Genomic DNA, 117109 nt, shown 5'->3' on the forward strand with positions numbered 1-117109 from the left:
AATTGCTGTTCCTATTCATAAAACCTAAGTACATAAAACTAGAATTAGAATCCAGTAAATTAACATAACCAAAACATTTTACTAGACCACATCTCCAGCATCCATTATAGGACCTAAAGTTCAGCAATCTTGAAAACCAAACAAGTATTCTTCAAGATAGTGTTTAGAGAAAATCAATTGGGTATGACAATGAGTTGCTGCCATAATATGTGGCTGGAATTATATCTAACCTTCAATGCTTTCATTAGACTTGGATTAATTCTTTGTGATATTCGTGAACAAACTTGTAACAATAAAGGACACTGCATTTCTGGACATTGGACAATACTTTGTTCATAGCATTGTACAAATAACACAGAACGGCCCTTACCGGACAAAGGGATCTATGTCTGATGTAATAATCCCATCCTTTCCCAAAATCTGTTTTTTTGAAAAACATACATCATTCACATAAAAAGTATGAGGTAGTATTAGACCTCTTACTTCGAGTGGAGGGACATTGGGCAGCAGGCTACCCACTCTGTCTTCTGCCTATCAATCTAGCTGTCTAAAAGAGTGCCTAGAATTGTGGGAAGGAGAGTTTTTACAGCAGGATGGTCTAAAGTAGATAAAAAAAATTTGAAGGTCTACGAGAGTATTGACTCTGTAATGCTCTGTGCACCATAAGAACCCTCACCAAATAGAACACTATTACCACTAGACCCAACTTAGGCCAGACTAAGGTTTAAAATGGGGCAGGTTAGTTCAGAATTACTTCCTTAAATTGAAGACTCGCTAGCCTTCTGAGATTTCGCAATAGAAGCTAAAGTTGAAAGTTTTTGAAACTCATCACTATAAAAACTTTATTCATTAAACAGTACTTGTCCCCGAGATGAAGAGGCCTTATTCCCTAACACGAGATGTGTGAATGTAGACGTGATTCCCCAGAAATAAATCACAAAAACAATCTAAGCAGTAGTTACCAACAAATCTAGAACATATTTAAACTTGCAAAACCTAATCTAAACTATCTGGAAGCATGGATTGTCAACAAAGACTGAAAAGACAAATGACCTGTGGCTTAACAAGACAAAGAGGGTTGCCATTAATCGCTAATCTCGTTATTTTACAATAGACATAAGCTAATCGAAGGGAAAGAAAATGATTAATTTTTAGTTTTAGGGGGGGAATGTCGATAAAACATAGCTTCCAGATTGATTTGAAAGTTTTCTGACATCCTGACCTAGCTTCCAGAGAGAAGCAATATGAACATCAGGGGAAGTTCACAGAAACACTTGGTAATCGTTCTAAATGAGCTCCATTTAATATATTCTAAATTATTATGTTGAAACAGTACCATCAATTGGTTATACAGTAGTAACTTAGAATATGGGTTTAATCCGTTGTAAGAGCTAACTTGAAATCCCAAATTCTCGTAAACCAAAACAATTTTTCGCATACAGTAAAAAATAAAAGGGGATTTGCTCAATGAGTTCCACACGTCTATAAGTGCACATACGCTCATTTATAAAGGCTTGCAATGTTATGTAAAGGCCAAATATAATCTCTTAACATAAAAGATTTGAATCAAATCAGTAGTTAATAAAGAATAGAAATACTGACAAATTAACATGCACTTTACCTTTAAGGACTTATGGCTGGAGTACGGGAGATGTTATTGCTTGGAAAGAGAACCTCCTTCCATTAGAACTTTGGGTAGAATATCTCAAATTCTCTTTCCTGAACAGTTTTCTCTTATCACCAATTGAGTCAATTAATTTAAGTTTTTTGGACACTGAAATCTTTTTTTCCCACCCTTGGTTAGGTTAGGTTGTTATATCCATGATTCTGAGGTAGCTGAGTGTAGAAACATATTTTTCAAAACTCTTTAGGGGGCAAGATTGATCCCTTTGGTGACCTCAAAATATCATTGGAACATTCCCTTGTGTACAGTTTTTTTACAAATGGAGATCACCTGCTGATCCATGTGTTGGAGAACTGGAGTGGGAATGGGCAGAACCATTGTTCATATGCAACAATGTTGGAGTAGGAGGTTCATGTCCATGAGGTACTTTTCAACCTTGGGACCAAAACTCTCACTGACCCATTCAACACACAATATGTGTATCAGCCAAGCTTGTTGTTTGACCTTCACATGACCCTAAGCTGCTTCTGCACCTTACACTTCTTAAAGGCTCTTAGATTTTCCAAATGATACACCAAGAGGGGTTTGATTTTGCTATATCTGTTGACACTAGCAAAAAAAAAAAAAAGCAGGGTTAGGTGGTCTTTCATGGTACTGTGACCAGAAATGGTCTTCTCTTCTACAGTAATGATGGTTCTCGGGCATCTTCCAGAACTGACCAGTCTCATCACAGGTGAACACTTGCTGTGGCATGTAAGACTCAGATTCCATGAACCTTTTAAATTCGATAACAAATGCCTTTGCTGCCTTGACATTGAAGATTGCAGCCTTGTCTGTTCTTCTCATGAAGTTTTCTATACAGTCACAGCTCACTTTGAATGTTCCTTTTTCTTGGTGTACTGACTAACCTGGCTCCATTTTTAGTGAAGTCATCATACAAAAACTTTACTTTTTTGCAAATTGTGTTCCCAACTTAACCGTTTCTCATTGAACTATATGAGAAGCAAGTTCTCGATGTTATCTGGAACATGTGGCCATTGTTTTGTCAATGTAAGGAACACCCTTAAGCACCAGTAATTGCTTTAATTTCTTCTTCTGGATCAAGGTAATTGTCGACATTGTAAGATTGTACCCTTTTGACAGGTTTGTCACCAGCGTACCATTATTATGCTTCTTAATAATTTCTGTTTTCACTTCTAAGCTAATCATCTCCTTCCTCTTTGCTTCTTTCTTGATCATCTTAGGGTGCCATTTTCTAGATGCTGTACTGTGTATTATTACTGTTAATTTGACAATGAACAATAATCACCACAATACTACAAAGAATACATGGTCTCAACTTTATCAAAACAACATGCCATACATTTGCAAATTAACATAAGGTGATGTTGGAATGATTACTGCGGAGAGAGTAAAATAAGGGGGAGGGGGGTGCGAGCAAAGGCAAAACAAAATGACGTCACCACGTCCAAAGGATCCTTCATACTGGATGCCCCAAGGGCAAGGGCACTTCCAGACCATGGGTATGCTGGGTATATCTACCATGGGTATTTCTTGGAGTATCCTGTACTTCCTAACGTCGAAATTTCTTGAATATCATGTGAACACTGTGGGTTGCATATGGATGCTATGTAACAGTTTCTACACACAGTATCCTAATCTCAGTATTTTTCTACAAAAACTGCAAATACGGATAAATTTTTGCTCACAGACTGAAACACTGCTTATAAACAGAAATTACCATACTCCGATTTACTCGCAAACCGAGGTAGCCTATAACTGTATCTCATACTACCCAAAGCGATATGTCAATCACCAGTTTATCGTTCAAATTATCACAAACAGTGATAACATTCTTGTTTGATTCTAAAAATGTAACATTAATACCAAATTCATTAATGTAAAGTGTGAAATCTTTAAAAGGGCCAAAGGCACACTAATTAAATTGTAAATATGTAATCAAATTATCTACAAAATGAAGTGACAATATTATACAAGGCGCATAAAAAACTGATCTTTCATGTTAAGTCCAAAAACAGATATTGTAACACAAGAGAATAAATCGTTAAGCCTTCTCCTAAGTCTAAAGGAACACTTGTCAAATATTATAGGGACACATCTACCATGAGTAAAATGAGATGAAGCTGCATTAACCTCTACAGTTTTAGACCATTAAGCTCTCAAAAGTAAGTTAAATTTCGTTACTGCATATGTGCATTGTTTATATACTTGCAAAGATTTAGGAGTTACTGTGGAAAAGACAAAAAAAATTAGTATATAGAAAATTAAGGATAAACAGCAGAATAAATTTCATTAATCATAGCCAAAAGTTTGGTTTTGACAATAGAGGAATTTCCTGATATTCAAAATAGAAGTAAAAATACAACATTGTTCTAGCCTTAAACAGGAAAGTCTAGAGACAACACAGCACCTCCCTTCATATATATAGGCTTATGTTCCTTTATATCTAATACAAAAATGTATTAAAATTGTGTTTATTTACAGCTTAGCAACAACGAATAGTTCACATATCGGTCAGGTCATTAACCTTAACAAATAAATATAAACATCAAAAAACAATTAAATACAAACCAATTTAATTACTAATTCATTTAATTTTCAAAACAAACAATTTACATCCACAGAAGCATTTCCTGCAGTATTATATCACACTAATTTTAAAAACTGATTTTACGATGGAACCATTTTCTATGTGCATAAAAACATCAACAGTTCTAGTCGCATTTGTCACACAGAGAGTACATTGTGTTTTCTTTTTTAATAGGAAGAATCATTACCTTTTCTCTCTATAAGAATGAAGAGATTGATACAATATGTCACACATGACACTTGGAAGGCTGCTTAGCCCAGAAAATAATCTACGATAGCCTTGGCTTCTTGACTATGATATCTTTGCTTAACAAATACCTGAGTCTCTGAGGGCTTGAGTTGATGATACCTTTTTAGTTAGAAGAGTAATATTTCTACTATAGACTGTGATACAATATTCAAATACCTATACATCTTTTCATGATTTTTAAATGTGTAACTCTATGTATCAAAATTCTATACTTGTAGTTTTATATACAATCACCCTCTCATTAATATAAATCTTGGGGTGGTTCTACTTTGATTTTAATCAAATCTAACTATTGGTTTGCATCAGCATCATTAACTAGAACCAAAAGCAAATCAATCTGGTTCATTAACATACCACAAATACTTAATACTCTTTTCCTCTTGATGAATTATAACTTTTATGTTTTTTGTTTAAATGAAGTGATCCCCTTCTTAGATTTGGATGATGGAATTAAAACATGAAAGAAAATAACAATCGCATCTGAACAATAATTTGCTTGTAGCATTTATCATCTCTCCAAACCTATATACATTACCGACAACCATCTCCTATATAGATGGAAGTAGAAGTGGTGGTGGTATTAGTAAAATAGTAAAACAATAATAACTACAAATATAATTAGCAACTAGACCAAAGATGCCAGCTTTCAAGGCATCCATAAGTTCTAACATTAATTTGCCTATGAATTGACATGAAATCAACATTGTCATTTGGCCTTTTGTACACAGACTGTAAACAAACAATTTCTTAAAGCATTCTGGAAAAAAAAATGTTTTAGCCTATAGATAAAGTTTATAAACCACACCCATCGATTTATAATTGGTTTGATTTCCATTCCAATAAAGATTATAGCCACAAAAATATCAAACTCAACGACAATTAATTTCTAAATATTCCTAGTGATTATAACGTACTAATCCCATACACCTATGTTAAATAATTTGGCACAAAATAGGACTGAATGTCTCTTTTCCCTTACATAATATAAAACAACAAACATGAAGCTAAATAAGAAAGGAAATAACTTGACAACATTAAAAATGTACAGTACTAAACTCACCATAATGTGTCAATAATGTGTCAAAGCCAGTTGAAGTCTGCTACAATTCCAACCTTTTCTCTCCTTTCAGTTTGTAAAGATGTTTATCATCACCGTCAAGAGCAACCAGTTCTGATGTCAGTAGGGGGTGAGAACAAACAGGGTTTGTGGGTGATACAGACCAGATGGACAGTGGGGGAGTAACCACTCCCCTGGACATAGAGACGCATGAAGAGATTTTTGTGCCACTACTGAAGGTTTGGTCACAATTGAGTGTGCTGGCATGAGGGCAGTGGATAAAAGATGGCCCGGAGGAATAAGTTTGGAGAAAGAGGAAATTATCTCCTGCCTAGAGTCCCTTTTCTTCTCCAAAATATCTTTGCTGATACAACGGAGCCCAGACACTAGATATTTTAGTGCCATCGGTGGAAGTGTTAGTATTGAGTTTGGAAAAAATGGCCATCAACTCAGAAAGTCCTTTAGTATTTCAATATTTTTTATCAGTCCATAGAATTTGATATATTGAAATATGAAGCAGTTCTCCTAGAAGTGGTAGGATCAGGTTTTTTGTGGAATAAATAGCATCCTAAACCAACCCAAAAATGTCTTATGCCCTAAGGGAATCTCCCAACTAAGGGGACACCGATGAAATTATAGATGCATTCAGTCTATATCTCCTTCCATTCAGAACTCATTGTTGAATGCTACAGGTCATCCAAAGAGCCTACAATGTAGTTTATCTCAATCTTATTGAGAGGTTCTTCCAAAACTCCATCATCCAATCAGGGAACAGGATCATCAGTCTGTATTTCCAGACATTCATAATTCATTGTTGAAAGCTACAGGTCATCCCAAAACTCTACAAAGTAGTTTATCTCAATCTTATTGAGAGGTTCTTCCAAAACTCCATCATCCAATCAGGGAACAGGATCATCAGTCTGTATTTCCAGACATTCATAATTCATTGTTGAAAGCTACAGGTCATCCCAAAACTCTACAAAGTAGTTTATCTCAATCTTATTGAGAGGTTCTTCCAAAACTCCATCATCCAATCAAGGAACGGGATCATCATCTTCATTGTCGGCAGCTGGTAATAAGCATTGAGATTTGAGTTGTCTTGCTACACACTCAGGATGAGATAAGTGGTATGGTAAGACAAACAAAACACAAAAAAAGGTTTCTAATCAATACAGTATGTTCTAGAATGACTGAAGCATTCTCAACGATGGTAAAAATCAATTGAAAATAGATTCTATTTAGCATATTTCTCAAAGGCTGTCGTCTAATATGTTATTAATGTTAATGACTTCAGTTATCCACGTTATGGAGCTGAACTTCCAGATTACAAGAAGCTGCTCCTTGAAAAAGCCCTTGAGTGTTCTTGGAGTCTCTGATTGGCAAAAAGTCTGGTTAAGCTAACAATAACAACAGATACTGCAAATAAAAAATATTCAAGCACGAAATCTCCTTATGTATTAGAAGGAAACGCAAAGGTACCACAGGCCTTGGCTGTCTTAAATGCCAGGATAATCTGCTCATCTTCACCAAATGCAGTTTTTCTAGATTCCCCTCCATCACCAATTCATTGTTTCATGATTCCCAGAAACTATTTACATATTTTCTCATCTGCACTAAAAACTATACCTGATGTTATAAAAAATCAAACATTTGCTTTTGAGCATCAATGGCTTAAAATTGTGGTACCAATTATAATAAAATCCTCCAACATATCTTTGAGACCTAAACTCATAACAACATCACACATCTTAGTGATGCTCACTGTTGTCTTAGATGACACAGCCTACCCCCAATGCAACCAATGGGATTGACTGGACAAAGTCTTACACCTCGGCAATATTATTGATGCTGTCCTTCTTACCTTTAATGCATACTTGTACCAAACTTCCCTTTACAACAGTTCTTGCACATTTTCTTTGACTTAGCATTTGAATCTCACTTACTCAACTATGCTTGGCAGAAAATTTCCTCAGGACAATTACATAGAACACACTTAAATACAATCACACAAACTTATTACATTCTTAAATCAACCCATGCAATCGTACGACTTGCAATCAGTTGTTGACTAACAACAAAACAGTATTTTTTGTGCAACACTCAAGAGTCACAACATGACTTTGCAGTCTACTGACTGCATTTGTCAAAAATCAAGCAATTACTGAAGATTTGTAGTGAATCGCGAGGAATAAAAATTCTAGATTATCAATTACTATTAGACCAAAATATATACAATACCTGTATAAGCAAAATATTCATAAATCAAACTACTGTACTGTAATGTAATTCCATAACCTCAACACTTGAAAAGAACATACCAGTATTGAATTTCTTATAGAACTATTTCAGAGAATAATTAATTAATCACCATAACATAAACTACCATTTATCCATGGCAGCTGCTGAAAACACTGTAGAAAGAGCCAATTGTCTTATATATACATATTTTGCAGATAGTAATTTGAATTCATAGCTAACATTTCAAAGATAATGCAATTTTTTAGCAAATATATTACAAATAGTTCAGTCTTAAACAGTGTAGTTTGATGCTTCCACCCACTTTAATAAAAAATTACATTGCCCATTACTTCTCATAGAAAACAGTATAAACTTTGAAATTTTTACAATTCAAAGTACAGTTCTTTACCACTTTTACCCTTAATTCATAACTCTACAATCATATCTTAAATATGCATTTCAATTATTTTACATCCGTTATTGTGACCAGCTTAAGGTAGTATATCAAGTTTTGAATGAAAATTTTAATACATTTAACAGCAATCCTCAAGACTACACATCTTATAATGTAGCTTCCTTCCACCCTAGACAGGCTTTCGATAAAATTTTATCGGCTTCCTATACATTTAAGAGATCATGACTAGTTAAACAAAATAATTAACTACTGGAGCCAGCTATTCTTACTTCAGTTTATGAAGAGCATTACATGAATACCATGAAACACTTCATTCCTTCAGGTATAATTTTGTCAACTAAATTATTTTGATAGCAATATAGATACCAATACGTTGAATTATGTTTTCATCCACATTTTTCTCTGGTTGTGTTTTTGTGTGCATTTACAACAAAATATCAGAAATAGAAGTGCAGAATTGGACGAAACATTGACTTGTGCAAAAGGCGTGAATAAGGTGATCTTCTTTTGGGGAGAAATCTGCACACAGTTGCCAATTGGTGTCCACATAGACCATCCCTTATATATGATGAATCTATTTTCAGTGGTTTAATTGCTTCATAATCACTACGTATATATTGGTTGAGCATTTTCAAGTTTCGTGTTTTATTTCTATTCACTTTTCAGTGGCTATGGCAGAGGTATGTTCTCCAATGACTGCACTCATCTCCCATATGTTATAATTTCATACCTTTATCATAACTTCATTACTCCAATTCATCCGTAGCGTACTACACTTTACTTCTCCTGCGCCTGGTTTCCTCTTTATTTTGAAAAATGGGCATTCAACTCTATGTATGATGTGCTCTTTAGTCATCTTACATGACTTACAACAAATTTTGAATGATAACGAAACATGATCTATATTGTTTAGTACACTCTTTAGGTTTTCTTTGGTACATATTTCTCATCAGTGATTTAGTTCTGATATGAACGCTCCTTTTGTTTCAAACCCTGTTTTGTGTTTGAAGTTTTCGCTCTTCATAATCTAAGTACTATATTCCACTTATGTCCTATACAGTAGCTATTTTGTCACAATTTTTTTTCACCATATGACTAGTGAGAATCTTTTATGTTTGTATAAAACAGATTACCAAGTTGTTAGGTAAGAGAGAACAAGTTTAACAAATCTGTTAAAATGAGTGAACTACAGAAAACAAAACCTCTAGTTGTGAAAAAAAAGGTAAATGAGTGAGACTAGTAAAGCTTCCCTTCTCAAAAGAGATTTCCGTAAAACTATGCCTCAAAATATCCTACAACCATTTGTACCAACCTGTCCTAGAGCCCCACGTGCTGTGATTATCAGTAACAGCACAGGTTCTCAAGAGGTTTTGCACTATTATGTTATCCAAGCACAAAACACAATAATCAAGCAAATGATTATAGCAACACAGTCTCAAAGAGGAATTCAATCACAAAAGATTAATACATAGGCATCCAAGGATGGTCTTGCCTGGGAGTTGGTTCAGGGGAAAAATAACCAAATATCACAGCAGTTATCAGACCATTTCTTGAACGATCTCGATCAAAAGTAAATGTACACTCATTAACAGTAACATATGGAATAATGATATGTACTGGATACCGTCCTAATTTGTTCAATACTACACCAATTCTATAAACTTTATTTGGTACTATATAGACTGGTCTATTAAACATGACCTCCACAGAACTACTATACGGTACACGTGCAGTAAAATGGGTATATGTTATTCGACATCCATCAGAGTCTTGCAAAAATGCATAAATAAGTTCAGAATAACATTCATGAGTCTCCTGTGGAGGTGGTTGTGGTTGTTCTGGCAAATTTTGTTGCAAATACTGGGTTGGCATTTCGACACCATATATACACACATCTCTATCCACTGAAAATGAAAGCATACAATCAAGTAATTGTTCATTGACTAAAATACCTGCTAAAATATCCCCGGCACACACACATCGTAACTGCACATTCTGACCAACAGCACTGCTTCTGGAACTTGAAGGAGCTGTTGCTGGAGGTGCAGAAACTTGAACTTTTATTCTTCGCTTCAGGATTTGGCAGAAGGGCGAAGGAATTGGTGCTACACCAGGGGATGAAATGTTCATCAAGAGACTAAAGCTCTCCTCCTGAACCAGAAGGCCAGATAAAGCAGGACCGTTTGTAAATTCTGTAGGACTCATTGTCAAGAACCTGTAATATAATGCAATGTGTTATGCCTTCTCAGTAACACCTCTCAACAAAATCAGCATTTTTTCAATAATCTATAATTTCCATACTTACCTTCAAATAGTAAAATACATATATAGTACTATTAATTCTTTAGTGCCAACTTCACTACCCCAGAATGGACAAGAAAGAGAAACGATCCAATTTCTCTCTCACTGCCACCCAACTGCGCTGTACCCAAAAAGAAGCGGAGGATGTCCACAAAGAACGTGATTCAGATTAAGTTGTGACATCTAACCTAACGTATCACCTAAATTAAAGCGTGGAGGAGGGCAGGATACTATCAATACGCAAAGTCAAGTATTAGAAATTATAGATTTTAGTTTTAAAATCTTGTTTACTTTCATGAATCTTACTTTTGAATAGTAAAATACTGAATTATACACTTCTCAGGTAGAGGGAAGGTGATCCTCAAAACTTCTTCATCATCTCCTCCTACGGCTATTGATGCAAAGGGCCTCGGTTAGATTTCGCCCATCGTCTCTATCTTGAGCTTTTAAATCAATACTTTGCCATTCATCACATCTACTTCACACTTCATAGTCCTCAGCCATGTAGGCCTGAGTCTTCCAACTCTTCTAGTGCCTTGTGGAGCCCAGTTGAAAGTTTGGTGAACTAATCTCTCTTAAGGAGTGCGAAGAGCTTTTATTCTATTACCTTTAAAAATGATATTTTAATTATGAAATAAATTTTTGAATATACTTACCCGGTGAATATATAGCTGCAACTCTGTTGCTCGACAGACAAACTGTACAGAAAAAACTCGCCAGCGATCGCTATACAGGTTGCGGGTGTGCCCAACAGTCGGCCAGATACCAAGCTCTATGTAAACAAAGACTCAATTTTCTCCTCGTCCCACTGCGTCTCTATTGGGGAGGAAGGGAGGGTCATTTAATTTATATATTCACCGGGTAAGTATATTCAAAAATTTATTTTATAATTAAAATATCATTTTTAAATATTTAACTTAGCCGGTGAATATATAGCTGATTCACACCCAGGATGGTGGGTAGAGACCAGTAATATATGTTTACATTTTATGAGCTAAGAGTTTTTATTTCATTTTAGAAGTTATCAAAATAACAAAAACAAAATAAACAGGTACCTGGTAAGGAAGTCGACTTGAACGATTACTCTGCCTTATAAGTACGTCTTCCTTACGGAGCCTCGCGATCCTCTTAGGATGCTGATCGACCCCTAGGAGCTGAAGTATCAAGGGTTGCAACCCATACAACAGGACCTCATCAAACCCCTAATCTAGGCGCTCTCAAGAAATGACTTTGACCACCCGCCAAATCAACCAGGATGCGAAAGGCTTCTTAGCTTTCCGGACAACCCATAAAAAACAACATTTCAAGAGACAGATTAAAAGGATATGGAATTAGGGAATTGTAGTGGTTGAGCCCTCACCCACTACTGCACTCGCTGCTACGAATGGTCCCAGTGTGTAGCAGTTCTCGTAAAGAGACTGGACATCTTTCAAGTGAAATGACGCGAACACTGACTTGCTTCTCCAATAGGTTGCGTCCATTATACTTTGCAGAGATATATTTTGCTTAAAGGCCACGGAAGTTGTTACAGCTCTAACTTCGTGCGTCCTCACCTTAAGCAAAGTTCGGTCTTCCTCACTCAGATGTGAATGAGCTTCTCGTATTAACAATCTGATAAAGTCTGACCAAGCATTCTTTGACATAGGCAAGGATGGTTTCTTAACTGAACACCATAAAGCTTCAGATTGGCCTCGTAAAGGTTTAGTACGCTTTAAATAGAACTTAAGAGCTCTAACAGGGCATAAGACTCTTTCTAGTTCATTGCCTACGATCTCCGATAAGCTGGGAATATCGAAAGATTTAGGCCAAGGCCGAGAAGGCAGCTCATTTTTGGCTAGAAAACCAAGTTGCAGCGAACAAGTGGCTTTTTCCGACGAAAATCCGATGTTCTTGCTGAAGGCATGAATCTCACTGACTCTTTTAGCCGAGGCTAAGCATACCAGGAAAAGAGTCTTAAGAGTGAGATCTTTCAGGGAGGCTGATTGTAACGGCTCCAACCTGTCTGACATGAGGAATCTTAGTACCACGTCTAAATTCCATCCAGGGGTAGCCAAACGACACTCCTTGGTGGTCTCAAAAGACTTAAGGAGGTCTTGCAGATCTTTATGTTTGGAAAGATCTAAGCCTCTATGCCGGAAGACCGATGCCAACATGCTTCTGTAGCCCTTGATAGTGGGAGCTGAAAGGGATCGTCCTTTTCTCAGGTACTGTATAAGAGAAAAACAGCTATTTGAGCTACAGAGGTACTGGTCGAGGATACAGAAACTGACTTGCACCAGTCTCGGAAGACTTCCCACTTCGATTGGTAGACTCTAATGGAAGACGCTCTCCTTGCTCTAGCAATCGCACTGGCTGCCTCCTTCGAAAAGCCTCTAGCTCTCGAGAGTCTTTCGATAGTCTGAAGGCAGTCAGACGAAGAGCGTGGAGGCTTTGGAGTACCTTCTTTACGTGTGGCTGATGTAGAAGGTCTACCCTTCGAGGAAGACTTCTGGGAACGTCTACTAACCATCGAAGTATCTCGGTGAACCATTCTCTCGCGGGCCAGAGGGAAGCAACTAACGTCAACCTTGTCCCTTCGTGAGAGGCGAACTTCTGCAGTACCTTGTTGACAATCTTGAACGGTGGGAATGCGTAGAGATCCAGATGTGACCAATCTAGGAGGAAAGCATCTATATGTATTGCTGCTGGGTCCGGGACTGGAGAGCAATAGATTGGAAGCCTCTTGGTCAGCGAGGTTGCAAAGAGATCTATGGATGGTTTACCCAAAGTGGCCCAAAGTCTCTTGCACACATCCTTGTGGAGGGTCCATTCGGTTGGAATTACTTGCCCTTTCCGACTGAGACAATCTGCTATGACGTTCAAGTCGCCTTGGATGTACCTCGTTACTAGGGAGATGTCTTGACCTTTTGACCAGATGAGCAGGTCCCTTGCGATCTCGTACAATGTCAGTGAGTGGGTACCTCCTTGTTTGGAGATGTACGCCAAGGCCGTGGTGTTGTCCGAGTTTACTTCCACCACTTTGCCTCGAAGGAGAGACTTGAAGCTTTTCAAGGCCAGATGTACTGCCAACAGCTCCTTGCAGTTGATATGCATGCTCCTCTGACTCGAGTTCCACAGTCCTGAGCATTCCCGACCGTCTAGTGTCGCGCCCCAGCCCACGTCCAATGCGTCCGAGAAGAGAACGTGGTTGGGAGTCTGAACAGCCAGGGGAAGACCCTCTCTTAGGTTGATATTGTCCTTCCACCAAGTCAGACAAGACTTTATCTTTTCGGAAATCGGGATCGAGACCGCTTCTAGCGTCTTGTCCTTTTTCCAGTGAAAAGCTAGATGGTATTGAAGAGGACGGAGGAGTAGTCTTCCTAGTGACACAAATTGTTCCACGGATGACAGCGTCCCTACCAGACTCATCCACAGCCTGACTGAGCAGCGTTCCTTCTTCAGCATCTTCTGGATGGATAGCAGGGCTTGATCTATTCTGGGGGCTGATCGTCTTGTTGTTCAGCAACGTCCTCATCAGAGGGTTACTCATCCGAAAACTGATGAGGAAACGGCAACGGAGTGGGCAACGTCTGGCTCGCTGAGTCCGGTCGCACTGGTGGATGCGTGACGGAGCCGGACGCAACATCATGGAACTGCTGCACAGTCTGTGAACTGTCAACAACCATGGGTGCGCGAGGAAGCACAGCGTCCACCCGAGACTGTCTAGACCGTCTGGGTTGTGCAGTCAACACCATACCGGGTTGCTGAGGTTGACGCACTGCGTCAAAACAAGTCACCTCTGCTGGTTGTTGAACGTCCTGAACGTCAACAACCACCACCGAGCGTCGCTTAACGTCAACGTGCGGCTGGCAACCCACACTGGGTCGCATCGGTGGAGGAACCACCTCAACTGGCAGACGCGAGAAGGTTACCTCAGCGTCAACAGGACGCACAACCGACCGGTTGGAAGGTTGTTGGCCAGAAGGTTCGGCAGCAACCTTCTCCGCATTAAAGTCCTCTATCAAGGACGCAAGCTTGGACTGCATGTCTTGCAGCAAAGCCCATTTAGGGTCTACGGGAGCAGGTGCGGAAACAGACGGGGTTAGCGACTGAGGCGGTACCGCTTTCCATCCCTGAAAGCCTTGTTTATGCATGACATAATTGTACAGCAAAACTTCAAAGGCTCAAAAACAGCTGTGAAGTTGACCTGTAAAAAACTTGGAGCGTCTCCTGGCTAGGCGCCAGGGAGAGTCTACGAGATTTGAGAAGTCTATCTGGGCAGAGGCATGAACTCCCAAGCCGAGAACTTCTCTCGTGTCATATCAGACTCTCGCTCTATAAGCCAGTTTAAAAGAAGGGAAAGCAAAGGCTGTATCCCCCAAACTCCTCCTGGTGATAAACCAGTCGCCTAGCCAACGTAAAGCTCTCTAGGAGAGCGAGAGAGCACTAGCTTAAAAACAACGGCTTCGAAGTAGCTAGGCCTAGTGTAAGCTCTGACGTTTAGGCGAACGAGGAGCAGCAGTTACAAAAAGATCCGGAAAAAGATCCTTAAAAAAAAATCATCATGATTTAATTAAAGTCCATAGAGGGCTAAGCAGCTTTAGGCTCCTCTCCATCTGACAGAGTCCTCAAGGGAATATCAGTAGGAGGGGGAACAGCAACTTCCTCATCTACAGGAACCTTGTCCGATAAAAGCTGAGTCTCAAGCAAGGGAGAGACCTACCGTGGTGGCAATGCTTTACAAGCAGAGTCCACACTCACTGGTGCATTAGTAGCGGACCAGGACGCAATGTCATGTAACTGCTTGACAGTCTGTGAACTGTCAACAACTGAACTGTCAACCACAACAGGTGCGTGAGGTGCGTCCACTCGAGACTGCTTTGACTGCCTAGACTGAGCAGTCAAAACAACTCTAGAATGACGAGGTTTACGCACAGCGTCAAAACAAGTCAACTCCGATTGTTAGCGAACGTCTTGAACGTCAACAGGAGCATCAGCAAGTGGCCTAATGTCCAAATGCGGCTGAAAATCCACACGAGACCGCATCGAGTGTGGTTCTAAACAACCTGACTGACGTGACTTAGCTACGCCAACGTCAACAGGAAGCACAAAGGAACGTTAGGTTGGCTGAAAGCCAGGATATCGATGAGATAAACGGCTAGACTCAACGGACTAATCGGCAGAAAAGTCTTCCATAAGGGAGGCAAGCATATTCTGCATGTCTTGCCATACAACCCATTAAGGATCAACGGAAATGGTTGTGGTAAGAGACGAGGGTAACGTCTGTGACCGCAACACTTTGCCAACAAAAAAGACTCTCGGAGTCTGTGTTACGCTTTTGTTAGGCGGCGAGCAGTTATCCGATGACTGCATAGGGTCAGAGCTGTCCTAATGGTTGTAACCAGGACGCTGGACCTGTCCTGAAAGGACTGACTTTCGCTTAAGGGCTTCGAAACCTTGTGACAGGTTTCTTATGCGAAAAGCCTTCGGATGACGAGGAGAAAAAACGTCTCTCTCGTCTTATGGTAGGGGAGATCTTGGTAAGATACACCCGATACCATAGAGGGAAACGTCTGTTCGTTGATCAAGGCCTCTCGAACCCATAAGTCGTTCGACATTACTTCTCCCCTCTTTGGGAGCTTGCAAGAGGTCCCGGACTAGGTGAACGACAGGCACGAACAGACGAACCCTCGGACGCAACACTGTAACACTTTGCGCAATATCACTTTATCACTTCGATTTTCTGTTTTGCACTTATTTCACTGAAATCGAAACTTTTACTGATTTCTACCTGAAACACGCAATTCTACCCTTCATTAAAAGGTAGTAATTGCGAAATCAGTCGTATAATGCAAGCTCATTAATACCAGCAAAAAACAGAAAACATATTTTAAGATAAAAAAAAAAAAAAAAAAAAAAAATTCAGTGGCTGGGGAAGAGACTAAACACTAGTTCATATAAACTAAGTTTTCAATCTCTCACCGCACATAGCCTGGGGACGAGAATAAAAAACTAAAAACGTTTTATCCTTTCTCCCCGTACAGAGACTAGGGACGAGAGTAACTCGAGAACAACGTTACCCGCCTGAACGGAACGTTTTCTCTCCTCTCTCTCCCTCCGTCTCTATCTCTCTCTCTCTCTTGATTTCGCACCTAAGAGAAGAGCCCATTACATTTCGTCAAAAAAAACATGTTATTTGACCAAAGGAAAAAACTGAAAGGTTTTTCAATTAAAAAGTTCCTTTAAAAAAGAATTTAAAACATTTAAGCTTTGAAAGAATAATGAACAAAACGTCAGAATCGATTTACTCTTACTGCAAAGTGAAACCGTGATACTCTCTCTCTCTATCGTAACGATAGAGCGCAAACTGCATAGTATAAATAAACTAAACGTTAGTTCATCTTTGAAAACAGTACGAAGACTATTCAAAGAAATTCTTTCATAAAATATTTATTAAAAATATTCATTTAAAAGGTTTTAAATCATTATCTCTTTAAAAGCTATTTACGATTGCAAAGGGCTCAACGTTGTTTAACTTCGGTTTCCAAGTTAGGACCGCCTACTCTCAGGAAAGGTCGCATATAAACAAAACATTAAAATTTATTTATATATGTTTATAATAAATGGAAGGTTAATCGAAGAGGCCTAATAAAGGCGGAGAGATATAAAATATATAGAGGAAAATCTATAATTAATTTATAACGTGATAAGATAATTACTAAAAACCTAAACACACTTCCGTCTAAGGGAAGGGTCGGCCATTTAAAAGTGAAAGAAAGTCCATACTCTCTTTGTCACCATAATTAAATCTATCCAAAACGAGTTCAAGATTTAAGATGAAGATAAAACACCTGCACTGCGAAACCTCAAACCAGAATATAGTACTTCACCAAAGATGATGGGAAAAACTCCAGGTTTCAACAGCGAGTAAAGTACGTCTTGTCGACACGTCGACAGAGAGAAAATTGAGTCTTTGTTTACATAGAGCTTGGTATTTGGCCGACAGATGGCGCTGTTGGGCACACCCGCAACCTGTATAGCGATCGCTGGCGAGTTTTTTCTGTACAGTTTGTCTGTCGAGCAACAGAGTTGCAGCTATATATTCACCGGCTAAGTTAAATATTTAAAAATACAGAATAAACTAAAAAAGAAAGGCTAATTACGTAAGTTCTCACATTTAACCCAACTCTTCCATTTCATTTGCACCAATGCCACAAACCCTTTGACATTCTTTTCTCCTTCCCTTTTTCTATAATCTAACTATTCTTAGCCATGTTTATTCTGAACTACAGTAGAGAATAAGAATGTTATATATCTGATCATAAAAAATGCTGAGATTACTTTTAACTGTAACATTAAAGGTAAAAAATATATTTTACTCAAACACTGTGATATGCTAATAATGAAAAATTACAACTTAATTTATATGATTTAAATTACTTAATAAATCACCCTGGTAAAAATTATAGGGCCAACTCAACTATTCCTCAAAATCATTTAAATAATGATTAGTAAAAACAGTTAGTTCACTTTTGTATTTTCTCTAAGTAAGAATTCTTGAAAGTTAAAATTTGTGGCCACATTGATATAGAATTAAGCACTGAGATTTCAATATAGTTATAGAATACTAATATAAATTGGAATAAACCTAAAACTACAAGCACCTTTCATAAGAATGATATTGCATTTTCCCAACAATCGTCTATTAACCCTTTTACCCCCGGGGTATTTGGAAATTTCCAACCCTTAACCCCCAGGGGGTTATTTTTTTCCCAGCACATTTTGCAGATTATATTTTTTAAATTACTCTAACAGCCTTAATTTTTGTCATAGAGAGGTCAGGTTCATCCCATTCTCTTGGAAAATGCCTGAATTTTCTCGAAAAATTATCAAAAAATATGAAAAACAAATTCTTATAGCATTTTTTTGCAAGGACATACCGGTACGTCCATGGGGGTAAAGGGATGGCTTTTGTGAAACGTACCAGTACGTCCTTTGGGGGTAAAAGGGTTAAAAAAAAGTCTAAAAAACCAGTTTGATACTGTACCCTTCATATTTGCAGTTATATCCAAGTATACCTTTATTGCTGTTACAGGTTATAAAAACCTATCTTCCAATTCCTTGTCAAATAAATCAGTCAAAGATAACAAGGAACCAGTCCTGAGTAGGTTCCTTACACTAATTTAAATTTTTGCCTATGTGGAAGACAGGTATTTTCAGTTACATCTTGACTGTCATTGGAACAGGACTTCCAATCTGGATATGATTTGTGTTCTGATGACTCAGAACCAGCTAGAACTGCTAAAATACTGGAACGAACCTTGTCGCTTAGCTCAGAGTGTATGTCATTGAAAGTAAAGGTCTCGGATGTGTTTCTTTTTCAGGGATGCTTCTAAGAAAGGCTGGAGAATGACCATGAATTATCTTCAGCTATCAGGAAGGTGATTACAGAAGGAATTGGCCCTACACATAAATTGCCCGGAGCTTTTAGCTGTATTCAAGGCTCCTTCAGGTTCTGGAGTCTCAGGTGGTGGGGAAGTGCGTAGTGGTTTTTTCCGATAATGTGACAACATTAGCTTACATTCAGAAGCAGGGAGACACCAGCTAGGAGCCACTTTTCCAAATACTTCTACCTCAGTTTATTCCAGGAAAATTAAACGTACAAACTGATCAGTTAAACAGAAAACAACAAATACTGCCAAATGAGTGTTCTCTTCATATGGAGTTTGTGAAGCCCAAATGGGGACATGTTTGTGACTTCCTCAACAAGAAGATGGAGGTTTTTGGCTGTCCAGTACTGGATCCCCCTGCATGGAAGGGGAATGCCATGTTACAGGACTGGTCAAATCTGGACCTATATGCTTTTCCTCTGTTCTCAATTATTCAGGTAAGTTCAGAGTATCTTCAAGCAACAGGAAGAGAGTGGTTTACCAAAATGTGGAGTCCGTTCTTGGTGTGCCTGAGGTTACCTAACAAGACCAATCTTCTCAGACAACCAATTTTCAGGTCAGTACACCCCAAAAACCCCTGCACTACATCTAACTTCATGGAGACTGTCCATCGTATTCCGAGATCAAAAAGGTTTTACAGATCCCTTAGATTGTCTATCTTAGGTTCCAAAAAGTTGTCTACTAATTATTTGTATCAGAGGCAGTGGAGCATTTATATTAATTGGAGCAAGTCCTGGAATGTTTTGGAGGCTAGGGCTAGTTTGGATAACATTGCCAAGCTTTTGCATCTCTTGTTTCATGAGAGGAAACTATTTTGTCTATGAAGGGCTAAAGGTCCAAGCTTTATACCGTACTCAGGCTTCTTGGGCTGGATTTATCTACCCCAGTTATTACTGTGGATGTGCTTATGTCCTTTGCAGCTGGGAGACCTCCAGTGTCAGCCATGCTTATTATAATCTAGATGTGTTGCAGTACCTAATTAATCCTTGTTTTAAACCTTTAAAAGGTCTAGCTTTCAAAGATCTTACAACCAAGACCATTTTTCTGTTAGCATTGGCTTTGGCTAAACATATTAATGAGTAGTAGGCTAATTCCCATTATCCGGGTTATGGTATTCAAAAAATTATTTTCTCTGCTCTTGCCTACCTTTCTAGCTAAGAATGATTTTAGGAAGTCTTCCTCAACTTTTCCAAATTCCCTCGCTAGAGATAAAAGGCGAGTTGTACATCAGAGGATAGGTCTCTTTATCTGAATACTATACAGTGGTAAAGTTTTATTTAGACAAAGTTGAAAATATTAGGGAAAAGGTTACTAATTTGTCTTGTGGGCTTAAGATTCCAGGTCATCCTCTCTCCAAGAATACTATCGTTTTTATCACAGTTTAGTGACCGAAGCTCATAAAGAATTGAATCCATGTTAGATGAGGGACTTAGAAGGTTTGGGTTCATGACTTTTAGATGTACAACTACAGTACTTCTTTTTGAGAAGCTCAGTTGCATCCTTCTCCTAGAAGAGCTGCTTACCATAGCTAGAGAGTTTCTTCTACCCTTGCCAAGTGGGAAATAGCCACTAAACAATCACAGTGCAGTAGTTTACCTCTTGAGAGAAGAATGATTTTTTGGTTATCTTAGTCTTATAAGGTGTATGAGGAATGAGGCGTATGTGTAAAGAATAGGCCAAACTATTCAGTGTATGTGTAGGTATAGGAAAAATGACCAATGGAACCATATTTCTTTGGGAATCAGGTCATATTGGATTATCTGTTCTATCCCTTAACAGGGAAGTATTTGGAAACCACACAGCCCCTCCCCTAAATGAGTTTTTCCTTCATCAAAACTCCTTTATTAGATTTATAAAAAAAAAAAATGAGTTTGTGCAACTTTAATTTCCACTTAATACTTTCTCTGTATAATAATCAAAATGCAATCTTCAAATCAGATGACAAGAAATTTAATAGCTTTAAAGAGAAAGAAGATAAATATTTCATAAAAGGAATGTCACCATCCAGCTACAAACTACCTAAAAAAATCCCTGCTTTTATTATTATTATTATTATTACTATCCAAGCTACAACCCTAGTTGGAAAAGCAAGATGCTATAAGCCCAGGGGCTCCAACAGGGAAAAATAGCCCAGTGAGGAAAGGAAATAAGGAAATAAATAAATGAAGAGAACAAATTAACAATAAATCATTCTAAAAACAGTAACAACGTCAAAACAGACATGTCATATATAAACTATTAACAGCATCAAAAACAAATATGTCATAAATAAACTATAAAAAGACTCATGTCCGCCTGGTCAACAAAAAAGCATTTGCTCCAACTTTGAACTTTTGAAGTTCTACTGATTCAACCACCCGATTAGGAAGATCATTCCACAACTTGGTAACAGCTGGAATAAAACTTCTAGAGTACTGCGTAGTATTGAGTCTCGTGATGGAGAAGGCCTGGCTATTAGAATTAACTGCCTGCCTAGTATTACGAACAGGATAGAATTGTCCAGGGAGATCTGAATGTAAAGGATGGTCAGAGTTATGAAAAATCTTATGCAACATGCATAATGAACTAATTGAACGACGTTGCCAGAGATTAATATCTAGATCAGGAATAAGAAATTTAATAGACCGTAAGTTTCTGTCCAACAAATTAAGATGAGAATCAGCAGCTGAAGACCAAACAGGAGAACAATACTCAAAACAAGGTAGAATGAAAGAATTAAAACACTTCTTCAGAATAGATTGATCACCAAAAATCTTGAAAGACTTTCTCAATAAGCCTATTTTTTGTGCAATTGAAGAAGACAGAGACCTTATATGTTTCTCAAAAGTAAATTTACTGTCGAGAATCACACCTAAAATTTTGAAAGAGTCATACATATTTAAAGAAACATTATCAATACTGAGATCCGGATGTTGAGGAGCCACCGTCCTTGACCTACTTACAATCATACTTTGAGTTTTATTAGGATTCAACTTCATACCCCATAATTTGCACCATGCACTAATTCTAGCTAAATCTCTATTAAGGGATTCACCAACCCTAGATCTACATTCAGGGGATGGAATTGATGCAAAGAGAGTAGCATCATCTGCATATGCAACAAGCTTGTTTTCTAGGCCAAACCACATGTCATGTGTATATAGTATGAAAAGTAATGGGCCAAGAACACTACCCTGTGGAACACCGGATATCACATTCCTATAATCACTATGGTGCCCATCAACAACAACTCTTTGAGATCTATTACTTAAAAAATCAATAATAATGCTAAGAAACAACCCACCCACTCCCAACTGTTTCAGTTTGAAAACAAGGGCCTCATGATTAACACGGTCAAAGGCAGCACTAAAATCAAGGCCAATCATACGAACTTCCCGACCACAATCAAGGGATTTCTGTACAGCATTGGAGATTGTAAGAAGGGCATCACATGCTCCAAGGCCTTTACGAAAACCAAATTGCAAACTAGGGAGTAGATGATTACCTTCAGCAAACCTATTAAGACATTTTGCCAGAAGACGTTCAAAAACTTTAGATAATATGGGAGTTATGGAAATTGGGCGGTAATCAGTGGGACTTGAGCTACCACAAACACATTTACATAGAGGAGTAACATTACCAATTCTCCAACTAGTGCTAAAAGCTCCTCTTCTTGCTAACTTGCGCAAAATATTATTTTTATAATAAAATAAATTTTTGAATATACTTACCCGGTGATTATAATAGCTGCAACTCTGTTGCTCGACAGAAAACTCTAAGGTAAAATTCGCCAGCGATCGCTACACAGGTTGCGGGTGTGCCCAACAGCGCCATCTGTCGTCCAGATACCCAGTACTCAATGTAAACAAAGAACTCAATTTTCTCCTCGTCCCACTGCGTCTCTATTGGGGAGGAAGGGAGGGTCCTTTAATTTATAATCACCGGGTAAGTATATTCAAAAATTTATTCTATTATAAAAATAATATTTTTCAATATTTAACTTAGCCGGTGATTATAATAGCTGATTCACACCCAGGGGGGTGGGTAGAGACCAGCAAAATATGTTTACATTATTATGAGCTAAGAATTTTTATTTCATTTTAGAAGTTATCAAAATAACAAAAACAAAATAAATAAGTACCTGGTAAGGAAGTCGACTTGAACAATTACTCTGCCTTTTTAAGTACGTCTTCCTTACGGAGCCTCGCGATCCTCTTAGGATGCTGATCGACCCCTAGGATCTGAAGTATCAAGGGTTGCAACCCATACAACAGGACCTCATCAAAACCCCTAATCTAGGCGCTTCTCAAGAAATGACTTTGACCACCCGCCAAATCAACCAGGATGCAAAAGGCTTCTTAGCCTTCCGGACAACCCAAAAACAACAATAAAAACATTTCAAGAGAAAGATTAAAAAGGTTATGGAATTAGGGAATTGTAGTGGTTGAGCCCTCACCCACTACTGCACTCGCTGCTACGAATGGTCCCAGTGTGTAGCAGTTCTTGTAAAGAGACTGGACATCTTTCAAGTAAAATGACGCGAACACTGACTTGCTTCTCCAATAGGTTGCGTCCATTATACTTTGCAGAGATATATTTTGCTTAAAGGCCACGGAAGTTGTTACAGCTCTAACTTCGTGCGTCCTCACCTTAAGCAAAGTTCGGTCTTCCTCACTCAGATGTGAATGAGCTTCTCGTATTAACAATCTGATAAAGTCTGACCAAGCATTCTTTGACAAAGGCAAGAATGGTTTCTTAACTGAACACCATAAAGCTTCAGATTGGCCTTGTAAAGGTTTAGTACGCTTTAAATAGAACTTAAGAGCTCTAACAGGGCATAAGACTCTTTCTAGTTCATTGCCTACGATCTCCGATAAGCTGGGGATATCGAAAGATTTAGGCCAAGGCCGAGAAGGTAGCTCATTTTTGGCTAGAAAACCAAGTTGTAGCGAACAAGTGGCTTTTTCTGACGAAAATCCTAAGTTCTTGCTGAAGGCATGAATCTCACTGACTCTTTTAGCCGAGGCTAAGCATACCAGGAAAAGAGTCTTAAGAGTGAGATCTTTCAGGGAGGCTGATTGTAACGGCTCCAACCTGTCTGATATGAAGAATCTTAGTACCACGTCTAAATTCCATCCAGGGGTAGCCAAACGACGCTCCTTGGTGGTCTCAAAAGACTTAAGGAGGTCTTGCAGATCTTTATGTTTGGAAAGATCTAAGCCTCTATGCCGGAAGACCGATGCCAACATGCTTCTGTAGCCCTTGATAGTGGGAGCTGAAAGGGATCGTCCTTTTCTCAGGTACTGTATAAGAGAAAAACAGCTATTTGAGCTACAGAGGTACTGGTCGAGGATACAGAAACTGACTTGCACCAGTCTCGGAAGACTTCCCACTTCGATTGGTAGACTCTAATGGAAGAAGCTCTCCTTGCTCTAGCAATCGCACTGGCTGCTTCCTTCGAAAAGCCTCTAGCTCTCGAGAGTCTTTCGATAGTCTGAAGGCAGTCAGACGAAGAGCGTGGAGGCTTTGGAGTACCTTCTTTACGTGTGGCTGACGTAGAAGGTCTACCCTTAGAGGAAGACTACTGGGAACGTCTTCTAACCATCGAAGTATCTCGGTGAACCATTCTCTCGCGGGCCAGAGGGGAGCAACTAACGTCAACCTTGTCCCTTCGTGAGAGGCGAACTTCTGCAGTACCTTGTTGACAATCTTGAACGGTGGGAATGCGTAGAGATCCAGATGTGACCAATCTAGGAGGAAAGCATCTATATGTATTGCTGCTGGGTCCGGGACTGGAGAGCAATAGATTGGAAGCCTCTTGGTCAGCGAGGTTGCAAAGAGATCTATGGATGGTTTAACCCCAAGTGGCCCAAAGTCTCTTGCACACATCCTTGTGGAGGGTCCATTCGGTTGGAATTACTTGCCCTTTCCGACTGAGACAATCTGCTATGACGTTCAAGTCGCCTTGGATGAACCTCGTTACTAGGGAGATGTCTTGACCTTTTGACCAGATGAGCAGGTCCCTTGTGATCTCGTACAACGTCAGTGAGTGGGTACCTCCTTGTTTGGATATGTACGCCAAGGCCGTGATGATGTCCGAGTTAACTTCCACCACTTTGCCTCGAAGGAGAGACTTGAAGCTTTTCAAGGCCAGATGTACTGCCAACAGCTCCTTGCAGTTGATATGCATGCTCCTCTGACTCGAGTTCCACAGTCCTGAGCATTCCCGACCGTCTAGTGTCGCGCCCCAGCCCACGTCCGATGCGTCCGAGAAGAGAACGTGGTTGGGAGTCTGAACAGCCAGGGGAAGACCCTCTCTTAGGTTGATATTGTCCTTCCACCAAGTCAGACAAGACTTTATCTTTTCGGAAACCGGGATCGAGACCGCTTCTAGCGTCTTGTCCTTTTTCCAGTGAAAAGCTAGATGGTATTGAAGAGGACGGAGGTGTAGTCTTCCTAGTGACACAAATTGTTCCACGGATGACAGCGTCCCTACCAGACTCATCCACAGCCTGACTGAGCAGCGTTCCTTCTTCAGCATCTTCTGGATGGATAGCAGGGCTTGATCTATTCTGGGGGCTGATCGTCTTGTTGTTCAGCAACGTCCTCATCAGAGGGTTACTCATCCGAAAACTGATGAGGAAACGGCAACGGAGTGGGCAACGTCTGGCTCGCTGAGTCCGGTCGCACTGGTGGATGCGTGACGGAGCCGGACGCAATATCATGGAACTGCTGCACAGTCTGTGAACTGTCAACAACCATGGGTGCGCGAGGAAGCACAGCGTCAACCCGAGACTGTCTAGACCGTCTGGGTTGTGCAGTCAACACCCTACCGGGTTGCTGAGGTTGACGCACTGCGTCAAAACAAGTCACCTCTGCTGGTTGTTGAACGTCCTGAACGTCAACAACCACCTCCGAGCGTCGCTTAACGTCAACGTGCGGCTGGCAACCCACACTGGGTCGCATCGGTGGAGGAACCACCTCAACTGGCAGACGCGAGTAGGTTACCTCAGCGTCAACAGGGCGCACAACCGACCGGTTGGAAGGTTGTTGGCCAGAAGGTTCGGAGTGGGTACCTCCTTGTTTGTAGCAACCTTCTCCGCATTAAAGTCCTCTATCAAGGACGCAAGCTTGGACTGCATGTCTTGCAGCAAAGCCCATTTAGGGTCTACGGGAGCAGGTGTGGCAACAGACGGGGTTAGCGACTGAGGCGGTACCGTTTACCATCCCTGAAAGCCTTGTTATGCGTGACATAATTGTACAGCAAAACTTCAAAGGCTCGAAAACAGCTGTGAAGTTGACCTGTAAACAACTTGGAGCGTCTCCTGGCTAGGCGCCAGGGAGAGTCTACGAGAATTGAGAAGTCTATCTGGGCAGAGGCATGAACTCCCAAGCCGAGAACTTCTCTCGTGTCATATCAGACTCTCGCTCTATAAACCAGTTTAAAAGAAGGGAAAGCAAAGGCTGTATCCCCCAAACTCCTCCTGGTGAAAAACCAGTCGCCTAGCCAACGTAAAGCTCTCTAGGAGAGCGAGAGAGCACTAGCTTAAAAACAACGGCTTCGAAGTAGCTAGGCCTAGTGTAAGCTCTGACGTTTAGGCGAACGAGGAGCAGCAGTTACAAAAAGATCCGGAAAAAGATCCTTAAAAAAATCATCATGATTTAATTAAAGTCCATAGGAGGCTAAGCAGCTTTAGGCTCCTCTCCATCTGACAGAGTCCTCAAGGGAATATCAGTAGGAGGGGGAACAGCAACTTCCTCATCTACAGGAACCTTGTCCGATAAAAGCTGAGTCTCAAGCAAGGGAGAGACCTACCGTGGTGGCAATGCTTTACAAGCAGAGTCCACACTCACTGGTGCATTAGTAGCGGACCAGAACGCAATGTCATGTAACTGCTTGACAGTCTGTGAACTGTCAACCACAACAGGTGCGTGAGGACGCACAGCGTCCACTCGAGACTGCTTTGACTGCCTAGACTGAGCAGTCAAAACAACTCTAGAATGCCGAGGTTTACGCACAGCGTCAAAACAAGTCAACTCCGATTGTTAGTGAACGTCTTGAACGTCAACAGGAGCCTCAGCAAGTGGCCTAACGTCCAAATGCGGCTGAAAAACCACACGAGACCGCATCGAGTGTGGTTCTAAACAACCTGACTGACGTGACTAAGCTACGCCAACGTCAACAGTAAGCACAAAGGAACGTTAGGTTGGCTGAAAGCCAGGATATCGATGAGATAAACGGCTAGACTCAACGGACTAATCGGCAGAATAGTCTTCCATAAGGGAGGCAAGCATATACTGCATGTCTTGCCATACAACCCATTAAGGAACAACGGAAATGGTTGTGGTAAGAGACGAGGGTAACGTCTGTGACCGCAACACTTTGCCTACAAAAAAAAGACTCTCGGAGTCTGTGTTACGCTTTTGTTAGGCGGCGAGCAGTTATCCGATGACTGCATAGGGTCAGAGCTGTCCTAATGGTTGTAACCAGGACGCTGGACCTGTCCTGAAAGGACTGACTTTCGCTTAAGGGCTTCGAAACCTTGTGACAGGTTTTTTATGCGAAAAGCCTTCGGATGACGAGGAGAAACAACGTCTCTCTCGTCTTATGGTAGGGGAGATCTTAGTAAGATACACCCGATACCATAGAGGGAAAACATCTGTTCGTTGGTCAAGGCCTCTCGAACCCATAAGTCGTTTGACATTACTTCTCCCCTGGGCTTGGGAGCATGTAAGAGGTCCCGGACTAGGTGAACGACAGGCACGAACAGACGAACCCTCGGACGCAACACTGTAACACTTTGCGCATATCACTTTATCACTTTGATTTTCTGTTTTGCACTTATTTCACTGAAACTTTTACTGATTTCTACCTGAAACACGCAATTCTACCCTTCATTAAAAGGTAGTAATTGCGAAATAAGTCGTATAATGCAAGCTCATTAATACCAGCAAAAAACAGAAAACATATTTAAAGATAAAAAAATCAGTGGCTGGGAAAGAGACTAAACACTAGTTCATATAACTACGTTTTCAATCTCTCACCGCACATAGCCTGGGGACGATAATAAAAAACTAAAACGTTTTATCCTTCCTCCCCGTACAGCGACTAGGGACGAGAGTAACACGAGAACAACGTTACCCGCTTGAATGGAACGTTTTCTCTCCTCTCTCTCCCTCCTTCTCTATCTCTCTCTCTCTTTCTCTCTTGATTTCGCACCTAAGAGAAGAGCCCAATTATATTTCGTCAAAAAAACATGTTATTTGACTAAAGGAAAAAACTGAAAGGTTTTTTCAAATAAAAAGTTCCTTTAAAATAGAATTTAAAACATTTAAGCTAAGAAAGAATGAACAAAACGTCAGAATCGATTTACTCTTACTGCAAAGTGAAACCGTGATACACTCTCTCTCTATCGTAACGATAGAGCGCTTGTTGAACGTCCTGAACGTCAACAACTGCGTAGCATAAATAAACTAAACGTTAGTTCATCTTTGAAAACAGTACGAAGACTATCAAAGAAAATCTTTCATAAAATATTACATTTAAAAAGTTTTAAATCCTTAGCTCTTTAAAAGCTAATTACGATATAAAGGGCTCAACGTTGATTAACTTCGGTTTCCAAGTTAGGACCGCCTACTCTCAGGAAAGGTCTATATAAACAAAACATTAAAATTATTTTTATATGTTTATAATAAATGGAAAGTTAATCGAAGAGGCCTAATAAAGGCGGAGAGATATAAAATATATAGAGGAAAATCTATAACGTGATATAATTACTAAAAGCCTAAACACACTTCCGCTAAGGGAAGGGTCGGCCATTTAAAAGTGAAAGAAAGTCCATACTCTCTTTGTCACCATAATTAAATCTATCCAAAACGAGTTCAAGATTTAAGATGAAGATAAAACACCTGCATAGCGAAAGCTCAAAACTAGAATAGTGTACTTCACCAATTAGTTGTGAAAACAAATCCAGTTTAGCAACAGCGAATAAGCACGTCTTGTCGGGAGCACGACAGAGAGAAAATTGAGTTCTTTGTTTACATTGAGTACTGGGTATCTGGACGACAGATGGCGCTGTTGGGCACACCCGCAACCTGTGTAGCGATCGCTGGCGAATTTTACCTTAGAGTTTTCTGTCGAGCAACAGAGTTGCAGCTATTATAATCACCGGCTAAGTTAAATATTGAAAAATAACAGATAACTTTGGAGCTAAGAAATCTGCTGTCTTTATATAAAACAAAGGAAAAATACCATTTGGGTCTACACCTCCATAAACATCAAGGTCCATCAACAGAGCTTTAATCTCACGAGATCGAAAAGCTAAACTAGTTAGTTTAGCCTCAGGAAAACAGGAATGAGGAAGTTCAAGTTTTTCATTACTCTGTTTACTGTAAAAAACATCAGCCAAAAGGGTTGCCTTTTCCTTTGGACAGTGAGTGACTGAGCCATCTGGTTTAAGTAAAGGAGGAACTGTTGCATCTACACCAAAGAGTGCAGATTTAAGGGTAGACCACCATTTATGTTCCTGAGTTGTACCAGAAAGTGTTTCTTTTATGGTTAAATTGTACTCCTATTCAGTTGAGGCATAAACTCTCTGAGCAAAAGCTCGAAGCTGAGTATAGTTGTTCCAGGTCAAATCTGATCTGTTCCCCTTCCAAAGATGATAGGCCTCCTGTTTCTCCAAATAAGCACGTCTACAATCATCATTGAACCACGGTTTGTCCTTCACTCGATACCTTAGCACACGAGAAGGGATACGCCTATCAATTATGTTGACTAGATTCTCATTCAAAGGGACAACAGGATCTACACTATTATATAATTGTGACCAATTCAAGCACAAAAGATCATGTAAAATCCCATTCCAGTCTGCTTGGGATTTCATATAAATTTTACAAGAATATGATATATCAGGGACAGGCTGCTCAGTCTTCACTAATAATGAAATCAAGGCATGATCAGATGTCCCGACTGGAGAACAATAAGAGAACTGTAACAAGAAGTTTCACTTTTCCAATAAAGTTCTGTAAATACAATCTTGTCAAATTTAAAGGAAAAATTAATATTTCTTTGAATTTTCAAAATTCTTTAAACGAGTTAAGTTTAGTCTTAAAAATATTTCATAAAAGGAAGAAAAAACGTCAATCATACTCCTTACCTGATCAAACTAAGGCAATCACCCAATACCTTACGTTGATTCATCGGTGTGACATCAAGTGACATCCTACAACATTCTTGTTTTGTCCAACGTAAACAAGCTTCCCAGAGTACCAACTCAGAGGCTGAAAATGGTAAAAGTTTATAAAGTTACTTCTAACAAAACTACAGGATTGAAAAGCATCTCAATATAAAGAATTAAAAAAAAAATTTTCACACAATGCATATATAGTAAACCTGCTAACTTACTAATGCCTCCTAGTCCCTGAAGTATTTAAAAACAGACAAGATATCACAAAATGTTTAACCAGACCACTGAAAAAAAATCTTAATTCTTAGGGTTATGGTAGCATATTGGAAATGTCCTCGCCCGGTCAACTGGTGGACTGAAATTCAAGACCCATTTAAGCTCAATAGCTTCTTGAAGTGTCTGCAATCTCGCCATCCTTGTGAGTTAAAGATGTGGATTTGAGGAATCCTATAGGTCTACCTGCTGAGTCATTAGGAGCTATTGCCTGGTCCTCCCTAGTCTTAGTTTGGGTAAAGAGTGGACTTGTGTGGTAATTATATGTATATATGGTCAGTCTCTGGGGCATTGTCACGGTCCCTGACCTCTGCCATTCATGAGTAACCTTTAAACTTTAAAGGGGATCAACTGTGACCAGAGAGGGAAAACCCAGTCTCACATGCTGCAGCTACTCCTCCTTTACTCCATATTTCCAGTATAGGGTACCAATTCCAGGCTGACCGCAGCTACTCCTCCTTTACTCCATATTTCCAGTATAGGGTACCAATTCCAGGCTGACCATATATAGTGTAGATAGTACTTCATGGTTTTTTCTGCTACCCTTTGGTCCCTTCTGCATTGCACTTCAACTTTAGTTCACAATAGGGAACAAATCCATTGGGCCACCCAAATAAGAACCTTGCAATAATTCACTCCACCTTGGAACTATACTGTATTTAACAAAATTTGACTTACAAATAATTTGACTTGAAAAACGGCTTCTTGAAACCAATCAAGTTTGTAAAGTAACCTTAAATAGGAGACTCATCCTTATGAGGGAGAAAGTTCTTAAAACTAATCTGAATGGTTTTACTGACCAGGAAAATGTCAATGCATTTAAATCTTGGAGAAGAAGGGCAGCTTACCTCACCCTTCAACACTTGACAATAAATGAACTCCTCTCCTGATAGAGCACCAAGGAAAACAAACTTACTTGGGTTCCCATCGTTGCCGCTGCCACACACGAGGGACAGATTATATTGGATAATGGTAGGAAGCACAGGAAACGTTAACACAAATAAAGATATCAGGAAACACTGTACTGTACAGTAATCATTTGCATCTTCCATTAAAATCCTTCAAACATTACTGTCTGCAAGATGAATTATTTAAACTAGGATAAAAATCAAAAGATTAAAACAGTCCGATGAGGACGCCAAGAAGTATGTCTGTGGAGGTAGTGATACCTGGTGGGTGGGCAGGGCCCACCCATCACCCGACAGTCAGCTATTTACCTTATCCTGCTTTTCCAACTAAGGTTGTAGCTTAACTAGTAATAATAATAATAATAATAATAATAATAATAATAATAATAATAATACCTGTAATAATACAGTAATAATAAAGAACGAAAGGTTTATATCTGTGTAAGAACAAACTCCCCGACACAGCAAAAAATAACAACCACCAGAAAACCAAAAACTGTTCACTAAGATGGTATGAAATTATACGAAGAGAGGCAGGATTACTGGACATATGGCATGGCAGTTTAAACCAGGTCCAGACGCATGAGTGGTGTTATCCCGAGTCTAATAGTCTCAGCGGGTTAAATACTGTATAAGTTGAGAGACAATATTTAGAATAAGAGCAAGAACCTCACACTTTAAAGATATTAGCTATGTGTAATGTGACTTACAGGTACTGTAATATTCATCAAATAAAAATAGAATAACTACGACTTACCAGCCAAACTGTCCTGATTTAATATTGTGCGAAGGGTGCCAATCTCTACTTCCTCAAATGAAGAATCCTTTAGTACCTCTTCAGTTTTTGTACAGATGATCTGTGGGAATACAAACATTCATTGAAAATGTAATTACATTGATGCTGTGGTGTACAGTAGTAGGTAGTTTTTGCGGATCTCGACGCATTTCTTGAGTTTGCCGCTCTTGGCAACCACTATAAATACACGTTGCATAGTGACTCACCCATAAAGTTCTTTACATATATTAACTATTCTGTGTACAATTATAATACTGTATTACTTTCACATACTTTACTTTAATAAATTTTAATAAAAAAAATTTATTTCTATACTCACCCAAAGTACTAAAGATTTGGGTGTATGAGAAGTCTTAGGATGGGACTGATTTTTCCATTTAACATTGCTGCTATTCTTAATATATCTTACAATTCTTAATAATTCTCATTTTTAGGGTTGAGGTGGCCGATGTGATAATGTCCCTGACTGGTGAACGCCAGACTGAGGTCCGAGTCCCGCTCAAACTTGTTAGTTTCTTTGGTAGCTGCACCATCCTTGTGAGCTGAGGATGGGGGGTTTGGGGGAACCTGTTGATCTACCTGCTGAGTCATCAGCAGCCATTGCCTGGCACTCCTTGGTCCTAGCTTGGGGGGGGGAGAGGGGGTTTGGGCGCTGATCATATGTGCATATGGTCAGTCTCTAGGGCGATGTCATTGTTTCTTGCTTCTGCCATTCATGAGCTGTCTTTAAACTTTTATAGTTTATTTTTTACATTCCTATTCCGCAGTGGGCTGCTTTCCCTGTTTGAGCCCTTGGGGTTTGTAGCATTCTGCTATTACTTGGCTAGTAATATCAATAAAAATATTCTACTTTTACATACAGGAAAACTATGTAGTTTGTGGAGCTAGTTCCTGATCTCTAAAACCTCTATATCAGGGATAAGAATAGTTTAGGAATGCTTATCTTGGAATACAAGACAGGGAATTTTTTTTTTAATGCAATTTATTTTGGGGAAAATGTTTCTGAGGTAGTCAAATACAGTATTATTTTTCTATATTACTGCAATACACAATTTTAAAAACATCTACAATTTTCCCAATGTACACTAGAAAAGAACATTTTATTCACTTCAAGTGCCAACTAGACGATCTAGGTAACAACAAAAAAAAGCTTCTCAGTGCCATTTCTCCCCTTTAAGGAATCACTACACTGCCATCCACCTGCCATTTGCCAAGGGGAGAGTGAACATAGATTCGCTGGCAAAGATAAAAAACAATGACTACAATTTCTTGCATTTCTCCATAGATTTGAACTTTTTATAACTGTTTACTTAAATAAAAAAAATTATCTATAAAATTCTGAGTTCATCATCATCATCTCCTACGACTATTGAAGCAATGGGTCTTGGTTAGATTTCGCGCTTTTAATTCAATACTTCTCCATTCATCACCTCCTACTTCACGTTTCATAGTACTCAGCCATGTAGGCCTGGGTCTTCAAACTCTTCTAGTGCCTTGTAGAGCCCAGTTAAAAGTTTGGTGAACTAATCTCTCTTGGGGCATGTAAAGAGCATGCCCAAACCATCTCCATCTACCCCTCACCATGATCTCATCCACATATGTTACTTGAGTAATCGCTCTCACAATTTCATTTCTAATCTTGTCCTGCCATTTAACTCCCAATATCATTCTGAGGGCTTTGTTCTCACTACTAAATTCTTAGTTCCTAAAATTGAAATCTATCTCAGACTAGGATTACAAAGCTTATTGCCAAAAAGCTAGACACAATAAGTGAGGTCGCTACCTGCAGAGAACCCAGAATGTCTGGATTGCAAGCATAGAAAAGTTATCCAGACTACAGACAAACTTCCTTTAAGATTCATGAGGACCAAGAATGTGGGCTACATAAATAATAGGTTTGTTGTGTATTAAAAAAAAAAAAAAAAAAAAAAAAAAGAAGGGATCATATGTTAAAATAATACAGGTTATATGAAAATAAAATGAAGTATGTACTGTACTCAATACATATATTGCTAAAAATACCAGTCCATTATACAGTAAAGTATACCTAGTAGTATCTTTAAAGTATTGTACATACTGTACATCCACTTCAGTGTATTACAAACAATCAAATAGACATGTTGTTGGGAACACATGGAATGACAAACCATTGCATAATCATATGAAATAAAAAAACACTGCTTTATAAAAACTAAACAAAAACTAGATGGTATGGCCATTGCATATCAAAATTTAACATAAAAAAAGATGAAAAAATAATGCTGGTTGTGAAAATTGAAAGAGTCAGCAGGTAAGCAACAGTTTCCATGACTGGCTGGTCCCTGCTACGGGCTGCAAGTATGTAAGAGCCCATGCTTGGCCATATGCCAATCTGAAACAACAACAAGGCTGGTGCCATTTGCCAGAGGTGATGATGTTTAACGTCAGTAGCAATGTAACGCTAAGCAAAAACCTTCAACGAAATAATGGCTGACACCTTCATCTAAAAACCTGTCAACGAATGATGATTCTTACCTGCAAACACTTCTCTAATAAAAGTGGTTCCTCAAATAATCGAGCAAATTCAAAGGCTCGACAGACATTACCCGGATGAAGGTCACTCCATATAAATTGCGTACATTGTTCCACTAGCGATGGCAACATATATTTCTTTGCAGCATAGCATATTTCACAAACTTGGTCAAACGATCGGAGATTAATCTCATCACTGTAGATATACCTGAAAAAAGAGTTTCAAAATATACTGCATTAAAGCAATGATAAAGCTGGCATATGTAATTTTGAATATGCAAAATAACATTCATGCATTCTGCTAAAACTTCTGTGATAAGGAACTCTGGGACAACAATTTCCAAACTTATGGCGGATTACGTGAATTTTACATTTTGCTTGACCGTGCCCTCGACCTTCCAAAATTTAATCATTTCCAGCTTTTTACATAACAGTTAATCCCTGTAAGTTTCTTTACTCTTCTATTAAAATAGTGGCCAGGAAACTCTTCACAAACAAACAAACAAACATACAAACAGGAGCAAAAACATAACCTCCTTCCAACTTCGTTGGTGGAGGTAACAAAAATACTCACTGTAACAATGCCTTAAAAGCTTGAGGCTGAACATCCAATATTTCCACTGGTTTGTCACCTTTTTCTGCCATTCCACCAAAAAACATTGCCTCAAAGACCGGTGATGACATAGCAAGGATTAGACGGTGGGCTTCCAGTGTCTGTGAAAAGTAATAAAAATGTAAAATTTGCACTGAAAATAAAAACCACAGTTAATAATTGTAAAGATTTTGGTAAAAAAAGGTAGTAGCCAAATATGAGAGATGTTCAAGAAAGATTTAACCATTGTAGATTAAAAAGGCCTTAGTTATGACTTCCAATCAAATTCAATAGATAGTACATGCATAAAGTTGTAACTTTCTCATATTTTCTATACAATAGTGTACAGCATAGGAGAAACATATTTAGTGTACAATATATCTGAGCATACTTGTCCTTTAAAAAAGAATATAGAATAGTCAAATGAAATAACATATGATTACTTATATGGAAGGAATGTATTACAGCATATTCCCATATCCTATTTTGTTTTTCACCTGATACCACACAGAATTAAATATGAGAATTACGTCTTATCAACATTGGTGCTCTAATACAAAACGGATGAAAACAATAGATCTAGCTACAAGTAATCTATGTAGCTAAAGATTATAAAAATGTTATTTTGATTATAAAATAAATTTTTGAATATACTTACCCGGTGATTATAATAGCTGCAACTCTGTTGCTCGACAGAAAACTCTAAGGAAAAATTCGCCAGCGATCGCTACCAAGGGTGGGGGATGTACCCAACAGCGCCATCTGTCGTCCAGATACCCAGTACTCATTGTAAACAAAGAACTCAATTTTCTCCTCGGTCCACTGCGTCTCTATTGGGGAGGAAGGGAGGGTCCTTTAATTTATAATCACCGGGTAAGTATATTCAAAAATTTATTTTATAATCAAAATAACATTTTTCAATATTTAACTTAGCCGGTGATTATAATAGCTGATTCACACCCAGGGGGGTGGGTAGAGACCAGCAAAATATGTTTACATCATTATGAGCTAAGAATTTTTATTTCATTTTATAAGTTATCAAAATAACAAAAACAAAATAAATAGGTACCTGGTAAGGAAGTCGACTTGAACAATTACTCTGCCTTTTTAAGTACGTCTTCCTTACGGAGCCTCGCGATCCTCTTAGGATGCTGAGCGACCCCTAGGATCTGAAGTATCAAGGGTTGCAACCCATACAACAGGACCTCATCAAAACCCTTAATCTAGGCGCTCTCAAGAAATGACTTTGACCACCCGCCAAATCAACCAGGATGCGAAAGGCTTCTTAGCCTTCCGGACAACCCAAAAACAACATTTCAAGAGAAAGATTAAAAGGTTATGGAATTAGGGAATTGTAGTGGTTGAGCCCTCACCCACTACTGCACTCGCTGCTACGAATGGTCCCAGAGTGTAGCAGTCCTCGTAAAGAGACTGGACATCCTTAAGATAAAAAAACGCGAACACTGACTTGCTTCTCCAATAGGTTGCGTCCATTATACTTCGCAGAGATCTATTTTGTTTAAAGGCCACGGAAGTAGCGACAGCTCTAACTTCGTGTGTCCTTACCTTCAGCAAAGCTTGGTCTTCCTCACTCAGATGGGAATGAGCTTCTCGTATTAACAGTCTGATAAAATAGGATAAAGCATTCTTTGACATAGGCAAAGATGGTTTCTTAACTGAACACCATAAAGCTTCAGACGGGCCTCGTAAAGGTTTAGTTCGTTTTAAATAGAACTTAAGAGCTCTTACAGGGCATAAGACTCTTTCTAGTTCATTTCCAACCATATTCGATAACCTTGGAATATCGAACGATTTTGGCCAAGGTCGAGAAGGCAGCTCGTGTTTGGCTAAAAAACCAAGTTGTAGAGAACATGTAGCCGTTTCAGATGAGAATCCGATGTTCTTGCTGAAGGCATGAATCTCACTGACTCTTTTAGCTGTGGCTAAGCATACCAGGAAAAGAGTCTTTAAGGTGAGATCTTTCAGGGAGGCTGATTGTAGCGGCTCGAACCTGTCTAACATAAGGAATCTTAGTACCACGTCTAAATTCCAACCAGGTGTAACCAAACGACGCTCCTTCGTGGTCTCAAAAGACTTAAGGAGGTCCTGTAGATCTTTATTGTTGGAAAGATCTAAGCCTCTGTGACGGAAGACTGATGCCAACATGCTTCTGTAACCCTTGATAGTGGGAGCTGAAAGAGATCGTTCTTTCCTCAGATATAAGAGGAAGTCAGCTATTTGAGTTACAAAGGTACTGGTCGAGGATACGGATACTGACTTGCACCAGTTTCGGAAGATTTCCCACTTCGATTGGTAGACTCTAAGGGTGGATGTTCTCCTTGCTCTAGCAATCGCTCTGGCTGCCTCCTTCGAAAAGCCTCTAGCTCTCGAGAGTCTTTCGATAGTCTGAAGGCAGTCAGACGAAGAACGTGGAGGCCTTGGTGTACCTTCTTTACGTGTGGCTGACGTAGAAGGTCCACCCTTAGGGGAAGTGTTCTGGGAACGTCTACTAGCCATCGAAGTACCTCGGTGAACCATTCTCTCGCGGGCCAGAGGGGAGCAACTAGCGTCAACCTTGTCCCTTCGTGAGAGGCGAACTTCTGCAGTACCTTGTTGACAATCTTGAACGGAGGGAATGCATATAGATCTAGATGTGACCAATCTAGGAGAAAGGCATCTATATGAACTGCTGCTGGGTCCGGGATTGGTGAGCAAAATATTGGGAGCCTCTTGGTCATCGAGGTTGCGAAGAGATCTATGGTTGGCTGGCCCCAGGTGGCCCAAAGTCTCTTGCATACATCCTTGTGGAGGGTCCATTCTGTTGGAATTATTTGTCCCTTCCGACTGAGACAATCTGCCATGACATTCAAGTTGCCTTGGATGAACCTCGTTACTAGTGATATGTTTAGACCTTTTGACCAGGTGAGGAGGTCCCTTGCGATCTCGTACAACGTCAGAGAGTAGGTCCCTCCTTGCTTGGAGATGTACGCCAAAGCCGTGGTGTTGTCCGAGATCACCTCCACCACTTTGCCTTGAAGGAGAGACCTGAAGCTTTTCAAGGCCAGATGTACTGCCAGTAGCTCCTTGCAGTTGATATGCATTGTCCTTTGACTCGAGTTCCAAATTCCCGAGCATTCCCGACCGTCTAATGTCGCACCCCAGCCTACGTCCGATGCGTCCGAGAAGAGAACGTGGTTGGGAGTCTGAACAGCCAGGGGAAGACCCTCTCTTAGGTTGATATTGTCCTTTCACCAAGTCAGACAAGACTTTATCTTTTCGGAAACTGGGATCGAGACCGCTTCTAGCGTCTTGTCCTTTTTCCAGTGAAAAGCTAGATGGTATTGAAGAGGACAGAGGTATAGTCTTCCTAGTGACACAAATTGTTCCACGGATGACAGCGTCCCTACCAGACTCATCCACAGCCTGACTGAGCAGCGTTCCTTCTTCAGCATCTTCTGGATGGATAGCAGGGCTTGATCTATTCTGGGGGCTGATCGTCTTGTTGTTCAGCAACGTCCTCATCAGAGGGTTCCTCATCCGAAAACTGATGAGGAAACGGCAACGGAGTGGGCAACGTCTGGCTCGCTGAGTCCGGTCGCACTGGTGGATGCGTGACGGAGCCGGACGCAATATCATGGAACTGCCGCACAGTCTGTGAACTGTCAACAACCATGGGTGCGCGAGGAAGCACAGCGTCAACCCGAGACTGTCTAGACCGTCTGGGTTGTGCAGTCAACACCCTACCGGGTTGCTGAGGTTGACACACTGCGTCAAAACAAGTCACCTCTGCTGGTTGTTGAACAACCTGAACGTCAACAACCACCTCCGAGCGTCGCTTAACGTCAACGTGCGGCTGGCAACCCACACTGGGTCGCATCGGTGGAGGAACCACCTCAACTGGCAGACGCGAGTAGGTTACCTCAGCGTCAACAGGGCGCACAACCGACCGGTTGGAAGGTTGTTGGCCAGAAGGTTCGGTAGCAACCTTCTCCACATTAAAGTCCTCTATCAAGGACGCAAGCTTGGACTGCATGTCTTGCAGCAAAGCCCATTTAGGGTCTACGGGAGCAGGTGTGGCAACAGACGGGGTTAGCGACTGAGGCAGTACCGTTTACCATCCCTGAAAGCCTTGTTATGCGTGACATAATTGTACAGCAAAACTTCAAAGGCTCGAAAACAGCTGTGAAGTTGACCTGTAAACAACTTGGAGCGTCTCCTGGCTAGGCGCCAGGGAGAGTCTACGAGAATTGAGAAGTCTATCTGGGCAGAGGCATGAACTCCCAAGCCGAGAACTTCTCTCGTGTCATATCAGACTCTCGCTCTATAAACCAGTTTAAAAGAAGGGAAAGCAAAGGCTGTATCCCCCAAACTCCTCCTGGTGATAAACCAGTCGCCTAGCCAACGTAACGCTCTCTAGGAGAGCGAGAGAGCACTAGCTTAAAAACAACGGCTTCGAAGTAGCTAGGCCTAGTGTAAGCATTGATGTTTAGACGAACGAGGAGCAGCAGTTACAAAAAGATCCGGACAAAGATCCTTAAAAAAAAATCATCATGATTTAATTAAAGTCCATAGGAGGCTAAGAAGCTTTAGGCTCCTCTCCATCTGACAGAGTCCTCAAGGGAATATCAGTAGGAGGGAGAACAGCAACTTCCTCATCTACAGGAACCTTGTCCGATAAAAGCTGAGTCTCAAGCAAGGGAGAGACCTTCCGTGGTGGCAATGCTTTACAAGCAGAGTCCACACTCACTGGTGCATTAGTAGCGGACCAGAACGCAACGTCATGTAACTGCTTGACAGTCTGTGAACTGTCAACAACTGAACTGTCAACCACAACAGGTGTGTGAGGACGCACAGCGTCCACTCGAGACTGCTGTGACTGCCTAGACTGAGCAGTCAAAACAACTCTAGAATGCGGAGGTTGACGCACAGCGTCAAAACAAGTCAACTCCGATTGTTAGTGAACGTCTAGAACGTCAACAGGAGCAACAGCAAGTGGCCTAACGTCCAAATGCGGCTGAAAAACCACACGAGACCGCATCGAGTGTGGTTCTAAACAACCTGACTGACGTGACTAAGCTACGCCAACGTCAACAGTAAGCACAAAGGAACGTTAGGTTGGCTGAAAGCCAGGATATCGATGAGATAAACGGCTAGACTCAACGGACTAATCGGTAGAATAGTCTTCCATAAGGGAGGTAAGCATATACTGCATGTCTTGCCATACAACCCATTAAGGATCAACGGAAATGGTTGTGGTAAGAGACGAGGGTAACGTTTGTGACCGCAACACTTTGCCTACAAAAAAAGACTCTCGGAGTCTGTGTTACGCTTTTGTTAGGCGGCGAGCAGTTATCCGATGACTGCATAGGGTCAGAGCTGTCCTAATGGTTGTAACCAGGACGCTGGACCTGTCCTGAAAGGACTGACTTTCGCTTAAGGGCTTCGAAACCTTGTGACAGGTTTCTTATGCGAAAAGCCTTCGGATGACGAGGAGAAACAACGTCTCTCTCGTCTTATGGTAGGGGAGATCTTGGTAAGATACACCCGATACCATAGAGGGAAAAACGTCTGTTCGTTGGTCAAGGCCTCTCGAACCCATAAGTCGTTTGACATTACTTCTCCCCTGGGCTTGGGAGCATGTAAGAGGTCCCGGACTAGGTGAACGACAGGCACGAACAGACGAACCCTCGGACGCAACACTGTAACACTTTGCGCCTCGGACGCAACACTGTAACACTTTGCGCCTCGGACGCAACACTGTAACACTTTGCGCATATCACTTTATCACTTCGATTTTCTGTTTTGCACTTATTTCTACCTGAAACACGCAATTCTACCCTTCATTAAAAGGTAGTAACTGCGAAATCAGTCGTATAATGCAAGCTCATTAATACCAGCAAAAAACAGAAAACATATTTTAAGATAAAAAAATCAGTGGCTGGGAAAGAGACTAAACACTAGTTCATATAACTACGTTTTCAATCTCTCACCGCACATAGCCTGGGGACGAGAATAAAAACCTAAAAACGTTTTATCCTTCCTCCCCGTACAGCGACTAGGGACGCGAGTAACACGAGAACAACGTTACCCGCTTGAACGGAACGTTTTCTCTCCTCTCTCTCCCTCCGTCTCTATCTCTCTCTCTCTCTCTCTCTTACTCTCTTGATTTCGCACCTAAGAGAAGAGCCCAATTATATTTCGTCAAAAAAAAAAAAAAAAATGTTATTTGACCAAAGGAAAAAACTGAAAGTTTTTTCAAATAAAAAGTTCCTTTAAATTAGAATTTAAAACATTTAAGCTAAGAAAGAATGAACAAAACGTCAGAATCGATTTACTCTTACTGCAAAGTGAAACCGTGATACACTCTCTCTCTATCGTAACGATAGAGCGCATGTTGAACGTCCTGAACGTCAACAACTGCGTAGCATAAAAACTAAACGTTAGTTCATCTTTGAAAACAGTACGAAGACTATCAAAGAAATTCTTTCATAAAATATTACATTTAAAAAGTTTTAAATCCTTAGCTCTTTAAAAGCTAATTACGATATAAAGGGCTCAACGTTGATTAACTTCGGTTTCCAAGTTAGGACCGCATACTCTCAGGAAAGGTCTATATAAACAAAACATTAAAATTTATTCTTATATGTTTATAATAAATGGAAAGTTAATCGAAGAGGCCTAACAAAGGCGGAGAGATATAAAATATATAGAGGAAAATCTATAACGTGATAAGATAATTACTAAAAGCCTAAACACACTTCCGTCTAAGGGAAGGGTCGGCCATTTAAAAGTGAAAGAAAGTCCATACTCTCTTTGTCACCATAATTAAATCTATCCAAAACGAGTTCAAGATTTAAGATGAGGATAAAACACCTGCATAGCGAAAGCTCAAAACTAGAATAAAGTACTTCACCAATTAGTTGTGAAAAAACTCCAGTTTAGCAACAGCGAATAAGAGCGTCTTGTCGATAGCTCGACAGAGAAAAAATTGAGTTCTTTGTTTACAATGAGTACTGGGTATCTGGACGACAGATGGCGCTGTTGGGTACACCCCCTACCTGTGTAGTGATAGCTGGCGAATTTTTCCTTAGAGTTTTCTGTCGAGCAACAGAGTTGCAGCTATTATAATCACCGGCTAAGTTAAATATTGAAAAATACTACATAATCTACAGAATACAGTACTGTATTATTTCAAGTTGCGGTAAAAGAATTTTAATGATAAAATTTACTATCTCTATAATCACCTGATGATCGTATTGCTTCCCTCTCAAAGCTGTTTCATTGTCAATGCCTACCACAAAATAAAAATTTCCTGTTTCCTCTTCTTGTAAAATGCTGCTTGCTCTGGGAATCATCGTAGTCATGCCATCTGACAGTTGATGGTAACTTACTAGTCAAAGATGTATAATAGCTCTCTTTGCCTTCGGTTCTCGATAACAAAAAAAAAAAAATCAATAGTCTATTGACATCAATGATCAGTGAGTAGGAGTCTGGCATATATATGGATATCACGCAACTACAAAAATAATAAATTTTATCATTAAAATTACATTTCTATGAAATTACCGTGATGTTCATATTACTGAAGCCTACACACTGATGAAGCTCTATATAATAATAAAACTTAAACTCTCATTGAGAAAACTAGAGGGGCACTCAGTAAAGCGCAGACCTCCGGCGTGGCAGCTTATTCCTCAACCTTGACCTTTGACATTAACATGTATTAATTGGCGTGGATTTTCATACACTAAAATATGACCAAAGTTTGAACTCTGACATCGATATCCAAACTTAAGGCTTATTATGTAAAACGGAAATTTTGCTTGACCGTGACCTTAACCTTCTAAAATTTAATAATTTCCAGCTTTTTACATAACACTTATTCGCAGCAAGTTTCATTAATCTACGATTAAAATTGTGGCCAGGAAGCCATCCACACGCAAACAAACAGGGGCGAAATCATTACCTATGTTGGCGTAGGTAAAAATGACGTATAATAAACATCAATTTACTTTGTTAAAAAAAATCAAAATGTCAACTATCAGTTGACATAAGCCAAAAATGGCGGAATGTGAGTGAACAGTCTTCTTCCAAACATAAAAAAAAGAATTCTGTGGCCAGTATGTTTCACCAAGCCAAGAAAAATTCATGATCACACTGCCATTTATTTCCATTATATTTAAACTACCAAGTCTGGTATTTATAGCAATTCCAGATGCAGAAAATCTCAAAAGTTAATACTGTAACTTAATTGAATTGCAGGCCTAAATATAGATATGTGACTGTAAACTGTTGACTAGAGAAACTGAAGGCAAAAGAAACTGACGCATCATGAACTAGTTAGCTGTCATCGACTGCCATATGGCACGATGGTTCCCAAAGGGGGATACCTTTTGCCCGGAGAGATGAAGAGAAATAATTTTGGGGTAGGATTTGACATTTAAACAGCATCAAGCGAGAATATGAATATGAGGTAATTTTCTTAAAAGAGAAAAAAAAAAAAACTCAGCACATGTATAGATTGTCGTGTTACCAGGCCTACTGCTCACATAGAAAATGAGAATCCTTCTACCCCCTTCACCCATATTTATTGTATCTACGAGTATGTTAGTTAATAGATTAACGCTAATTTTTCACTTACTGGTCTTCACTCCGTTGTGGCTCGCTACTCTCGCAATTAAACACTATTTTATTGGTCCTCTGTTCTTGCAAGATGTACGTATTGCGCTACACGCATTAGTCGTGTGGACGAGTATTTTGGCGGACAAAAAAATCGGTGACCCACCCACCTTCACACTAACCAAATATTCTTTGGTATTTTTTAGTCAACTGACCAACAAAGCAAAAATAATTGACAAAAAAAAAAAAAAATCTGTAACTTTACCTTTTGATTATTTTCATTGCCAACAACAAACGTACAGTCAGACCACTGGCCACTCTGCAAAAGATACCCAGCTCTTTGACTTATTCTGGACAAGCCAGTTTGCCAGTCTGTATTTGAAGAACTTTGAGCCATTTCGCTAAAGTATCTGCAAAACAACAAACTTTCCTTTAAAACTAAATAAACATAAATCATCAAAAATTTTATAAAGTAATTTGTATTTTACGTAACTATACAAACCCAAGTACTTTAATAGGAGTATGATTTCAGCGAAGTTTGAACGACCGTTAAACTTTAAGGGAGGTAAATACGGGTTTCCTCGAATTATTTGCATCAGTCCAGTACAAAGTACAGTGCCTTTGTAGTTCATTCAGGCAGACCAGGTGCAAAATTTCAAAAGTTATGGCTGAAATTTAGCATTTTAAAATGGAACCAAACACAAAAACACCACCTAACCTAAGGTTCCTCACCTAATCTAAGTGCCGTATCTTTACTTACTTACCTGGCAGGAGAGGTATGGTCCCCTGCGACCCCCCTTAGACTGCCGTCTTCTTAGCTTAACGCAAGATTATGTCTTGAACCTGAGTTTGCTTTCAAACTGGTTACATTCCTGACAAGGTAACACTAAATAATATTTCTTAAGTCGTATGTCAGACCATATAAACAAAAACTTTCTAATAAAGAAAATCGATATAACACTTGAATAAGAAAGTTTACCCATCTCCCATCAAACTACATTTACCCCCAAAGTAACTACAAATAAACCAAGAACACCTCACACTTTTTTCATTAATATTATTATACTACTTACTTTTACGGGTTTATTTCTCGCCCTCCATCAAACACTAAAGGTCTGTTCAGGCGGGCCTTGGTGTGAAAAAAATATTTTTTTTCCAGTTAATACGGTAAAAAGTCACCGAATGAAAAGAATAAAACCGCAAAGGCTGAAGAGGCATCAAGAGTAGGTGCGCACTGCTTATGATGGAGTCAAAAGCGAGTGTCTAACTGAATTACGTATGGACGGGGCATAACCGCTACCCTTTCGTACTTATTGTAACCTCGTTAAATTACAATTACAATTTTGCTGAGGTCATACTCCTATTAAAGGATAATGGTTTGTATTCAGGTAAGAACAAAGTAAGAATCTACAGTACGCAGTACACGTAAGCATACAATATTCACATAAATTTATTCAACAGCTACATAGAGATAATCAATGAACAGGAGAAATACACAGGGTTGTACGTCCTTCTGTGATGATGGCCTGAACATTAGTGACAACTTGACACATCAACCCCCAAGGATTCACTTGGCAAGTTCCAGCAGCCTTTCTAGAATCAGAACTGAATCTAACTATAAATTTACCGAATCTCCCCCAACATAATGAAATATGTTTGTATTCATGCTATAAAGGAATATTGCTCGAGTGAATTTTGATTATTTAAATTTAAAAGTCAAAACACAATCGAAAAACAAAGAAATGCCATATCTGCTCTTTATATTTTACTGGGTGTACCGAATATTAGTATGACATATTTAATAACCAGAAAATCCTAACTTAACCTAACTCGGTGAAACGCCCTAGGTTTGAACTGAGAGCAATGGTTATAAAAGAGATAATCAGTTGTAAACATGGTCCAGATATTCAATGATGCACAGATAGAAGTTGTCATTATAAATTACTGTAGTTATAAATATAACAATATACTAAACTAGGGGACGAACTGTTTGCGGTTTACTATTGCGTTCCCTTTAAAATCCACAGTAAACTTTTTAACTAAAATATCGTAAAATATATAAATAAAACAAAGAAAATACCTTCGAGAACTACTTAATCTTAAGTATGAGTATGACACCCCTCACTTAATGAAGGGTTGCTATTCAGTCAAAGTAATTCTTCAAAACTAAATTACTAAAACTAAAATTAACAGCTGATATCATGGACCTCTGTGTTTACGTCTGCATGACGACACGCGTGTCCGAACATGTGCATATCATCGTCCGATTTTATGTATTTGGCAACGGCTTTGAATTTAAAGTTTGTAATTTCTGTTTTCCCTAATTATTATTATCATTATTACTTGCTAAGCTAAAAACCTAGTTGGAAAAGCAGGAATGCTATAAGGCCAGGGGCCCCAACAAGGAAAATAGCCCAGTGAGGAAAGGATTTTAAGAACAGTAACATCATCTATATAAATATTACCTATATAAACTATAAAAACTTTAACAAAACGAGAGAAAGAGAAACCCATTAGAATAGTGTGCCCGAGTGTACCCTCAAGCAAGACAACTATAACCCCAAGACAGTGGAAAACCATGGTACAGAGAGGCTATGGCATTATATGGTAGTAGGTTGGCCAGGGCACCAGCCACCCGTTGAGATACTACCGCTAGAGAGTTATGGGGTCTTTTGACTGGCCAGACAGTACTACATTGGATCCTCCTCTCTAGTTACGGTTCATTTTCCCTTTGCCTACATACACACTGAATAGTCTGGCATATTCTTTACAGATTCTCCTCTATCCTCATACACCTGACAACACAGATTACCAAACAATTCTTCATCACCCAAGGGGTTACTGCACTGTAATTGTTCAGTGCCACTTTCCTCTTGGTAAGGGTAGAAGAGACTCTTTAGCTATGGTAAGCAGCTCTTCTAGGAGAAGGACACTCCAAAATCAAACCACTGTTCTCTAGTCTTGGGTAGTGCAATGGCCTCTGTACCATGGCCTTTCACTGTCTTGGGTTAGAGTTCTCTTGCTTGAGGGTACACTCGAGCACACTCTCTTATCTTATTTCTCTTCCTCTTGTTTTGTTAAAGTTTTTATAGTTTATATAGGAGATATTTATCGTTGTTACTCTTCTTAGAATATTTTATTTTCCTTTTTTCCTTTCCTCACTGAGCTATTTTCCCTGTTGGGGCCCCTGGGCTTATAGTATACTGCTTTTCCAACTAGGGTTGTGGCTTAGTAAGTAATAATAATAATAATAATAATAATAATAATAATAATAATAATAATAATAATAATATCCAAGACTAGAGAGCAATGGTTTGATTGTGGTGTCCTTCGCCTAGAAGAGCTGCTTACCATAGCTAAAGTCTCTTCTACCTTTACCAAGAGGAAAGTGGCCACTGAACAATTACAGTGCAGTAATTAACCACTTGGGTGAAGAAGAATTGTTTGGTAATCAGTGTTGTCAGGTGTATGAGGACAGATGAGAAGCTGTAAAGAATATGCCAGACTATTCGGTGTATGTGTAGGCAAAGTGAAAGTGAACCGTAACCAGAGAGAAGGATCCAATGTAGTAATGTCTGGCCAGTCAAAGGACCCCATAACTCTCTAGTGGTAGTATTTCAACGGACGGCTGGTGCCCTGGCCAACCTACTACCTTGCAAATAGTAAGTATATAGTAGTTACACAAACGTCTTGTTTGTTACAATCTTTTAATATAAGTCACCCTTAATTTTTTTTTCAAGCAAGTCATGAATTTACATCTCTTCAAGAATGGCCACATTATTCAAATAACCAACAATCATAAGTATTATCATCCCTTCACCAGATTATTCAAACCTAATTATTATTATTATTATTATTATTATTATTATTATTATTATTATTATTATTATTATTATTATTATTGTCGTTGTTGTTGTTGTTGATATTAGCTAAGCTACAACCATAGTTGGTAAAGCAGGATGCTAAAAGCCCAAGGGCTCCGAGGAGAAATAGTCCAGAGAGGAGAGGAAATAAGGAAATAAATAAACTACAAGAGAAGTAATGAACAACCAAAATAAAATATTTAAGACCAGCAACCACATTAAAATAATCTAAATCTTCCGCCCATCCTATATCCTCACCAGGAACACCAATATCAAACACTGGAGGAAAAAAAGAAAAAAAAAAGTCATGTTTTCCTAAAGAGTGTATGCAGTTGAATAGATTGGCATGTATTTCTACATAGTTTATGTATGACATATTTATTTTAACGTTGTTACTGGTCTTAAGATAGTTTATATTTTTAATCCAATACCTCTCATATATTGTTTATGTATTTCCTCACTATGCTATTTTCTCATTTGGAACCCTTGGGCTTGTAGCATTTTACTTTTCCAACTAGCATTGTAGCTTAGCTAATAATAATAATAACAATGAATATCAGGTTATAGAGCCAATAAGAATAACGAACCTATGCAATGCAGAGTTGAATCCTTTAATTTGCCTTTCGTTAACAAAGTTGGGCAATAGGTAGTGCTGATCAAGGAACTCGGGCAATCTTGCGACGTACTTTGGATTTAAGTTTTTGTCTTTCTCTCTTATCATTTTGTCTTTTTATCCGCATCAGGTATAACATTTATTTTCTATATTCCATATTTTCTACTAGATAGAAAATAAGAATTAACTTAATCTGCAAGGTTCCTGGTTTCTAACTGCTCACTCCGCAAAATATGTTTGCTGGCACTCTATCACCTAATAGATAAGTGGAAAGCTTCTTTGCTTTGGGCAGGCACGATGAATCAGTGTTGCCAGGTATGGGAATTTATCCCTAGATTTGGGACTTTTGGGTGTCTGATGGGGATACTCTGTACAAATTTCTATCAAGAAGCAAAGACGTGTAAACCTTTATATTGTTGCAATTAGTTTGCTTGCGATTATATGAAGTATATAGAGTAATTTCTATATTTGTAAAGCCTGCCTACATGATGAAGACAGAAGAGGATATATTCGTGGAAATGGGGATTTTTAAGTTGTTTTGGGGATTTTTTTATCACGAGTTTTGGGGATTTTTATATTACCCCATCGGCCATCTGGCAACTTGGCAAGTGTCAACACTGCGTCGCTGTGACTACTAATTACGATGATTCAGTGATTCACGAGTCTAGTTAAAACAAAAGTAGGACATTTATCTTTTTTGTTTGCTCCAGCTGCCACCTTTCAAATAAAAGTTATTAACATTCGCTTTCATCTATTCGAAGTAAGTCCATACTCTGAAATTGTGTAACTTCTAACTATAATGTAGTTAGCAATGACATTAACATATATTTTATTGTGTTTGATCCTCGGTTTTGAGTCAAAATTTGGTACGTTGATTTCACTCCATAATCACATTTGTCTAGCTAATTATTTAGTGTTATATGAATTTCTTATAATTTTTGTTGGTTTACACCAGTTTTTCTATGAGGGACTGGTTAAGGGGTTGGGCCGTGTATGTAGATTGACGGCCTACCGTAGCTGTATTATTATACTTCATTACAGGGTAATGTAACTTAGGGAAAAAAAAACGGTAATCTATGTTTTCCTGTAGAAAATACGTGATTTAACCGAAATTGACCTTCATTTCAATCAGATTACTATACGTATATCCAAGGTAATGTATAGAGAAGAAAAGGCTTTTGCTCAGAGAGTTTATGCCTCAACTGAAAAGGAGTACAATTTAATCATAAAAGAAACCCTCTCTGGTACAACTCAGGAACATAAATGGTGGTCTACCCTTAAATCTGCACTCTTTGGTGTAGATGCAACAGTTCCTCCTTTACTTAAATCAGATGGCTCAGTCACTCACTGTCCAAAGGAAAAGGAAACCCTTTTGGCTGATGTTTTTTACAGTAAACAGAGTAATGAAAAACTTGAACTTCCTCATTCCTGTTTTCCTGAGGCTAAACTAACTAGTTTAGCTTTTCGATCTCGTGAGATTAAAACTCTGTTGTTGGACCTTGATGCTTATGGAGGTGTAGACCCTAATGGTATTTTTCCTTTGTTTTTTATAAAGACAGCAGATTTCTTAGCTCCAAAGTTATCTGTTATTTTGCGCAAGTTAGCAAGAAGAGGAGCTTTTAGCACTAGTTGGAGAATTGGTAATGTTACTCCTCTATGTAAATGTGTTTGTGGTAGCTCAAGTCCCACTGATTACCGCCCAATTTCCATAACTCCCATATTATCTAAAGTTTTTGAACGTCTTCTGGCAAAACGTCTTAATAGGTTTGCTGAAGGTAATCATCTATTCCCTAGTTTGCAATTTGGTTTTCGGAAAGGCCTTGGAGCATGTGATGCCCTTCTTACAATCTCCAATGCAGTACAGAAATCCCTTGATTGTGGTCGGGAAGTTCGTATGATTGGCCTTGATTTTAGTGCTGCCTTTGACCGTGTTAATCATGAGGCCCTTGTTTTCAAACTGAAACAGTAGGGAGTGGGTGGGTCGTTTCTTAGCATTATTATTGATTTTTTAAGTAGTAGATCTCAAAGAGTTGTTGTTGATGGGCACCATAGTGAGTATAGGAATGTGATATCCGGTGTTTCACAGGGTAGTGTTCTTGGCCCATTACTTTTCATACTATATACACATGACATGTGGTTTGGCCTAGAAAATAAGCTTGTTGCATATGCAGATGATGCTACTCTCTTTGCATCAATTCCATCCCCTGAATGTAGATCTGGGGTTGGTGAATCCCTTAATAGAGATTTAGCTAAAATTAGTGCATGGTGCAAATTATGGGGTATGAAGTTGAATCCTAACAAAACTCAAAGTATGATTGTAAGTAGGTCAAGGACGGTGGCTCCTCAACATCCGGATCTCAGTATTGATAATGTTTCTTTAAATTTGTATGACTCTTTCAAAATTTTAGGCGTGATTCTTGACAGCAAATTTACTTTTGAGAAACATATAAGGTCTGTGTCTTCTTCAATTGCACAAAAAATTGGCTTATTGAGAAAGTCTTTTAAGATATTCGGTGATCAATCTATTCTGAAGAAGTGTTTTAATTCTTTTATTCTACCTTGTTTTGAGTATTGTTCTCCGGTCTGGTCTTCAGCTGCTGATTCTCATCTTAATTTGTTGGACAGAAACTTACGGTCTATTAAATTTCTTATTCCTGATCTAGATATTAATCTCTGGCACCGTCGATCAATTAGTTCATTATGCATGTTGCATAAGATTTTTCATAACTCTGACCATCCTTTACATTCAGATCTCCCTGGACAATTCTATCCTGTTCGTAATACTAGGCAGGCAGTTAATTCTAATAGCCAGGCCTTCTCCATCATAAGACTCAATACTACGCAGTACTCTAGAAGTTTTATTCCAGCTGTTACCAAGTTGTGGAATGATCTTCCTAATCGGGTTGTTGAATCAGTAGAACTTCAAAAGTTCAAAGTTGGAGCAAATGCTTTTTTGTTGACCAGACGGACATGAGTCTTTTTATAGTTTATATATGACATTTTTGTTGTTGACATTGTTAATAGTATATATATATGATATATCTCTTTTGACATTACTTTTTTTAGAATGATTTATTGTTAATTTGTTTTCTTCAGTTATTTATTTCCTTATTTCCTTTCCTCACTGGGCTATTTTTCCCTATTGGAGCCCCTGGGCTTATAGCATCTTGCTTTTCCAATTAGGGTTGTAGCTTGGATAGTAATAATAATAATAATAATACCATTACATACCGTTTCCTCAGTAACCCCACCCACAACCCCGAGTTCCCACTGGGGGTCACCCATTATCGGCGGATATATATATATATATATATATATATATATATATATTATATATATATATATATATATATATATATATATATATATATATTTCTGAAACTATTCATTTCCGACAGGAACGAGTGTTATTTCCGAAGAGAACAGACCTCTTTCTATAGAAGTAAGTAGTTTTTTTGGTATTATTTTACTATATTACAGGGCAATGTAACCTAGGAAAAAAAATACTTATTCTTATTGAAAAAATTACGCTCTTCGAAAATGATTACCATTTTCTGTTTGAAATGATACCCTGTAGACTTGTAAAACTTTACCAAAATAGCTTCCTTATTATCAACCCAATGGCAATCATGTTTGGAATAAAATGTTAAAGTGTGCTTTAAAATTCCTTGATATGTAGTTGTATGGGCTGGGTCTAACCCCGCCCCCACCTAAACAAAAACGACCTTTGGTAATGATGTATCACTTGGTATAAATAGAGGTTTTATTATAGTTACGAACGGAAAAAGCTTTTTTGGAGCCTTTGTATATCAGCGGCCAGTTCCTCACACGATTAAAAATGGACATCAACTAACCTAAACTTTCCCCCTAACCTAACCTACAAGCCGTGTCCTTACCTAACTGGGGTGCTAACGCCCCACTGCGAGCCCCCCTTTACACTGCCTTATTCTAAGTTATCCATAATGATACATTCAGGTGGCTGCTATCATACATACACCCCACTTTTTTTTAAACAAAAAAACAGGTGTTTCCCCATCGAAAAACACCCATTTTCTTCTATAATGACACTCATTTTCATAAATAAAAACTGAAATAAATACTGTAGTTGTTGGGTGTGTCCTCTGTTCTATAAATGAACCCATTTGTTCCTACACTTATACAAACCATTCGTCATTTAAAATAGGGATTATATCTTGTTATGCTCTTTTGATTGTTGGATCTTTTCTTACTTTTGTGATAAATGCTGATTTTTGTTTGCGAGTGGTCTTGATTGTAAATGTCAGAACACCAAGAGGTAAGCATGTGGTGAAATGGATTTTTTTTTTTAGTACATAAACCTTCGAATCTCCATGTGTTATGCACCTTTTATGATAGGGGAGTCTATACAAGCTCTACAATCTTGGGAGTCTTGTTCTCAATCTTCGTATTAGAAAAGCGATGAACTCGGGGTGGTACTTGTCTTGCTTCATGGCAGTTTCTCTTCCTTGGGAGGGAGTTTAGTGACTGACCGTTAGTCTCAGCCTTGGCAGAGCGAGTAGGCAAGCGGCATGGCTTGCTTTACCTTTGGTCTGGTAGTAGCTGCTCAAAAACTAGTGTACAGAACCTCTCCCTCTCACGGGACAAGAAGCATTTCATCCAAAATACCATGCCATTTTCCTCCTCCCCCCCCCATATGCTGGAGAGGACTCAAGGTTCCGATACACCTCGGGATCGAGCAAATCTTCTTGATGGATAAAAGGTATCCAAACTCAATTCACATAAATGCCCATACATTCAGACAACATATTCTCAACATGATTATAAGTTCTTCCATGACTTCTATTAGTCACTTAGAAGGGATCTAGCCCAATACCTTCATGCCCAGGTCTTTAGGAGATTGATAGAAGCCATCACTTCCAATCCTTTATATAACAATGTTCCTTGACAATCCCAAGGAAGTGAACCAGCTAGTTTTAGACATCAGCAAGCTTGAAGCCGAAGAAACTTGAGGTTCTTCATTCTTATTTTCGAGTGTGAAGCCCGCTGCTTTTTCTTCTTCCTCCAAGGCCAAGGTTGGCAGAGGAAAAAAGAAAGAGGTACAAATAAGAAATATTTCAATTACTGTAATTGATTTTATTCTTTATATAAACCAGAGTGTTCAAGGTAAACTTCTTGCCTCAACCACCTCATAAATCCTAGGTTTAGAATTAAAATTGGGAAGTTCACTTACTGTGGGGTGGGCAAGGCTTACTCTCCACTCGTCAAAGACACGACCACCCCGTTAAAAGTTTAACAGGCGTCCGGGCTTTACTGAAATCATACTTCTATTAAAGGTGGTGGTTTGTATAATTAGTAAAAATTCAATTTATTTTTAAAGTTTTGTGACTTTGCCATGATAAACTAGTAAAATCTTATGCATTAAAAAGTGCTTAGCAGAAGTTTATTACTTCCACTACCCATTTTTACAATGATTTGTATATTTTTTTATTTCAGAGCTCCACAACCGAAAAATGAAGTACTACATGGAAACGTGTGTCATCTTGTGTGCTGTCTTTGTTATGGGTAAGTCTCTCTCTCTCTCTCTCTCTCTCTCTCTCTCTCTCTCTCTCTCTCTCTCTCTCTCTCTCTCTCTCTCTCTCTCTCTCTCTCTCTCATATATAAAAGAACGGTAAGAGAAAGCGCTATAAAATGTAAGGCCCGTGGCCTAAGTTTATGGTAGGCAGACATTTGCGAAGAGTGCTAGCTGAAGGAATGAGAGAAAACTCAATTACAGACACATTCACAATCATAATATTTACAGTATTTGTTATTACATGAATACAAACTATTGTTTTTCGATATGAATATGACTGGAGTGAAGCAGGAACGTCCATACTGTATCATTTCTAACTTTAAGTTGCTTTTCCTTTAAGTCCAAGGTTTTTAATGATCTTTCCAGCTTTGTTGAAGTCATACTCCAAGGACAATAGTTTTTTATAGTTAGGAAAAATAAGATTCATTTCAAAATTATATTTCCACATTTTTACAAATTCTTTAGTAGTTGTTGGAGTAAAAGTATCACACACATGAGAATTAATGATGATTCTAAAAAATTTTTAGTTTTAAGGTCCAGATGAAAAGAAATGTGCCATGTAGGGCAAGAAAATAGTAACTAATATGTTTGAGCATTAATACTATTAATTATAGATGTTTGGAAATTAGGTATTAAAATGTAATATAGGATGTATATAGGTAAACCTAGTAGGAAGAATAATAAGTACAACTTGTTGAATACACAAACCAAGGATATTTGAATCCCCTTATTTGGGACTGGAATTATTATTTTTAAATATTTAACTTAGCCGGTGAATATATAATAGCTGCAACTCTGTTGCTCGACAGACACATACAGTAAAAACTCGCCAGCGATCGCTATACAGGTTGCGGGTGTGCCCACCAGCGCCAACTGTCGGCCAGATACCACTCTCGATGTAAACAAAGACTCAATTTCTTCTCTGTCGAAGTGTCGACAAGACGTACTTTACTCGCTGTTGAACCTGGAGTTTTTCCCATCATATTTGGTGAAGTACTTTAATTTGGTTTGAGCTTTCGCAGTACAGGTGTTTTTCTTCAAATAAATCCTTGAACTCTTTTTTGGATCGGATTAATTGTTGATGACTTAGATCGTTTTTTGGAATTTTCCCTTGACTAATTCAAAATGGCTGACCCTTCACAAGTTCCCAAGTTCAGAAAATGTAATGCTAGGGACTGTCATAGGCGTCTTCCAAAGGCTTCTCTCGACCCTCACACTGTTTGTTCCAATTGTCGGGGTAAAACCTGTCAATTGGAAGATCGGTGTGAGGAATGCGTGGGCCTTTCGTAATTCGATTTTATCGAATTTGAGAAATATACACGCAGACTAGAGAGAGATAGGGTAAGGAGAAGTTCTTCTAGGTCGGTAGATTTTTCCTCTCCACATGCCCCTGAACCTAATCCTTCCCCTGTAGTGGTTGTTCCTAACCCCCCTCCTAGCACTCAGGAACCGTTGATGGCAGACATGATGCGTGCTATTCATGCCTTGGGGGAGAGAGTTGAGTCTTTAGCAAGTGACCGAAATCAACTCATGGCTGACGTTAAGGAACTCAAGTGTCAAAGTGCCACGAAGGATAGTGTCAAAGTACCTAGTGTTACGCAAAGTGTTGTTAACAGTGTTGCGCTCGAGGGTTCGTCTGTTCGTGCCTGTCGTCCTCCTAGTCCGGGACCTCTTGCAAGCTCCCAAGCCCAGGGGAGAAGCAATGTCGTACGACTCATGGGTTCGAGAGGCCTTGATCAGCGAACAGACGTTCCCTCTTTGGTATCAGGCGTATCTCTCCAAGATCGCCCCTACCAACGTAAGACGAGAGAGCCCATTTTTACCTCGTCGTCCGAAGGTGTTTCTCGTAAGAAACCTTGGACCAAGGTCTCCAGACCTTTAAAACGTAAGTCGGTCCCTTCAGGACAAGTCCAACGTCCCGGTTGTAGCCACTGGGACAGTTCGGACCCGTTGCCGTCATCTGATGACTGCTCGCCGCCTAAGAGAGGCAAAGTTGTGCCGTCTCAGTCGCTCACCCCGTCTGTTACCGCACCTGCTTCCGTAGACCCTAAATGGGTGTTACTGCAGGACATGCAGTCCAAGCTTGCGTCCTTGATGGAGGACTACAATGCGGAGAAGGTTGCCGCTGAACCTACTGGCCAACAACCATCCAAGCGGTCTGTTGTGCGTCCTGTTGACGTTGAGGTAGCTTTCTCGCGTCAACCAGTTGGGATAGTACCTCCACCGATGCGACCCAGTGTGGATTTCCAGCCGCACGTTGACGTTAGGCAACGCACGGATGTGGTTGGTGACATTCAGGACGTTCATCAACCATCAGAGGTGACTTGTTTTGACGCGGTGCGTCAACCTCCGCAACCCTGTATGGTGTTGACTGCACAACCCAGACGGTCTAAACAGTCTCGGGTGGACGCTGTGCGTCCTCGCGCACCTGTGGTTGTTGACAGTTCCCAGACTGTTCAGCAGTTCCATGACGCTGCGTCCGGCTCCGTCACGTATGCACCAGTGCGACCGGACTCGGCGAGTCAAACGTTGCCCACACCTTTGCCGTTTTCTCATCAGTTATCGGATGAGGAACTGTCAGATGAGGACGTTGCTGAACCACATCCTGAGGATCAACCTTCAGAACTTGATGAGCCTAAAGCAGTTCAACCATCCTTGGACTTTAGAAAAGTCATGGCTGTGTTTAAGGAGTTGTTCCCTGACCACTTTATTTCTGTGGCTCCTCGTTCGCCGCCGTCAGAGTTTGTCTTAGGCGTTCCTACTACCATGCCTGCCTTTACTAAACTCGTTCTCTCTCGCTCATCCAAGAGAGCTTTACGGCTGTTAGGCGATTGGTTAGAGACCAAGAGGAGTTTAGGGAAGACAGCATTTGCCTTCCCCCCATCTAAACTCTCGTCTAGATCGAGCGTCTGGTATGCCACGGGAGAAGTTCTCGGCTTGGGAGTTCCTGCCTCTGCCCAGGGCGACTTCTCAAGTCTTGTAGACTCTCCCCGCCGCCTTGCCATGAGACGCTCGAAGATTTGTTGGTCACCCTCGGACCTGGACCACCTTCTTAAAGGTATATTTAGGGCGTTCGAAGTCTTTAACTTCCTAGACTGGTGTTTAGGAGCCCTGAGTAGGAAAATCTCTTCTGCTGATAAGGATGTTTCCTTACTCATTATGTCCTGCATGGACAAGGCCGTCCGTGATGGGTCCAACGAACTTGCCGCTTCATTCACGTCCGGAGTCCTGAAGAAACGAGAGTCTCTATGTTCTTTCCTGTCTGCTGGAGTGACGCCATGCCAAAGATCTGAGCTTCTCTTTGCGCCCTTGTCCAAGTGCCTGTTTCCTGAAGTCTTGGTTAAGGAAATTGCCTTGTCTTTAGTGCAGAAGGACACCCACGATCTAGTTGCGTCCTCGGCTCGCAAAGCTCCCCCTTTGCCTACATTGTCTGCTAGACCTAGGATAGACACTCCAGCGTCTCGGTTTATCCCGCCCTTTCGTGGCAGAGCCTCCAGCAGGGGAGGTGCTCGTGCCGAAGGGAAGAGAGGAAAGAGAAAAGGATCCAAGTCCTCTAAGGGCAGAGTCTGACTGCCCGCAACTTCAGACAGCAGTAGGTGCCAGACTCAAGAACTTCTGGCAAGCCTGGGAGAAGAGAGGCGCAGATCAACAATCTGTGAGGTTGCTCAGAGAGGGGTACAAAATACCTTTTGTACGCAAACCCCCTCTAGCGACGTCCCCCATCGATCTCTCTCCCAGGTACAGAGAGGAAGAAAAGAGACAAGCCCTGAAACTGGAAGTGTCTCTTTTGCTAGAGAAGGGAGCGGTGGTCAAAGTCTCGGACCTTCAATCACCGGGGTTTTACAACCGTCTCTTCCTAGTATCAAAGAAGACAGGAGGTTGGAGACCGGTGCTAGACGTCAGTGCTCTGAATGTCTTTGTCACAAAAACGAAGTTTACCATGGAGACCACAAAGTCAGTCCTAGCAGCGGTCAGAAAGGAAGACTGGATGGTCTCTTTAGACCTAAGGGACGCCTACTTCCACATCCCGATTCACTCAGACTCCCAACCCTTTCTGAGATTCGTCTTCGAAGATGTGGTGTACCAGTTTCGGGCCCTGTGCTTTGGCCTAAGCACAGCTCCTCTCGTGTTTACGAGGTTTATGAGGAATGTGGCGAAATTCCTCCACTTATCGGACATCCGAGCCTCCCTTTATTTGGACGACTGGCTTCTCAGAGCCTCTTCCAGTCGTCGCTGTCTGAAGGATCTCAATTGGACTCTAGATCTGACCAAGGAATTGGGACTCCTAGTCAATTTGGAAAAGTCGCAGCTGGTCCCATCCCAAACTATTCTGTATTTAGGGATGGAGATTCACAGTCAAGCTTTTCGGGCTTTTCCGTCGGCCCCCAGAATAGATCAAGCCCTGCTCTCCATCCAGAAGATGCTGAAGAAAGAACGCTGCTCAGTCAGGCTGTGGATGAGTCTGGTAGGGACGCTGTCATCCCTGGAGCAATTTGTCTCACTAGGAAGGCTACACCTCCGTCCTCTTCAATTCCATCTGGCTTTTCACTGGAAAAAGGACAAGACGCTAGAGGCGGTCTCGATCCCAATTTCCGAAAAGATAAAGTCTTGTCTGACTTGGTGGAAGGACAATATCAGCCTACGAGAGGGTCTTCCCCTGGCAGTTCAGATACCCAACCACGTTCTCTTCTCGGACGCATCGGACTTGGGCTGGGGCGCGACGCTGGACGGTCGGGAATGCTCAGGTCTGTGGAACTCGAGTCAGAGGAGCATGCATATCAACAGCAAGGAGCTTTTGGCGGTTCATCTGGCCTTGATAAGCTTCGAGTATCTCCTTCGAGGCAAAGTGGTGGAAGTAAACTCGGACAATACCACGGCCTTGGCGTACATTTCCAAACAGGGAGGTACCCACTCACTGACGTTGTACGAGATCGCAAGGGACCTGCTCATCTGGTCAAAAGATCGAGGCATCTCCCTAGTAACGAGGTTCATCCAGGGCGACTTGAACGTCCTAGCAGATTGTCTCAGTCGGAAAGGTCAAGTAATTCCAACCGAATGGACCCTCCACAAGGATGTGTGCAAGAGACTTTGGGCGACTTGGGGTCAACCCACCATAGATCTCTTTGCAACCTCGCTGACCAAGAGGCTTCCAATCTATTACTCTCCAGTCCCGGACCCAGCAGCAATACATATAGATGCCTTCCTCCTAGATTGGTCACATCTGGATCTTTACGCATTCCCACCATTCAAGATTGTCAACAAGGTACTGCAGAAATTCGCCTCTCACGAAGGGACAAGGTTGACGTTAGTTGCTCCCCTCTGGCCCGCGAGAGAATGGTTCACCGAGGTACTTCGATGGTTAGTAGACGTTCCCAGAAGTCTTCCTCGAAGGGTAGACCTTCTACGTCAGCCACACGTAAAGAAGGTACACCAAAGCCTCCACGCTCTTCGTCTGACTGCCTTCAGACCATCGAAAGACTCTCGAGAGCTAGAGGCTTTTTGAAGGAGGCAGCCAGTGCGATTGCTAGAGCAAGGAGAGCGTCTACCATTAGAGTCTACCAATCGAAGTGGGAAGTCTTCCGAGACTGGTGCAAGTCAGTTTCCGTATCCTCGACCAGTACCTCTGTAGCCCAAATAGCTGATTTTCTCTTATACCTGAGAAAAGGACGATCCCTTTCAGCATAGAGGCTTAGATCTTTCCAACAATAAAGATCTGCAAGACCTCCATAAGTCTTTTGAGACCACTAAGGAGCGTCGTTTGGCTACTCCTGGGTGGAATTTAGACATGGTCCTAAGATTCCTCATGTCAGACAGGTTTGAGCCTTTACAGTCAGCCTCCCTGAAAGATCTCACTCTTAAGACTCTTTTCCTGGTATGCTTAGCCTCGGCTAAAAGAGTCAGTGAGCTTCATGCCTTCAGCAAGAACATCGGATTTTCGTCAGAAAAAGCTACTTGTTCTCTGCAACTTGGTTTTCTAGCCAAAAATGAGCTGCCTTCTCGGCCTTGGCCTAAATCTTTCGATATTCCCAGCTTATCGGAGATCGTAGGCAATGAACTAGAAAGAGTCTTATGCCCTGTTAGAGCTCTTAAGTTCTACTTAGCTCGTACTAAACCTTTATGAGGCCAATCTGAAGCTTTATGGTGTTCGGTTAAGAAACCATCCTTGCCTATGTCAAAGAATGCTTTGTCATATTTTATCAGATTGTTAATACGAGAAGCTCATTCACACTTGAGTGAGGAAGACCGATATTTGCTTATGGTTAAGACGCACGAGGTTAGATCTGTAGCAACTTCCGTGGCCTTTAAGCTAAATAGATCTCTGCAAAGTATCATGGACGCAACCTATTGGAGAAGCAAGTCAGTGTTCGCGTCATTTTACTTGAAAGATGTCCAGTCTCTTTAAGAGAACTGCTACACACTGGGACCATTCGTAGCAGCGAGTGCAGTAGTGGGTGAGGGCTCAACCACTACAATTCCCTAATTCCATATCCTTTAAATCTGTCTCTTGAAATGTTTTAATGTTGTTTTTATGGGTTGTCCGGAAGGCTAAGAAGCCTTTCGCATCCTGGTTGATTTGGTGGGTGGTCAAAGTCATTTCTTGAGAGCGCCCAGATTAGGGGTTTGATGAGGTCCTGTTGTATGGGTTGCAGCCCTTGATACTTCAGCTCCTGGGGGTCTGTCAGCATCCTAAGAGGATCGCTGGGCTCTGTAAGGAAGACGTACTTACAAGGCAGAGTAATCGTCTAAGTCGACTTCCTTACCAGGTACCTATTTATTTTGGTTTTGTTATATTGATAACTGTCAAAATGAAATAAAAAACTCTTAGCTTATACGATGTAAACATATTGAACTGGTCTCTACCCACCTCCTTGGGTGTGAATCAGCTATTATATATTCACTGGCTAAGTTAAATATTTAAAAATGATATTTTAATTATAAAATAAATTTTTGAATATACTTACCCGGTGAATATATAAATTAAACGACCCTCCCTTCCTCCCCAATAGACGCAGTGGGATGAGAAGAAATTGAGTCTTTGTTTACATCGAGAGTGGTATCTGGCCGACAGTTGGCGTTGGTGGGCACACCCGCAACCTGTATAGCGATCGCTGGTGAGTTTTTACTGTATGTGTCTGTCGAGCAACTGAGTTGCAGCTATTATATATTCACCGGGTAAGTATATTCAAAAATTTATTTTATAATTAAAATATCATTTTTAGATATAAAACTTATCCGCTGGTTATATAATAGCTAAAGTCCCTGACGCCCTCGGCAGGAAAAATCTGCCATTATATAACCAGCGGGTAAGTATATTCAAAAATTTATTTTATGAAAATATCATTTTTTAATATAAAACTTACCTGCTGGTTATATAATGGCAGATTTTTCCTGCCCAGGGCGTCAGTGACTTTAGCCATTATATAACCAGCAGGTAAGTATATTCAAAAATTTATTGTATTATGAAAATATCATTTTTATTACCTTAGAGCTTTGTAACATTGTACATTTCATGTAGTGTACAGTACTGTACAGAAGGTCGTCCACTTACAACTTGGAGATACGAACAGAAATCCAACTGAAGATGATAAAGATAAGATAAATACTGTAATAAAACAAAATATCATTAAATACATTAAGTCAAACATTTGTAATAACCTGATATCTATTTCTTATGAAACTCGACTGTTTGTTGACATTTGTCGATGGAAATCATAGGCATGGGATTCAGGTTAGGTCTACCCTAGGCTAGAATTTAGCACAGTTCGACTTGCAAATAGTTAAGCTTACTGCTTCTTGGAACCATTTGAGTTTTTCAGTTAATGACCTTCCGTTCATTATGAATTATAATGGGAAGGAGTTTGCTTGCCACTCTAATGCTTTCTGAAATCTTACAGTTCATGCATTTATGTAAATAAAAACTTGAATTAATTGCATTTTGTTATAGATTAAGTTGGGGTAGATTATTTGCTTGATAAGCTCTTCAATTTCCCCATTAATAACAAAAGTTTTTTTCTAGTTTAGTCATGTTAGTATGAGAATACCATTGTATGTTTCTTTTAACCACAGCATCAGCACTGAAATGCTACGACAGCGAAAGTGGCAGTACTGTGACTTGTAATGGCAGCTGTGTGACTATTACCTCTTTTAAAGGTATGTTTTTTATCCTCGTTCTCTTTATGATATAAAAGATAAATGTGTAGTTTTTAATCGGTACTTAATTGGCAAAATGTTAACGTCTATGTTATGGGCCAATGATAAAATATTAATTTTTGTGGTTAATATAGTGTGGTCTTCAAGGCTAGAATAGGCAATCCAATACAATAAAAATATCAAAGAGATGTTGTTTCCCCTGCTGTATGGCCAGTGTTATAATATCCCAAAGTATTGACTCGGTATGTATAAGGGGGACCTACTGGTTCAATTACTATTGAATCCTTCATAGCAGCTCCAGCTGAAGTCATCGGGCAAAATATGACACGTCATACCACTTCCTTCTCATCGCCGAGCCGTTCGCAAGCTCCGGTCAAGTTTTCAGTGTGAAGTCAACAGCTACTGTTAAGTTAGTAACAGGGTTCAAGTTATGCTTTTTTATCCTCTATTTTAGTACTGTAATAACTTACGTGATGGAGTGGTTAGTTTACTGATCCAGATCACATTCGGTGTTTTAATTTACTGATCCAGATCACTTTCGGTGTTTTAATTTACTGATCCAGATCACTTTCGGTGTTTTAATTTACTGATCCAGATCACTTTCGGTGTTTTAATTTACTAATCCAGATAACTTTCGGTGTTTTGATTTACTGATCCAGATCACTTTCGGTGTTTTAATTTACTGATCCAGATCACATTTGGTGTTTTAATTTACTGATCCAGATCACATTCAGTTTTAATTTACTGATCCAGATCACTTTCGGTGTTTTAATTTACTGACCCAGATCACTTTCGGTGTTTTAATTTCCTGATCCAGATCACTTTGGGTGTTTTAATTTACTGATCCAGATCACTATCGGTGTTTTAATTTACTGATCCAGATCACTTTGGGTGTTTTAATTTACTGATCCAGATCACTTTCGGTGTTTTCATTTACTGATCCAGATCACTTTTGGTGTTTTAATTTACTGATCCAGATCACTTTCGGTGTTTTCATTTACTGATCCAGATCACTTTTGATGTTTTAATTTACTGATCCAGATCACTTTCGGTGTTTTCATTTACTAGTCCAGATCACTTTCGGTGTTTTCATTTACTGATCCAGATCACTTTCGGTGTTTTAATTTACTGATCCAGGTCACTTTCGGTGTTTTAATTTACTGATGCAGATCACATTCGGCGTTTTGATTTACTGATCCAGATCACTTTCGGTGTTTTGATTTACTGATCCAGATCACTTTCGGTGTTTTAATTTACTGATGCAGATCACTTTCGGTGTTTTAATTTACTGATCCAGATCACTTTCGGCGTTTTGATTTACTGATCCAGATCACTTTCGGTGTTTGTTCCGTAACCGAAATACAAACCACGCTATTTACAAAGGGTATTACTTTTAGCGCAGCTGAAATGACGAGCCAATAGTTTTTAACGAGGGTTAATTACCCCCGCGCTAGTTAGCGGGGGGTGGGGAAGGGTAGCTTGCTACCCCTCCCCCCTCCACACACCGGTGACTTGCTTCACTTCACTTTTGGCTCGGCGGTGATCAGACGTGTCTGTTCATCGCCTTCGTGACAGCCTTTAATTTTCTTCTTTTTCTTTTCAGCTTGTGTGATTGGTTGGAAGTTGACCTTCAGTTACTGTATTTTCTTTGATTTAATATGCGGACATGCCCTGGAGTTGCCGGCCGTCCTTGTGGGACTTTCATGTCGGACGTGATTACGGATCCTCACACCCTCTGCCCTCAATGTCGGGGCCGACGGTGCGACCAGGATAACATGTGCAGGGAGTGGTCTGCCTCCCAGTGGGAGAGGTTTGGCCGTCGGCGTAAGAAGAAGTCCAAGAGAGACCGTTCTCCTCCGGGGTTAGCCTTGAAGGAGGAAGGTTCTCGGGACTCTTCTTCCGCCGCCCAAACCTCCTCCGAAGCTCCCCCTCGTCCGCCTCCTAAGGAGAGTCGTCCGAGTGGGAGCGCAGGCCCTTGTTCTGTTTCCCTACCTTCGGTGGGGGGAGAGGGCGTCGCCTCCCATAGCGAGGCGGTTCCCCCTCCTCCTCCGGGGGAGGTATTTGATAATAATGCCTTATCCAGTGATGATCTTTTACAGATTTGGCCGTCCCTGGGGCTTAAGGGCTTGCCCTCCAGGGTCGCTCTTATTGACCTTGTCTCGTTGGGGGCCGCTGTTAAACAGTCGCCGGTGGTAGCGGAGGTAGACCCTCTGTCTATTGTCGACGTCGTGGTGACAGAGGCCTCTGACGTGGCTGGGCCTTCCGACGCTGTTGCTGGTGGTGGTGCTCAAGGCTCTCCTCCTCCTCCCGTGCATCCTTCGAAGGGGGAAGTGAGTCCTTCGGTCTCGACTGCTGCCCAGCTTCCTACTGAGGGAAGTGTTTTGACGGAGACTCCCCTTCGGTGGACCGATGGTCCCGACGATCTCCCCCGAGGCCGCCTCCGCCGTAAGGCTCACCGCCCTCTACGCCACAAGGGCCTCCCTTCCCCTTACAGGGGGACTAAGAGGCGCCTTTTTGGGTCTTCGTCCTCCGGTGGGGACTCTCCTCGTCAGCCTCAACCGACTGCTCCGCCCTCCTTGAACCTCTCTGCAGACCGCTCACCATCTCCTGCCGGATCTTCGCCTTCTGGAGAACTCGTCACCCGACGGGCAACGGTCCCTTCGGGGCTAAGGGATTCTTCCCTTACGCGAGCAGGGCCAGCGCACAAGCGCTCTCCTGCTCGCCAGCGATCTCCTGCTCGCCAGCTATCTCCTGCTCGTCGACGATCTCCTGCTCGCCGACGCTCACCTGCTCGTCGGCTCTCTCCTGATGTTCGCCCCCCTCGCCAGCGCTCTCCTGCTCGTCAGCTCTCTTCCGAGCGTCAGCGCTCACTTGAGGACCATCGTCTCGGTCTCTGACCACCCTTTAGTTCCTGCTGAACTCCCTGCTCACCATCCACCTGGTCCTGTGGCTACGCAACATCGTGCTGCGCGTGTGTCAGAAACACATGTTCGCCAACGCGCCAGCGATCTTCCCGTTCCTGCTCGTGAACGCACCGCTCCACCTGTCCTCTCACAGGACACGCGTCGACCTTCTGCTCGCCAGCGATCACCTACGCATGCTGCCCGCCATCGCACGACCCTGCATGATCGCCCGCTTACGCATGCTGCTCCTCATCGCACTACCCTGAACGATCGCCCTCCTGCGGATGCTGATCACCATCGCACCCTTTCACGCGATCATTCACCTGCGCATGCTGCTCGCCATCGCACAACCCTGCACGATCGCCCGCTTACGCATGCTGCTCCTCATTGCACAACCCTGAACGATCGCCCTCCTGCGGATGCTGATCACCATCGCACACTTTCACGCGATCATTCACCTGCGCATGCTGCTCGCCATCGCACAACCCTGCACGATCGCCCGCTTACGCATGCTTCTCCTCATCGCACAACCCTGAACGATCGCCCTCCTGCGGATGCTGATCACCATCGCACCCTTTCACGCGATCATTCACCTGCGCATGCTGCTCGCCATCGCACAACCCTGCACGATCGCCCGCTTACGCATGCTGCTCCTCATCGCACAACCCTGAACGACCGCCCTCTTGCGGATGCTGATCACCATCGCACCCTATCACGCGATCATTCACCTACACATGCTGCTCGCCATCGCTTGCCATCACGCGGTCATTATCGCCAGCGATCTTCTTCACCTACGCGGCAGCACGATCCCTCGCCGTCGCGCCATCGCTTGCGTTCGTCGCCTCGGACACGTGTTCATTTACCTGCCCACCCTCACGCCCACTCGCCTGCACGCCCGCGCGATCGCTCGCCTGCGCGATCGCTCGCCTGCGCGACCGCTTGCCTGCGCGCCCGCGCGATCACCCGCGCAACCATTCGCCTTTGCGCGACCGTTCACCCTCGCGCGACCGTTCACCCTCGCGCGACCATAGTTCGCGGCGAATTCCACAGCCGGTGGTAGCAGCAGGGACGCGTGCTCCTAGACGGCACTCGGGATCACCTCCATCCAAGCACAGGTTGGTATTGCAGGACGAAGACAGGTCAGTACAGCATTCTTCCCCACCTTCTTTTCAGGCAGGTACCGTCGTGTCCACTCCAAAGGATCGCCCGATCCCTTTCACCTTAGCGAGGATTTCGGACTCTGTGTCCTTTGAGCACCAGACTTGGTTTGGTCCGCTGGCACGGGCGTTAGTGAGGGTTATGAAACCAGCACTCGCCGGCCAGGGTAACAAACCAGCGGCTGTCTCTCCTACGCTGAAGAGAAAGAGAGGAGTGGACTTCGTGGTGACTTCCCCCGGGGCGAAGTTGGTTCCCAAGAGGTCGGTCTCGAGGGTCCCCTCTCCTGCACGAGTACTCTCTCCTTCTCCCGTGGACGAGGCCTTTCCGTCCTCAGGTGAGTCCAGTGGGGCGGTAGTCTTCCCCTCGGCACCAGGGGGGAGACTTCGCTTCAGGCAGGAGAATTGTCTCGTGAGGAAGGAGCCCCTCGAACCTCGTTGTTGGGATCCTGTATCTCTCCTAGGAGGGAACCCAAGGATTCCAAGACCATCCCTAAATCCTCTGCAAGGATTCGACAGGAACCCACGACTACCCAGGGGAATGTCCACGTATCACCCCAGGAAGAGATTCCTGGGGCAGGAGACTTAGCTGCCAGCCCGCAGGGAGGAGAACAGCAAGAGTCCGAACATGCCTTCTGCCAGGTCCTAAGCCTGATAAGGCAACTTAACAGTCTTACGGATCCAGTCATCCCCCCCCCCCCCCCCGTGAAGGCAAAGACACGATTCTGGATGAAGTGTTTGACGTTCGGAAGGCCCCTAAGACCAGTGCAGCTCTGCCCTGGTCTCGGGGGCTGAAGAGTGCCAGAGCTAGGGCCAATGCTCAGCTCGCACTTCTTGCCTCCTCCAGTCGTTCCACTGCCGGGAACAAACTCATCCCTCCTCCTCGCCTTCAGCAGAGGAGGTATTTCGAGATCCTGGGTGAGCACAACCTCGCTCTTCCTCTCCATCACTCTGTGGAGGAGCTGGCGAAGGGAGTTCCCTTGGAGAAACTCTCTGCCCGGCAGGTGTCGTTCTCGGCGGCAGAGATCCTTAACCACGAGAAGGTCGCTAAGTGTGCCATGCAGGCCACTTCGTGGCTGGACTTCTGGTTAGGATCTCTGGGCATCCTATTGCGATCGGAGGACTTGTCCAAGGAGACCAATAGGAAGGCCCTAGAGACCTTCTTGCTCTCGGGCACCCGCTCCATCGAGTTTTTGGCGCACCAGGTTACCACCCTGTGGGCCAACTCGGTGTTGAAGCGTCGCGATGCTGTGTCCGAGAGATTCCATCCGAAGGTCCCCGCCGTAGATGTGTGTAGGCTCCGACATGCCTCCCTCCTGGGGGAGAGCCTGTTTGAGCCTCAAGACTTGGAGCGAACGGCTGAGAGGTGGAGGAAATCCAGCACGGACTCCCTCCTCCACAGGGCCCTTACAACTCGGCCATATAAGCCTCCAGCCCCGCCACAACAGCAGCAACAGCCTCGTAAGGCTCCCAAACAGGCACCGGCAGCTAAGAAAGTGGTGTCTAAGCCCCAGCCCTTTCCAGCCAAGGTCAAGAGGGGCGGTAAGTCCTCCAGGGGAGGCAAGACTTCTAGGGGTGGCAGCCGCGGCCGCAAGCCCTAGGGGTGGCAGTCCCCCTGCGTGTCCACCTGTGGGGGGATGCCTTCAGCGTTGCGTCCGCAGGTGGCAACATCTCGGGGCCGATGCTTGGACGGTCTTAGTGATCGGCCAAGGTTATCGTGTCCCGTTTACGTCATCTCAACCTCCCCTGACAGCGAATCCAGTGTCGTTGAGCTCCTATGCCATGGGATCGGCAAAGGGGCTGGCCCTTCAGGCCGAAGTCGAGACCATGTTCGAGAAGGGTGCTCTCCAGGAGGTCGTGGACGGCTCTCCAGGCTTCTTCAGTCGACTCTTTCTTGTAAAGAAGGCTACTGGAGGCTGGAGACCCGTCATCGATCTCTCGGCTCTGAACAGGTTTGTCAATCAAACCCGGTTCAGCATGGAGACAGCAGGCACGGTCAGACTTGCGGTGAGACCACAAGAGTTCATGTGTACACTGGATCTAAAGGATGCGTACTTCCAGATCCCAATCCATCCGTCTTCCAGGAAGTACCTGAGATTCTGCCTAGACAACAAGATCTACCAGTTCAAGGTGCTGTGTTTCGGTCTCTCCACAGCTCCTCAGGTGTTCACCAGAGTGTTCACCCTGATTTCGACTTGGGCGCACAGGAACGGCATTCGTCTCCTTCGTTACCTAGACGATTGGCTGATCCTAGCAGACTCGGAGTCGACCCTTCTTCGACACCGAGACAGGCTTCTAGATCTTTGCCAGGATCTGGGGATCGTGGTAAACCTCGAGAAGTCCTCTCTGCAGCCGTCCCAACGACTGGTTTATCTAGGCATGCTAATAGACACCAATCTCCACAAAGCCTTTCCATCAGACGACCGGATAGCAAGGCTGAGAAGGGTGGCGGAACCTTTCCTCAGGCGAAAAGAACTCCCCGCCCAATCGTGGTTGCGTCTCTTGGGCCACCTATCCTCCCTGGCCCGTCTGGTTCCAAACAGCCGCCAAAGGATGAGATCCCTTCAATGGCGGCTCAAGTCCCGGTGGAATCAAGGATCCGATTCCCCGGACACTCTGATCCCAATGGGGTCTCTGGAACAGACGGACTTGCGGTGGTGGCTGGCCGACGAGAACCTGCGAAAGGGAGTGAGTCTTCTCGTCCTCCCCCCGGAATTGACTCTGTTTTCGGACGCGTCAAAAGAAGGGTGGGGGCCGCACGTTCTGAACCAGAGGGCCTCAGGCCTTTGGTCAGAATCAGAAAAGTGCCTACACATCAACCTGCTAGAATTGAAGGCCGTCTTTCTGGCCCTTCAACAGTTCCAACGGTTCCTGGCGGGTCACTCCGTGGTGGTGATGAGCGACAACACCACGGTAGTGGCTTATATCAACAAGCAGGGAGGCACTTTTTCGCAACAGCTATCCCATCTTGCAGTAGAGACTCTGAGGTGGACCGAAACCCACTCGATAACACTATCAGCTCGCTTCATTCCTGGCAAGAGGAATGTGCTCGCCGACAGTCTGAGCAGGGCTTCGCAGATAGTGAGTACCGAGTGGTCTTTGGATCCTCAGATAGCCAACAAAGTCCTGACTTTGTGGGGTTCCCCGACGGTGGACTTGTTCGCGACAGCCTTGAACTTCAAGCTGCCCCTGTACTGCTCACCAGTCCCGGACCCCAAGGCACTCTGGCAAGATACTTTCCAGCAACGGTGGGACAACATCGATGTGTACGCCTTCCCACCATTCTGTCTGATGAGAAGGGTTCTCAACAGGACCAGACTATCGGTCAACTGTTCCATGACTCTAGTAGCTCCGCTATGGCATCACGCGGAATGGTTTCTGGACCTTCTGCAACTCCTGACGGAACTCCCAAGGGAGCTTCCTTCACGACATGAGCTTCTCAGACAACCCCACTCCGGTGTCCCTCACAGGCCGTAGCCTCGCTTCGGCTTCACGCCTGGAGACTATCCAGCGTCTCCTCGCGGAGAGAGGCTTTTCGCAACAGGTTGCGGAGAGAATGTCTCGGCACCTGCGAAGGTCCTCTGAGGGAGTCTACCAAGCGAAGTGGAGAGTCTTTTGTGGTTGGTGTCGTGGAAGGGCTATCTCTCCACTCGATGCCATTATTCCAGCAATAGCGGACTTCCTTGTGTATCTGCGAGAAGAAATGCGCCTTTCTGTCTCGGCAGTGAAAGGCTATCGCTCAGCCTTAAGCTTGGCCTTCAGATTGAAGGGCGTGGATATTTCTTCATCGCTAGAACTCTCTTTACTCATACGTAGCTATGAGCTTACCTGCCCCCAGTCGGAAGTGAGACCCCCTCCTTGGAACGTGGTTAGAGTCCTCAGGTCTCTCAAGAGACCTCCCTTCGAGCCATTACGCCAGGCCTCCGATCGCCACCTGTCTTGGAAGACGGCTTTCCTACTCGCCTTGGCCTCGGCCAAGCGAGTTAGTGAACTTCATGGTCTCTCGTACGACATCGCCCATTCAAGGGGATGGGGGGAGGTAACGTTCAGGTTCGTCCCTGAGTTTGTGGCCAAGACTCAGAATCCTGGAGTGCCGGATCCTCGGTTCGACTCTTTCAGGATCGCGAGTCTCCGTTCTGTAACAAACGACCCAGACCAGCTGCTACTAAGCCCAGTGAGGTGTCTGAGGTACTACTTGAAGAGAACGGCTGCAGTCCGTCCTCATGTGCGAGCTTTGTTTGTGAGCACAGGCAGGACAAAGAGGAGGGTCACCAGGAACACCATCTCTGCTTGGATTCGAAGGGTTATCCACCATGCCCTGAATCCTGACCCTCCTCCGTCACGTCGCCCTCGGGCCCACGATGTCAGGGGTATTGCTACATCCCTGGCCTTCAAGAGAAACTTCTCTGTGACGCAGGTACTTCAAGCTGGGGTCTGGAAGCGTCAAACGACCTTCACAGCCCACTACCTGCAAGACGTGACCCACAGGAGCCTCAATACGTTCTCTATCGGCCCTGTGGTGGCTGCACAACAGCTGGTCTAACCTCAGGCTCCTTTTTGGACAAGTAGCAGTAGGTTGAGGGCGTAGTTACCCGGTCTTAGTCTGTTTGAATAAAAGAGTATGTCTGACCCTTACTTCTTTCTTCATTCTCCCCTCTCTTGGGGAAGCAGCATCCTGGTCCTCGCATAGCTGACCTCGACCTCTGCAGGTAACCCATGCTTCTTTGTGCTCCTAGTATTAAGCTTAATACTGTTGCGTCTCCCATACCCTGACGAGGTGGTATGGGGAACATCCTATCCTAGAATTCCTATCTGAAGGTCTCAAGGTCAACTTCATAGGACGAGTCACACTCTCCTCCTCACACTACTTATGTAGGCCACTCGTTCCTAGCGATGCTAGGAACCTGTGAGGTACAGGGGCTCCCTCTCTCTAGTGCTGCTCACTAAGGGATCGAGCCCCCGGGCAAGCCGAAGTCAGTAAGGCTGGGGACTTTCCACCCTTCCTAAGGGGTAAGTCACCCTTTGTAAAAAGCTTGGTTTGTATTTCGGTTATGGAACAAATGACAAATTCGAAGATAATTTGTATTTTTCCTAACCATACAAACCTTAGCTATTTACACATATGTGCCCGCCATCCCTGACCCCCAAGTCAAGTCCTACCTCTAAGTGAAGTGAAGCAAGTCACCGGTGTGTGGAGGAGGGAGGGGTAGCAAGCTACCCTTCCCCACCCCCCGCTAACTAGCGCGGGGGTAATTAACCCTCGTTAAAAACTATTGGCTCGTCATTTCAGCTGCGCTAAAAGTAAAACCCTTTGTAAATAGCTAAGGTTTGTATGGTTAGGAAAAATACAAATTATCTTTGAATTTGTTATTTTAATTTACTGATCCAGATCACATTCGGTGTTTTAATATACTGATCCAGATCACTTTCGGTGTTTTAATTTACTGACCCAGATCACTTTCGGTGTTTTAATTTACTGATCCAGATCACTTTTGGTGTTTTAATTTACTGATCCAGATCACTTTCAGTGTTTTAATTTACTGATCCAGATCATATTCGGCGTTTTGATTTAATGATCCAGATCACTTTCGGTGTTTTGATTTACTGATCCAGATCACTTTCGGTGTTTTAATTTACTGATGCAGATCACTTTCGGTGTTTTAATTTACTGATCCAGATCACTTTTGGTGTTTTAATTTACTGATCCAGATCACTTTCGGTGTTTTAATTTACTGATCCAGATTACTTTCGGTGGTTTAATTTACTGATCCAGATCACTTTCGGTGTTTTGATTTACTGATCCAGATCACATTTGGTGTTTTAATTTACTGATCCAGATAACTTTCGGTGTTTTGATTTACTGATCCAGATCACTTTCGGTGTTTTAATTTACTGATCCAGATCACATCCGGTGTTTTAATTTTCTGATCCAGATCACTTTTGGTGTTTTAATTTACTGACCCAGATCACTTTTGGTGTTTTAATTTACTGATCCAGATCACTTTGGGTGTTTTAATTTACTGATCCAGATCACATTCGGCGTTTTAATTTACTGATCCAGATCACATTTGGTGTTTTAATTTACTGATCCAGATCACTTTCGGTGTTTTAATTTACTGATCCAGATCACTTTCGGTGTTTTAATTTCCTGATCCAGATCACTTTTGGTGTTTTAATTTACTGATCCAGATCATTTTTGGTGTTTTAATTTACTGATCCAGATCACAATGGGTGTTTTAATCTATTGATCCAGATCACTTTCGGTGTTTTAATTTACTGATCCAGATCACATTCAGTGTTTTAATTTACTGATCCAGATCACTTTCGGTGTTTTAATTTACTGATCCAGATCACATTCGGTGTTTTAATTTACTGATCCAGATCACATTCGGTGTTTTGATTTACTGATCCAGATCACATTCGGTGTTTTGATTTACTGATCCAGATCACTTTGGGTGTTTTGATTTACTGATCCAGATCACTTTCGGTGTTTTAATTTACTGATCCAGATCACTTTCGGTGTTTTAATTTACTGATCCAGATCATTTTCGGTGTTTTAATTTACTGATCCAGATCACTTTCGGTGTTTTAATTTACTGATCCAGATCACTTTCGGTGTTTTGATTTACTGATCCAGATCACTTTCGGTGTTTTAATTTACTGATCCAGATCACTTTCGGTGTTTTAATTTACTGATCCAGATCACTTTCGGTGTTTTAATTTACTGATCCAGATCACTTTCGGTGTTTTGATTTACTGATCCAGATCACTCTCGGTGTTTTAATTTACTGATCCAGATCATTTTCGGTGTTTTAATTTACTGATCCAGATCATTTTCGGTGTTTTAATTTACTTATCCAGATCACTCTCGGTGTTTTAATTTACTGATCCAGATCATTTTCGGTGTTTTAATTTACTGATCCAGATCACTTTCGGTGTTTTAATTTACTGATCCAGATCACTTTCGGTGTTTTGATTTACTGATCCAGATCACTCTCGGTGTTTTGATTTACTGATCCAGATCACTTTCGGTGTTTTAATTAAGTGATCCAGATCACTTTCGGTGTTTAGATTTACTGATCCAGATCACTTTCGGTGTTTTGATTTACTGATCCAGATCACTTTCGGTGTTTTAATTTACTGATCCAGATCACTTTCGGTGTTTTAATTTACTGATCCAGATCACTTTCGGTGGTTTAATTTACTGATCCAGATCACATTCGGTGTTTTCATTTACTGATCCAGATCACTTTCGGTGTTTTAATTTACTGATCCAGATCGCATTCGGTGTTTTCATTTACTGATCCAGATCACTTTCGGTGTTTTAATTTACTGATCCAGATCACATTCGGTGTTTTAATTTACTGATCCAGATCACTTTCGGTGTTTTAATTTACTGATCCAGATCACATTCGGTGTTTTGATTTACTGATCCAGATCACTTTGGGTGTTTTGATTTACTGATCCAGATCACTTTCGGTGTTTTAATTTACTGATCCAGATCACTTTGGGTGTTTTGATTTACTGATCCAGATCACTTTCGGTGTTTTAATTTACTGATCCAGATCACTTTGGGTGTTTTGATTTACTGATCCAGATCACATTTGGTGTTTTAATTTACTGATCCAGATCACATTCGGTGTTTTAATTTACTGATCCAGATCACATTTGGTGTTTTAATTTACTGATCCAGATCACATTCGGTGTTTTGAATTACTGATCCAGATCACATTTGGTGTTTTGATTTACTGATCCAGATCACATTCGGTGTTTTGATTTACTGATCCAGATCACATTCGGTGTTTTGATTTACTGATCCAGATCACTTTGGGTGTTTTGATTTACTGATCCAGATCACTTTCGGTGTTTTAATCTACTGATCCAGATCACTTTCGGTGTTTTAATTTACTGATCCAGATCACATTTGGTGTTTTAATTTACTGATCCAGATCACATTCGGTGTTTTAATTTACTGATCCAGATCACTTTCGGTGTTTTGATTTACTGATCCAGATCACTTTCAGTGTTTTGATTTAATGATCCAGATCACATTCGGTGTTTTGATTTACTGATCCAGATCACTTTTGGTGTTTTAATTTACTGATCCAGATCACTTTCGGTGTTTTAATTTACTGATCCAGATGACTTTCGGTGTTTTAATTTACTGATCCAGATCACATTCGGTGTTTTAATTTACTGATCTAGATCACTTGCGGTGTTTTGATTTACTGATCCAGATCACTTTTGGTGTTTTAAATTACTGATCCAGATCACATTCGGTGTTTTGATTTACTGATCCAGATCACTTTGGGTGTTTTGATCTACTGATCCAGATCACTTTTGGTGTTTTAATCTACTGATCCAGATCACTTTCGGTGTTTTAATTTACTGATCCAGATCACATTTGGTGTTTTAATTTACTGATCCAGATCACTTTCGGTGTTTTAATTTACTGATCCAGATCACTTTCGGTGTTTTGATTTACTGATCCAGATCACTTTCGGTGTTTTAATTTACTGATCCAGATCACTTTCGGTGTTTTAATTTACTGATCCAGATCACTTTCGGTGTTTTAATTTACTGATCCAGATCACTTTCGGTGTTTTGATTTACTGATCCAGATCACATTTGGTGTTTTAATTTACTGATCCAGATCACTTTCGGTGTTTTGATTTACTGATCCAGATCACTTTCGGTGTTTTGATTTACTGATCCAGATCACTTTCGGTGTTTTAATTTACTGATCCAGATCACTTTTGGTGTTTTAATTTACTGATCCAGATCACTTTCGGTGTTTTAATTTACTGATCCAGATCACTTTTGGTGTTTTAATTTACTGATCCAGATCACTTTTGGTGTTTTAATTTACTGATCCAGATCACTTTCGGTGTTTTAATTTACTGATCCAGATCACATTTGGTGTTTTAATTTACTGATCCAGATCACTATCGGTGTTTTAATTTACTGATCCAGATCACATTCGGTGTTTTAATTTACTGATCCAGATCACTTTTGGTGTTTTAATTTACTGATCCAGATCACTTTGGGTGTTTTAATTTACTGATCTAGATCACTTTCAGTGTTTTAATTTACTGATCCAGATCACTTTCGGTGTTTTAATTTACTGATCCAGATCACTATCGGTGTTTTAATTTACTGATCCAGATCACTTTTGGTGTTTTAATCTACTGATCCAGATCACATTTGGTGTTTTAATTTACTGATCCAGATCACATTCGGTGTTTTAATTTACTGATCCAGATCAATTTCGGTATTTTAATTTACTGATCCAGATCACATTTGGTGTTTTAATTTACTGATCCAGATCACATTCGATGTTTTAATTTACCGATCCAGATCACTTTCGGTGTTTTAATTTACTGATCCAGATCACTTTAGTTTAATTTACTAATCCAGATAATTTTGTGTTTTAAATTACTGATCCAGATCACTTTCGGTGTTTTAATTTGTTAATTCAGATCACTTTTGGTGTTTTAATTTACCGACCCAGAACAATTTCGGTGTTTTAGTTTACCGACCCAGAACACTTTCGGTGTTTTAATTTACTAATCCAGATAATTTTGAGTTTTAATTTACTGATCCAGATCACATTCGCTGTGTTTTATTTATTCATGCAATAGGCTTCTTACAGAGTATGTTGCCTTTCACTCAAGTTTTTTATCTTTATACTGTACCAGTTTTATGAAACTTTATTTCCCTTTTATTTTAATTGCAAGTTTATAAGTTCACCCTTGCCGTACATTTTCTAAGGCTTCGGACATCCCTCATGACTTCAGGGACAGCAGTGGTGGTAGCTCCACCTTGGCCAAGCAGACTGGGGTATCCACTGCGCCAGTGTTTTAGACCAGTTACACCCCCTTTGGTCAGCTCAACTGTATCTGAAAGTTGGGAGTCTGAATATCTTCACTTCTTCCCTTCTGACCCAGAACGTTTATGCTTTAATATCTTTCTTGTATATACAGTGGATTTTTTTAGCAAACATAAAGACATATTTAATGGGCTGTAACAGGTTATCTTCCACTAGATAATATCAGTCACTCCGACATTAATGGTCTTCATGAGGAATTGGTCTTTATGCCAGATAACCATGGACTTCTTTGCTTCCTTTTTGGTTCACATCTTTGAAGATAGAAAGGTCAAGTTATCAACAATCTTGTCATACAAATTGGTATTGACAGAACCTCTCGCGTAGGCTTTTAGACTTGACCATGTTTCACAAGATTACTCTGTCTTCTGCTTTATAATGACCATCTCCGCGAGGACCACTTCAGTAGCCTGGATTCTTAATAAAAGGCTCAAGGTTTTGGCAAATTAAGATAATTTCTTTTCCCTTACAGAGCTATTATTGAAAGCTAATTATTTTTCTATTGTTTTAGGATTTTATCGCCATCATTCCTGACTGCTTCAATCTTATCGTGACTTCTGATTTTAGCCTAAAACGAAATGCCTCTTCAGAGGAGATATTATTAGCTACACTACAACCCTAGTTGGGAAAGCAGGATGCTATAAGCCTAAGGGCTCCATCAGGGAAAAATAGCCCAGTGAGGAAAGGAAGCCAGGAAATAAACTAACTACAAGAGAAGTAATGATCAATTAGAATATAATATTTTAGCATCAGTAAAAACATGAAAATAGATATTTCATATACATACTATAAAAATGAGATAGATTAGTGTGCCCGAGTGTACCCTCAAGTAAGAAAACTCTAACCAAGACTGGAAGACCATGGTAGTGAGGCGCACTACCTAAGACTAAAGAACAATGGTTTGATTTTGGAGTGTCATAGAAGAGCAGCTTACCAAAGCTAGTCTTGAAATTACAATTTTAAGACCAAGAGATGGTAACCTCTGTTCAGTATGTACCCAGCAATTATATTTGCAGCTATACATCCTCAAAAGGTAGGCTGTTTCAAAATACCCAGACTGTCAGATAAAAGTCTTTAGAAGGAAAGCTGTTTCAAAATACCCATCGACATCAATGACCTTAGATGTCAGGATGCCAGAAAACCTCAAGTCAATCCATCCATCAATCAGTCAAAATACCCAGACTGTCAAATAAAAGTCTTTAGAAGGAAGGCTGTTTCATAATTCCCAGACTGCCAGATATAAGTCTTAGAAGGTAGGCTTTTTCAAAATACCCAGACTGTCAGATATAAGTCTTTAGAAGGTAGGCTGTTTAGAAATACCCAGACTGTCAGAGAAAAGTCTTTAGAAGGTAGACTGTTTCATAATTCCCAGACTGCCAGATATAAGTCTTTAGAAGGTAGGCTGTTTCAAAATTCCCAGACTGACAGATAAAAATTCCCAGACTGTCAGATATAAGTCTTTAGAAGGTAGGCTGTTTCAAAATACCTAGACTGTCAGAGAAAAGTCTTTAGAAGGTAGGCTGTTTCAAAATACCCAGACTGTCAGAGAAAAGTCTTTAGAAGGTAGGCTGTTTCAAAATACCCAGACTGTCAGAGAAAAGTCTTTAGAAGGTAGGCTGTTTCATAATTCCCAGACTGTCAGATATAAGTCTTTAGAAGGTAGGCTGTTTCAAAATACCCAGACTGTCAGAGAAAAGTCTTTAGAAGGTACGCTGTTTCAAAATACCCAGACTGTCAGAGAAAAGTCTTTAGAAGGTAGGCTGTTTCAAAATACCCAGACTGTCAGAGAAAAGTCTTTAGAAGGTAGGCTGTTTCATAATTCCCAAACTGTCAGATATAAGTCTTTAGAAGGTAGGCTATTTCAAAATGCCCAGTTGTTCCGTAACCGAAATACAAACCACGCTATTTACAAAGGGTTATTACTTTTAGCGTAGCTGAAATGGCGAGCCATTAGAATTTAACGAGGGTGTATTACCCCCGCGCTAGTTAGCGGGGGGGGGGGTAGGGGAGTGGTAGCTAGCTACCCCTCCTCCCCCTCACACACAGGTGAATACTCACTTTTCACTTTTGGCTCGGACTGTGACAGACGTCTCTGTCTTGGTCCTCGCTTGGCAGCCATTGTCTGTTTTGTCTTTACTTAATCGCTTACTTTTCTTTTACTCAATATATATGTAAACATGTTTTCATGTTTGTATATATATTTGAGTATAGAAATAAGTAAGTTTCCTTTTCAGATGTGTGTGTGTAGTGTACGATATCTACGTGGAGGCCTCGGCAGTTAGGCCACCACGGCCTAATTTTATGGGTTGCGATCGAGTTTGACTTCGGTCTTTCTCTCTCTCTCTCTCTTGAGGTCGTTCACCCTTTTACTATGTTTTACTACGCCCTTGTAGCTTCCTTCCCGTGTGGGTGGGGTTGCTACGCCGTACATTTTGTCTCAATTAGTTTATGAATCTAATTGTAGTTGTCAATTTTTCAGCTTGTAGAACGATTCCTTTCGGGGTTTTCGTTTTTTCTTTAGTGTTCATTCATTTTTAAATTACATAATTACATAGTTACATAATTATAATTGTTATAATTCTGTTTTGGTTACAGCTCTCCTTCCGCGAGTGTAAGTGGTTGTGAGGGCACGTGCCTGTTGTGTAATTCTTGTTCCTTTTCCTCGGGATTCCTCTTCGGAGCCTTCCCGGGGGAATGAATGTGTACTAATATTATTTGTTTTATTTTTTTACAGTTACCGATCTAGTTCGTTTCTGTAATATAGCAACGGTGTGAGCTGTCTGGTTGAGTCCTGGGGATTCGGCTGTTGCTGCCTCCCCCCTTGTATTGTCGTCAGGGGCGTGTCTCCTTCTACTGGTAGTACTCCCGTGTCGACGGACAGCTCTCCAGTTCATTTTAGAACAGTCAGGAGGCTTGCCTCCTTGGGCGGATAACTTTCCTTCCGAGGGAAGTTTTTTCCTGTCCAGGCTTGAGCTTTTCCTCTTTTGGGGGGTTCTTCTCTTGCCTTTTTTTCGTGCGACTATGCTCTTGGTGCTGAGCGGTCGCACCTGCAGTTTCGCTCAAGGGGCTGGGCAACTGCAGGAGCTCCTCTTCGGAGGATTGCCCCTTTTAGGTCACTGGCTGACCAGTCTCTTCCACGAAGTGTTTCTCTTTCGTTCGCGAGAGAGTACACTCATAGAGACTCCTCTTCGGAGGTTTCTTCTGTTGCTGTTGCTGTTGGCCTCCCTCGCCGTAAGGCCCTCCGTCCGCCTCGTCGTAAGGGCCTCTCATCTCCCTATAAGGGTGCTTGAGGCGCCTTTTTGAATCTCCGTTTGCAGCCTACAACTTCTTTTTCTCGATCTTCCGTCTTGGTGCAGATGGACAGCAGTCTAATCTCGTCTTCCGACGGGCAACGGTCTTCCCGACGGACAACGGTCTTCCCGACGGACAGCGGTCTTCCGACGGACATCAGTCTCCCGGCGGACAACGATCCCTTCGGGGCAAAGGGTTGCCCCCACGGGGGTTCTTCCCTTGCGTGTCAGGGTTTCCCTGCGCGCCCTTCTGTTCGTCAGCGCTCTCCTGTTCGTCAGCGCTTTCAAGATGATCTTCCCTGCGGTTCCTGTTACGTGCCCTGTGCGCCCACGTTCGCCCTCGCGATCTAGAACTTCGGTTCAGGTCGGGGTCAAGGACTCTTCTTCTTTGCGCAGGCTTCCACGCGTAGCCTTCTGCTCGTCAGCGATCATCAGCTCGTCAGCGATCATCAGCTCGTCAGCTCGTCAGCGATCATCAGCTCGCCAGCGATCTCCGGATCGCCCACGTGTGTTACAGCTGGCACGCCAACGTTCTCCAACACTTCTGAAGGAACATGGTTCGCCAGCTACTAGCTCAACTGCGGATGCTGATCGCCATCGCGCGACCCTCAACTGCGGATGCTGATCGCCATCGCGCGACCCTCAACTGCGGATGCTGATCGCCATCGCGCGACCCTCAACTGCGGATGCTGATCGCCATCGCGCGACCCTCAACTGCGGATGCTGATCGCCATCGCGCGACCCTCAACTGCGGATGCTGATCGCCATCGCGCGACCCTCAACTGCGGATGCTGATCGCCATCGCGCGACCCTCAACTGCGGATGCTGATCGCCATCGCGCGACCCTCAACTGCGGATGCTGATCGCCATCGCGCGACCCTCAACTGCGGATGCTGATCGCCATCGCGCGACCCTCAACTGCGGATGCTGATCGCCATCGCGCGACCCTCAACTGCGGATGCTGATCGCCATCGCGCAACCCTCAACTGCGGATGCTGATCGCACGACCCTGCAGGATCGCCCGCTTACGCATGCTGCTCCTCATCGCACAACCCTGAACGATCGCCCTCTTGCGGATGCTGATCACCATCGCACCCTTTCACGCGATCATTCACCTGCGCATGCTGCTCGCCATCGCACAACCCTGCACGATTGCCCGCTTACGCATGCTGCTCCTCATCGCACAACCCTGAACGCTCGCCCTCTTGCGGATGCTGATCACCATCGCACCCTATCACGCGATCATTCACCTACACATGCTGCTCGCCATCGCTTACCGCCAGCGATCTTCTTCACCTACGCGGCAGCACGATCCCTCGCCGTCACGCCCATTCGCCTGCGCGCCCGCGCGATCGCTCGCCTGCGCGCCCGCGCGATCGCTCGCCCGCGCGATCGCTCGCCTGCGCGCCCGCGCGATCGCTCGCCTGCGCGCCCTCGCGACCGCTCGCCTGCGCGCCCGCGCGACCACTCGCCTGTGCGCCCGCGCGACCATTCGCCTTTGCGCGACCGTTCGCCCTCGCGCGACCATAGTTCGCGGCGAATTCCACAGCCGGTGGTAGCAGCAGGGACGCGTGCTCCTAGGCGGCACTCGGGATCACCTCCATCCAAGCACAGGTTGGTAGTGCAGGACGAAGACAGGTCAGTACAGCATTCTTCCCACCTTCTTTTCAGGCAGGAACCGTCGTGTCCTCTCCAAAGGATCGCCCGATCCCTTTCACCTTAGCGAGGATTTCGGACTCTGTGTCCTTGGAGCAGCAGACATGGTTTGATCCGCTGGCACGGGCGTTAATGAGGTTTATGAAACCAGCACTCACCGGCCAGGGTAACAAACCAGCGGCTGTCTCTCCTACGCTGAAGAGAAAGAGAGGAGTGGACTTCGTGGTGACTTCCCCCAGGGCGAAGTTGGTTCCCAAGAGGTCGGTCTCGAGGGTCCCCTCTCCTGCACGAGTACTCTCTCCTTCTCCCGCCCTGGAAGGATTTTTGGCGGGGGGGCTTTCCGTTGAAGATTTCTCCATCGGACAAGGGGTGACTGCTTACCTCTTCCTCTGGGAGCTTACCAGGTTCTTTCCCTCCTCGGTTACGGCCCGAGGTTTGGTTCAAGGAAGCTACAGGAAGATCAAGGGTACTTTCCTCCTCTCGAGCTCAGGCACCTTGGCCTTTCGTCGTTAAGTATCTACTTGCGGACAAGCTCGATGTTGTACCATCTGGACGCACTGACTGAAGGCTTCCTTCGGGTGTCTCATCTGTGGAGGTCAACGACCTCAGACACCCTTCCATCCTTGAGAAGAGTTTTGTCTTTGCCCAAGGACAGAGACTTAAACATCTGCTGTGCGGAGTAAATCGACTTCCGGTTTCACTCCTCCAAGGCGCTTTCTTCCAGACTCTGCAGGGCTCCAGCTCCCTTTTCTTTCAACCACGTCGGCCTAAGTTATCGGCTACGACAACTGGGACAAGGTGTCCAATTGCAGTTTCCTCCTGTCAGGAACAGATGGCACGGGAGACTCCCCCGGGGGGGCATAGTCCTAAAAGGAGTTCACGAACTCTAGGATTGCAGGTTTTTTCGCTGGGAGGATGCTTAAGGTTACTCATCCGAATGACAGCTTCCCGATGCCCATTCCCGCACAATCTCTGTGAGTAGCCAAGGATATCGCGCCTGCCGTCTCTGTCAGCGAATTCAGTGTCTCTGAACCTCTATGCCATAGCATCAGCAGAGTTGCCCGGTTGGGCAGAATGATCCATACCTTAGGCGAAGGTCTTCCTTAGGATCATCGACGGCTTCACCCCCGGCCCCCTCAGTCGATCCTTTCTTGTAAGGAAGGATCTGAGAGGGGATGTCCATAGTCGACCTCTCAGCCCTGATCAAGTTTGTCGAACAAACTTCGGCCAGCGTAGACCAGCAGAATCGATCAGACTGGTAACGAGGCGACAGGACTCCTTTAACCCTGGATCGGAAGGACGGGTACTTTCAGTTTCCATTCCATCCATCTTCCAGGGTGCTCGTCGAATTCAGCCTAAACTGCAAGTATTCCTGCTTATGATGCAGTGTGGCTATCCCGCCGTGGCATAGCAGGTTTGTTTCCCCAGAGAACTCTCCCTGCCTTCCTCTTGGCCGCTCAGGTGCAGACTTCCGCCTCCTCTGCTGTTTGGAGGGCTGGTCAACTCCGGTAGGCTCGGGTTTCGACCTTCTTCAGCGCCGGGAAAAGCTTCCGAATGCTGACCATGAGTGTGGGCTCATGGTATTTTGCTTGGAGCCTTCTCTTCCTCTGCCTCAACATCTGGAGTATCTGGCCATGATATTGAGTCAACCGCCTTACCACGTTGGAAACCCCGCTTCTCGTCCGTCCAGCGAGGTTAAGCAACGTCGGTACTTGGATGGGTGACCACCTGGGGACGCCAGATTCTGTTACCACATCCTCCGAGCCTTCCTTTCGGTTCACCGTGGCAAGACTGAGGAGAGTCGCAGTACCTGTTCTCAGTCAAGCAGAGTTTTCAGCCCTACCTTGGAACGTTTCCTAGTTCTTCTTTCCTCATTGACCCGTTTATAGTCCGAACGGTCGCCTCAGGATAAGTTCCATGTGGGGCGATCCAAGTTCCGGTGGCTTCAGGCAATGTTTAACCGGACTCCCTGGCCCTATGGGACCAGCGGAACTATTAAACCTGCAATGGGTGTTGACCTATGGAGCCTCTTGATGGTAGTGGATATTCTCGTCCTTTCCCCACATTCTTGATGCGGTTCTCGGACTCGTCAAAGGAAAGGGGGGGGGGGGGGGGGCATGTTCCGGTCCAGGCCTATGGTCAAGACCTGAAGGATACCTCTCCATCATTCAGGCAGGCTTAAGGGCCTTAGTCTGGCCCCTCTTCAGATCCTACCGCTCCTGCCAAGTCGCCCTGTTGCGTGTCGACTTCATGCTAACCAGCAGGGGACGCATTTTCACACCTTCACATCTTGCAGTAGAGATATCGGGATGATTGAGATTCTCTCAATTCCACCATCGGCTCTCTCATTCCAGGCAGGGGAATGTTTCTCTCAGACTATCCGAGCAGAGCCTCATAGAGAGAGTGTACCTAGGGGTCTTTGACCTTGGGTAACCAGCAAGTGCTGGTCTGGGGGACCTGATCGCGACAGCTTGGAACCTCAAGCTTCCGCTAGTTTTCCCCCCAGTCTCAGACCCCGAGACTCTGGCAAGATGCATTCCGGTGATGGTGGGACAACTTCGACGCCTGCGTCTTCCCTCCTTTTTGTCTGCGGACAATGGGTCTCAACAAAACCAGGTTGTCTGTCAACCTTTCAATGGGAGAGCTCCACTGGGACTATGTGCAGAACGGTTTCTGGACCCTCTGCTTCCCCTGACGGAACTCCCGGGAGAGCTTCTCCCACGGCGCAGACTACTCAAGCAACCACACTGCGACATCTCTCCCGAACCGGGGCGTCGCTTCGGCTTCATGCCTGGAGACACTACGCTTCCTCCTCTAGAAGAGACAACCCGCTACAGTCGCGGTACGGAGGTCGCGTCATCTGCGATAGTCATCCACAGGGGTCTCCCAGGCAAAGTGAAGAGTCTAAGGTGGTTGGTGCCGTGGGAGATATACCTCTTCCCGTGAGGCCTCTTCTCCAGCAATAACGGTCTTATTGCCTTTCGGCGGGAGGAAACTCCTTTCCGCTCTTGGCAATGAAGCCTGTCGCTCAGCCTTTCCCTGACCTTCAGGCTTAAAGGAATAACTTTTTCCTGCCCGCTGGATCTATCCTCGCTCATGCGAAGCTACGATCGTCCCTGCCCTAGTCGGAGGAAGACCTCCAACTTGGAGCATGGCTCGGACTTTTAGTCCTTTAAGAGATCTTCTCAAGACCCTTTTACGACAGGCCTCTGATTGTATTCCGCCCTGGGTCTTCTGCTCACTCTGGCCACGGCCAGTGTGTAAGCAATCTTCTTGGTCTCTTACTACTCCCCCCCTTTCTAAGGAAGAGGGGAAGGCAACATTCAGGCTCGCTCCTGAGTTGTTGGCTAGACTCAGAATCTGAGGGTCCCGACCCTTCGGTCCGATTCATTCAAGATTTTGAGTCTCCATTCTGTGTCTGATGTCCCAAGACCTTCTCTTTCTTGCCAGTACAGGAATCGAGAGGTTAGCGCTGGGAACAGCTGCAGTTTGGCCTCAGTTGCAGCCGATTTGGGAACACAAGGAGGACATGGGGGGAGAGTCACCAGTATACCTCTTCAGCCCGGACTCAAGGACATTCATCTCGACCTGTCTTCAGACCCTCCCCCGTCACGTCGCCCTACAGCACGATGTTGGATACATCGCAACGTCCCTCGCCTTCGAGTAATACTACTCTGTGACGCAGGTGCTACAAGCTGGAGTCTGGAAGCGTCTGATGACCTTCGCAGCCCGCTTCCTGCAGGGCGTGACCCACAGGAGTCTCGATACGTTTTCTATCGCTCTGTGGTGGCTACACAACAGCTGGTCTAACCTCAGGCTCCTTTTTGGACAGGTAGCAGAAGGTTGAGGGCATTGTTATCAGGTTTTAGTCTGCATGAACGAAAGAAGTATGTCTGGCCCTTACTTCTTTCTTCATCATCCCCTCTACGGGGAAGCAGCATCCTGGTCTCTGCATAGCTGACCTCGAACCTCTGCAGGTAAACCATGCTTCCTTGTGTTCCGAGTATTGAGTCAATACTGTCGCGTCCCCCATACCCTGACGAGGTGGTATTGGGAACGTCTTAACCCAGAGTTCCTTCTGGAACTCCAGGTCAACTGCCTAAGACGGGTCACACTTCTTCCTTCACACACAAGCTTACGTAGGCCACATGGTTCCTTGCGGTGCAAGGAACTTGTGAGGTGCAGGGACTCCTTTTCTCGAGTGCGACTCACTCGGATTCTGAGTCCCCGGGTAAAGCCAAAGCCAGTATGGCTGGGGACTTTCCACCCTTCCTAAGGGATAAGTCACCCTTTGTAAATAGCGTGGTTTGTATTTCGGTTACGGAACAAATGACAAATTCGAAGATAATTTGTATTTTTCCTAACCATACAAACCTTAGCTATTTACACATATTTGCCCGCCAGCCCTGTCCCCCAAGACAAGTCCTACCTCTAAGTGAAAGTGAGTATTCACCTGTGTGTGAGGGGGAGGAGGGGTAGCTAGCTACCACTCCCCTACCCCCCCCCCGCTAACTAGCGCGGGGGTAATACACCCTCGTTAAATTCTAATGGCTCGCCATTTCAGCTACGCTAAAAGTAATAACCCTTTGTAAATAGCTAAGGTTTGTATGGTTAGGAAAAATACAAATTATCTTCGAATTTGTCATATTGTTGATATAAGTCTTTATTAGGTAGGCTATTTCAAAATACCCAGACTGTCAGATATAACTCTTTAAAAGGTAGGCTGTTTCAAAATACCCAGACTGACAGGTGTGTCATTAGAATGTAGGCTGTTTCAAAACACCTAGACTGACAAACTTTTCAGGATAATACCACTCTTGATTTACTTACCAATTAAACCTTTCATGATGATTATATCCCAACTTATTTTTTTTTTTTTCAAATATTTTTCCAATTGTGATATGCATGTGACTTTCACCAACTCTGCTATTGTTATATTTGATTTTTTTTTTTTTCATTATTTTTAATATTTGATTTTTTACCTACCATGACTGTTTATTAGTGACATTGTCCTGGTTAACGGGACAGTGACCTAGAGATTGTCAGTTTTTAAGCCCCCGCTCTATCCAAGCTAGTACCAGGTAATGACTACTGATGACTTGACAGGAGGTTGACCTATAAGCTCCCCCAAATCCCCCCATCCTTAGCTTAAAAGGTTGGTGTGGTTATAGACACTACAAAGATACTATTAAGCTTGAGGGGTACTCAAACCCTAGTCCGTTAAATTGCCGTACAGGAAGGTTTCCAATAGGCCATTACAACCCCCCAACATAGAAAAATACAATATTGTAATACAGTATAGAAATATAGAATTTATAAATTTTTAAAGATAACTTCCCCTCCTTAAGAAACATTGTAAAACAGTTCCTGCTGTCTATAGGGCACCTAGCATGACCTGTGAATGTGGCTCTATCCTGAACAGAACTTGCATGCCTGTCTAACCTTGACATGCTTTGGCATATGGAGAGAAGCCGCATTCTGGCGGGACACTATGCTAGGCATGACTGCACTTTACTCCTGTTTAGGTGTAGGAACATTTAGGAATCCAAGGGTATTCCTGGTGACTATTATACAGATCTTGAAGCTCCGCAGCCAAAAGTAGATATGAAGTGGAAGCTCCTTGAGGGATATAGGGTTACATTTGAATGCCAAACAGTCCCTCTTCCAGGATCCAGGAATTGCAGACAAAGTCCAGCATGTATGCAAACACCCTTTCACAGTACCTCTTTGCTTTGAGGTAGGTCAACAGGCAGCTCTTGTTAATACTATTTGTGCAATGGTTTTATTTGTCAATAACAGATGGACAAGACACAGGAACCTCCTCCTTCCCGCCAAGGAATAGGAACCGTCTTCTTCACTCCCGTGTCATACCGTTCTACTTCACCCACAGGCTCGATGCTGACATCAGTGGACAAGATTGTTATCATGCTGTTGTCTTTTCATCTAGGGACAAGGATGCCATCAGAAGAGACTTTGTCCAGTGTCCCCCAGGATACAGACTTCTTGCTCATCTTGACAGGCTGCAGGGATGGATAACTAACTCTGTTCTCCCTGGCAGTGCCCACCTACTGGCACCTATGCTGGGGCCTTGAGTACTTGACCAACCCTATGCTAGTGAAGAGGTTGTTGGCATACTCTGCAGACTTCTTTGGGTCCTGGAAGGTCTTGACCAAGACAAAATCAAACTTTGTAGCAACTGACATCTTCTCTTCAGACAGTTTTGTTTGGTGGAAGGCTGGTAAAAATTTTCCTGACTAAGGTCGTCTTCAGGAAAGTCGGTAGGGTTGTCGACATCCCTGTTGTCGTCCGTGTGGTTGACATTGATGTTGTTGTAGGCAGGGTCCTCAGAGGCTATCCTTGTAGTGTGACTCTCCTGCTCCAAGACAGCATTTCTTCTTTCCTTCTGCCATATCCTAGCTCTGTCTAGGATAACTTTAATGCGTTGGTTTGTAATCGAGGCTGTTTATACAGAACAGGAAAATTGGTGAAAAATGTAAACAGTTTTTATATTAATCATGAACTGTTTTCTCACACTTTACTGCAACCCAACAAATTTGCATTAGCCATGCACAAGAAAGGTATTTCCCCTTTGTTTTGATTGGATTTATGAATTTGTGCCATAAACCCCAAGCTGGGGATGGCATGGACATAAGTGGTATTGTGTAATGTGGGGGAGGCCAAAGTTAAACTATTAGGCAAGACTTGGGAGTTTGAATAACAAGATGGAAGGAAGGGGGAAGCTAATAAATTTTGTAGGCAAATAAGTGGATGCCGCTGAGAGAAAATAACTAATTTACCAACCAGTTATACTGCATTTCATTTTAGAATAGCCTATTTCACCAACCCAAGTTTGTGAAATAGTTTGGCTTCTATAGGAAATTGTTGAAATGATCTTAAACTTTCTTATTTACAGACGGTAAGGTTTCGACCATTCAGAAACATTGTTGGTCAGAGAAAGAGGAGGATAAATGTACGACAGATGATATTATGGGAATCAAAACCGAGAGCTGTTACTGCAATGAAGATGGATGTAATCCTAGTTCTACTCCAAGGTTGTTTGGGTTGCTGTTGTTTGTGCCTTTCATTATCCGGTGGCTTTAACTCCGAAGGCAGTTAAAAAAAAAATGGAGAACACGGTCTGCCTTCCAAGAAAAATATATAACAAAGGGTAATAAATCTATCATAAGTAGGCTATATTTTATTGAAGATAGAGGTCACATATATTGTATCATGTTTATGCCCAATTTATGAGGTAAACTGACATATTTTGAATTGTGTATCAATTTGCTTGATAAACATGTAGAAGCTAATCACTGAAATAGTTTTAACCTTGAGTGTTTTGCCTGGATTTTAGATGCAGTAACTGGGAAGAAATATTCAATAAACTTAACCTATTTTCTATTTTTATGTTTACTAGCCCTTTTACCCCCAAGCTATTTGGAAATTTCCAACCCCTAACCCCCAGGGGGTTATTTTTTTCCCAGCACATTTTGGTGTATATTTTTTTTAAATTGCTCTAACAGCCTTAATTATTGTCATAGAGAGAGGTCAGGTTGGTCTCAGTCTCTAGGAAAATGCCTGAATTTTCTCAAAAAATTATCAAAAATATGAAAAAAATAATCTTTATAGCATTTTTTTGCAAGGACATACCGGTACGTCCATGGGGGTAAAGGGATGGCTTTTGTGAAACGTACCAGTACGTCCTTTGGGGGTAAAAGGACGTACTGGTACGTTTCACAAAAGCCATCCCTTTACCCCCATTGACGTACCGGTATGTCCTTGCAAAAAAATGCTATAAAAATTATTAGGCTGGAGGAACGAAGAGAGTAGAGGTCCCCTTTTTTGTTTTGTCTTTTGTTGATGTCGGCTACCCCCCAAAATTGGGGGAAGTGCCTTTGGTATATGTATGTGACCAGTACGTCCTTTGGGGGTAAAAGGGTTAATATACAAAATTAATAGAAGTTCAATAGCCTGCTAATCCATATGTACCTAAATATTACAGATCTGATGAAATTTTCATTATATCCATATGTACCTAGATATTATACAACTGATGTAATTGTCATTATATAACAAGTTTCTCCTCTTTTGCCTAGAAAATTGTACGGATGATTGAGATTGTGTTCTTTATTGATAATATAATTATCATCTGAATGAATGACTTCATGATTTGTAATTATCTGGCATCTAATTTATTATTTAACAGAGTATATTCGTTATATTTAAACATGAGATTTTATTTTTATTTGGAAAATTAGTTTAAAAAATTGTGATATTTTTAGAACCATAACTAGAGGATTGTTATCGCATTTGGAGTACTTATTGCTAAGAAATGACAGCTTTAAACTACTTTGCCATGTCAATATCTAATTAATTGGAATAGCCATAAGCAGTTTAAAACTAATACAGTATTCAGTATGTCCCCTACACAATGTTGAGGTGTGTTCGAAAATCAAGTAAAAAGCAAAAAAGTTTTAAAGCCCATTTTGGTTATTAACAGTCATCCAGCTCAGGACCCTGAATTGCCTTATCCCCAAAGTTTTCAGTCTGCTGACTTTTCTAATACTAGTGAGCTAGAGTCCTACATATACGTAGTAAAATAGTTTTAAAAGTTGAAAATTTTTTACTTTATTGCACACAAGGTTCTTAAATGTGAAAGTCGATAAGTCGAATGCTCTTGTCATGGAGATTATCTAGTATTTTTTCAAGAACCTTCTCAAAATTATGTTGAGCAATAAAATTTGTTTCACCTTTGTGTATTTTCAAGTGTATTTTGTGCTTACATGCAAATTGTTATGGCTCCGGCAGTGTATATCTTTAGAATGAGTAATTAAGAACCCAATGCAGTATTGTTATTTTTCATAAAGTTGTAGCTTGACAATTTACAATTAAAGTACTACAAGCTTCCTTACTTTTTTATTGATTTATCATTGCGAGAAAAATCAGCCCTTTGGTTGGTAATGTACAGAATAAGCATATTCTTACCAGTCACAGACACACGTGATGTAAGGTAACCGAGAGTGCCTAGACAACTCCTTATCAGAGAGATTATTATTATGAGAAGCCAAGCTGTTACCCTAGTTTGAAATACAAAATGCTAGCCTAAAGGCCCTTCCACACAAGGGACAAATGTAGGGGACACACTGATTTGCCCGAATTCTTTCGCTTTGAAAGTGTTACCAGATCAAACAGTCCAAGGCAGACAGGCACCGGCAGCTGAATGTAGGACTTGGGTCAGAGACTAGGCCGAGTGCAGTCAGAATTGCGTCTGACAATAGTCAGGCGCCCATCCAGTGCCTCAACAACTGGGACAGGCACTTCGATTGTGGTTGTTTTCCCATTGTTTCCTCGTCTATGTCGTCGTCTACACTGGTGATCATCACCCATACACCAATTGGTAACTCTGCCTGCCATGCATTTGTCCCTCGTGTGGAAGGACCTTGAGGGATTGTTGTGGCCTATTGAAAACTTCCCTGCCGGGTGAACTGCCAGACAGGGTTTTGAGACCTGCTCAAGCTCAATAGTTTTTGTACTGTCTGCAACCTCACCATCCTTATGAGCTAAGGAGGGGGCAGTTTGGGAGCTAATAGGTCAGCTTGCTGAAACATCAGCAGCCTGGTCCTAGCTTGAGTGGAGAGGGGCTTGGTCATTGATTATATGTATACTGTATATGATCAGTCTCTAGGGCATTGCTACTGTCCTTTGCCTGTGCCATTCATGAGTGACGAGAATAAACTGTTAAGTGAATAACAAGAGATGAATATCAATATTACATAAGTAACATAAACTATGAAGCAAGACTGCCTGACAAAATGTCTTTTGCATAAAATTTGATGTTTTGGAGTTCCACTAACGTAACTACTATATCAGATTAGAAAATTTTTATTACAAGCTGGTCATCGCTAGAATGAAACTTATGGAATACAATGTCAGTTTGATCCTTAGAGAAAAGACCTGTCTAAAGATTACTGTAGCTGAAATCTTACTCCTGTTAAATTTGAGTAGTTTTTAAACTAATAAAAACTGTCTTGAGTAGGAGAATGTCTTCAGTGAGTTGGAACAGCCATTGAAAATTTAAACAAGGCGAGTCTGCCTAACAGTATCCATTCACTTTTGTCTTCGGCTACAAAGAATACAGGCATAATTATGGCTGCTCTTAACAACTACTGTATAGGAACTTTTCTTAACTTGTGATAAGAGTTTGTATTTGTGAGCACTCTTGCTCAATGGCTGAAGTGCATCAAAGTAGCCAATTGGTAAAGTGAACTTTGTTCCCCTGATTATATGCTGTGAATCTATTCTCCAAAGTGTAGTGTATCTTTGAAGGGTGGGACTATATGCAGTTCTCCAATTTCAGTGTGGAGCTGTGTGCAATTCTCCTCCTGCACGGTGGGGCTGTATGCAGTTCCCCAAGTGCAGGGTGGGGCTGTATGCAGTTGGCCAACTGTAGGGTGGGACTACAGTATATGCAGTTTCCCAACTGCAGGGTGGGACTACAGTATATGCAGTTGGCCAACTGCAGGGTGGGACTACAGTATATGTAGTTTCCCAACTGCAGGGTGGAACTACAGTATATGTAGTTTCCCAACTGCAGGCTGGGACTACAGTATATGCAGTTGGCCAACTGCAGGGTGGGACTACAGTATATGCAGTTTCCCAACTGCAGGGTGGGACTACAGTATATGCAGTTTCCCAACTGCAGGGTGGGACTACAGCATATGCAGTTTCCCAACTGCAGGGTGGGACTGTATGCAGTTTCCCTCCTGTAGATTGGGATTGTTTGTAATTCTCCTGAAGGGCAGGTTGTTTGCAGTCTCCTCCTGAAAAGATTCTGCCAAAGGAATCGTACTGCTGATCGGGGAGACTACTGTATAAACTTCTCTTGGGTCGATAAGTGGTTCACTTGGATTTTCCGTTCTTCAGGAGGAAATTTCCCATTGCAGCCATAGCGTTCACTCTTAACTTGATTCCCAATTGTAAATCAAGTCATCGGCCGGACATGCCTGACGTCCCCTTAAGTATGAACCTTGTGAAGTGCCAGTGTTCTCTCCCTCCCCTTCATCTTTGTTGAGCGCTTCACTCAGGGAAGTTGTGGATGAAGGGGATGGTCATGTAAGTTATTTCGGACTTGGCGATCACTCATCTCTAATGCGAGGGAGTAACAGTATTCTCCCGCTACCTTGAACATTCGTGGTTGGTCAAGCGTATCTGAGTATAGAGGCTAGGGGAAGTCTGGGTGTATCTCATACCAATGGTTATACATGAGACATCAGGGATTTTCTTTCTGTTATTATGTAAATGCAGTGGTACACTTACACAGTGAGGATACCCTCATACGGATTACAGTGAACCCTCGTTTATCGCGGTAGATAGGTTCCAGACGCGGGCGCGATAGGTGAAAATCCGCGAAGTAGTGACATCATATTTACCTATTTATTTAACATGTATATTCGGACTTTTAAAACCTTCCCTTGTACGTAGTACTGTTAACAAACCACCCTTTAATGTACAGAACACTTAATGCATGTACTACAGCACCCTAAACTAAAACAGGCACAAATATTAAAGGCAATTTTATATCATGCGTTTCCTAAACACCTAAAAAGCACGATAAAAAATGGCAACCAATGTTTTGTTTACGTTCATCTCTGATCATAATGAAGAAACAAACTCATTTAGTGTACACATATATGTATAGGTTAGTTTTTGCATCGATTATATTGATTATACAGTACTGTATGTTGATTTTTTTATTACCAATGTTTTAGTTTACGTATTTTTCTTAGGACTTCCAAATTAAATCTTTTTCTTTATGACGCCGCCTGAAACGACGGCGTGTACGCTCAGTAAACAACCACGCTCAGAACAAACAAGGCATTTAACGCGCATGATGATAGTGATAAATAATGATACAGTACATACAGTATTTACAGTAAAAGCATTTACAAAATATGTTACCTTACAAATATAAATTATACAGTAGGGTACTTGTACGTAGCAAAGCAGGAAAACAATTTACGAGAGAGAGAGAGAGAGAGAGAGAGAGAGAGAGAGAGAGAGAGAGAGAGAGATTGTTTTACGTACGTAAATGTAAATTTTAAACAAAAAAAATATGATAGGTTACAACATGTAGACTTTTAAAACCTTCCCTTCAACTTAATGCATACAGTACGTACATTACTAAACTATAAAACAGGCAGTAAGAATATTAAAGTAAAAAGTAAAGATTGTTACTGTACTCACCACGAAAGAAGTTGAAGAAAAACTTGAATGGTGATGGCGATGAATTTGCTGCACAGTAGAAATGATGATGATGAAGCTGATGATGTGTTCTACTGTGCAGTCAATGATAGTATTTTACGTCTCTTCAGACGGAGGTGTCTTTTCCTGGGACACCTCTTCAACTTCTTCCTGGGAAACTTCTTCAATTTCTTCCGAAGGCGTACTAGCAGGAGGAACTGGCTCTTTTTTGCGAGGCTGGAAGAACATTGTGATCGGAAGTTGTTGCCGCTGCTTCTTTTTTCGATCCAAGAGCATCCTGTAGGGAGTCATGATGTCATCGACCTTGTTGGAGAATTGCATCGAGCGAACCATATCCTCGTCCCACTCTTGTAACATTTCTTTCGCCTCCTTGATATGGTTGCAGAACTTGGCAAGCCGTTCTAATGTTAAGCCCGTTTCTTCGACATTTTCTTGGGTCTCTTCCTGGGTATCACTCTCTTCCTCACTTGCCGATTTCGTCAGGTCTTCGAGGTCTGCGTCAGTTAGGGGCTGGGAATGGCAGTCCAACAACTCGTCGACGTCTTCAGTCGTCATGTCGCCAAACCCGTCACCTCCAATTATGGCAGCCAACTGCACAGATTTCCGTATTGCAGAGTGTTGGATTTCCGACGGAGTAAATCCCTTGTCGTCGTAAACAATATCGGGCCACAACTTCTTCCAGCTCGCATTCACGGTTGCAGGTTTCATCTCTTGAAGTGCCTTCTGAATATTCTGCAGGCACGTGGCTATGGTGTACTGCCGCCAGTACGCCTTCAAGTTGAAATCTTCATCCTCGAAATCTTGGGCAGCATCCACACACGCAACGAGGTCCGCCAAGGTATTCTTCGTGTAGAGGGCCTTGAACGCCCTGATAACCCCCTGGTCCATCGGTTGAATTAATGACGTGGTGTTGGGTGGCAGGAACTCAACCTGAACGCCCTCACGCGACAGGTCAGTTGCGTGTCCACCAGCGTTATCCATAAGGAGAAGGATCTTGAATGGCAAGCCCTTCTCTAAGAGATATTGACTGACTTGCGGGATGAAACACTGGTGGAACCAGTTGGAGGTCAGCATCTTCGTAATCCATGCTTTTGGATTATGCATCCAGTACACGGGAAGGAGATTCTTATTTTTATTTTTCAAAGCGCGAGGATTTTTCGACTTATAAATAAGCCCCGGCTTTAACAAAAATCCAGCAGCATTGCCACACATCACGAGGGTAACGCGATCCTTGAATGCCTTAAAGCCAGAGGCTTTGGCTTCCTCTTTGAACAGGAAAGTTCGCGACGGCATTCTCTTCCAAAACAAGCCAGTCTCATCCATATTAAAGACTTGTTCCGGCTTGTATCCACCTTCGGCGATAATATTCTTAAACGTCTGGTTCACGTAAGTTTCAGCAGCGGCAGTGTCAGCGGAAGCAGACTCCCCATGCAGGGAAACGCTTTTCAGGGCGAAGCGTTTCTGAAACTTCGCGAACCATCCTTTGCTTGCGGAAAAACGTTTTTGAGGCTGGGAATCAGTGGATGTCCCTGGTTGAGGATCATCTGCATCATCATCATCTTCAGCATGGTTGCCGTCGTCGTCTTTAGGTTCCTTTGCAGCAAAATTCTCATATAAATTCAAAGCCTTTGTTTGGATGGTGTTCGTATCCAAGGCTATGTTCTTCTTCCGGCAGTCGGCAATCCACACAGCTAAAGCACCTTCCATGCGTACGATCGTTTTATTACGCGTTGTAATGACTCGCTTCGCTGATCTGCTAAAGGTGATTGCAGCCGTCTTTCTAATGTTCGCCTCGTCCTTTTTGATATAGCGAACGGTGGATTCGTTGATGCCAAAATGGCGGCCGGCGGCCGCGTAACTTCTACCATCTTTTAACATGTCGAGAAGCGTAACCTTCTCAGCTATCGTCATCATCCTTCGGTGGCGTTTAGGCTCACTACCAGCCTTACTAGAAGCAGAACGCTTGGGAGGCATTGTACAGTAGGATTTAACAGAAAGTTCAACAAAAAGTTCAACTTAAAACAGTCGCACACAGCACAGATTAAACTTCACAAACTTAAGAACGTCTACTCAGCGATACGCGGTAACAGAGAGTGGACGATCCAGCCCCGCGAGAACTTTGATGCTGTGGGTAGGAGATGCGGGCAAAACACCAATCACAGGCTAGATAACAAAACTTGAGTTCTGATTCGTCATCTATCAGCGCTTGAACCAATCACAACCCGTCTTACAGTACTATGATGCGTTGGTTACTCATAGAAGATGCCCCGCGCATACTGAACGTACGTAGATTAAGTACAATACCGTAATAATAATAAATAATGATAATAATACTGTACAGTAATAATAATAATAATAATGATAATAATAATAACAATAATAATTTTATTAACAACAACAACAATAATAATAATAATAACAATAATAATAAGAATTTACGTACGCTATTTTACGCCTCTCTCTCTCTCTCTCTCTCTCTCTCTCTCTCTCTCTCTCTCTCTCTCTCTCTCTCTCTCTCTCTCTCTCTCTCGTACGCTTATTCGAAATGTGATTTTTGCAACAAAGAATATTATTGGATGCAGTACTGTACTACGTACGTATACATACAAAAGATTCATGGAAAAGAAGCACATCCATTACAGTACACACCATTCTAATATGGTATGACTGCATCTGATTTGCGTTTCATGTTCGATTTAATTTTACTACGTACTGAATTATTGTATGATCACATTCTCTTTTCGTGTTTTATTTCTTTCTGTGCTGAATTATATATCATATGTAATGCAATGAACAATCAGTAAGAGCAGATATTACTAATTACAGTATTAATGGAATTACAGGTAACAAAATATCGTATTTGGGGGTCTTCAGATTTCGCGGTATTTTCGAATTTTCCGGAAAATCCGCGATATGTATATATATATGGGTTATGGAAAAAACCCCGCGAAGTGGTGACTCCGCGATTGTCGAACCGCGAAGTAGCGAGGGTTCACTGTACTATTACTGTACAGTACAGTACTCATACAATGGCTCCAGCTAAAATGCCATCCACTTAAAAGGAAGAGATGCATCTCGTCTTCCCTAAATTGTTGATACTGATAAATTGGTGGAAATCTCAACTAGGGAAAAATTCACTTTAACAAATTATTCTTATCAGTAAATGTTTCGCTTACCTATAACTGACATGGTTATAATGTCGTCCTCTTAAAAAGAAGAGATGCATCCTGCCTTCCCTAAATTGCTAATAATAATAACTTGTTGGAAATAACTATGGAAAGCTTCACATTAACAAATTACTCTCGTTATCAGAAAATGTTTCGCACCTATAACTGACATGGTTAAGGAGGAGACAACGAACCCTATGTTATATAAAACCTATAGTTTACCTAGTAGATCTTTGTCTCTGTTCTGGGTCCTTGACCAGGTGTTGCCTTCACCTAAACTGTTACCTCTCGTGACAAGAGAAATTTACTTCTTGTCATTAGCAAGCTTCTCCATTCTGAGCTCACTGCCAACCGTAACCTTCAGGGTCTGTTAGCATTTGTGAGTTTGGCGGTAGGCTGATAACAGTATCATATATTTCTTCCAGAGCTAAATGGTGCTCGGATGAATTTCGATGATTGCTATGTGATTCACTTTGGAGTGTTTTCTCAATCGGTACCTTTTGGGTCAATCAGTAGAAGTGAAACTATTGTGACAGTTAGCTGTTTGCACCGGTTTAGGTAAACGGTCCTATTTGGAATGGACATCAATTCCCTAATAGAGATTTTGGTGTTCCTTGACCTAGCACTGACTTTCCCTTAAGTCAGTACTGGTTAAAGCCTTAGCAGCAACTGCATCTCGCCAATTCTTTACACATTCACCTCTTTCTTCATGCACCTGACAGCACTAAGATAACTAAGAATTTCTTCTCTCAAGGGGTCAAATACTGCACTGTAATTGTTCAGTAGCTACTTTATACTTGGTAAGGGTGGAAGAGAGACTTTAGCTATAGTAAGCAGCTCTTCTAGAAGAAGGACCCTCCAAAATCAAGCCATTGTTCTTTAATCTTTAGATAGTGCCATAGCCTTTGTACCATGGTCTTCTGCTTTCTTGGGTTAGAGTTCTCTTGTCTGAGGGTACGCTCAGGCACACGTATCTGTTTCCTTATTTCATTTCCTCATTGGGCTCTTTTCTCCGTTGGAGCCCTTTTTCAACTAGGGTTTTAGTTAAGAAAGTAATGCGTGTTACTTTTAGGAGTTTGCTGGAGACTCCTTTCTACCTCTAGTATGGAACCGGGAAGAATGATAGGTTCAGGGAAGGAAAGAACCTTCTACTCTGGTTCTGAAAGACTGTATCCCACTTAAAGATACTGTAAGTCTCCTGTTTAAAGGACGATGGTGTTTATTCGTGTTGGAGTGGATCACAATTATTTTTTAATTTGTATTTTTCCTAATTATACAAACCCAAGTTCTTTAAGTTACAGACAGTCCTCAACTTACTAACGTAATAGGTTCCAAGAAGCTGATTGTAAGTCTAATTTTGTTAAATTTTTGCCGAGAACAAACTTCATCTAACTCCCTTGCCTACAATTTTCAGTTGCAAAAGTCAACAAATAGTCTCGTTTCATTGAGATACTACCACTAGAGAGTTATGGGGTCTTTTGACTGGCCAGATAGTACTACATTGGATCCTTCTCTCTGGTTACGGTTCATTTTCCCTTTGCCTATACACTCACACACCGAATAGTCTGGCCTATTCTTTACATATTCTCCACTGTCCTCATATACCTGACAACACTGAGATTACCAAACAATTCTTCTACTGCACTGCAATTGTTTGGTGGCCACTTTCCTCTTTGTAAGGATAGAAGAGACTCTTTAGCTATGGTAAGCAAGTCTTCTAGGAGAAGGACACTCCAAAATCAAACCTTTGTGCTCTAATCTTGGGTAGTGCCATAGCCTCTGTACCATGGTCTTCCACTGTCTTGGGTTAGCGTTCCCTTGCTTAAGGGTACACTCGGGCACACTGTTCTATCTTATATCTTATTTCTATTCCTCTTGTTTTGTTAAAGTGTTTATAGTTTATAAAGTGATATTTATTTTAATGTTGTTGCTCTTCTTAAAATATTTTATTTTTCCTTGTTCCCTTTCCTCATTGAGCTATTATCTCTTTTGGAGCCCCTGGGCTTATAGCATCCTGCTTTTCCAACCAGGGTTGTAGCTTAGCAAGTAATAATAATAATAATAATAATCATCATCATCTTTCTTATTGCATTAAATTATATAATATTGTTTTATTACAATATTTCATCATGAACTCTTGATACAAAATCCGAGATTTATGATTTCAGTCGGATTTGTGGTTTTATCTCCGAATGTTTATAAGTTTGGGACCTTCTTACTCTTCTTGCGTCAACCACGTCAGTCTGTCTTTGAATCAGAGGTCGAAAGTGACTTGATACAGTTGGGCAAGTAGGTCTCTTTCCTCCAAGCTTCAATGGACATTCTAAATCACTCAAGTCATACTCCAAATACTTTCAAAATTTGTGATATTTGTTTTAAAAAGAATGCATACCTTTGTAGTTTAATCAGGAGTTACGTTTCTTGGTAGGAGGCAGTCGCCTAGAACCTGAACTAGAAAGTTCTTTTTTTTTCGTTAGATATGCCATGCCTCCTAGCCTCACTTGCTGACTCCAGCAACCTCCTAATAGCGATGTAGGAGTTGATAGATCCAGTACCTGGTTTACAGTACTCAAATTTAGGTCTTAGAAGAACGAACCTGGATCATTACGACCAAAGGGTTTGTATACATCTATCCTCCTCCCCCTTAGTAGAGGATGAGGAAGATGCTTCTTTGCAAATCCTGTAAAGAATGATTGTCTGATTGTGAAGCTTATCTATATCAGATGTCCAATCCAGCACATAACTATCATGGCCACTGCATCCCCAAGATAATGGGAAGAAGTAGAAGAGTCAGGGCTGCCATGGCAACTATCTCTCTGTATGCCAGTTCAGGACCTGAGATCATGGCTAGTAAATACTGCAGTCTGTCAGCTGAAACTGAAGGCACCAAGTCAGCAGGGGCGTAAAATCTCTTAAATATCCTAAAGGAATAGCAAGTGCATCAGAAGACTGCACATTAAAGGAGAAAACTATATATATATATATATATATATATATATATATATATATATATATATATATATATATATATATATATATGCCAGTCATTCCGCCTTTCAGTACGTATAGGTTAAGTTGAAAACATTACCTTAGTATACATGATCTCTCCTGTTAAGGAACCACCACATGACCTAGGATAAAAGTGTTTAAGGACTAGTGTCTATACTCCCACAGATAACAGGAGGTAAAGGTGGTGTGGTGCTTCTAGATCTCAGCCTCTACCACTGATACACTTACAAGAATGTCCGTAAAGAAACTGTGAGGCTAATACCAATGACATCATAAGATCTAGCCCGCATTGGTTAGTTGATCCCTCTGTTAGTCGACGCATGAACAGTACTCCCTCGATTGTCTCACTAAGCCAGAAGGATACAATATTATTGTACACTTCCTTCTATGTTCTGCCAGTGCTAACAAAGAGAGGAATAAAAGAAAGGAAAGGAGGGTATTTAACCGTTGAGAGAGGGATTGCAAAGTTGGGCAAGATAAAAATGAAGGGAAAGTGAGTGGGTATCTAATGTGATATGAGCAGTCTGCAAAGTTTTTGAGAAAGATGAATAACAGGAAGGGAAAGTGGGTGTCAAGCAGCCAATGTATTGGTTGGTAAGGTTGTCAAGAAGGATAAATAAAACGAAGGGAAAGAGGGTGTCTAGCAGCCGATGGAAGGTGTATGCAAGGTTTGTTAAGAAGTATGAATAAAAGCAAAGGAAAGTACAGTAGGTGTCTAAAAGGCAATGGAATGTTTTTCAAGGTTGTCGATGTGGATGAATAAAAAGAAAGGAAAGTAGAGGTCAAGAAAGGAAAATGGATGTCCAACTGCTGATGGAGGGGCTTGCAAGGTAATTGAGAAGGATAAAAAAGCAATGGAAAGACAGAGACTAACTGCAGGTAGAAGATTTTGCAATGATGATTAGAAGGAAAAATAAAGAGGGGAAAGTGAGTGTCCAAGTTAAAGGAGGGATTTGCAAGATCTTCAAAAAAGGTGAATAAACGGTAGGGAAAGCTGGTGTCTAACATCCAATGTTGTCAAGGTAGATGGATAAGTTAAGGGAAAGTGGGTGTCTAACATCCAAGGGAGGTATTTGTAAAGGTGTTAAAAAGGATGAATACAAGGAAGGAAAAGTGGGGTCTTACAGCTGATGCATTGGTTTGCAAGATGGTTGAGAAAGAAGACTGAAAAGAAGGGAAAGTGGGTGTCTAAATGCTGATTTGTTGGTTTGCAAGATTGTTGGGAAGGAAGAGTAAAATCAGGGAAAGAGGGTGTCTAACAGCTGATGTGTTGGTTGGTTTGCAAGATTGTTGAGAAGGAAGAATACAAGGAAGGGAAAGTGGGTGTCTAACAGCTGATGTATTGGTTGGTTTGCAAGATTGTTGAGAAGGAAGAATACAAGGAAAGGAAAGTTTGTGTCTAACAGCTGATGTGTTAGTTTCCAAGATTGTTGAGAAGGAAGAATACAAGGAAGGGAAAGTGGGTGTCTAACAGCTGATGTGTTGGTTGGTTTGCAAGATTGTTGAGAAGGAAGGGAAAGTGAGTGTCTAACAGCTGATGTGTTGGTTGGTTTACAAGATTGTTGAGAAGGAAGAATACAAGGAAGGGAAAGTGAGTGTCTAACAGCTGATGTGTTGGTTTGCAAGATGGTTGAGAAAGAAGACTGAAAAGAAGGGAAAGTGGGTGTCTAAATGCTGATTTGTTGGTTTGCAAGATTGTTGGGAAGGAAGAGTAAAATCAGGGAAAGAGGGTGTCTAACAGCTGATGTGTTGGTTGGTTTGCAAGATTGTTGAGAAGGAAGAATACAAGGAAGGGAAAGTGGGTGTCTAACAGCTGATGTATTGGTTGGTTTGCAAGATTGTTGAGAAGGAAGAATACAAGGAAGGGAAAGTTTGTGTCTAACAGCTGATGTGTTGGTTTCCAAGATTGTTGAGAAGGAAGAATACAAGGAAGGGAAAGTGGGTGTCTAACAGCTGATGTGTTGGTTGGTTTGCAAGATTGTTGAGAAGGAAGGGAAAGTGAGTGTCTAACAGCTGATGTGTTGGTTGGTTTACAAGATTGTTGAAAAGGAAGAATACAAGGAAGGGAATGTGGGTGTCTAACAGCTGATGTGTTGGTTGGTTTGCAAGATTGTTGAGAAGGAAGAATACAAGGAAGGGAAAGTGGGTGTCTAACAGCTGATGTGTTGGTTGGTTTGTAAGACTGTTGAGAGGGAAGAATATAAGGAAGGGAAAGTTTGTGTCGGTTTGCAAGATTGTTGAGGAGGGAGAATAAAAGGAAGGGAAAGAGGGTGTCTAACAGCTGATGTGTTGGTTTGCAAAATGGTTGAGAAAGAAGACTGAAAAGAAGGGAAAGTGGGTGTCTAAATGCTGATTTGTTGGTTTGCAAGATTGTTGGGAAGGAAGAGTAAAATCAGGGAAAGAGGGTGTCTAACAGCTGATGTGTTGGTTGGTTTGCAAGATTGTTGAGAAGGAAGAATACAAGGAAGGGAAAGTGGGTGTCTAACAGCTGATGTATTGGTTGGTTTGCAAGATTGTTGAGAAGGAAGAATACAAGGAAGGGAAAGTGGGTGTCTAACGGCTGATGTGTTGGTTTCCAAGATTGTTGAGAAGGAAGAATACAAGGAAGGGAAAGTGGGTGTCTAACAGCTGATGTGTTGGTTGGTTTGCAAGATTGTTGAGAAGGAATGGAAAGTGAGTGTCTAACAGCTGATGTGTTGGTTGGTTTGCAAGATTGTTGAGAAGGAAGAATACAAGGAAGGGAAAGTGGGTGTCTAACAGCTGATGTGTTGGTTGGTTTGCAAGATTGTTGAGAAGGAAGAATACAAGGAAGGGAAAGTGGGTGTCTAACAGCTGATGTGTTGGTTGGTTTGCAAGATTGTTGAGAAGGAAGAATGGGGAAAGTGGGTGTCTAACAGTTGATGTGTTGGTTGGTTTGTAAGACTGTTGAGAGGGAAGAATACAAGGAAGGGAAAGTTTGTGTCGGTTTCCAAGATTGTTGAGGAGGGAGAATAAAAGGAAGGGAAAGTGGGTGTCTAACAGCTGATGTGTTGGTTTGCAAGATTGTTGAGATGGAAGAATAAAAGGAAGGGAAAGTGGGTGTCTAACAGCTGATGTGTTTGTTAACAAGAGTGTTGAAAAGGAAGGGAAAATGGGTGTCTAACAGCTGCTGTGTTGGTTTGCACGATTGTTGAGAAGGAAGAATAAAAATAAGGGAAAGTGGATGTCTAACAGCGATGTTTTGGTTTGCAAGATTGTTGAGAAGGAAGAATAAAAGGAAGGGAAAGTGGGTGTCTAACAGCTGAAGTGTTGATTGGTTTGCAAGATTGTTGAGAAGGAAGAATACAAGGAAGGGAAAGTGGGTGTCTAACAGCTGATGTGTTGGTTGGTTTGCAAGATTGTTGAGAAGGAAGAATACAAGGAAGGGAAAGTGGGTGTCTATCAGCTGATGTGTTGGTTGGTTTGCAAGATTGTTGCGAAGGAAGAATACAAGGAAGGGAAAGTGGGTGTCTAACAGCTGATGTGTTGGTTGGTTTGTAAGACTGTTGAGAGGGAAGAATATAAGGAAGGGAAAGTTTGTGTCGGTTTCCAAGATTGTCGAGGAGGGAGAATAAAAGGAAGGGAAAGTGGGTGTCTAACAGCTGATGTGTTGGTTTGCAAGATTGTTGAAAAGGAAGGGAAAATGGGTGTCTAACAGCTGCTGTGTTGGTTTGCAAGATTGTTGAGAAGGAAGAATAAAAGGAAGGGAAAGTTGGTGTCTAACAGCTGGTGTGTTGGTTTGCAAGATTGTTGAAAAGGAAGGGAAAGTGGGTGTCTAACAGCTGCTGTGTTGGTTTGCACGATTGTTGAGAAGGAAGAATAAAAATAAGGGAAAGTGGATGTCTAACAGCAATGTTTTGGTTTGCAAGATTGTTGAGAAGGAAGAATAAAAGGAAGGGATAGTGGGTGTCTAACAGCTGATGTGTTGGTTGGTTTGCAAGATTGTTGAGAAGGAAGAATACAAGGAAGGGAAAGTGGGTGTCTAACAGCTGATGTATTGGTTGGTTTGCAAGATTGTTGAGAAGGAAGAATACAAGGAAGGGAAAGTTTGTGTCTAACAGCTGATGTGTTGGTTTCCAAGATTGTTGAGAAGGAAGAATACAAGGAAGGGAAAGTGGGTGTCTAACAGCTGATGTGTTGGTTTTTTTGCAAGATTGTTGAGAAGGAAGGGAAAGTGAGTGTCTAACAGCTGATGTGTCAGTTTCCAAGATTGTTGAGAAGGAAGAATAAAAGGAAGGGAAAGTGGGTGTCTAGAAGCTGATGTGTTGGTTGGTTTGCAAGATTGTTGAGAAGGAAGAATACAAGGAAGGGAAAGTGGGTGTCTAGCAGCTGATGTGGTGGTTTACACGATTGTTGAGGAAGAATAAAAATAAGGGAAAGTGGGTGTCTAACAGCGTTGTTTTGGTTTGCAAGATTGTTGAGAGGGAAGAATACAAGGAAGGGAAAGTTTGTGGCTAACAGCTGATGTGTCGGTTTCCAAGATTGGTGAGAAGGGAGAATAAAAGGAAGGGAAAGTGGGTGTCTAACAGCTGATGTGTTGGTTTGCAAGATTGTTGAAAAGGAGGGGAAAATGGGTGTCCAACAGCTGCTGTGTTGGTTTGCAAGATTGTTGAGAAGGAAGAATAAAAGGAAGGGAAAGTGGGTGTCTAACAGCTGATGTGTTTGTTAACAAGATTGTTGAGAAGGAAGAGAAAGTGGGTGTCTAACAGCTGATGTGTTGGTTGGTTTGCAAGATTGTTGAGAAGGAAGAATCGTCGTCGGCGCCCACTCGTGTCCGAATATTGGGTTCTGTCGTTAGCCATCAGCCTCCTATCTGTGGGGTGGGTGCTTATGCCTGATGTGGCTGTTAAGTCCTAGTCTGTGGTGGAAGAGTCGCGGACAGTGTTCACAAGGGAGGGTAGGTGGTGGGTGGGGCTGTTCTAATCGCTCTCTCCTTCTTCTCCTAGCCTCCTCATTTTGTCTCCTCCTCTTCTCGAAGTCCACGGTGCCATGGTGTACTGTACTCCTCCAGGTTTTCCTGTCCCTGGCTGTTTCTTCCCATGAGGAAGGATCGATGTCAGTTAGAGCCAGGGTGCGCTTTAGTTGATCTTTATAGCGCATTTTCGGGGCTCCTCGTGGTCTGGTGCCCTGGGTCAGTTCTCCGTAGAATATTTTCTTTGGGAGCCTAGATGGATCCATCCTATGCCAGTGTCCTATCCAGCGGAGGCGGTGTTGGATGATGGTGGCATCCACGCTGGTCAGCGAGGCACGTTCTAAGACTTCAATGTTGGTGGTGTGGCTGTCCCAGGGGATTTTCAAGATCTGCCTCAGTTTCATTTGTTGGAAGCGTTCTAGGTTTTTAATATCGTTTCTATATAGCGTCCATGTTTCACATGCATACAGGAGCGTGGAGAGGACTACTGCCCTGAACACCATTATTTTGGTGGTCATTGTCAGTGCGTGGTTGTTAAATACGCGGCAGTTGAGTCGGCCAAACGCGGAGTGGGCTGCCCTGATCCTGTTCTCCACGTCCTTTTTGCCTGTGGGATCTGATGTTAGGATGCTCCCTAGGTAGGAGAACTGGTCCACCTGTTCTAACGGTTGGTCATTCACTGTGGTATTGAAGTTGGGGAGCATCAGTCCTGGTGGATGTTGGACGAAGGTCTTGGTTTTGTCTGAGTTGACTTGCATCCCAAAACGTTCGTAGGCAGAGTTGTATGCATCAGCTAACGACTGCAGGTCCTCTGCCGTCTGACCTGGGGTGGCATTGTCGTCAGCATACTGCAGTTCTCGCACTGCACACAAGGTGGTCTTGGTTCTGGCGCGGAGTCTAGCGAGGTTGAAAGCGCCTCCATCCATGCGGAAACGTAGGTCGACTGAGGGTGTGTCTGGGGGAATCTCGTTGAGCATTGCTGCGGTGTATAGCGAGAAACCCGTCGGGGCCAGAACACAGCCCTGCTTCAGGCCGCCGTTGATGGGGAATGGGTCTGAAAGAGAGTTCTGGTGGCAGACTCTCCCAACCATTCCGTCATGGAGGGCACGCACCAGCTTGACAAAATCGGGTGGGCAGCCATATCTTTTTAGGACAGCCCACATGGCAGGTCGAGGTACTTTGTCGAAGGCCTTTTTCAAATCCCAGAAGATGAACATTATGGGCTGTTGTTGTTCAAGGCTCTTCTCTTATAGTTGTCGCGCACAGAAGATCATGTCTATGGTCCCGCGGGAAGGTCGAAAGCCGCACTGGGACTCTGGCAGGACGTCTTCTGCGAGAATAAGGAGGCGGTCAAGGAGAATCCGAGCAAAAATCTTACTCGCGATGCTTAGTAGTGATATTCCCCGGTAGTTGTTACAGTTCTCCCTGTCTCCCTTCTTGAAGATGGTAACGATGTTTGCATCGCAGAAGTCACTGGGGGGAGTCTTGGTCTCCCATATTTTCAGAATAAGGAGCATCAAACGGTTCCTCAAGCCGGGGCCACCGTGAGTGAGGAACTCCAACGGGATGTTGTCTGGCCCTGGGGCTTTGCCGGGCTTCATGCGCTGCAGGGCCTTGTTGAAGTCATGGATGGAGGGTGGTAGTGCCATCCAGTGACGGACGGGATGCTGCGGGGTCATTCGCAGGAGATCGTCTGGGGTGTCTGCTTGGTCATTGAGGAGGTTCTCAAAGTGAGACCTCCACCTGGCCAGGATGCCCTCGCTGTCGGTGATGGTCGTGGCCCCATCCGCGTCCTTCAGGCTGCCCACTGATGACCGTGTGGGACCGAATATTTCTTTTGTTGCTGCATAGAAGCTGCACAGGTCACGTTGGTCAGCGAAACTCTGTATTTCTGCAGCTTTTCTTTGCCACCAGGTGTTCTGGGCTTCACGGATACCTCTTTGGCAACCAGCTTCAGCCACCTTGTGAGCACATTTGTTAGCTACTGTTGGTTGGTTTTCCAAAGTCAGGCGTGCTTGTCGTTTGGTTTCAATGAGAAGAGAGATGGTAGCATCATTCTCATCAAACCAATCCTGCCGTTTCTTGGTGGTGTAGCCTAGTGTTTCCTCCGCGGCACGGGCCATGGCGTTTCTGAGGGTGGTCCAGTGGTGCTCGACAGTGGCCTGACCCACAGGGTCTGCGAGGTATTGTTCGCAGGCCTCCTTGTAGTTCTGTGCCACCTGTGGGTTGTGGAACTTACTACAATCAAAGCGTTGGTGTGGTACGCTGTCAGGTGCCCTTCTGGGTGGTCGTAGGGTCGTCACGGAGAGTCGGGAGATGAGGAGTCTGTGGTCCGTCCAGCAGTCGTCCGCTCCGGGCATGGATCGGGTGATACGGACGTCTCCTCGGTCTCTGGCTCTGGTCAGGACGTAGTCCAGGGTGTGCCAGTGTTTAGACCGTGGGTGTCTCCATGTGGTCTTTTGTCGCTTTGGTAACTGGAAGATGGTGTTGGTTACCACAAGTTGGTGTTCTGCACACAGACCCAGTAGGAGTTGGCCATTGGCGTTGCAATTTCCAATGCCATGGCGGCCGATGATTCCCTCCCACAGGCGATGGTCTTTGCTTACTCGGGCATTAAAGTCGCCAAGCACAACGAGCTTGTCATTGGCGGGCACTGCCTGGATGGTGCGGTCGAGCTGGGTGTAGAAGGCAGCTTTGTTATCATCGGTTGAGGTCATAGTCGGGGCGTAGACAGAGATCAGGGTGAGATGTCTGTCCCGCGTGATGGGGATGCGGACAGTCATCAGGCGCTCACTGATGGCCTTGGGAGCGAGGTTGTGCTGCTGCACTAGCTGGGAACGGATGGCGAAGCCGACACCGTGGATGCGAGGCTCCTCTAGGGCCTTGCCTTTCCAGAAGATGGTGTAGCCTGTTCCAGCTTCCCTGATGTTGCCCTCTTCGGGTAGTCTGGTCTCGCTAAGAGCCGCCACATCAACATTGAAGCGGGCTAGCTCCTTGCAGACGAGGGCTGTACGTCGTTCCGGGCGGTTGGTGTTCGTCACGTCTTGGAGGGTGCGGATGTTCCACGCACCTAAGGTTAATATTTTTTTCTTATTATTTCGACCGCATTAGTGGGATGTCCGCCAGCCGCGGTGAGCTGACCAGACGGGTTTGCCGTGTCCGATATTTACCCCACCTTTTCTAGGGGCCTCCCCATGTGAGGTGGGCTGCGGCGTCCTCAATAGGCCAGCCCAGTCACGGGTTCAGCTGCCGAACTCTGGTGTCACGACACCGTCACCAGAGAGCGACTGAATCTTAGACTCGCCGCCTGAGTGCAATCGTGGGCTAAGGGCTTCCAGCTATCCAGGCCTGCCCCCTTCACCCACGGTGCTGTCGCCTCAGGACTTGCTGGTGGTGATGATGATGATGATGGTGAGAATTTGATGAAGAAGGGTGGAGGAAACGACAGAATGCCAGTAGCTAGGTATATTGTTTTGGGTGGTCGTGGCTTTGCAACGGCCACGCACACACACTTGGCCCACATCATTTTCACCGCGGCTCAAGACATATGAGACAGGCGGCTTCTCCGATGTTGGTTGCATCGGGCTGCCGGGTTCTTGTTATGTCAAGGCCCGCCTTGTTGCCTGCCCGACAGGCATTGCCCTCTTCCGCCGGAGCTGGGAAGCTTCGCCGTTGGGGTCTTGTTTGGTTTGATTTTGGAGTTTTCCTTCTCCTAGCGTTTGCCTATCTTAAAATAAAGGAGAAGGCCTATAGGGGTCCAGTCTTGGTCTGGTCTCTCAGAACTGGCCTTAGCGGTATGGTTGAGCCTGCCAGGGTGGATAAACTACCCCACCGCCATTGCCCAGCCCATCATTGGGACCCTCAAGCCCCTCTACTGCAGCAAAGTGCTGGACCATCAGAGGAGGAAGGAAGAATACAAGGAAGGGAAAGTGGGTGTCTAACAGCTGATGTGTTGGTTGGTTTGCAAGATTGTTGAGAAGGAAGGGAAAGTGGGTGTCTAACAGCTGATGTGTTTGTTAACAAGATTGTTGAGAAGGAAGAATAAAAGGAAGAAAAAGTGGGTGTCTAACAGCTGATGTGTTCGTTTGCAAGATTGTTGAGAAGGAAGAATAAAAGGAAGGGAAAGTGGGTGTCTAACAGCTGATGTGTTTGTTAACAAGATTGTTGAGAAGGAAGAATAAAAGGAAGAGAAAGTGGGTGTCTAACAGCTGATGTGTTGGTTGGTTTGCAAGATTGTTGAGAAGGAAGAATACAAAGAAGGGAAAGTGGGTGTCTAACAGCTGATGTGTTGGTTGGTTTGCAAGATTGTTGAGAAGGAAGGGAAAGTGGGTGTCTAACAGCTGATGTGTTTGTTAACAAGATTGTTGAGAAGGAAGAATACAAAGAAGGGAAAGTGGGTGTCTAACAGCTGATGTGTTTGTTAACAAGATTGTTGAGAAGGAAGAATAAAAGGAAGAGAAAGTGGGTGTCTAACAGCTGATGTGTTGGTTTGCAAGATTGTTGAGAAGGAAGAATAAAAGGAAGGGAAAGTGGGTGTCTAACAGCCGAGGAATTGGTTTGTATAGGCAATTATGTATAAATGTCCCTAGCAAACAAAGAGTCCATCACATTGCTCGTACTTAACAACAGCCCTGGCAACAATAGCCTTCCGTATATTATTTTGGCTTCATTCAACAAGAGGAAGTTAATTTCGTTGAAGTGTTATGAACCATTGTTGTGTATATTGCTTTTGGCTATATTTCATTTGTTTATCTGTGTAAAAGAGAGAGAGAGAGAGAGAGAGAGAGAGAGAGAGAGAGAGAGAGAGAGAGAGAGAGAGTTGGGACTAAAACCTCCCTTACCTGGCCTCTAGACATGAATCATCAGTTTGGTGACGTATATAACTCCACACGCAATACTGTCTCACATGACACAAGTTCCGTTTAGCGCTCCTTTTTTTTTTATTGCATTTGGCCTTATTTATTAACTAGGACAATTCTTGGTCATTTGTATCAACTTAACGATAGTCAGTTTGTAAATTTGATTAATGGAGTTCCTATAATACTTCGCTTAGCTTGAAGAGAATACTTATAGATATATAAACTATTAAAATCGAAAACTATTGTGGATACAAGTCTATTGCATAGATTTTATTGCAATATACTTGGTAACGCCAGAAAACTACTGTATTCAACAAAAAATGCAAAAATACGTTACGGAAAGAAAAAATAGTTAAAAGGCCAAGTGTTGGTTACCCGGTGTTTGTTTAAAGCGAACACATCCTCTTTGGCATATATAAAGAGAAACTTCTTGTAAATTTGCCTGCGTAGCAGTGTCTCAGAGGTATACTAAACCAGCTTTGATATATATTAAGATAAGACATTTATGGTTATTATTTGTCTTCCACTGTCTTGGGTTGAGTTCTCTTGCTTGAGGGTACACTCGGGCACACTATTCTATATAATTTCTCTTCCTCTTGTTTTGTTAAAGTTTTTATAGTTTATATAGGAGGTATTTATTTTAATGTTACTGTTTTTGAAATATTTTATTTTTCCTTGTTTCCTTTCCTCACTGGGCTATTTTCCCTGTTGGACCCCCCGGGCTTATAGCATCCTGCTTTTCCAACTAGGGTTATAGCTTAGCAATTAATAATAATAATAATTTGACAAATCAAAATTGTTGATGAATACTTCAAACTACGATTGTAGTTGGAAAAGCAGGATGTTATAACCCTATGGGCTCCAACAGGGGAAATAACCCAGTGAGGAAAGAAAATAAAGAGACGGATAAAACTGGTATTTCCTTGGTTTTGGCCCCTACACACGATCATTTTTTTTTCGTCAATTAATTGATATCAATTTATTTACGACAATGAAATTGAGGAAATCACTGTGCCTACACACGGTCAATGATTTTACTTCAATTTTCAGTTTGATTCATAACTTCGAGATGGAAGCATCTGTGGCTCTAGGAATAGTGCTTGCTGTGGACGAAATTTTATCGAAGCCCCATCAATAAATATCAAAGGATCTTTGATCTCTCAATGAACTGATTCATTGAAATGGTTTCGATTAAATTGTTATCAATGTCCCCTACACACGGTCAATTTCTCCATCAATTCGTTGACGTCAATAAATTGATATCAATTAATTGACGAAAAACTTTATCGTGTGTAGGGGCCTTAAGAACAGTAAGCCAGTGAACGACGTAAATAAATCGGACTTCGTATACGTTATATGAACCAACAGAACCTCAGTGTGTCCAAGTATAAGAAATTGGGTGAAATTATACCGACGTCCGAACAGAGCGTGCCCTGAATTAAAAAGCTCCACTCACCCGTTTGTAATTCATATCGTTGAGGCAACACCTTGCTTATGACGCAGTTTTAAGCCATTCTTTGGTTTGTGTTTTCATAAAGGAAAATGCGTGTTGGCTAAAGGTAAACATTGTGAAAGAGAAAATGACAAAATATATACAAAAATACTTTGTGTAATACTATAAATACCCAAGAATGTATACCACAAAAATATATTGTTGGTCCTGCAGTGCACAGACTTTCCTCATGTGATAGGATAGGACTAGTAAAACAGCCCTTAAATCATAAAATAGAATATAGTAATTGTGTACCTGTGTTTGTTTGTACTGTATGTGTGTATATTTCCAAATCTTTTCATGTATCAGGATTGGAAACATAATATATTCATGCGAGTAATATTACGGTTAGAATACATAATAGTTACAAGTATCACGTGTCTCCGAGAATTACACGATAGACGTTGAATACAGAATACCGCATAATAGCAGATAATAGTTGCGAAAGCAGCAGTGTCTAGCTCATGTTGTAGTCTGTATTTGCCAGCCATTTCGTGCAACAGATTTCTTGTTTTGTTTTCATTTTACGGGATTATACAACGAGAGAGAGAGAGAGAGAGAGAGAGAGAGAGAGAGAGAGAGAGAGAGAGAGAGAGAGAGAGAGCTCATGTTCTGTAATTGCCAGTCATTTCGTGCAACAGGTTTCTTGTTTTGTCTTCATTTTACAGTAATCTGCAGAGAGAGAGAGAGAGAGAGAGAGAGAGAGAGAGAGAGAGAGAGAGAGAGAGAGACCCAACAAACAGGTTATTTGTGAATTAAATTTTCCCAAATCGATAGGTAGAGAAGCAAATTGAAATACTAATTGCCAGTTAAAATTGAGGTCCTATAGGGTCTACATAAAAGAATTCAGATGAAAATACAACGAATTTGTAACCATTTTATGAAGTAGGCCTATTCATTTTCTTTCTTCCCCCCAGCTGTCCAGTGTACTAGTTCGTGGATCAGGCATTTTTTTTTATTTGCAATTATTTTAATCAAAGGTATAGGCTATCCTTAAACCCTTTTCGAGTGGGGATACCTTAACGGTGTAGTGCCGTGATCAGAAAAGCTGAAATAGTCAGGGCCATCCATACTAGGTTGATTTGCTGTAAGTAATCAGACCAAAGTCTCCCACCATCATCAACCTACAGAGGGCCAGCGTGATGATGAAAACTAGCCAAATCCCAAACATGAATAAGGATATATATGAGGCCAGTGTCCCACAGTAGACTAGAAACGGCTGTATTTGTTGTTTTATAACGTTAAAGACTAGAAATAATGTAACTTCTTCCATTTTTTTTATAATACTTAAGAAAATAAGTTTATTTATGATAGTTTTTCTATTATTGCGTTCTCCCTGAAACACATTTCTGCTTGTACTGGTCTAGGTGACGCAGCTGAGCAGCTCTGGTGGAATTTGCGTCAGTGTAATGGAATTTGATCTTGATACCCTTGAGGTATTAATGAATTCAGAGTGAATTGCCTCGCAAAAACTGTAGGTCTTTCTTTATATCTTTTGTTTTCGGTACTAATTGAGTCACTCATCATTTGGGCCAATTGAGGAGATCATGAAGTTTCATGCTTGGTCGGTTAGTTACTAAAATTGTTCAAGGAAAAGAAACAAAGTAAATGACTTGCCCGCACTTAAAATATCTCGCTGTTATTGAGAGCTTTTGTCCGGTATGTGCAATGCTTATATATATATATATATATATATATATATATATATATATATATATATATATATATATATATATATATATATATATATATATATATATATATATATATATATCTTCATCATCATCTCCTCCTACGCCTAATGACACAAGGGGCCTCAGTTAGATTTCGCCAGTCGTCTCCATCTTGAGCTTTTAAATCAATGCTTCCCTTTTCATCATCTCCTACTTCACGATTCATAGTCCTCAGCTATGTAGGTCTGGGTCTTCCAATTCTTCTAGTGCCTTGTGGAGTCCAGTTGAAAGTTTGATATATATATATATATATATATATATATATATATATATATATATATATATATAGAGAGAGAGAGAGAGAGAGAGAGAGAGAGAGAGAGAGAGAGAGAGAGAGAGAGAGAGAGAGGGTGGAGGGGGGGAGCGAATAGCTATTTGTTCGTTTGCCAATCTGTTCCCGTTGGTGAATAGTAAAAAAATACCTCTGTATGATTATTACACAAAATACCAGAGATGTAAATCGAAATGTGGAGGGTACATGGTATATAGCATCGGGCAAATGTATATTGAAGTTATTAAGGACAATCAAAGAAGAAAAAGTATTGTCAATTGACTAGGTATTATCATTACAAGCTAAGTTATAATCCTAGTTTGGAAAGCAATGTGCTATAAGCCTAGGGGCTCCAACAGGGAAAAAATAGCCCAGTGAGGAATAAAAGAAAAAAAACCATAAGAGAAATAATAAACAATAAAAAAAGATAGTTTAGGAACAGTAACAACATAAAATGGGATCTTTCATACATAAACTTTAAAAACTTGAAAAAAAAACAAGAGGAAGAGAAATAAGACAGAATAGTGTGCCCGAGTGTAGCCTCAAGCAAGAGAACTCTAATAATCCAAGACAGTGGTAGGCCATGGGACAGAGGCTATAGCACTACCCAAGACTAGAGAACAATGGTTTGATTTTGGAGTGTCCTCCTAGAAGAGCTGCTTACCATAGCTAAAGAGTCTCTTCTACCCTTACCAAGAGGAAAGTACCCACTGAACAATTATAGTGCAGTAGTTAGCCTCTTGAGTGAAGAAGAATTGTATGGCAATATCAGTGTTGTCAAGTGTATTAGGACAGAGGGATGTGGGAAGAATAGGGCAGAATATTTGGTGTAAGTGTAGAGACAGGACAAGATGAGCCGTAACCAGAGAGAGGGATCCAATGTAGTTCTGTCTGGCCAGTCAAAGGACTCTATAACTATTACTTTACTATTATGTTCGACCTGCTGCTATTATTATTATTATTATTATTATTATTATTATTATTATTATTATTATTATTATTATTATTATTATTATGCAAGCTACAACCCTAGTTGGAAAAGCAGGATAGGCCTATGCTACTAGCCCAATGGCTCCAACAAGGAATGCAGCCTAGCGAGGAAAGGTTATAGCAAATCAATTATATATAAGAAGTAACTAGAATATTTCTGAGCAGTAACAACGTGAGTGTATGTGTACCTACACATGTGTATGTGTATATAATTATTTTAAGTTTAGTGAAGGTTTTCTTCCTATCTATGTAGGGTTTCCCCCCGATACGTGAGTGGAGTGGGTGGAGTCATCGTAGAAAATGGATCCAACGATATTTCAACTGGAGCTATTTATAGTTTATGATCTGGTTTCATTAACGTAATTAATTGACGAGGGCGTTTTCCTTCTTAATGGGGACACTTGTTGTGTCATTTAATAAGTTTAAGGGAAAAACATGGATTGGTGACAACAGTATTTAACACGCACGTGAATAGGCCATTATGCGTATATATATAACACGTGTTTAGCCATATATATATATATATATATATATATATATATATATATATATATATATATATATATATATATATATATATATATATATATATATATATATATATATATATATATACATCAGGCCATTGCTAATCCACTACAGGACGAAGACCTCAGACACGTCCTTCCACACAGGTCTATTTATGGTCTTTCTATCCGCAAATTCTCTTAGCTCGTTAATCCATCTTTCTCATATATATATATATATATATATATATATATATATATATATATATATATATATATATATATATATATATATATATAATCTTTGTAATTTAACTGAACACCGAAACTGAAAACAAAAACGGACTGAGTAGCAAGATCCTGAGCAGCACGGCTATTATCAGCATTCTGAGAGAGAGAGAGAGAGAGAGAGAGAGAGAGAGAGAGAGAGAGAGAGAGAGAGAGAGAGCCTAACAGACGTGCTATTTGTGAATAACACTTGTGATCCTTACTGAGGTTTCGTGTGTGCAGACTTGCTGGTATAAGTTCAGCTCGAATTAAAATTAGTTTTAGTTTCTTACTTGAAGCGCGTCTGTCTGGCCATCTGTTGGACGGGAGTGCGATACCTTTTTATGCTCGATAGATTCTAGTAGTGTCTGCAACCTCACCATCCTTTGGGGGAGTCTATAGGTCTATCTACAGTGTTATCAGCAGCCATTGTCTGGCCCTCCCTGGTCTTTGTTTGGAGAGGTGGCTTGAATGCTGATCACACACACACACACACACACACACACACACACACATATATATATATATATATATATATATATATATATATATATATATATATATATATATATATATATATATATACACACCTTCTGAGTGGGGATACCTTAACGTAGTGAAAGGGTTTGTGTATCGCCATGATCAGCAAGTTGTACTATGCTCAATTTTTCTTGATGAGGCGCATTTGCACTGACTCGCAGGGCTGTCCTTTTAGCTCGGAAAAGTTTCCGTCCATCTGATTGGTTAGAATTAACTTGTCCAACCAATCGGCGATCAGGACACTTTTCCGAGCTAAAAGGGCACCCCTGCGAGTCTGTGCACATATGCCTCACTAAAAAGAATTGACTATAGGAAGGGCCACCCTTAGTAGGTTGGTTTGCTGTGAAGGATTAAACTGAAGTTTCCCACCATCACCAATCTGCAATAGTCTTTGTGATAAAATGGCCAAACCCCACACACGAATAAAGACATGTCTGATGCCTTTGCTCGGCAGTGGACTAGACATGGCTACATTTGTTGTATATTAGCCCATGGCTTAAAGCATCCTGCTTCTCCAACCAGGGTTGTAGCTTCTCTCTCTCTCTCTCTCTCTCTCTCTCTCTCTCTCTCTCTCTCTCTCTCTCTCTCTCTCTCTCTCTCATTGAGTCATTTCTTTTCTATTGTCTCTGGTCCGGATGTAACCAGACCGTGGCGGTATAAATTTCCTGCTTTTCAAGTGTTGAAATATTTGCCACAATTCAACAGTATTGCTTTACAGTTTAATGAAACCATCGTTAACTAGCTAAAGGCTTTTGCATTATAGATTTTCTTGTTTTCCCCCTTTTTTAAGATTTTATTTCCTAATACAGGTATATTTAATGGAAGAATTTTTTTTCCTTGTTGAATGGCTTCATATGTTTCAGCCTAAGTTACAAATGTAAAACAAAGTCCTTTGCAGCAAAATTAATCCATAGATTCAAGTGAACTAATATAGTTCCTTAGAAACAGTAAAACCAGATGAATATGAAAGAATAGGTAGGTAAATCGAGGTCCGTGAGGTAATGTTCAAGTAAACTCAGGTTCGTGAGGATTAGATTACAGGAGACGTGAAGTGGGAATCCCGCCGTGGTTCCACCCAGTTCAGAATAAGTGTTGCCAACATGGCGGGATTTGCGCTAATTCTGGCGAATTCTGAAACTGCTTTGCCGAATTTCAAAATAATTCATCTGTATTTCAGTGTTTTTTGTATGAAAGTTTAGAAGCTTATTTTATTATAATTCATTAAAACTGTACTATTATGCTCTTACTTCAAGAATTGAAGTGCTCTGCAAATAATTTTGTCTAAAAAGATTGTCTCTCTCTCTCTCTCTCTCTCTCTCTCTCTCTCTCTCTCTGTATATATATATATATATATATATATATATATATATATATATATATATATATATATATATATATATATATGTGTGTGTGTGTGTGTGTGTGTGTGTGTGTGTGATATTAATACCCATCCGATAAATAAATAAACATATTTGATTACCATTACGATAGATAAATACGTTTAGCAATTATACTGAACACACCACTACGGCGAATTGCTTACTGAATCCACATCTAAAAACAATGGTTTTTTTTTTTTCGTTTGAGTTGTTTTTATCCTGTTGTAAGATTGGTCCAAATTACTCCCAATCTTACAGGACAAGCTGGGAAGATTACATTTTGTTGAAGAATTGATTAGAAACATTAAAGAAAGTAAAACTAGGGCATTTTGCATGTTTTGTAAACATGAAATGGCTGCCAAACTTAGTGACGTAGGTTACCCCCAGGTAACACTGCCAAACATTTCAAACCACATCGACTGTTTTCAAGTACACGACAGATAATAATTGAAATTACAAATATGGACATTTCCCTGAAATGTTCAAATATCGAGGAAGAAAATAAATTTCCTTGATTTATTGCATAACACGTACTGCGTTTATAACTACGAAGATAACTGACAGCAAAAAGCACCACGATTAAAAATGCATTGAACGAACTGTAAAGAAATGCCAGTGAATGAATGTATTAAAACCTCTTTTTTTTTTTTTTTTATCCAGTGCTTACGAGAAGATATTGGTGATGCTAAGTATAGCCTAATAATTAATGAATCTGCAGACCATATAGTCACTGTTGTTTCAAGTTTGGTTGAAACAGTAGAATATTTTAAGGCTTAGAAAGGACATCTGGATACATTATCCCATTAGACACACGAAAGACTTAAAGATATAAAGGCTTTCAAGAAAA

At 42.0% G+C, this 117109-nt stretch overlaps 2 protein-coding genes across 3 annotated transcripts; one reads left to right on the forward strand and one right to left on the reverse strand.

Annotated features, from left to right (window-relative positions):
• Positions 1 to 3566: 3566 nt before the first annotated feature.
• LOC137652140 (BTB/POZ domain-containing protein 2-like) lies at positions 3567 to 46025 on the reverse strand. Its single transcript, XM_068385338.1, has 7 exons — positions 45872 to 46025; positions 44057 to 44201; positions 35155 to 35294; positions 34584 to 34788; positions 32031 to 32130; positions 30063 to 30186; positions 3567 to 10409 (listed from the first exon to the last, which is right to left on the reverse strand). Exons 2-7 carry the CDS (start codon positions 44186 to 44188, stop codon positions 9656 to 9658), a joined length of 1455 nt encoding a protein of 484 aa, XP_068241439.1. The 5' UTR covers positions 44189 to 44201; positions 45872 to 46025; the 3' UTR covers positions 3567 to 9655.
• A 2834-nt stretch (positions 46026 to 48859) lies between these two features.
• LOC137652144 (uncharacterized) lies at positions 48860 to 89765 on the forward strand. 2 transcript variants are annotated; one of them, XM_068385345.1, is made up of 4 exons: positions 48860 to 49027; positions 53742 to 53808; positions 61886 to 61969; positions 87772 to 89765. In XM_068385345.1, the coding sequence occupies exons 2-4, from the start codon at positions 53757 to 53759 to the stop codon at positions 87957 to 87959; spliced, it is 324 nt and encodes a 107-aa protein (XP_068241446.1). In that variant the 5' UTR covers positions 48860 to 49027; positions 53742 to 53756; the 3' UTR covers positions 87960 to 89765. The 2 variants fall into 2 exon arrangements, with proteins under 2 accessions (XP_068241446.1, XP_068241447.1); XM_068385346.1 differs by having other exon boundaries at positions 48876 to 48946; positions 53740 to 53808.
• The last annotated feature ends 27344 nt before the right edge of the window (positions 89766 to 117109 follow it).

Source organism: Palaemon carinicauda, chromosome 13 (genome assembly GCF_036898095.1).
Source record: "Palaemon carinicauda isolate YSFRI2023 chromosome 13, ASM3689809v2, whole genome shotgun sequence".
In the NCBI taxonomy this organism is placed as follows: domain Eukaryota; kingdom Metazoa; phylum Arthropoda; class Malacostraca; order Decapoda; family Palaemonidae; genus Palaemon; species Palaemon carinicauda.

Coding starts and splice junctions, on each gene's coding strand:
- LOC137652140 (XM_068385338.1), bottom strand. CDS start 44,188: ATGGCTCAAAGTTCTTCAAATACAGACTGGCAAACTGGCTTGTCCAGA. Junction 32,131..34,583: donor TATTAGAGAAGTGTTTGCAG/GTAAGAATCATC, acceptor GTATTCCCACAG/ATCATCTGTACAAAAACTGA. Junction 10,410..30,062: donor GATTGCCTTAGTTTGATCAG/GTAAGGAGTATG, acceptor ATTATATTACAG/GTTCTTGACAATGAGTCCTA.
- LOC137652144 (XM_068385345.1), top strand. CDS start 53,757: ATGAAGTACTACATGGAAACGTGTGTCATCTTGTGTGCTGTCTTTGTT. Junction 53,809..61,885: donor GTGTGCTGTCTTTGTTATGG/GTAAGTCTCTCT, acceptor TTTTAACCACAG/CATCAGCACTGAAATGCTAC. Junction 61,970..87,771: donor GACTATTACCTCTTTTAAAG/GTATGTTTTTTA, acceptor TCTTATTTACAG/ACGGTAAGGTTTCGACCATT.